General features: G+C 40.3%; 1 protein-coding gene across 3 annotated transcripts; it reads left to right on the top strand.

The window, feature by feature from the left end:
- Nucleotides 1–47,836: 47,836 nt before the first annotated feature.
- LOC132820741 (T-cell immunoreceptor with Ig and ITIM domains-like) lies at nucleotides 47,837–114,898 on the top strand. 3 transcript variants are annotated; one of them, XM_060833012.1, is made up of 9 exons: nucleotides 47,856–47,900; nucleotides 62,057–62,156; nucleotides 62,699–63,025; nucleotides 65,784–65,837; nucleotides 66,450–66,524; nucleotides 79,004–79,069; nucleotides 87,155–87,220; nucleotides 96,050–96,125; nucleotides 114,619–114,683. In XM_060833012.1, the coding sequence occupies exons 3-8, from the start codon at nucleotides 62,710–62,712 to the stop codon at nucleotides 96,097–96,099; spliced, it is 627 nt and encodes a 208-aa protein (XP_060688995.1). In that variant the 5' UTR covers nucleotides 47,856–47,900; nucleotides 62,057–62,156; nucleotides 62,699–62,709; the 3' UTR covers nucleotides 96,100–96,125; nucleotides 114,619–114,683. The 3 variants fall into 3 exon arrangements, with proteins under 3 accessions (XP_060688993.1, XP_060688994.1, XP_060688995.1); XM_060833010.1 differs by lacking the exon at nucleotides 62,057–62,156 and having other exon boundaries at nucleotides 47,837–47,900; XM_060833011.1 differs by lacking the exons at nucleotides 62,057–62,156; nucleotides 96,050–96,125 and having other exon boundaries at nucleotides 47,837–47,900; nucleotides 114,619–114,898.
- The last annotated feature ends 29,281 nt before the right edge of the window (nucleotides 114,899–144,179 follow it).

Genomic DNA, 144,179 nt, shown 5'->3' with positions numbered 1-144,179 from the left:
CAAGGCCAGGAGTGATGAGGTAGTGATCTTGGTGTGAAATAGAATATGGACATACAGATTGGATGAGTTGATGATTTCAGCAGGTAGAAGGCTAGAGTAGAAGGAAATAAAATATTCTTTCTTTATTTAATGTAGATAAACCATAGGTATTGCATATACTAAATTGGTCCACACAGTTTTCCAAAAAGATGTTCCTAACCTTGGTAACAAAAGAGAAAAGTTTTCAATTATGCTATCCATGTCATCTGCCTCTTAAAAAAAATAAACTTTCCAGTCAATACACCAAAACTTATTGGAATGTCATTCAATATTGCAAAACCTATAATGAGAGAGAACAATACATGTGATAAGGATGTAGCAGAATGAAGTTTTAAAGGAAAGCTAAGTAATATACTGTGTTATATATAATAAAGTTTTAATAACACCAAAATCAACAGTATTCTGTAAACTAAGATCACAAACAGATATGTGCTTCTGAGTCCTTATTGATTTTTTGCCCACATGCAGTTTTCTGACCTGATATATAGAGTATAGTGCTCATTGACTCTCTGGCTTTAATTAAAAATCAGAGAATAATAATGTCATGACATCACACAAAACTATTTACAATTTACAATATGATCAATCTTTATAAAATAGGTACAGAATAATGCTGGATAATTTCACCAAGGCCAAAGTCATTCTCATTGTTACATAGTGTAGTATTATACTCAGTTCCATTACCTGTTCAATTCTGTCTCTTGGTCTGTTGTTCCTTTAGCAACAGCTTTAAAAGACTAAAAGTGCTGACTATCTTGAATATGCAATGCCCCACCCCACCAATGGCCACGCACACTCAATCTTCCCTATCCTCCCATCCCATCAGTGCCATTCTCCTGTATCTGGCTGCTAATGAGAACAATGTCCCAAAATAAAACATTATTTGTATTCCTATCAGATTAGAAGTGATGTCATCAGGGACAGCTTCTCTTGAAGATCATCAATCAGTTCCTGAAGTACAAAGTAACCTTTTCACCAATATCTTACATCCTATAAACCCAATTAATCTTTGTCAATGCCAGCTCATAGCAAAAACCTGTCACAGATATGCTGCATTCTGTTAAGAATATGTTTGTGGCAGTATGCGCAATGGTAGCAGCAGACAATAATGAACAGCTTACTATCATATTTAATGGAAGGCATGAAAGGCAGGGTCAATCACTATGGCTATCTGTTTAAAATTCCCATGAATTATAAGCTTAAAAATGTGTAAGGCTTGCACAGTATTTTTCATGACCACAGGACCCTCATAGTAATTCATAGCCAATGAAGTATTTTTATACTGACTTCAGTGCTGTGATGTAGAAACCTCGGCATTGACTTATACAGTTTCATGAGCATCAGTATTTTTTGTCATATTGTTGGAGTGATAAACAGAAATCTTGAAATAGTGCAATAGAATTGTTCTACATCCTGATGCGGCAGATTGGATCTCAGTTTAGCATTACATCCAATTGACAACACCTCCAACAATGCAGTATTAGTGTTAGAGGCGCACACAAATCATGTGTCAGACATCATCCTTATTTTAAGGCACTAGCAACAACAACTTCAGGGAACTTTGATTTTTACAGTAAGATTCTGAAGTAGGATTTGACCCCATAGTCATTTAACTCAAAGGAATAATGAGTGCCATATGAACCAGAGTGGATTGTTACATATACTGCAGCATTTTTGGAAATAGGTTTCATATTACCAAGACTCTTGGTGAGCTTCAGGTGAAACTTTCTATCTCACTGATTCTTGTGGAGTAATTGCACATTGCCTTGTGTTATGCTACATCCTGTGCAGGGATGTGGCAGTGGCACATACAGTTGAAATTATTGCCCAACACTTAGCTGTTCCTGTTCCTTGGGATGGCCTGCTTCCTGGAAAACCATAAATGTCTTCTTCATCTGAACCTCTGCAAAAGTGTCTCTTGTTCACCCTGAGGAACTCTTGATTTTCTTTTTCCAAAAGAGCAAATCTCTTTTGGATACCTGCCTAGATCATAGAATATCGAACAGCACAGCACAGGAACAGGCCCTTTGGCCCATGATGTCGCGCCAAACATGACGCCAAATTGAACTAATCCCTTCAGCCTGACCATGGTCTATATCCCTCCATTCCTTGCATGTTCTTGTGCTTAAAAACAAAAATGTCTGATTGGTGGAAGAAGTGACCCAATTCCTTTGTAATTCCATGCATCACAAAGAAAAGATGCAAAATCCAATTGAGAAATTTGCACAGAAATGTATCTTTATTCATAATGTTATTCAATACAGGGGCTGTTAACTCCCATCACACTGAAATGTATTGGAATGAGAAGTATTTGTTTTTAATTTTTTTCTGATAAGCAAAGACAAAATCTTTACGAGAAATGTAACCATTATCAAATGACCAATGCACCATTTTGAATGACAACATGTTGAAAATGTGATAGTGAATGAACATTTAAAGATGATTTCACGGTCCAGCTGTAATGTCAGTGTGAAGCAGTTTGGCTTTGCACCAATATTACAGTTGCAATGTAATTGCAAATTGAATTGGGCATCAGAGCTGAAGATGACAGTGGAAGCAAGCTGATTGGGACTATTTGGAGGTGATAGTATCAGTCTGCTTTGCTTGTGAATCAGTCTGAGTTTTAGCACCTAAGTCACAGTTTTCGTTCAATACTAATGCAAACTACTTCTGGCTTTATAGTGATGTGCAGCTTATAGGGATGAATGCACTGTAAGTAAAAAAAGGTCGAAATAAATATTTCAATATAAATCAGGAAATGATGAGTGAAGTTACTGCAGTGGTTAAACTTCAAAGATGGTGGTATCATTCATAACTTTTTTTTGATAAAAACAGAAAATGTTTAGATGGTCAGGGAGCATCTAATAAAATGTTAACTCTATTTTTCACTCCTTAGATGTTCCAAATATTTCAACATTCCCTTTTATATTTCAGATTTCCACCATCTTTATTATTATTTGATATTTTTCTCACTGTGTCTTTGTAAGCATATGGTTCAAAAACTGGCTTTCAATTAAAAGTGAAGTACAAATTAAGTAAAATGCCATGGCACTTTCATGCAAGGACAAATGTGATCAAGCATTAACCAAGAAGCTGCTGTTTCGATTGCATTGACTTACCGTTACCTTTGTAGAAACATTATCTCACTCTATCACTCCCTATTCAAATTTATTGAGTAGTGTAAAGATCTAGAACATACACAGTAGATACAAAATAAATTCATCATGGCAAGTTATATCAATCTCAAGAAGTTGCAGTCTAAGAGAACGTTTCTAGGACATGGTAAGCATCAATTACTTTCGGTTAACGTTTTTGACCTTGAACAGACACAACAGCCGAATGGTTCCCACTGCAAGTAGTATGCCTCATGCCTGTTTGAGGAACACTTCCCAGGATTTGGGACAATCTGAATATGCTGGACGCTGGCATTGCTCCACTTCGCAAAATCTAATCAACTTGGATCTAGGTAAGTGTCCTTAAAGAGATCAGTCAAGGTCAAAATCAAACGAGAGTTTCATAAAAAGCAATTTTCGAAAGTTGAACCAGAAATTTTATCATCTGCAAGATAAAACAAGAACATAGCAGGCAGGGGCAAAGCAGCTGTCAAGCCTAGAGCACTCGATTACAGGTTTATTGTAGGAAGCAATATTAATTAACGTTGTAAGGGCTACAGAAACCTCACCTTAGAACTCTGATGATTGATCCTGAATTGCAAAATCAGTTTCTTTCTTTCTAGACATTAATGACCTGTGGAGTGTTTCTAACATTTTCTTTTCTTGGCTCATATCAGAAATGTTGAAGTCAGGTGAACCATTTTCAGTTACTTCATCAATGACCTTCCCTCCATCATTCAATCACATGTGGGGATGTTTGCTGATGATTGCACAATGTTTGGCACATTCACAACTCCTCAGATACTGAAGCAATCCATGTTCAAATGTATCTGTACAATATCCAGCCTTATGCAAATGACAGCCAATGAATCTCAAATAAGAGATAATCTAACCACTGCACCTTGACATTCAATGGTATTACCATCACTGAATGCCCCAGTATCAACATCCTAGGAGTTACCATTGACCAGAAACTGAACTGGGCTCACCACATAAACACAGTGTCTATAAGAGTAAGTCAGAGACTCAGAATACTTCAGCGAGTAACTCAACTCCTGACTTCCCAAACACCTTCCACCCTCTGCAAGGCACAAGTCAGGATTGAGATGAAATAATCCCACTTTGCTGGATGAGTGCAACTTCAACTCTCTAGGACAAAGTAGCCTACTTGTTTGGAACTATGTCAACAACCATCCATTCCATCCAGTAACAATGCTCAGTACACTATTGCTACTGTCTACAAGATGCACTGCAGAAATTCACCAAAGGTGTGTAGATAGCACCTTCCAAACCCACAACCACTCCATCTATAATGACAAGGGCAGCAGATACTTGGGAGCACCATCACATCTCAAGTTCTCTTCCAAGCCACTCACCATTCTGACTTGGAAATATATTTCCTTCACTGTCACTGGATTAAAATCCTGGAATTCTGTCCCCAAGGGCATTGTGGCTTTAACGACAGCACATGGATTGTGGTGGTTCAAGAGGCAGCTCATCACCACTTTTTTAATGGCAACTAGGGATGGGCAATAAATAAATCATTAACCATGGATCTTCCCTAACCTTGGTAATGCTAGTTGCATTTTATTCTTCAGCTATAAGATATTGCATCATGTCGTGCTTTTGGTGAAATTGATTTTTAGTTAATGCCAACTTAGGTCAGCTCAGCATTCAAAGGACTGATTATTATCAGATGGTGACAGTGATATGACCTTTCTTATCTATGGTGATGGTGCCTATGAGACAATATTTCAGATAATCTTATCTAGGAGGATATTTCAGCAATTCAAATAACAGGCATTCTATCTGTAAGATTCTTGTACTGGCCACAGTGGCCTTGAGTAGTCTGAGTGAATTTTTAGATATTTTCTAGAACATTGGTGTCAGAACATATGGAAATTATACAAAATGGAGAATCTAAATAAGAACTGAGTGTTAATAGGAACTTCCCTATTAGCACTTATACATTGGCTACTACTTTTGATAAGCTCTGTAGAAATCAGATTTTTTGTTCATACTCAAAAAATCTACATATGTTTGAAGGTTCAAAATTGTGGCCCTTCAGAAACATGACACATAGAAATGGGCAGATAATGCTGAGTTAGTCTAGTGGTAGGGATGCTCCACTTAGATTCAATATCTACGGAATAAGAAAATGGAAAACAATGTTTACTATTTTCTATAATAATTTATAGGAAAAATAAAATCCAGACATCAAATGAGGACAAGATCAATTATGGCCTTCCAAAAAGTTCATATATACATGTACTCACAAGAAATGGTCATCGTCATAAAGTTGCAGGGACTTACAGATCAAATGACAAACATAGGTCAGAAAATGTTTTCCCCCATGTAGTAATTAGGATCACATTTGTTGTAGACTGCATATTATTGCACACCATACATATTTCATACAATACAGGTTGCACATGGCACATGCTACTGTGAAGAAGGCTCATGATATATTATTATTACTTTTATTAAGCTTGTAAGAGCAACATGCAATTTAACTGAAAAATCAAGACAGAAGAGTTCTGAGTGTTTTGATATTTGAATGAGAAAGCTGCAGAAAGACAAATTTCTGGAAGCTAATTTAAAACCATGCTGGGCTCAAGGCATTTGTTCTTGTTTCTCTTTTTACAAGTGCTGCTGTGTCTGAGTTTCTCCAGCACTGTGTTTATGTTTCAAACTTGCTTTAAAGGAATTGAAAGAAAGTTCATTGAGAAAAAAGGTTAGCTATGTTGGCAGTTGGTTTAAAGATCTTAGGAACCGATATTAACCAGAAGGCCAGCATTGAGTGAATGTAAGATTATTGTTGATGGTAAAGTGTTGAAACTTTATTTCTGATATTAGTAATAATTAATCAATTTTAACTAGTTAACTCATCATGTAAAATATTTCTTTTTTCTATTATTTGCAATAAATGTTGATATTCTTTGATGAAAAGTACACTCACAGACTATTGTGAATAAATTAAATGCCTGGGCATCACTGTAAGCACATTGCAAAATAAAATGTAGGATGGTGATGAATACTTATGGGCATTAAAATTGGAGGAGGACACTATATAGACCATGTTGGTTGACAAAGTCAAAGCCTTTGTGCTGTTGAAGAGGGCATGCTGCTAGTCTCTACCTTGCTGTGAAGATAATGCTCACTCTACATCTTGATCAATAGAATCCACATAATAACTTCAGAAGAAGCTCCTTAGTTATTAGGAGGAAGCAGTTAAGGAGGGTGTTTGTGATCACCTTCCCTGTGGTGGACGATCCTTATTCCAGAAGATAGTGAGTTCCTAAATTCTTCTAAGAGAAAACCTAAAGGTTACATATGTGGCTTCAGCTTCTAATGTTCATATCCATCTGTCAAAATTACTTAACCACTTCAATTTCAGGTTTCCCCTGGCTGCTTCCATAAAATCCAAAGCCTTTGCATATATGCCTCAGGCACTGACTGGAATGCAACCAATATAACCTTCTTTACAATGTTATAACTATGTGAAACCTCTTTGGCAGTAATACTTCAACATTGCTTAATTCTTAAATTAGTTCTTTTCCTATTTCAGTCCATAATTAAAAATACAGAAAAAATTTAAAAAAATAGTTTTTACACCTGCTGGAGAAATACTAAGTTTGCTTACAGATATATTTAGAATAGATTTACGTGCAGACCAGATACTGTGAGCATTCTGTGGTTCCTGTTCAGTGAGTTCCATTGACTGTGAAGCCACTGCATGAATTGATTTTTCATTGCAGAGTTATTGAGTTAATTTTGTCCAGTCCACAACTATTCTTTAGCTAAAATTAATTAATATAAGGTTGCTTTGTTTTCTTTGATGAACAGATATATATCTGTTGTCCCCATAATCTACAGAGAAACACAGTGTCTTTAAGTGGTTGCTTATCTCTGGATCTGAAAATGACTGCACGTAGAGTGACGGTTTTAAATGTGCTGCATTGGCTCATTTGCTTATAGATTTCCTTTGCAATGTTGTTAATACTAACACAACATTTTTTTCCAGTTAACAATGTGATGAATATATTCATTGTTGAATTTGAAAATCTATGTCACAAGATTCAGTTGTGGAGCACTTATGGAAGCTGTTTGGTAGCAAAATGGTATTTCGTTGCACTTAATAATGCTGGTGTGGGTCACTCCAGCTCATCTTTTGGATACGTCATTAGGGCAGGTATCGGAAATGTGCTCTGGCACATGCAGATCATAATAGAAGACAGTCAAATGTTTATTTCACACCAACGGTGTCATTTGCAATCTCAATGTTTCACTTAATGCGCTCTTAAACTTGCACAGCTGAACATCTGTTCAGCAGCATGAAGCACCATGTAGGGAAGTGGCAATAACTCTGTGGAACACAAATCTGCTTTTCTCTCTCAGATTTAGCATCATTTGCCAGCCCATCACTGTCACTCTACCAGTGTCCTCTCTGTCAGCTAACTCAGACATCCAGTATCCAATTCTGAGGCATGTACCCACAAAGCTACAGTCTGCAGATTAGAGTGATTGCGATGATCAGGAAACATTAAGTTTGCATTTTGTCTTCATTAGATGTTAGGGGCAAGGCTCAATTATTCATTGTGATCCTTATGACTATTTTAGTGAGCTGTTACAAGAAATGTTTTTACACTACCTAGCTTTGCATTTCTTTTTCCATTTCTTTCTTGATGATCCATACCACCAGGATAATTGTTCCAATGACAGCCAAAGCTGAAGTGCATATTATTAAAGCTGTCACGCAAAACTTACCCAAACTAATCACAGTAACAAATTACTCCTAATGCTGAAGTTCTGAAAACAAAAAGAAATGCCTGGAAATTTTCAATAAAAGATCTATCCAAGTCCATCCATGTAAACGCTACATTCAAGAAAGCGCATCAATGCCACTACTTCCTCAGAAGGCTAAGGAAATTCGATCTGTCCACAACGGCTCTCACCAACTTTTATACAGGCACTGTAGAAAGCATCTATAAAATTCTATCCAGATGCATCACAGCTGGGTATGGCAACAGCTCTGCCCAAGACCACAAGAAATTGTGGACAATTGTAAACACAGCCCAGCCTATCACAAAAACCAGCCTTTCATCCACTGATTCCATCACACTTCCTGCTGTCTCAGGAAAGAAGCCAACATAATCAAAGACCACTTCTACCCCAGTTATTCATCCTTCTACCCTCTTCCATCAGGCAGATGCAGAAGGTTTCAAATACATACCAATGGAAAAGCTTCTTCCCTACTGTTATCAGGCTTATGAACTTTTCACTGTATCTTGGTACATGTGACAATAATAAAGAAAATTAAATCAACTCTCACCCTGTGTACTCCTTAATTACCTCCATCTTGTTCCTTTCCCACAGTATCATTTAATTCCCTTTTGCCTCCACACTTTCTTCTGTCAGACCTCAAAACACTACTTTCAGATGACATGATTTTCTTGGACTTCTTTCAATTTTTTATAATGTAGTCATTGCTCATAGTGTAATCTCTTTTTTACATGGAGGAGTCTGAATGCAGCTAGGATGATTACTTTGTGGCACACTTCCATTCACTCTGTAAGTGTTACCACAAGCTTCTGATAACCTACTTTTTAAATTTTCCATCCCACCATACTCTGCCTTCAATCAATAGCACTTCAGATTTCCATTCAACACTTTGCAAACTCCTAGACTCAGTAGTGATTCTACTATTTCAGTTTATAAATTCTTCTCCCAATACCTTCATGCAAAAACTGTAGGTTAATTATTCTGCAAATCCAATTTACACCTCCTCTCAAGTTACTTTTTATTCTAATCCTGTCCATTTGTGTGTTGGACCATCTCATTACCATTTAATCACTCCTCTCTTTCACCCTAAGCCAGACACTCCTTAATATTTTTATTCCCTAAACTCCCCCAACTCCCCTTACACTGTTTTTGTATTCTTACAATTTGATGCATCAAACTTCTTCTGGTTCTGACAAAATGCCATCAATTTGTAAAGTTAGCTGCTTCTCACTTCAAAGATGCTGCCAGACTTGCTGTGTCATTCCATAATAAGTAAAGAATTGTTTGCCAGTCAAAATCATATTTATTCTCATTATTATTAATGAACCATGATATCACTCCATTTCATTTTAATTGTATTGTAATATTAGCAAGACATTCTTTTATCTTTTGCATGAACCTATGAACACACTTCCCCAAAGCTCAAATAACAATGTATACCTGACAATTAAATTGATGCCCTCAGCATCCTAGTTTTATCGCTGGACAGCAAGATCAACAGTTTACAATGCAGGAATAAAACACCTAAGTCCTCAACTGATTTCAGCTTGTGATAACAATACGTCAAATATTGGCACGTTTACCTTACTGACCAGAACCAGTTAAGATTTTTGTCTGAGTGTATTCAGTTTTTTCACAAACATGATAGAATTGCTAAAGCCTGTTTGAATCATTCTTAATACATTTGTAAACTAATAAATCAAAGCAATTATCTAACTTCTGACGTGATTTACATAAAACACCCATAATAACATTAAACACTATGGACATAACAATAACTCATTTTGCTGATAAATTTGATTAAAAAGCAATCAATAACTCTGGCATTAACTCTGCTTCATAACTGACAAGAGTGTTGTCAATAAAATCAAACTATCAGGTAAATTCAATCATTCTGTGCAAGTTGCCTAATAATACTCTATGGGTTTTTACACTGTTTGATCAATCCTTCAGATTCAGTTCCATAACATGCATTTTTAACTCATTTTGGAAAACACACTTAGGAGCCATTGCAAAACATATGGAGATATTTTTTGCAAGAAATTTTGCATGCTTTTATCTGAGAACAAATTGACTTTCTGAATTTTACTTGGAGTAATATCGTCTTGCTACTGTTTTCTATAGCCAATGCTTTTCAAAAATGCATAATACATATGAATTCACAACTGTGCTTGTGATTGTTCAGTGATACATGAAGTTAAAGAAAATGATTGAAGCAATGCTCTAAAAATGATTCGGGGAAGAACTGGTAATAAAGAAGAGGAATAATATTGTAAAATATCTCTTGTCTGGTACAAATGCGTGATCATTCTTTAGAAAAATAATTTCAAAATTGTGAGGGACAAAATATAACTTGTCATTATAGAGTCACAGAGATGTACAACATAGATATAGGGCCCTTCAATCCAACATGCCCATGCTGACTGGATATCCTAAATTAATCTAGTCCCATTTGCCAGTATTTGGCCCATGTCCCTCTAAACTTTTCCTATTCATACACTTATATAGATGCCTTTTGAATGTGGAGACAAGCACATTTACAACACTTAAAAGGAATCTGGATGGGCATATTAATAGGAAGAGTTTAGAGAGTTATGGGCCAAATGTTGGCAAATGGGACTAGATTAATTTATGATGTCTGGTCAGCATGGATGAGTTAGACTGAAGGGTCTGTTTCCGTGGTGTATATTTCTATGACTCTATAAAGACAAGTTTTGTTTTGTTCCTCTCAATTGGGAAATTATTTTATATGCTGCTTCTTTGCAATGCTAAGATATTGCAAAATTGCTTTGCAGTAAATGAAACATTTTTCAAGTGTAATCCTTATTATCCTGCAGGAAAATTACAACTAAATAGTACAGAATAAAGTTGTGCACATAGCGATGTGTAATGAGTGGAAAATCTGTCTTTGTACAATAATTGTTGAGGAATAAATGTTAAGTAGGATGTCAGGAAAAAGTACTCTTTGAAATAATGTCATGCTGCAGGATCGTGCAAGAGATTTCAAATTAGATCCTTGGCCTGCAAGTATCATCGAAGCAACCTTTTGTTCCTTTATCAGATGAGAAAGCCTGTTTCCAGGAATTCAACTGGCTGAATCTTATTGTAAGTGTGAGTCACACTGCTGTTTCTATTGTTCCAACTTTTAAAAATATAACCCAAGGGCTCACAAGCTGTTTGCATTATTGCCTTCAATGAGATCATTTGGCGCCTTTGTTTCAATCTCTCTTCATAAAACAAAACAAAATATACCTCTTTAAGCCATAGTATTATCACAACATTGAGAAGAGCCTCACTGTACATCTCACCCAATTTTACCGCTTATCCCACATTAATCCAGAGTCTGGTAAGATTCCATCCATTGTTTTTGAATTTGTCTCATTAGGTTCGCTTGTGGCACAGCCTATGTGCAGGAAAAATTGTGAACACTGACAGATTGTCCTCGAGAGGAACCACTCATGATGCTGATTTAATTCAAGAAAATAGTCTTGTATTCAGCCTAATAGCCAACAGGTTGCAATTACCACGGTCAGATTAGTTAAGAACAAAACAGAAAACAAGAATGTCTCAATATCTATTGATATTGCTTTAAAGGTTGATGCGAAAAACCAGTTGTGTGACTATGAAAACATATTTTGAAAAGCTGAATTCTTTTCATATTTTAGATGATCTGCTACAGTATGATGAACTACTAGCTGTCCAACTTCACTTTGACAGAACATCGTGGGACAGTTACACCAAGGATCCTTGACAATTGCGAAGTGTAACGCCAGAACTCAGACATCAGTGTCACAATCTGAGGCATTCAGGGACAGTGAGGACCTTATTGCCAATTATCAGACATATGATTTCCACATGCCAAAATAAAGAGAAGCATCCATACACATCAAATTCCAAATTTGACCTTGGAAACTTGTGAGGAACTCAAGAACCTTAATATCACCCTGGACAAAAAAGTTTATTTGATTAGAACTCCATCCATCACCTTCAATATTCACACACTTCACAAACGGTACATGGTGACAGCAGTATACGCTATCTACAAGATGCACTGCAGCAACTCACCAAAGATTCTTTGGCAGCACTTCCTAAACCCACAATCTCAACCATACAGAAGGACAAGGGCAACAAATGCATTGGAACCAAAAGCTCCAACTTTCCTCAGAGCCACTCACCATCCTTACTTGAAACCTCTTTGCTGATCCTTCACCATAGGTGGGTCAAATTTGTGGAACTCCCTTCCTAACAGCACTTTGAATGCACCTACCTCCAAGGACTGCAGAGTTTAGGAAGATGGCTACCACTATTGTTTCAACAACAATTAGGGCTGGACAATAAATCCTGGGTCTCACTAATAATATTCACATTCTGTGGACAAATTCTTAAAAATTCTAGTTCTCCATTTATAATCTTACATGAATTTGAACAAATGTATGCTGAATCAAAGATAGAAAAATAGGAATTTGGTAGAGATCAACTGTGATGGAATTGAATGAAAGGACAGATTCAAGGAACCTACGCCTCCTCCTGCAATTACATTTGAACAGAAAACATGTACATTTTTGCACACAAGCATTTAAACATTTTTGTTCCACATATTAAAATTTACAAGTGTTTTCACCTCCGTTTCTCAGAAAGTTAAAAGTGAAAGGTAGGTCAATCATAATTGATTAAGAAGTGTTTTCTTAAATATAATCCCTGAAGTCTGATGTTCTCTGATTTTCTGTATTCTTCTCCAGTTTCTTTTTAAAGGTTATGTACCTCTTAGTTTATTAGTAATCAAATTGTGTTATCTTTAAAATGGAGATATTCTTATCTGCAAATTGCATAGCTGTTAAATTTAGATATGAAATGACATTTATTTTCCCCTGGCAATTCTGAGAAGTGCCAGAAGGATGCAGTCCATTTTAGGTGTTAATTGGTATTTTAATGAAGCAATATTGAAGATGGCAGCACAATTTTTTCTGTGTTTTACTGGCTTTAGAATTATTAACCATCAATTTGGTTCTATATTTTCAAAACAGTGGAGTCTTATTGTCAGCATCTTTTAGAACGTATATGTTGAAAGAATTATCATTAACTTTAATATCCACTCTATCCTGTAGATATTATTTGGGTTTATCAAACTTTAAATCTCATTATAATAACAAAGATACCATGAGGAAGGAAATATTGTTGCTCACTTAGGAATACAATCAGACTACCATATAAAATTATTTGAAAAGGCACATGGTTAATTAAAGTCGGTGTAACCAGTTTTGCAAATGCCTCCTGTGTGCTATCAAGAGACATTATTCAATGTCTAATCTTGCTACACAAATAGGGACCCCAGGAAAACTACAACTGATAGTCAAGCATCCTGAGATTTTCTGAAAAGTTAGTGAGGAAAAAGCAATGTTTCCAGCCATGGCAATAGCAAAGACCACTCGGTCACTAGATGGGTTCAAAATTGATAAGAATGAAGTGTTGGTTAGACTATCACTACTCAAAGCTGACAAGGCCTTTGGATCACATAAGATGATCCAAGGATATTGAAAGAAGTGAGAGTGGAAATGAAGGGCACTGGTTACAATCTTCCAGTCTTTCATTGACTTAGAGGAGATTCCTGAGTAATGCAATTGGCAGATGTTATGTTCTTGTTCACAGGAGTTGCAAGAGTAAGTCCAGCAATTACAAACCTGGAAATTTAACTTCAGTTGTGGAGAACTTTCCAGAAACTATTGTCTGGTTGGTGCCAGAATCAAGGATGTCTCAGAGAGGGTGCAGAATGTTCTCATGGGGGAGAGGGACCAGCAAGAGGTGATTGTCCACATTGGAACACAGACATAGGAAGGGAAAAGGTTGAGTTTCTGAAGGGATATTACAGAGAGTTAGGCAGAAATTTAAAAAGGAGATTCTCAAGAGTAGTAATATCTGGATTACTCCCAGTGCTACGAGCTAGTGAGGGCAGGAATAGGAGGATAGAGCAGATGAATGCATGGCTGAGGAACTGGTGTATGGGGAAAGGATTCACATTTTTGGATCATTGGAATCTTTTTTGGGGTAGAAGTGACCTGTACAAGAAGGACGGATTGCACTTAAATTGGAAGGGGACTAATATACTGGCAGGGAGATTTGTGAGAGCTGCTCGGGAGGATTTAAACTAGCAAGGTGGGGGGGGAGGGAGTTGGGACCCAGGGAGATAGTAAGAAAAGAGATCAAGCTGAGACTGGTACAGTTGAGAACAGAAGTGAGTCTAACCATCAGGGCAGGCAGCGACAAGGTGGGACTAATAAATTAAACTGCATTTGCTTCAATGCAAGGGGCCTAACAGGGAAGGTAGATGAACTCAGGGCATGGTTAGGAACATGGGACTGGGATATCATAGCAATTACAGAAACATGGTTCAGGGATGGGCAGGACTAGCAGCTTAATGTTCCAGGATACAAATGCTACAGGAAGGATAGAAAGGGAGGCAAGAGAGGAGGGGGAGTGGCATTTTTGATAAGGGATAGCATTACAGTAGTGCTGAGGAAGGATATTCCCGGAAATACATCCAGGGATGTTATTTGGGTGGAACTGAGAAATAAGAAAGGGATGGTCACTTTATTGGAATTGTATTATAGCCTCCCTAATTGTCAGAGAGAAATTGAGAAACAAAGTTGTAAGGAGATCTCAGCTATCTGTAAGAAAAATAGGGTGGTTACGGTCAGGGATTTTACTTTCCAAACATAGACTAGGACTGCCATAGTGTTTAGGGTTTAGGTGGAGCGCAATTTGTTAAGTGCGTACAAGACAATTTTCTGATTCAGTATGTGGATATACCTACTAGAGAAGGTGCAAAACTTGACCTACTCTTGGGAAATAAGGCAGGGCAGGTGACTGAGGTGTCAGTGGGGGAGCACTTTGGGGCCAGCAACCATAATTCTATTAGATTTAAAATAATGATGGAAAAGGATAGACCAGATCTAAAAGTTGAAGTTCTAAATTGGAGAAAGGCCAATTTTGATGGTATTAGGCAAGAACTTTCAAAAGCTGATTGGGGGCAGATGTTCACAGGTAAAGGGACGGCTGGAAAATGGGAAGCCTTCAGGAATGAGATAACGAGAATCAAGAGAAAGCATATTCGTGTCAGGGTGAAAGGAAAGGCTGGTAGGTATAGGGAATGCTGGATGACTAAAGAAACTGAGTGTTTGGTTAAGAAAAAGAAGGAAGTGTATGTAAGGCATAGGCAGGATAAATCGAGTGAATCCTTAGAAGAGTGTAAAGGAAGTAGGAGTGCACTTAAGAGGGAAATCAGGAGGGCAAAAAGGGGACATGAGATAGCTTTGGTAAATAGAATTAAGGAGAATCCAGCTTTGGCAAATAGAATTAAGGAGAATCCAAAGAGTTTTTACAAATACATTAAGAACAAAATGATAACTAGGGAGAGAATAGGGCCCCTCAAAGATCAGCAAGGCGGCCTTTGTGTGGAGCTGCAGAAAATGGGGAAGATACTAAATGAGTATTTCGTATCAGTATTTACTGTGGAAAAGGATATGGAAGATATAGACTTATGGAAATAGATGGTGATATCTTGCAAAGTGTCCAGATTACAGAGGAGGAAGTTCTGGATGTCTTGAAACACATAAAAGTGGATACATCCCCAGGACCTGATCAGGTATACCCTAGAGCTCTGTGGGAAGCTAGAGAAGTGATTGCTGGGCCTCTTGCTGAGATATTTGTATCATCAATAGTCACAGGTGAGGGGCCGGAAGACTGGAGGTTGGTAAACATGGTTAAGAAGTGTGGTAAAGACAAGCCAGAGAACTATAGGCCAATGAGCCTGATGATGGTGGTGAGCAAGTTGTTGGAGGGAATCCTGAGGGACAGGATGTACATGTACTTGGAAAGGCAAGGACTGATTAGGGATAGCCAACATGGCTTTGTGTGTGGGAAATCATGTCTTATACACTTGATTGTGTTTTTTGAGGAAGTCACAAAGAAGATTAATAAGGGCAGAGTGGTAGATGTCATCTATATGGACTTCAGTAAGACGTTCGACAAGGTTCCCCATGGGAGATTGATTAGCAAGGTTAGAACTCATGGAATACAGGTAGAACTAGCCATTTGGATACAGAATTGGCTCAAAGATAGAAGACAGAGGCTAGTAGTGCAGGGTTGTTTTTCAGACTGGAGGCCTGTGACCAGTGGAGTGCCACAAGGATCGGCGCTGGGTCCTCTACTTTTTGTCATTTACATAAATGATTTGGATGCAACCATAAGAGGTACAGTTAGTAAGTTTGCAGATGACACCAAATTTGCAGGTGTAGTGGACAGCGAAGAGGGTTACCTCAGATTGCAACAGGATCTTGACCAGATGGACCAATGGGTTAAGAAGTGGCAGATGGAGTTTAATTCAGATAAGTGCGAGGTGCTGCATTTTGGGAAAGCAAATGTTAGCAGGACTTATACACTTAATGTTAAGGTCCTAGGGAGTGTTGCTGAACAAAGAGACCTTGGAGTGTAGGTTCATAGCTCCTTGAAAGTGGAGTCGCAGGTAAATAGGATAGTGAAGAAGGTGTTTGGTATGCTTTCCTTTATTGGTCAGAGTATTGAGTACAGAGTTGGGAGGTCATTTTGCAGCTGTGCAGGACATTGGTTAGGCCACTATTGGAATATTGCATGCAATTCTGTTCTCCTTCCTATCGGGAAGATGTTGTGAAACTTGAAAGGGTTCAGGAAAGATTTGCAAGGATGTTGCCAAAGTTGGAGGATTTGAGCGATAGGGAGAGGCTGAACAGGCTGGGGCTGTTTCCCCTGGAGTGTTGGAGGCTGAGGGGTGACCTTATAGAGGTTTACAAAATAATGGGGGACATGGATAGGGTAAATAGGCAGTCTTTTCCCTGGAGTTGGAGAGTCCAGAACTAGAGGGCATAGGTTTAGGGTGAGAGGGGAAAGATATAAAAGAGACCGATGGAGCAACGTTTTCACGCAGGGGGTGGTACGTGTATGGAATGAGCTGCCAGAGGAAGTAGTGGCATCTTGTACAATTGCAACATTTAGAAGGCATTTGGATGGTTATATGAATAGGAAGGGTTTGGAGGGATATGGGCCAGGTGCTGACAGGTGGAATTAGATTGGGTTGGGATATCTGGTCGGCATGGATGGGTTGGACTGAAAGATTTGTTTCCAAGCTGTACATCTCTATGACTCTATGGTTAAATTTCATAGTGAAATGGGAAATGGCAAATTACTTAGAAAGAGCCAGGAGGAAGCTCTGAAGGGGAAATCATGTGCGACTAATATGGAGTCTTTTCAAGGTGTAGCAGAAGGAGAAAGCAGAATAAAATGTACAGAGGGTAGGAAAGATAAAATAGTTAAACGGATTTGAAGGTTACAGAAAGCAAAATAAAATCAAATAAATGAAATGAGTTCTAGATATAATGATTTTTCATAAATTTTAAATAATAACTATCCAGACTTAGACTTTCTACATAATGAGTTGCACCACTTTTATGCTAATTGACAATGATTTAATATGGAAAGGTACTGAGGTGAGAATTTCCTTGTTAAGTTTGTTTGCATATTGTTTGTATATTGATGTAAATCCCAGGTGAAATGGAAATGTAGAGATTTTAGTCAATTTCTTGTTGAAGGTAGCAGCAGCTGAATGAGAGACAGTACTCGATTCATCCAGTTGCCAGTCAACTTTTCAGACTACAAGCATCATCAGTGTTTTGTATTATTTCCCATTGTTCATTTCATTCTAAGTATCCTTTTAATGGTGCGCTAGGTCTAAATTACTAACAAACAACCTGTCTGATTCTGAAAATTAACTTTTAAGTGCTCAACTTTATTCCTCCCACATTTAATTGTGACAGGATAGTTTAAAGATGTAAATTAATTAAATTATATTTCTCCAATACATATTCTCCTGACCCTTTCTTTCCTCCCTCTTAATCTATTCTATGTTCTCTGTTTTCATTTTGTTATTTTTTTTAGCAAATTTGATTGGGATTGGTTAGTTCAGTTGGTGAAACAGCTGAAAATGGAATCTAGAATAACTCACAGAGTACAGGCTTAATCCTTGTGGTGAATGTACAATTCACAGAGGCCTGCGTCCTTGTATATCCTCTACTTGACGTGGACTGGTTTTCACAAACTAAATCACCAATTGTCTCTCCCTAATGGACAAAAATAACCAGAGTTTCTGATGCACTGTGTCTAATTACCTACCAGATTTGATATTGAATTCATTCTTCAAACTGACACTTCTGGGCCAGCAGCGCTTATCATCTGGTCTTTAGCAATTTTTCAATTGGAATGGTTAAGGAGATATGTTGTTGCTTGAGCCACTTATACAGGATTCACCAAGCTTGCTGGGTATTCTGGTGCAGTGGTAGTGTATCTGTTGCTGGACTAGAAGATCCAATTCGAGTCCCGGCTACCCCAGAGATGTTTCATAACATTTCCAGAAAGTAAGTTATAAATGCTTTCTAAATATATATTATATAGAGATTATTTGCCATCTTGCTGTCCAACTTCCAACAATTTGCTGTAACAAAGCTCCTAGAAATTAAAAGACAAGATTAGATTACTTACAGTGTGGAAACAGGCCCTTCGGCCCAACAAGTCCACACCGACCCACCAATACCCCTAACCTAACACTACGGGCAATTTAGCATGGCCAATTCACCTGACCCGCACATCTTTGGACTGTGGGAGGAAACCGGAGCACCCAGAGGAAACCCACTCAGACACGGGGAGAACGTGCAAACTCCACACAGTCGGTCACCTGAGTCGGGAAATGAACCCGGCTCTCAGGCGCTGTGAAGCAGCAGTGCTAACCACTGTGCCACCGTGCCGCCACACATGCAAGTGTAACAAATAACAGATGCTGCTTGCATCAGTTATATGACCTATTTTTCACAAATGATTAGAATGCATATTAAAGACAAATTTCCAGAGATTTGCCATCAAACCATATATCATTTATGTATAAAATATATAACTTGAACTTACCGATCTGTGCTAAGAGCCTCGAACTTTCTGCTCCAGTTATCACTATTCCCCTGTTGGATAGTAATTAAAATAAGCCACTCATGAGAAATCTACTGCTGCATTCCGTTTTTACATGAGATTGAACCTAACTTGGTCAAAAAACTAGCACTTTATAATAATTACTTCACTATTTAAAGGGTAACTAAACCAGAGAAAAAAATGTACAACAGATTACATTGAAATATTTTCATATCTTATAGTGGAAAAGCACTAAACAGAACCAAGACAGTTAGTGTTTCCCAATTATCTTTTAGGTCAGTCTGAAGTTACATCCTTCATCATTTCTAATGTAAATTCTCTATAAGAATCCTCCTTCATGATATCATGAAGTGATCTAGTAAGAAGAGTCATTAACTTGTCTTTCTTTGTTGATAATTAATATATGATGGACAAGACATGATTAAATCTATTGACTTTCAGGATAAAATTGTGTCATGTTTTGAATATAAAGTAATCCCTCCTAAATTTCTTTCCTTTACCATTGTAAATTAGTGATTTTCCAGTTCCCTGGGCCCCTCCCTGACTCCAGTGATTCCTAAAAGATCACCACTAAAGCCTCCACTAACTCTTCAGTTATCTCCTTCAGAACACTAGGGTGTAGCCCATCTGGTCCAGGTGATTAATCGACTTTCAGACCTTTCAGTTTTTCTAGCATCTTCTCCTTGGTGATGGCCACTCTACTCATCTCTTGCCCCCGATTCTCTGGAATTTTTGGAATATTACTCATGTCTTCCACCACGAAGACTGACGCAAAGTACTTATTCAGGTCCTCAGCCATTTCTTTGTCCCCTATTACTACTTCTCCAACATCATTTTCCAAGGGCTCAATGTCCACTTTGCCTCTCTTTTGCCCTTTATAATAGCTAAAGAAATTCTTGCAATCTTTCCTAATATTACTAGCTATCTAACCCTCAAACTTAATATTCTCCCTCCTTATTTCTTTCTTCATTGTCCTCTGTTGGTCTTTGTAGGCGGCCCAATCTTCTGGCTTCCTACTGCTCTTCACCACATTACATGATTTCTCTTTTGCTTTTATGCTGTCCCTGATTGCTCTGTTTAAGAAACGATCAAGGCAAAATAAAGGAAATTACAGCTGATTAGCCTGATCTCAGTCATTGGTAAGATTTTTGAATCCATTGTGAAGGATGAGATTTCTGAATACTTGGAAGTACATGGTAAAATAGGGCAAAGTCAGAATGGTTTCATCAAGGGGAGGTCAAACCTGACAAATCTGTTGGAATTCTTTGAAGAGGTAATGAGCAGGTGAGACCAAAGAGAGACAATGGATGTTATCCATCTAGACTCCCAGAAGGCTTGTGATATGGTGCCGCATAGGAGGCTGTTGAGTAAGATAAGGGTCCATGGTGATAGAGGCCAGGTATTAGAATGGATAGAAACTCAGCTGTCTGGCAGAAAGCAGAGAGTGGGGATAAAAGTGTCCTTCTCATGATGGAAGCTAGTGACTAGTGGTGTTCTGCATGGCTCAGTGTTGGGGCTCAGTTCACTTTATACATTAATGATCTGGATGAAAGAACTGAGGGCTTTCTGACTAACTTTTCAGATAATACAAATACAGGTGGAGGGACAGGTAGTATTGAGGAGGCAAGGAGGCAGCAGAAGGATTTGGAAAGGTTAGGAGAGTGGGCAAAGAAGTGGCAGATAGAATTCAATGTGGGAAAGTGTGGGGTCATGCACTTTGATAAGAAGAATAGAGGCATGGTCTATTCAATACATGGGGAGAAGATTTAGAAATCTGAAGTGTAAAGGGACTTGGGAGTTCCAGTTCAGATGTCTCTTGAGGTAAACGTGCAGATTCAGTCAATAGTTAGAAAAGCAAAAACAATGCTATCATTCATCTCGAGAGGACTAGAATATAAAAACAGGGATGTACTTCTGAGGCTTTATGAGGCTCTAGTCAGACCATATTTAGAGTATTGTGAGCAATTTTGGGCCCCCATACCTCAGGAAGGATGTATTGGTTATGGAGCAGGTCCAGAGGAGGTTCACAAGAATGATCCCAGGAATGAAAGGTTTAACATATGAGGAATGTTTCAGGACTCTGGGACTATACCCAATGGAGTCTAGAATGATGGGGGGGTGAGGGTGGGGGGAGCGGGGGTGCGATTTGATCAAAACTTTCAGAATACTGAATGACGTGGACAGAGCGGACATTGGGAAGATGTTTTCATTGACAGAAGACATGAGGACCCGAGGGCATAGCATAGGACCAAAGAGAAGACCCTTTAGAATGGAGAGAAGGGGAAACTTCTTTAGCCAGAGAGTGGTGAATCTGTGGAATTCATTGCCACACAAGGCTGTGGAGGGCAGGTCATTGAATATATTTAAAACAGAGATAGGTGAGTTCTTGATTGCCAAGAGGATCAAATGTTATGGGGAGGAAGTGGGAAAATGGGGTTGAAAATCCTATCGGCCATGATTGAATGGGCTGAATAGCCTAATTTTTGCTCTTTTTTCTTATGTTCTTGATGATCTTACATTAATTCAGCACATTAATCAGAAATAATTTTTCTAATAAGAGCTGAGTATTAATTTAATTTTAGAAATTGTAATAAGATTATGAAATAACAGAAACAATATAATGATGAGTCAGTCAAATTTGAACAAGATTAGCTAAATTCTTAGTTAATTCTTCAAGACTGAATATTTGCATGATGTTATTTGAGTGAAACACAGATACAGAGGCTTGCTGTGCTGCCGATGCAATCTGTTGATGGCCATGATAGTTATTCAGTGCTTGGCACTGATTAAACTGCCAACAGCACCTCATGTAAGAGATCTTAGGATGCACATATCAAATACACCCAATTGATATTTGCCTCCTGTTGATTGATGAGAAATTGGCGTAGTTTGTTGCCAAAGCAACAAATCATCCACCCCATGCTAGAATGAGCTCATACTGTGACATGCTTTGACAAGTATCTGAACATCAGACTGTTGGGTGTCTGCGTTTAGCACAAAAAAATCCTTGAATTAATAATTGCACAACTGAAGAATTTTTAAAACAGATAATTTACCTGTTTTAAATCAGTTCGACAGATTTTCCCATTTATTAGTCTGTAACCAGAAGTCAGGATTTGTGCAACAAGTATAAAAGCAGACGGTGCTGGAGAAACTAAGCAGATCTGGCAGCATCCGTGAAGAGCAAAACAGAGCTAATGTTTCAAGACCAATGTCTTCTTCTCAGAACTGAGGAACATCCATTGGGCTTGAACCTTTAATTCGGTTTCATTCTCCACAGATGTTGTCTGACCTGTTGAGGTTCTACAGCACTTCTTTGGTTTATTTCAGATTTCCTGGATCCACAGTACTTTGTTTCAATGTTATTGTGTCATTGGAACTTGGGATGATTGTTCTGTTGATTTATTTTCTGCTTTCCAGTTGTTGGTTCTATTATTCCCCAGGGTAATAATAGAAATTTGCAACACGGAGAATCATTCAATATTTTATTTTCAATTCTAAGATGAAGTGTGGAAGTGGGCTGACAAGCGAGAGTGCCTTCAGCTCAGTTAGCCCCTCCTTTTTGCAATGCCTTCATAGGAATGCATTTGAAGGCATCTGTGAAAGAAGGCATGTGCAGTTTCCCAGGGATGTCAAGAGGAGGCCATGCTGACTCATCAAGACAGCCTGGATGGAGATGGCTGTCGAGGTCAGTGCTCATGGCAATCAGAGGCAAGACTGAATATAGCTCTTGCTCATGACCAGGACAAATGCCATTGTCTATTCAATGATTCATGCCCCATGACTGTGAGTTATCATTGTAAGTTTAGCATTGCATAATTATTACATATAAGCTTGGGTACCAGGTATCTCCATCACATGCTTCATTGTAATTGTATCTGTCACTCATTGCCCCTGTCCATCTTGTACTATCGGCAGCACACTGCTACTGACTGTTTCCTATCTGCGGGGTTTGCAACTACGAGAGAAAATGAGTGACAAATCTCAGCAGATCAGGCACCACCAACCAATTGACCTACACATCACATAACTTCTCACCAAAGGCTGTGTGGGGCAAGGACATTTATCATGATGTGTATCTCATATCAAAGGTTCAGAGCATTGTGGAAGACCCCACACAGCCCTCACTCAAAATCCTCTCCCTCCTGTCATCTGGCAGGAGATACTGGAGCATTCAGTCTCTTACGGCCGGACTGTACAACAGTTTCTTCCTCCAAGCCATCAGACTCCTTCACGCAGTGTGATTGGACTCTTTTCTAGCTGAAATTCTTTGCACGACTTTGAGTTGTTGTTAGAACAATGTCTATTAATTATGATTCTTTTATTACACTGTAATTTGCGTGTTTTGCACTTTATGCTGCCCTTTGTTTGATCGTGTAGCTTGTGCTATCCATGTATCATCTTGTTCCTAGAGGAATGCCATCTCGTTTTTTTACTGTGTCAGTTGTATATGGTAGAAATGACAAATAAAATCTACTGTGTTCTACTACATGAGTATCACACATCTGGTAAAGCTTTATTGACCTCCAACACCTCTAGCTGTTTGACCACACTGAACCGCTTTTCATTCAGAATCTTTAACTCTCACTTTTCCCCATACCACATTCTTTGTGAAAGTGCATGGACAATTACACCTCTGGTTGTATCTTTTAGTTCAGGATGGTGCCTGTGTCATGTTTATTTTCATAACCTCCGCTCTTTCTGCAGAAGAGTATGTATAATCAGTGGTGTATGTCCAGAAAGTGAAGGAGGAGGAGTAGCATAATGGTCCTTAAAACATTCAAATGCTTCAGTTGAGTTTCACTGTGCACTAACGTATATAATCAGATCTTTGCCCCAATCTTTTACCCTGTGCAAACTCTGTGGATATTTTTAGAAATGCAATTGCAAACGATTGTTGATGCCAACATTCCTTTCAAATCTTTCACCCTTTAACTCCCCCTTTAGAAGATGCTATTAACCCAACACCACCTCCCCAAATTGCTGATGGAGTTCTTCAATGTCCAGCTTAGATTTGCAGTCTCTTCACTACATTCCTGATATTCATGTTCTTTACTGATCCTACTGCCATCAGATACAACAAAGTCCTTACACCCTTCCCTTATTCAGTTACACTCTTCTTTCTCCTACCCCAACACTTAATCACCTTATTGTGTTTCTCACCCTTAAAATGCTGCTCCTACCCTTCAATCCATGTTTCCCCACACTTTACTATCCCTCTGCATCAGGATCTCTCAAGATTCTTCCAGTGCTACCGACAACCACATCCTATATTGCTTTCTCAGCTTCCTATTTCTCAATTAGACTAGCTTTCTATCTACATTGTCTGTTTGCCTGTTTTAGGTTGAGATCACCTTTCTACGTTGCTTCACCTTTTAGTTTGAAACTCAATTGTTTTCCCTGGTCTGAGGAAACCGTGTGCTGGTTAAAATACCCCCTCATGACATATGTGTAAATTTTACCATTTTATAATTTGGTAGGAAGACAAATTACCATCACCATGGTCCTTTAACAGCACTTGCCAGTGACTTACCAGCAAGATACACAAAGTATAGCTATGATGACTACCCACAAGCATTCCTTCACAATTTTTAGGCAATATATCTAGCCTTAATTAACAAAACCTCAACAGTACATCATCATATATCTCCTTACCTCTGAAGTTACACTGGTTAATGTCTTGATTTGTTTGTTAGAACTTTGGCAATGTTTTGCCCATTACAATATAATATTATTTTATGGGATATCAGTTATTGAGCTTATTACTTAAAGAGGCACTGTCTTTTTGAAAGAAATGAAAAATGTATTGCTGGAAAAGCGCAGCAGGTCAGGCAGAATCCAAGGAACAGGTGAATCGACATTTCGGGCATAAGCCCTTCTTCAGGCTTATGTCTGAAACGTCGATTCTCCTGCTCCTTGGATGCTGCCTGACCTGCTGAGCATTTCCAGCAACACATTTTTCAGCTCTGATCTCCAGCATCTGCAGTCCTCACTTTCTCCTTTTTGAAAGAAATGTCTGGCACACATACATGCACTCAGGAGCCACTTCCCTGCAACTGACCTAGTGCCTAATGTAACAGGAGAGCTGAGATACCCTACTAACAATTCCAGTCAGCCTCAAACAATAGGCCTTTAATTGAGCTCCAGCCACTTGTGGGCAGGTAACTCTATTGATTTTGAGCCTGCCTCTGAGAAATAGTCCATAGCAAGATGGTGTCAGCAAAATGGCATGTCAAACAGTAGTGCAAACTTTTGTGCTCACTCATCTCTGGCCCCATCCCCATTGGGATTTAAAATTCCTGCCCAAAGCATAAATGTGTCTTTACTGCTCCTCATGCTGTGATTGCACAGACAGAAGTTATGCAGTGTCCGAAATATAGAAAAACATAAGGCAAAGAAGGAATTAGGTGGGCAGCAAGGGGCGTATTACTACACAACGGGCTTGTTCATCACAGCAGCAAGCAGGAGGCTGGTACACTAGGGTGTCTTGGACACTGCCACTAGATACTTGTGGTCAAACAGCAGAAATTGAATTCCCTGCTTAACGACTTCCATTCCCTTTTAAGGATTGAGTTTCAGGGCATCCTGACCCAACACCCACAAAAACTCGGCTTTTAAAAACAGGAGGCTGACTGCACAATATGTACTCAAAACAATGTTATTAAATCACTCTTGATGTAGGGGTGACTAGTAGTTGGTGGTGAGCTTGGCTTTATGCTACTACAATGATGACAACACCAAATTTACAGTTGTCCACCTCTACAAGACCGCGGCAGGCAATTCCTCATATATGAGAAACTAGTTATAGAGTTATAGAGTCATAGTGATATACAGCATGGAAACAGACCCTTCAGTCCAACTCATCCATGCTGACCAGATATCCCAATTCAATCTAGTCCCACTTGCCAGCACCTGGCCCATATCCCTCCAGACCCTTCCTATTCATATACCCACCCAAATGTCTCTTAAATGTTACAATTGTACCAGCTTCTACCACAACCTCTGGCAGGTCATTCCATACGCGTACTAGCCTCTGCATAAAAAAGTTGCCCCTTAGATCTCTTTTATATCTTTCCCTTCTCCCCTAAACCTATGCCCTCTAGTTCTGGACTCCCCGACCCCAGGGAAAAGACTTTATCTATTTATCCTATCTACGCACCTCATAATTTTGTAAACCTCTACAAGGTCACCCCACAGCCTCCTATGCTCCAGGGAAAACAGCCCCAGCTTGTACAGCCTCTCCCTATCGCTCAAATCCTCCAACACTGGCAATATCCTTGTAAATCTTTTCTGAACTCTTCAAGTTTCACAACATCATTCCGATAGGAAGGAGACCAGAATTGCACGCAATATTCCAACAGTGGCCTAACCAAAGTCCTGTACAGCAACAACATGACCTCCCAACTCTTGTACTCAATACTCTGACCAATAAAGGAAAGCATACCAAACGCCTTCGTCACTATCCTATCCACCTGAGACTCCACTTTCAAGGAGCTATGAACCTGCACTCCAAGGTCTCTTTGTTCAGCAACACTCCCTAGGACCTTTCTATTAAGTGTATAAGTCCTGATAAGATTTTGTAGCACTCTTCAAAAATAAAACAAAACTTTTCACAGAAATGGATGCTTCTTCAACAACCTATCATTGTAAATAAAATGTGTATAAATTTTGTTCATGCACAAGTACCTCATAGAATAACATTGTGGTTTTGCACATGAAGAAGATTATACCATCAACCACTTCATGTGTAAGCTATAATTACCACTTAAGTCCCCTTCTTTCAGAGTTCATATGGTTCCTGGTCTGAGTTGGCAGATTACTAATTATCTATATAATCGCTGAGCAGCCAAGCATGCATGAACCTGAAGGATGTCAATGCATGTAGATATCAAAGGAGGCTTCAGGAAAGAAGAATGTCTTCTGATAATGTTCCTGCTGCTATCTCCTTTGTCTTCCACTTGACTGCAGCTGTGATAGCATTGCACGTCATACACCCAGAACAGGTGCTTGGTATATGCTTCAAGAACCAGTGGCGAGTTTTAAAAATTAAAATCAACTATCTAGCATTCTAGTTGCTAATTTTATTATGTATTTCAAAATCACAAAATTATTCAGAGAAACAGATTTGTGCACCAGCTGCTGAATTGCCAGGCTTGTTAACTATTGCTGAGTTTTTCTCCACTCTGGAATCACAGCAGTAAACTGACAGATATGACTGAGTAACTTTCACACATTCTATCACCGTCCTTACCAGTGGTAATACATTTGTTTTAACCACCCTACTGCAATGCATAGTTTGCAAATTCATGCTAATCAGAAAACTGCTTTAACATGTCTTGTGCTGCTTCCAAAGTCTACCCAGGACAATGAGTTAGGAGCAAATTACTGCAAATGCTGGAATCTGAACTGAGCGCAAAAAAAAGGTTGAAGATCACAACGGGTCAAGCAGCATCCATGGACATAAAGTAAGCTAACAGTTCGAATCAAAATGACCTGAGGAAGAGTCATCTGGTTGAAACTAATCTTGAAACATTAGTTTGTTTACTCTCCATGGATGCTGCCTGACCTGCTGTGATCTCCAGCATTTTTATTATCAGGCCAATGAGTTATTCAGGTAGTTTGGGGTCTTGTTCATACGTTCTCTGGAGGACTAAGGCAATTTGAGATCAGATTCCTCATTTGCACATTTAGCCAAACGTTTGCATACTCCTGGACTGATTGTGAGATTTATACCATTACAAAGGTGAGCACTGATAGTGTCAATCTTATTTCAACAGCAAAATCCTACCATCATCTTGAATTTCTCAAATTGGACAGTTGTGTATATGGGTAATAGCACTGAATTTATGAGGACACTATGGCTATAAATTGCATAGATCATAAGAGCTACAAGTATTTTTGCTAGGTCTGCATTAGGTATCTTGCTTTTATATTGCTTTATTGATGGTACATATACCATGCATTGATCAAAAAGAGGAAAAACAATTACTTAACTGTGTTTGTGAATCTTTGAATTCATAGACCTCAATAAAAACTTACGAATATAATGTCACAATGAAAAACTGCTTTAACATTTTTCAACTGTAGTCATATTTGTGTAATCTGTTTTATAGGGTGGAAACAAAGCTGGACAAGAAAATAGCTCAATATGCCACAGTGGTACCTCACTGATACAGTTGGTTCATTTAGGTATACACTCAAAATGCAAGATCATATTAGAATGTGTCTATTCAAAGGTAAATGCATGTTAATTGTGCAGTTCATTCTAATCACTAACAAGTAATCTCTGTGGCACTGAAAGTGTGCACTCATTCTTTCAGACTTTAATTATTGAGTAAGATTTAAACAATTCTTTAATCTACATTTTCGTCCTGTCCCTTTTATCTCTCCCAATTTTACCTTTGTTTTAATATAATGAATTATCATGAATTAAATACTCATTTTTATACCTGCTGGTTTAGACTCCATGTGCCTCAATAAAAATTCTTCAGTGTGATATTTGTAGTCCTCCATTGAGCTATGATTGCTCTCCTAAGAAATGTAGCTTTAAGTGTAATAACATTAAGTGAAACATGCATGCAGCCACAAATGGACTCCTTAGGACATTTCTTGCCTGTAAAACAAAACTGTATAGTATAATATTTAGCATGTACATGCGTAATCCCTCAGTAAAATAGCGTACATAATACAATATCTCACTAATGTCACAGAAACACAAATTTACAGTTGAAATGATAATAGTTCTCCTTACTCCAACACAACAGACTCACAACCATAACTTGCTGGGCACGTATGGCTTATTTTCAAACTGCCTCTTTCTTCCTTTTCACTCTGTCACACTTGCCCTTTTTCAATTCTCAGTCTTTCTCTCTTTCTCATTTTTTAATTCTTGAATTTTTCCTTGCCTTCCTCTCTTTCAATTTTAGGCCCTTTTCTCCATTTTTTTCTAATTAATTCTGGATCTTTCTTTCTCTTCCATCTTTAAATTCTGAGTCTCTGTTTCTTCCTTTCAGCTCCACTGTGTCAATATATTGTGAAAAAAAACTCAAAGCAATGGCATGATGTGTGTTATTATGTATGTAGCACCTACACAAACTTGTTCAATTGTGTTTTTCTAACCAATGGCCTCCGCCAATTAGAAGGACAAGGACAGCAGATTAATGGAAACATCATCACCTGCAGATTTTCCTCTGAGTCACTCACCATCCTCACTTGGAACTATATTGCTAATAATTTACTCTCAATTCATCAAATTCTCCAAAATCTCTCCCTAACATCACTGTAGCGACACAACATAGACTGCAGTGCTTCAAGTAAGCAGATCACCACCAACATCTCAGACAACTGGAGATCAGATTAACAGTTGGCCTAGCCAGTGATGTCCAAATCCCATGAATGAATTCAGAAAATTACACAATTGATATTAATGTTGAAATGGTGACAAAACAGGGCATTACAAATTTATAATAAAAAAAAAGAATTGTGGAAATGTTAAGTACAACTACTTGTATTGGTACTTATTATTATTCAAAGTGGTCCCAGCTTGTCTGTAGAGGATGCCGCACTGTTTCAGTTACCGAATTACTGTAAATTGCTGCCAAATCCCACAAACATCTGTAGATAGCTCTCAATGTAATACACATGAGCACCATTTAATTGGCACTGATCACAAAATGTGGAACAGTGATGAAATTTGTATGAAAAATATGGAAATTTTTTATTCGTCTTAGACTATATAAATTGGATAATATTTTAAAATCCCAAACCTCAACAATTTGAGCTAGGGAACTCAACTGTCTCATTGCAAATGATACCGAAAATTTCTTAATTTGAAGGATAGCTTTTAGTGCAAGTTCTTAATCTTACATATTTTGATGGTGTTACCCTTGAAAGTGTGGCCTCAGAGGTTTTACACTTTCAAAGTGAAAACATGGAAAGGACAAAATTTGTGATTGCTTCAAATTACCAATTATCCATTAAATTCTCAGACTGCAAGTAACAAATAATATCAAACAAGAAATGAACAGCTTTCAGTACTGAAATCATAATAACAAAATTCCAAACTAACATAGTGAATCAGAAACACTATAAAATGGACCAATTAAATTTATTAAATAATTTGCTAATATTGATTTAAGCTATAATTTTTATTTGCTCCAGTCTATAATACACATACAAGCCACAAACTTCATTTTCTAATTAATTTGGTTATTTATGCATCCCTCTATCCTTTATCCTTCCATTGACAACTATGCTCTCAGCTGACATTCTCTCTATAAAGTTTCAACCTCTCCAATTCCTTTAAATCCGCTCATACACTCTATTGTCATAGTCTTTGACAAAGCTCCACCCCTATATTGTCTCTGGTTACATCTCTGCAAAACCCTTTTGGATATTTTTCTGCTTTAAACCACCATACAATTACAAGTTGTTGATTTATTCAAATGTTTATGTACTGCTAGAAAAAGAAACATATAAATCACTAAAAAGTTTGAAAAATAACGCAATAAACTTACCAACTATTCTGGTTATTTAATCTCACAAATGCCAAGAGTTTTGGCACACAGAGGCTATTCTACATTCCACAAGCATTGGGCTTAAGCTAAACATTTCACCTGCGTATTTGGTCCTACCACATTTACAGCTGATGTGAACTAACCTCTGTCCACAGAACTGAGCTAAATTAGGATTGAATTGTGTTCTCTGTAATCTTACTGCAGTATTTGACATGGTAAACAATGCTGGCAATATTGATTTTCTTTGTCACCCAGTTTTGTGGGACTGATTTAGCACAGCTCCACTCTTATCCACATGGAACCAACACACCTCCAACAAAGCTTTTCCAACTGCCGATCCCCCCATTATCATTCCAGTGTACATGAATATTTCGTCACTGGTATCTGACTCTTCCTCATCTGTTTGAAGCTGACTCTCACAGACATCAACTGGCTTATGTTAGTGAAGTCACAAATTTAAAAACATAGAAATTTACATTAAAGGAATGGAAATTTTGTCCATTGTGTCTATTTGAGCTGAAAAACAGCTATTAAGTCTAATGAAACTTTACAGCTCTTGGTCCATAGTTTTAAGTGCATTTCCTAGCATTTTATGAATATTATGAATGCATCTGTCTAATTATATTTTAAGGCAGTGAGTTCAAGACCCCATCTCTTCTCTCATGCTCTGGATATAAATATTTCTCTTCAATGTTTTCATAATCTTATTCCTTCAACATCTCGCTTTTGACTTGGGATCACCACAAAGCTGGATGATCACCAATCTTCACCTCCTCCTGTTAGTGACCCATTCTTCCTTTAGTTCTGCTGTATTAAAGTTTCTTGCCATTTCATCCTTCCACCTTGTATTCAGGCTTCCTCCTTCTTCCTGGCAGTCTATCATTCACCTCACTACATGTCCTTTCTTCCTCTCTCTCTCTGTAAGAGATTACTATATCACATATATCCCTTCTCAGCTACATAACTCAAGGTTTTTGATTTTTTTTTTACTCACTGATTAATATACTGATTCCTAGTATTTTCATTTCTTACTATTTTATTTGAACCTGTTTGCCCTTGTTGGTGACCTCTCTGCTAAGGGTAACTCAGCTTTCCCACTCACAGTCTCATAGAATAGATTCATAGAATCCCGACAGTGTGGAAACGCCGTTTGGCCCAGGAAGTCCACAAAGACCCTCTGAAGAGTATCCCACCCACACCCATTCCCCTACCCTAATACTCAACTTTTCCCCTGATGAATGCACCTAACCTACACATCCCTTTACACTATGGGCAATTTAGCATGACCAATCCACCTAACCTGCAAATCTTTGGGTTGTGGGAGGAAACTGGAGCACCTGGAGGAAATCACACAAACGTAGGGAGAACATGCAAACTCCACACATACAGTCGCCCAAGGTTGGTATCGAACTTGGGTCCCTGGCACTGGGAGGCAGCAGTGCTAACCACTGACCCACCACGCCACTAGTCGCAAGATCCCTCACTATTTGACAGTCAGAAAGAAACTTACTTCAGTCATCCTTGCTCTAAATAAAACAATCCCAAACTCTCAATACATTCTTTATAGCTAAAATTCTTAATTTCTAGTAACAGTTTTATAAATTTCCTCTACATCCTTTCCAGTGGAATCAATGTGATGACCAGCATTCTATGGAATAGTATAGCGACATTGTATATAGTAAGTAACTTATAAGATTCTTGCATAACATCATGATCTTATATTATTTGTCTTTCTCAATAGAAGAAGGCATCCCATATGTTATCTTAACCACTTTATCCACTACCTTCAGGAATCTGTGTAAGTGTGGCCAATGGTTGCTCTATTTCTCTACACTCTTCAGTATTTGATCACTTATTGTGCATTCCCTTGCTTTGTTATTTCTTCTCTTGCACCTTCCAGCAGTCTAGAATGTGATTCATCTGGTTTGGTCATTCATCATATCATGTTTAGAACACCCAGTATTTCATTCTCCTCTTCCATGATTGCAACATTTACATTAGTGTGCTTTCACGCACCGAGGGCAGAATCTTTGCAGCCCTGGAAGAAAGGTGAGAAAATGGGAAGATATGCAGCGAGGACCTTCTTGATACTGAGATCAAAAAATATAATTTTCCAATTAAGTAATTCACACTAATGAGTGGTGTGAGGCCAGCTTGTATGGATTATTGCTTGTTGTCTACCTTCATTATGACCTAATCTTGCCTCATTAGCCTGCAATTTCCCATCCTTCCCAACTACTAGAAACTAGATGCTGGTAATTCCTAATATGAATGCCCAGTCACCTGCCAACTTCAGCACGATGCTTGTTCCTCCGAATCTTCACCTTGGACAACCAGCACCAATATTTCAGCATATTCCATGAGAAGCGGCTGCACATGCCCCACATTCATGGACCTTGGCATCTGACACATACTAGCCTCACCACATCATCATTAAAGTGTTTCTACATTTGCAATGCAAGTTGTCAGGAGTTTTACTGTGCATCTGTCAGGGGTCTGGTCAGTGATCAGTTAGTGCAGTCCATCCAAGTCAGTCGGGGGGGTAGGGTGGACCAGATGCTGCCTGGCCTGCTGTGCTTTGACCAGCAACACATTTGCAGCAGGGATGGTTAGTCCTTGGCATCATCAAAATAAAAGTCAACAGCAGTTACTAGGAGACATTGCAGTAGTAGAGAAATGGGCCACTCAATGCTGGGGACTATGGGAAGTAAAATGGGATATACCGGGAACAAGGATGGTGAAAGAATAAATTTGACACGTAATGGGTGGACAGGTAATATGTTATGGGAGGACATGAGATGCTGCAGAAGTCATATTTATAGGGAGTCACCACCACTATGGCCTCAATGCAGACAGTGTGCATCACAAACAAGAATGAATTGAAGGGACAGCGCTCAGGGGTAAGGAGAAAATTTGCCACCATAGTTCTAAGTGGTGATCCACATTGGGGATCAGCAATGATGGGCAGTGCCAGGTAGGAAAGGGACATGGAAGTGATGTGGGGATGGCATTGGTTACCAGGCTGAGCTTGGAAGTCTCAGTGTCTGGTATGTCTGTATTGCCTTCATGATCTGCTGACATCAAACATGCAGTTGCAGAGAAAGGGTCACTCAGTTCAAAACATTAACTCTGATTTTTCTTCACAGATGCTACCAGACCTGCTGAACTATTCCAGCGATCTCGATTTTTGTCTCTAATTTATACTATTCACCATTCTTTTGATTTTTATGCACTGGCAGAGAACAGTTTGAAGTCCTTTGCAATCATATCAACATTCATGTGAAATGATGCTGTACACAACAGTGTGGGGTGCAATTGTTGGTCACAGCAAACTCAACTATGTCATTGGTTATCACAGAATGAAGGTGGGCATTTCTGTGAAGCAGAAGTAATGCAAGTGATGTTAAAAAAAGGCAATTGTGAGTGTTAAAGCACAAAACTAATACAAAGTCTCTATCTGCAGAGGTACATGGAACATATTCCCTCTCAACTTGAATTTGGTAGTATTCTGCAATATGCTCCTATATGTATTTATACTATTCTTGGATCACGTGGGTAGAGAGGAGAAAGCATCAATCTTTGTGCAGCACCTACAATCTCCTATTGTTACATTGCAGCATATGCATACATCAGAATAAGGTGTAAAGTCAAATCACCATGGCCCCCCCTGTCAAAGTGCTTCATGTCTCACTCTAAGAAGAATATGATGGGCCATCATCTCTGAGTGAAGTGAATGCTAATTGCTCACATTACTCAGGACCTGTTGGGTTTCTTATGCTGCCCATGTTGACTTATTATAAGCATAGCTGATGGTAATCCCTGTTGCATCTCAATCCATCACTGTTGTTGTGGTGTAATGAAGGTGCAGACAAACTGAGGAAGAAAAGATGAGCCACCAAGCCCAGAACCAACAGCAATTTCCAGCAGCTGTTGCTGAACAGCCTTCGCATGAAAAGGTCACAGCTGAATGTCCCCTCTGGTTGTGGAGGAGGTCCATCATCCTGTTTCCTTTAGATAAGCCAGGAGCAAAGTCAAACCCACCAAGGTGAAATCCAGAAGACAGTGGGTTGATATTGGAATCTTAAGCTGACATGAACTTTGAGGGATTTTATTCCCCACATGATACAAACTAACTTCCCCCTTGACTCAAAATTCTCTATTAGCCCATTCAGATAGAATTCCTTAAATCTCAAATCACAGCTTTCTTATAAGTCTCTTAGATGTGGAAAATGATTCCTCATTAACCTACAAGCATGGTTGGTGCAAGCATTAGAGTTATTATGCAGAAACAACATGAAACTAGGACCTCAAGTTTGAAACATATGTCTCTCAGTCACAGGCATAATATTTAAGATATTGCAGAACTATTAAAATATGATTCCTTTATTTTGATGTCATTTTTCCAATGTCATGTACAAAGGAATAGAATTTTTACATGTCATATGAATGTATTCATTTAAAAAGTCAAATAAACCTTGTTGAAAAGTGTAAATATTTAAATAATTTAAGTGAGATCAATCCTGTTCATAAGTCAATTACATTTAAACTATTGGAGAGTCAGATAAAACTTACTAAAAACTTAGATGTATTAAAACATTTTTTAAAAATCAAATAAATCTTTCTAAACTGTCCCATTTTTAAAAAAACAGATTAATCTTGTTAACATGTTTACATCACAATTGAAAAGCAAAATAATGATAGATTTTGTTCAAGCCATTTGAGTATTTAAAGAGACTGATCATAAACTAAGTTATAAATAAATGCCTTACAAAAATATGTGCTATTATTTATTTATTTACACTTGAACACAGACCAAATAATCACCAGAAAACTTGCAAATCTGTATTCTGGCACAAATCTCAGTCAATCAGGCATAGATGTAGTTAGGTTGATTTATCAAGAATTATGTAAATAATGACTTTAATAGTTAGAAATCAAGAATGCTCTGGTTTGTACACTCTGAGAGAAGGACTTTGTTTGAATTTCAGGTCCTTCCTATCCTGCTCAAAAAGACACAGATGCAGGAAAGCAACCAGGCATTAAATTCAGCCTTTATGTGCTTAGCATCTCATAAGAAAACTAAGGAGTTTTATGAGCTTCATTTGCAAAATTCAAATGCGATCTTGCATTTATAAGAATACTATGAGGAAATGTAGAAACTTTCATTCATGGATGCTAAATATTATTCAGATTTTGTTAGATTCTAAGAGGATTGGTTAGATCAGTTGGTTGGATGGCCAGTTTATAATGCAGGATGAGATCCCCCACGTCAGTCCCCTCTGACTGAGGTTACCATGAAGGACCCTCCTATTCATCTCTCTCGGTTCACCTGAGGCGTGGTGACCCTCAGGTTAAAGCATAACCAGTGCGCTCTCTGTCTCTCCAGTGAGAGAGCAGCCTTACAATCTGGTAAGACAATGCAGACTTTACTTTTGAGTATCTTGCTGACTGTTCCAGCTATACTACAAAGTAATGGAAAACATCCTTTGAGTCACAATCCTGTTTTTAATCTCTGAATTTATGATCATGTTTGTAGACAAAATGGAGGTACTACAACATGTTTGGATCTCCAAGGTTTCTCATGGAGTTAGCTACCAATTCTTTGCTAGAATAACAGACAATAATCCCAAATCTTAGCAAAATGATGATTCCAGATAGTTCCACGTATGTTGAAGCAAATACAACAGGCTTCCTCTAATTCTGATGAATCAAATATTTCGATGTGCACACCCATCAGACATTTTCTGTCTTGCCCAATCAAAGTAATCTGAATCGCTTGCAATAGAACCAATATGCGAACTCATCTCTGGTGAACTGGCATTCACCCTTTTCCACATCCGGGTAGCAGGCAATTATCATGCCCAATATCTCACCACATGAAGATCCCACATGATTTCACCTCGGCCTCCACCCCAACCTCCTGGTATTTGACTTACATGTGTCTTTTTTTTTGCAAATCATACATTTCTTTCCACTTTTGAATAAAATAAAATGAATAGAATAAGATGTTTTATAGTGTGAAAATAAAATGAAAGCACATTTAAAGCTGGGCCTTATGCTTGTAATCACGATTATATCTATGCATGCACAGCAATTGTTGGGAACAACATGTCTAGCTATAAGTGACCCATTCATTTACCCAGTGTTCTTCCTGCTCAGTACGTCTTTCTCAATGATTTCTTAAATTTGCTCCTCCTGAGCGCACTGCAGTGTTAAATAGCGCTTTCTTAACCCAAGCTCACCTTCTCTCATGATCAAATGATCACAGACCCAAAATTGGACATTCTAACTTAACCCTCAGCTTGAGAAATTGGGCCTGACGGAAAATTGACCAAACCAAATTAAGCAGCAGCCAGCAGCTAGAGAGAGTAGTGGAAAGCAAGGTCAAAGAAACCACAAATGTTCAGAGGGAACCAATTTGTAGAACAGAATCACTAGTGAGGAAGCAGGCCATTCAACTCATTGAGTCCACATTGATCCTCCAAAGAACATCCCAACCAGACCCACTCCCTATACAATTCCTCATACATCACACGTGACATCACTTCCGCCCCTCATATTATCGCTGATGTCACACGCTCAATGACTTCCGCCACCCCTACTGCCATGTCTGCCACCACTTCTGCCTCCACCAATGCCACTCACCTGCATTCTGCTGATACGCCCCCGACATATCCCACTGTCACCATTCCTGGCCCCCAAAATCCTGAGGGGAGCACCACCCTTGCTCATGACTCCACCCCCATTCCTCCCACCATCACACCCACTCCAATTACTGGCTCCGCCCCCACTTCCCAGCTCCACACCCACACCAGATCCCAGCTCCCACTCCTGCCGAGTTTTCACCATCTCTCCAGACCTTCCCCTCACTGAGGATGAACAATCAGTCCTCACCTTCATCCCCTTCTGTCCACGCATCAATGAATTTAATATATGCCGTGACGTCGAACACTTCTTCCGCTGCCTCCGCCTCTGAGCTTATTTTCACAATCAGGACTCCCGCCCACCTTCCAAAGACCCCTTCGCCCACCTCCAACACACTGCATCCACCTGGACACCCTGCGCTGGCCTATTACCTGCCCTCGACCCTTTCATTTCCAACTACCGCCGGGACATTAACCGCCTCAACCTGTCTACCCCCCTCCCCCACTCCAACCTCTCACCCTCACAACGCACAGCCCTACAGTCCCTCTGCTCCAATCCCAACCTCACCATCAAGCCAGCAGATGAAGGGGCGCAGTGATAGTCTGGCGCACTGACCTCTACACAACTGAAGCCAAACGCCAACTCGAGGACACCTCTTCCTACTGCCCCCTCGACCATGACCGCACCCCCCCATCATCAAACCATCATCTCCCAGACCATACAGAACTCCATCACCTCAGGAGATCTCCCACCCACAGCTTCCAATCTCATAGTCCGGGAACCCCGCACTGCCTGGTTCTACCTCCTTCCCAAGATCCACAAGCCTGACCACCCTGGCCGACCCATTGTCTCAGCATGCTCCTGCCGCATTGAACTCATCTCTACCTACCTCGACACTGTCCTATCCCCCCATGTCCAGGAACTCCCCATATATGTTCGAGACACCACCCACGCCCTCCACCTCCTCCAAGACCTCCGTTTCCCTGGCCCCCAATGCCTCATCTTCACCATGGATATCCAATCCCTTCACACCTCTATCCGCCATGACCAGGGCCTCCAAGCCCTCCGTTTCTTCCTCTCCCGATAGCCCGAACAGTACCCTTCCACTGACACTCTCATTCATTTGGGCAAACTGGTCCTCACCCTTAACAATTTCTCCTTCGAATCCTCCCACTTCCTCCAGACCAAAGGGGTAGCCATGGGCACACGTATTGGCCCCAGCTATGCCTGTCTCTTTGTTGGCTACATAGAACAGTCAATCTTCCGTAATTACACAGCACCACTCCCCACCTTTTCCTCCCCTACATTGATGACTGCATTGGTGCCACCTCATGCTCCCACGAGGAGGTTGAGCAATTCATCAACTTCACCAACACATTTCACCCTGACCTTATATTTACCTGGATCATCTCTGATACGTCCCTCTCCTGGACCTCTCCATCTCCATTAATGACGACCGACTTGACACTGACATTTTTTACAAACCCACCGACTCCCACAGCTACCTGGATTACACCTCTTCCCACCCTACTTCTTGCAGAAATGCCATCCTGTATTCCCAATTCCTCCGCCTCCGCCATATCTGCTCCCAGGAGGGCCAGTTCCACCACAGAACACACCAGATAGTCTCCTTCTTTAGAGACCGCAATTTCCCTTCCCACGTGGTTAAAGATGCCCTCCAACGCATCCCATCCATATCCTGCACCTCCGCCCTCAGACCCCACCCCTCCAAACGTAACAAGGACAGAACGCCCCTGATGCTCACCTTCCACCCTACCAACCTTCGCATAAACCAAATTATCTGCCAACATTTCCGCCACCTCCAAAAATACCCCATCACCAGGGATATATTACCCTCCCCACCCCTTTCCTCCTTCTGCAAAGACAGTTCCCTCTGTGACTACCTGGTCAGGTCCACGCCCCCCCCTACAACCCACCCTCCCATCCTGGCACCTTCCCCTGCCACCGCAGGAACTGCAAAACCTGCGCCCACACCTCCTCTTTAACCTCCATCCAAGGCCCTAAAGGATCCTTCCACATCCATCAAATTTTTACCTGCACATCCACTAATATCATTTATTGTATCCGTTGCTCCCGATGCAGTCTCCTCTATATTGGGGAGACTGGGCGCCTCCTAGCAGAGCGCTTTAGGGAACATCTCCGGGACATCCGCACCAATCAACCACACCGCTCCGTGGCCCAAAATTTCAACTCCCCCTCCCACTCTGCCAAGGACATGGAGGTCCTGGGCCTCCTTCACCGCCACTCCCTCACCACCCAACGCCTGGAGGAAGAACGCCTCATCTTCCGCCTCGGAACACGTCAACCCCAGTGCATCAATGTGGACTTCAACAGTTTCCTCATTTCCCCTTCCCCCACCTCACCCTAGTTCCAAACTTCCAGCTCAGCACTGTCCCCATGACTTGTCCTACCTGCCTATCTTCTTTTCCACCTATCCACTCCACCCTCTTCTAGCTAATCTCTCCATGCTTCAGGCACTCTGCCTTTATTCCTGATGAAAGACTTTTGCCCGAAACATCGATTTTGCTGCTCCTCGGATGCTGCCTGAACTGCTGTGCTTTTCCAGCACCACTAATCCAAAATCTGGTTTCCAGCATCTGCAGTCATTGTTTTAACCTATAACCCTGCATCTCCCATCAATAATTCACTGACTCTGCACATCCCTGGACAGTATGGACAATTTAGCATGATCAGCCCACCAAACCTGTACATCTTTGGATTGTGGGAGAAAACTGGAGAACCCGGAGGAAACCCATGCAGACACAGGGAGAATGCACAAATTTCACATAGATAGTCACCCAAGTGTGGAATCCAAGCTGGGTCCCTGATACTGTGAGGCAGCAGTGCTAATCACTGAGATACTGTGCCATCCGTGCAGCTGCAACTGGCTTGACGGTTGTGTATTGGAGAAGTACCAGTCAGACTTTCTAGCATGTTGACCTCCAGCCAGTGCATGAAGATGTACGCTTTACACCTCCCTGGCTGGATGTTGATGCAATCCCATTGGATGCTTTCAACCCTACTCATGACCCAATTGGCCAAAGCGCAATAAACATTCTGGTAAGGTCTAAAGGAGGTGGGGGATTGGAAAGAGAAAGACACAGAGAGAGAGAGAGAGAGAGGGAGAGAGAGAGAGAGAGAAAGAGAGAAAATCCACCATGGCCTGTGAAACCCACTGTCGTGGGAGAGAGCCAGAATCTATTTCAGAATGGAAGGAGATTTCAATGGCCCAACTCAAACATGTGGATTGCTTTGGGTAATATTCTTTCTCAGACAGATAGAGCTCAATGGAGAGTATTTGTGGGAATTTGGTAAATGCTGATATGGTGTTTTTAATAAGGAATATTTTGTTAATAGAATTGATTAGAACCACAAGCAAATTCTATGTCCCTTTTTCTCCCACACTGACAAGAGCACATGCTAGAGTGTTTTTAATGTAGAAACTGGCCGAAGTGTCCAAAACACTGACAGCACTATGCTGAGGTGCACAGCCTCTCAATAGCTTAGGTTTAGTGATACATTGCAAGCTAATGCCAGTTAACTAAGCTCTCAGCCAAAAATTGAGAGATAGATGAATTGCAATAAATGATGTGAATTCACAACACATTTTGTGCATCTTAGTCAACTTTTCTCCTTGAGTAATAGGAACAGGAATATCTAAAAACAATAATGATTTCTTGAACATATTTCTTGAAACTGCACCACTATTGATGCATTGGTAATGCTGTTTTCATGATGGTTAGTTAGAAATTGCAGACAAGGCAAAACAATTTCAATATAACATTTGCTTGTGCAAATTAATTTGTAAAAGATTGCCAGGGTGATTGTTGCTGAGATACCATAAATCATTCCCTAGAGTAGTGAGATTCACATGCCCACCTCAAATTTGCATATCGTCTGGTGCCTTTGCCATTGCCTGCAGCCAATCAGCTTGGATTGCTGCTGTCCACGCCAACAGAGTGCAGCCTTAAGCTGAGCGTTCCAGGCTTAGAACTTCATGGGCATCTTGCAGGACCACCTGCAGCTTTCTTGAGTGAAAGTTAGAAGATTTCCAGTAGCCATACTGCGGACACTAGATTAGAATTTGTTTGACAATAATTGAGCCAATAATCCACTTATGATACCAAGGAAGGGCTCCAGACCTATTGGCATTTATTGATATCTCACATAATGAGAACCCCCTGCAAAGAAGAATCATTCTAAACACAAACGACAAACCACTGCTGATGGCGAACATTGTGTAGAAGTACTAGGAAGACAGGAACTAAAGAACGACATAAGAATGATCAGTTTACTCACACATGGAAGATCAGATGGTTTTTTTGGTAAGGTTAGTTTGGAAAGTTTTCTTGCTGTATTCTTGACAACAGCTATGTCATTGATGATAGTACAAGATACAGCAAACTGTAATCAATTATAAGACACCTTCCAGTGAGTGAGATTTCCAAACCCACCCCCTGGAGTTAGTAAATTCCTCGTCTGGTTTGCCTGTTCACACTAGCTAACATTTCCAGCATTTTCTGTTTTCACACACTTGAAATTTCCTATCATAAGGAATTTCACGTCCACAGACAGACTGTTGTCTTCATACTGCTCAGAAATTAGAAGGGTATAGACAGAGTAGATAGAGATAAGCTCTTTCCCAGGATGAGGGATTCAATAATGAGAGGTCACGCGTTCAAGGTGAGAGGTGAAATGTTTAAGGAGGATACATGCAGAAAGTACTTTACACAGAGTGTGTTAGGCACCTGGAATGTGTTGCAAGTAGAGGTAGTAGAGGCAGGCACAGTAGATTCATTTAACGTGCACCTGAACAGATGCATGAGTAGGTGGGGAGCAGAGGGATACAGATGCTTAGGAATTAGGCGACAGGTTTAGACAGTGGATTTTGATTGGCACAGGCTTGGAGGGCCGAAGGGCCTGTTCCTGGCCTGTAAATTTCCTTGTTCTTTAAATTGCAGGTCTGCCTACAAGAACTGCCAAATTTTAGACATCATCTCTTTTGTAAAATGAAAACGCTGCTCATTGTTTTGTGGTGAAGCTAGGATGACAGAAATGGGGTGTGGGGACATGAGTGAGGGCTGTGGGACAAAGTGACTAGGAACAACTATTCTGAGCAAAGTGTTTCTCATTGAAACCACACCATTCAGCATGTGGAAACCTACTTCCTGCCAACTTCACCAGCTTTAGGCAGCAATGAAAAACTCACAACTATTTTACAAATTCAAACTAAGCCAAATAGAACTCAGTCAGCAAGCAAACTGAAAATCGATGACAATCCCTTTAAATAAAGTTGGCATAAGGTCCTTCCAATTGCTGAATGTATATACAGTTCTGCATTGTTAAGAAAGGTTATTAACTGAAGTACTGAGGACAAAAATGGCACTGCTGGTGTTAAATCAAGGTTTATAGATATTTAAATCTGTTTCTTCAAATATATAATGATATACTTCTGGAACAGGTGGGACTTGAACACTAGTCTACTGGTTCAGAGGTAAGGACACTACTATTGTGCTACAAAAACCCTTAATCAGGGTTTATATTTTGACTGATATCATGGTCTGCACAGTTTCTGTGTATGCACCTAGTGCCCTCACCAAAATGGCACCCAATACAACCTATTCTAGAAGTATGCAGAAATGCTATTGCCACCATTCTGTACCTGAAACAGCATCCATAGTACTGAAGAGTGAGTACTGCTTCTCTGTATTTAGTGTCCCTTATATTTCATGCTCCAGAAAATTATGACAAATTGCTCTTTCTTTTGTAAAACTTTCATTCTTTTTATTAATCCAGGCATCTTGAGCGCTCTTATGTTAATCACTTCACCAATGGTGTCAGTTCACAGAATGACACAATTGTTTTAGTGTGGAAGGGAGCTATTCAATCCATCGTGCCGGCTCAGCTCTATTACCGAGTGCCAATTTCCAGCCTTTTCCCCTCACCCCTGCACATCAATACTATCCAAATAACCATCCAAAATCCTCTTGAATGTCTCAGTTACCATGATTGACCCATTGTCTCAGACTGCTCCTGCCCCACTCAGCTTATCTCTGCATACTTTGAAACTGTCCTGTTCCCATTAGTCCAGGAACTTCCAACCTACGTTCAGGACACCACCCACACCCTCTACCTCATCCATGACTTTATTTCCCCAGCATCCAAGTGTACATTGAGTACCCATTCTTTTTGAAATGAAAATCATGTATTCAAAAAGAACGGGTTCCCAATGAACACAGTTCACCAATTTCTCAGCAATAAACCCAAACAAGCAGACAAAACATGTCCAGAAACCCTAGCCACCCTCCCCTCCATCAAAGACAACTCGGAACTGCCAGACTACTCAGACCCCTTGGCATCATGGTAGCCCACAAACCCACCAACACACTAAAACAGCAGCTAATGAACTTGAAAGACCCCTTTATAGACAACAAGGAAAATTTATGTAATTTACAAAATACCGTTCAAGGATTGTAACAAACACTACAATGGACAAACAGGCAGTAAACTAGCCACCAGGATACATGAACACCAACTAGCCACAAAAAGACATGACCCTCTCTCACTAGTATCCTCACATACGGATGAGGAAGGACACCACTTCGACTGGGACAATACATCCAGTCTAGGACAAGCCAAACAAAGACACACACGAGATTTCATAGAAGCATGGAATTCCAACTGGAACTCTGTTAACAAACACATCAAGTTAGACCCTGTCTACCACCTCCTGAGAAAAAGAACTGGAAATAACATCACCACAGGAAATGACATCAGCCAACCCAAAGAAACCCAAAAATATAAATAGAAAGCAGGACTTATCGGCAGTGCTTTGCCTGAGGCCCACTGAAGATGTTACCCAGTAGGGTGATGAAACATCTGGAAATAAACCTTCCAGCTCAGCTAGCAAACTTACATCCAGAATCCAACACCTTATCTTCACCATGGACATCCAGTCCCTGTACTCATCTATCCGCCATGACAAAGGTCTCCAAGCTGTCTGTTTCGTCCCCTCATGCTGACCCAACCAGTACCTCTCCACTGACACTCTCATTGATTGGCTAAACTAGTCCTCAACCTCAACAATTTCTCCTTCCAATCGCCCCACTTCCTCCAAACCAAAGGGGCACCCACATGGGTGCCAGCTATGCCTGCCTCTTAATTGGTTATGTGGAACAGTCCATCTTGCACAGCTACACAACGCAGACATCCACTACAAAGCCACCGACTCCCACAGCTACATGGACTACATCTCCTCCAACACTGCTTCCTGTGAAAGCACGATCCTTTACTTCCAATTCCTCCAACTCCACTGCATCTGCTCCTATGAAGACCATTTCCACCACAGAATATACCATATGGCTTTCTTCTTCAAAGACTGTAATTTCCCCCCCACCTCCCCACGTGGTTAACAATGCTCTCCAGCTCATCTCCTCCACTTCCTGCACCTCCGCTCTTGAACCCCATCCCTCTAATTGCAGCAAGGGCAGAAGGTGAGTACCCCATGTGGTTTCTGTATATGCACCTCGTGCCCGCACCAAATTGGCACCCAATACAACCTACTCTAGAAGTATGCAGAAAAATGGTATTGCCACTATTCTTACCTGAAATCTTCCACCCCTCCTCTGCCATTTCTGCCACCTACAAACAGACTCTACCATCAGAGACGTATTTCCCTCCCCACCCCTATCTGTGTTTTGGAGAGACCGTTCCCTCAGTGACTCACTTGTCAGGTCCATGCCCTCCACCAACCCACCCTCCCCTCCACCTACTCCTGGCATCACAAGAAGTGCAAAACCTGTGTTCACACCTCCCCCCTCACCTCCAACCAAGCCCCCAAAGGATTCTTCCACATCCAACAGCAATTTACCCTTACATCCACACACATCATCACTGTATGCGGTCTCCTCTACATTAGGGAAAGACAGGATGCCAAATTGTAGATCATTTCAGAGAACATCTCTGAGACACCAGCATTGAGCAACCCCACTTCCCTGTGGCTTTAACTCGCCTTCCCACTCGAACAAGGATATGCAGGTCCTGGGCCTCCTCCATCACCATACTCTACCCACCCAATGCCTGGAGGAAGAACGCCTCATCTTCCGCCTTGGGACTCTTCAACCACATGGGATCAATGTAGGTTTCACCAATATCCCCAATTTTCCTCCTCTCACTTTATCCCAGTCCCAACCTTCCAACTTGGCACCGCCATCTTGAACGGTCCTACCAGTCCATCTTCCTTCCCACCAATCTGCCCCGCCTTCCTCTCCGACCTATCACTTGCACACCACCTCCATCTACCTATCACATTCACGGCTACCTTTCCTCCAAGCCCCAACCCCCTCCCCATTTATCTCTCCGCACCCTGGCCAACAAGCCACTTTCCTAATGAAGAGCTTATGCCTGAAACATCAACTCTCCTGCTCCTTGGATGCTGTCTGACATGCTGCGCTTTTCCAGAACCACACTCTTCGATCTGATCTCCAGTATCTGCAGTCCTCACTTTCTCAGTTAAATCTGCCTCTGCTATATTTCGAGGCATATCTTCATAGCGTGCCATGTGAAAGGAATTTTCTCACATCGCCCTTGCTTCATTTGCACGTTACTTTAAATCTATGTCCTTTCATTCTTGTTTCTTTTACAAGTGGAACAAGCTTCACCCTATCCAATCTGCCGAGCCTGCTCAGGAATTTAAAAACCTCAGTCAAATCTCATCCCACCCTTCTCTTTAGAGAGATCAGTCTCCACCTTTTCAATCTATTCTCATGATTGAAGTTTTTCATAGCTGGAACTACTCTAACAAATCACTTCTGAAATTCGCCCAATGCACCCACATCTTTCCAATGTGACTTTACGCATAACCCCGACTGAGTTTTAACAAACATCATGTAAAAGTGGAACATCACCTCCTTGCTCTTGTACACAGAGCCCCTAATTAACAAAATTGAGCATTGAGAAATCCTTTTTCAGCATTTATTTCATCTATAAATGTTTAACATGAACGTTTAACTCTTTATTCACAATTTTCTCTAAAACCTTATCTACACAGATCTCTTTCATTTGAAGCACTCATCTCCAACTGTGTTCTCAGCTGACTTGGAGGACAAGCAGGATGCCTTGGCTCCCTACTTATCTGGGAAAGTGAGCACACGGCTGGGGTTGGAGTTACAAACAAGAATGTTTCCATAATACACCAAAGTAGAATGTAGAAATGCATTATCATGAATGAAGAGATATTTTTAAAAAGAGTCCTTGTGGTTTGCAGGTTGGATGGCAAATTGTTTACGCCCCTTCAAAGCTAGTTACTGGCTTCGTTCCTCCAAGACTACTTCTACCGTTATTCCATTGTCCCTGACACTTCTAACTGCAACTCAGCGCTCTTTATTCCATCCTCCATCACCTTACAAACATGCCAATACCTCTCTCTTGATTTGCCTTTGAGGTACAACCTTTTTTCTTTTTCCAACACTGACAACTGTGCTTCTAGCCCAATACATTAAAATGCATTGTCTAAGCTCACCAAACTCATATTTTAAGATCTTCTTTAACCTCATCGCTTGATTGAACTTTTGATCAACCCTCTTTATTTCTGTCTATAACTTGATGCCTTTTTTTTCTTTCTGAAATGGCATCTATTTGAGATTTTCCTCAGTTGCCTTTTTTAAAAATTCAGCATTTATTACCCATCCTTAATTGCAGTTCAGAGTCAACTACATTGCTATGGGACAGGAGTCATTTGTAGCCCCAAATGGACATGAATGAATCAGATGGGTTTTTCCTACTAGAACAATGGTTCATGGTTCATGATTAGATTCTTAATTCCAATTGATTTAGAATTTCATAATTTGCCACTGTGGTATTCAAACCAGGCTCTTCGAACATTACCTGAGTCTCTGGTAGTGATGGTCTCCTGATAACACAACTAAGCCATCGCCTAACACTTGATTCTGGCACAGGCCATGCAGAGTTTTATTGACTGCACCAATACACTGGTCAGTGCATTCTTATAGTTCATTATAACCACAAGCTTTCCAGCTCTCATGTTACTGACTTAAACAGTCGACAGCAACTGAAAAATATAAGTGTCTCCAATAAGTTTCCTCCTTTTTATGTTGCAAATGTGTTGCTGGTCAAAGCACAGCAGGTTAGGCAGCATCTCAGGAATAGAGAATTCGACGTTTCGAGCATAAGCCCTTCATCAGGATTCCTGATGAAGGGCTTATGCTCGAAACGTCGAATTCTCTATTCCTGAGATGCTGCCTAACCTGCTGTGCTTTGACCAGCAACACATTTGCAGCTGTGATCTCCAGCATCTGCAGACCTCATTTTTTACTCCTCCTTTTTATGTGGTCACCTTGAATTTTAGAGACTGTTGAGTTGAAACCTTGTTTTCTACTTTGTGAACTTTGGGGCTTTTGGCTGCAATCACAATAGGGGCTCATTGTGAATAGGATTGAAGTATGATTCAAAAATATGAAAGTCCAATATAATTCACATGGTCAAGGCTTCTCTGCAACATCAAAGGATCTGCAAAGATCAGCATCAATGTTTTAACTTGCCCTGTCACAGTTTCCCGAAACAGTTGTGTTTTGCCCGTGAAGGTTGTGGTTTGTCTTTAGGTCACACTACAAGTGCAGTTAGTAACTTCCTGGTTCGATCAAAGCTGTTTTGGTACGTATTGAGACAAAGCTTTGTGAAAATTATTTTTTGAATATCATGTTTTGGTTAATAGTTGTAATGAAGATGTTGACTGCCTCTGCTATTTACATGCTATGTGTATCTGGTAAGTACTCTTAATACATTAGAGTAAATGATTTAAGTTGGAGCTTATTCAATGTAAATAAAGAAAACTGCATGCATAGATTAATCTTTGATAGTTTGCACGTAGAAATATATTCTGTAAAATATGCACTTTACAATGAATAGAATTGTTTCAAGCCTTTTCAATAAATCCTGGTGCCTTATGATTAAGAGACATTCATTTTTGTTAATGAATAATGTGAACCAATATATCAAGCAGAAATACATGAGCTTCTTTGAGCTTGTCCCATTGCTTCATGAGATCATGGCCAACCTATATTCTAAACCCATCTATCTAGCTGGTTCCATACTTTTTAATACCAGGACTAACAAAAATTATCACTCAGACTTAAATTAAACATTGAAAAAATATTAACGACAATTATAGGAGAGATTTTGCCACTTTCATGAAGATGTAAATCCTCACCTCTTCCTTAAGTTCCAGGCACCCTCGCCAGTGAGATAAGTTTTTCTCAATCTACCCTTTCAAAAGCTTTTAGTACTTCAATCTAATTATTCCTTAACAATAGTCTAAAAGAATACAAGCCTAGCTGATGTAATCTTTCACCAATTATAACTCTTGGAACCATAATAAAATTCTGAATAAGTTGCGCTCCTCTGTGTCAATCCCAACATATCTGTCTAAGCTTTGCTTCCCAGAACAACAGTTTTCCAGACTGGTATAGCAGCAGCAAAACTGTAGGAAAAGAACAACTTTAGATTTTCAACTAGGTTCAACTAAATCATGCTGAAATCTGGAATAATCAGGTTAGTAATTATTAAATGTACTCTACAAATATAAAGTTGATATCAATTAATTGTCATAACATATTCCTACTTAGTTCATCCTCGATCCTGTTGGACAGCCTGAGCAGACAATATTTCTTGTGGGGCAATATGATTTTTTATTGAGCATAATTTGGAAACTGTTAAAATATACAGTGTTTACAGGGGATTAATCATCATAGAAACAAAATATAAGTTACATCATTAAACTTGTTTAATTTATAAGTGGCTTGCCATGAAAGAATCCAACTTGCAGTCACAGTGTCACAATATCGCAGTAAAACATGAGATTAATTAAATACCAATGTGTAGGAAAAGCTTCACCACCCTTTTAGTGATGAAACAATAGATTCACCCATTTGCTCAGTGCACTGAGAAGTGTCTTTCATGTGTTCTTGTGGTCATCATTATTTAGATAATGCAATATCCATTTTGGGTTGTAAAGATACATGCAATGCCATGATAATGCTTTAGTACAAAGCAACAGATACATGCCAAATTCTGCTGTCAAAAGTTGTCTGTAAGCACTTCACAATTCTTGTTTAGCAAAGTTTGGGGATTAGGTTTGAGTGTACCTTTATGTTACGTGCCACTGTATAACAACCTAGGAGTTCAGCAATTCCCTGCACAATATCTTTTGGAGCTCTGACTTTCTGTAATTAATTGCATGAGCATTCATGATACTGATTGAGAACTGAGGAAGTGCATCAATCAAAGAAGCTGCATCTGTGCCAGGTCCATGGAATAATGGGATTGTACCACAGAAAGATTAAGAAACTACTTTTCTGATACATTTGTAGATGAGTCACTACAAAGATTTTTAAAATCCTCGGCACAAATCTTAAAGGTCCAGTCTATAGAATTCAGTCTGAAGTCCCAGATCAGATACACAACTATACTTTGGCAGGCTTTTAATAATAAGACAAGTATGTGTAAAGCATGGAATGATTTATTCATGCCTCTACTATGTCAATGGTCTTGTAAGGATAGATGAAATGTTTAACATTTACAGGCTCAGGGTGCACATTTTCAGCCTTTCTGACAGAACATTTGAGTTACAGAAAGGCTAGCATGATATGGCAATGAATTGCATTTGCATTAATCCTAGTTTTGTATCTATTTAACTCACTGTTTACTTACCAACCTACAAAGGGTATTTGTCACTTATAATCAGATTTTTTAGTATTTAAGTTTCATCAATTACAATTTATTCCGTTTATTAGGTTTGCAGATGCTTTGACAAACTTTGTAAAAAATTGCAGATTTTAGAATTGTAGGAAACAGATAATTTTAACAATGTTAACATTTTCCTAAATGAAACAAAGAAATACTCTTAGAAAAGCAAAAACTGGAATTGCTGGAAATATAAGTAGAAATATCACTGGCAGAGAAATACAGAAAACTTTTCAGGTTTGTTCAGATCATTCTAACAAAATGTCACCACATTGTAATGTTAGTAAGTTAGTGTGACGAGCAAAAGAAGTATAAAGCTTTGAACTCTTCCATTTTAATCTATAAACAATTAGTATCAAGTTAATTTAATTCAGCAAAAAAATTAACGTAACTATCAGCATAAATATCCTTCAATAGTCAGAACCTAATCTAAGGATAAAGGATAATCCTGAAAGTGAAATACTGAATTGCAAAGAAGCAACTGTGCTTTGTAAGTGAGGGTAACAGATCTAGTCACACATCCATTAAGTTCCTGGTTTCCATCATGATGGAGATGAGCAAGTGCTGAGACAACAGGAGTAAGATCTTGGTAGAGGCCGATGCCTGCAGCCAGTGCTAAAAGGAAGAGCCAACTGAGCAGGTGGCAGGAGCCCGGAGCACCATTTTGCTGGCAACTGTTAATTAACAGGCTGGCACATGGGCCACACCCAATTGAGGTGGTTAGCCCAATCTCTAGATTTACTGAGAGACTTCCCAGTAAACGGCCACGAGAGGCTACAAAGCTTTATGCAGCAGTCTCCTCACATGGTAACAGCTTCTCCAAACATGGGGTTGTACTTCTAATTGGGCCCATAAATTGTTCTAATGACCATCATGTGGGTGGCTGAGTTAATGAGCTTCCTGCCACTGTCAATTTACAGCATCTCTGTAGCTGTAACATCATATTCTGCACCCTGTTCTATTACCCTGATAAACATATGTCAGATATGATTTGTCTCGTTAACATGCAAAACAATACTTTTCATTGTGTCAGTATAAGTGACAATAATAAATCAAATCAAAAATTGCAGCAGGACTATAATGCTTAGATCTTTTCAGTCTATTACTGTCTATTACTAGCTTTTTATACATGGAATGCAATTTGTCCTGTTTTAGGGCTTCACTACATTGATATATTAATTTAGGTGGGCCTAGAAATATTCTCTACATGATCTCCTGCACTTTCCATTGAAGTAGGTTTGGGGATATGCCAGACAATGATGTTGAACATTTGGTTTGAGTATCATTTTGCTGGAGTTGAAGGCCCACAGCAGCTCATGGATGCCAATTTTGAGTTTTGAGAATTTGATCAAAATCCATTTCGTTTAGTACAGTGATGGTGCTATGCAATGCAATTGTTAGTGTGAAGACAGAACTTCATCTTTATAAGGACTCTGTGGTGGTTACTCTTGTTGATATTGTCTTGGTCAGATGTATCTGTGGCATGCAGATTTGTCATGATGAGATCAAGTATATAGTTTTAAAAGGTATTTGATCAACTTCTACACAAAAGTCAATTAATGGAACTCCAACTTATAGGGAGGCAAGATAAACCACCAAACTAGATTTTTAAAAACTGGCTGAACCATATGATCTGTGCTTTGAAGGCATTATGTTGAGGCAGGTCTTGTGCTGTCTTACGCTCAGTTTGTCTCTTTAAGAGACTTGCTCATGATATCATCACTGTATCACAGCATAAGATGTGAGGCAATAAAGGCCTCAGACTCCATCTTACCCCATGATTACTTGAAGCATCACACCCTATTTAAAGCACACTGCTGTATGTAACATAATAGCGTAATGATAGCTCAGAAATTAGTGCGCCTGAAAGATATAATGGTAATGCATAATGATTAGTTGTAATAAACATACATTGGATTCTTCCATACCATGATATCCATGCCCAGTTTGTTATGTTACAGAAGATAGCATAAGCATGAACATTTTGGAGGGAAAATCACATTGGGGAAATATCAAGCGATGAGTCGCAGAACTAGTATTGGGATCACTAATAAGGTGTAACAGCATTCAACAGTATATAGAGTGTATAAAATAACCGCTGAATGGTTGAACTGACACCGAATAGCTAATTTTACTTTTGTGTAATATCGCAATTCTCTGATGTGATGAAAATTTTACATTTTAATTCAGTTCAGAAATTTGTCATGATATGTTGGCTTTTTCTTTCATTCCAAGATTGAATCCAAATTAATTATTTCACTTTCTGTAATTTTTTTTAAGCTTAAAATTAAGAATTCAGTGGTTTTCACTTTTTGGTTTGCAATTGATGGAAATACCTCAGCATCATTTTCTGCCAAGCCTGCTTAACGACATAACTGTTCATGCAGCTTTGGAGATCCCCTTGACGTGGTGTCAGTTTCAAAGTCACATTGGGAAAGGGGAAGAAGGATCACTAAACCTTTGTGAACAATGTCTTCAACGTCAATGGCCAATGCCATTGTTTTGCCACCAATTGCAAATTTCCAGCCATTGTACTCAAAACCAGAATTGAAAACATGTATTTAATAGTTACTAATCAATTGGAGCTGTCAAGTGAGTTTTTTAAGCGGCAATTACAAACACAGTAATTTTATTTACAGTGAGACTAATATATGAAATAACACATTCTGGTCAGATTAGTGACTTCACCAAATAACAGTGTTGGGGTTCAGGCTTCAACAACATATTCTTGGAGCTGATAGAGGGGGTAGGTGTACAGAATTTTCAGCTTTCTGTATTTATCCATACATTTGCAGAATCATGGCTGATTTCAGAGGAAAGGGGAGTAATTACAGTGAATGAAAAACAAACAAAATGCAAATAAGTAGAAATAAGAGAGAAAATAAGACAATTAGAAAATAAAAAACATTTGGTCTATGAATAGTTGTGGTGTACCAACAGACAAAGATGAAAAAGGTCGAGAAATCTAACTCGATGCATCTCGCGACAGTTCCAAAAAATGCCAAAAAGCAATCAATAACATCAATTGAATGTTAAACCCAAGAGGTAAATTAAAACTGGAATTAGCTCTACTGTCACAAATGAGTACAGTGAAAGTTTATGAGTCACCACTTACAGTGCTGTCTTAGGTAGAAAGATACCTAGGTACAATCCTCAGTTACAGAAGATGAGAAGTGAAGTAAAAAAGGTTACATTACGGCTATACACAATATAACCATAGGTCAGAAAAACAACAAGCAAAGTTAAAAAGACAAACATCACAGTCGCTCTCCAAAGGCTCTCCACAGCAGACCAGCACAGACCAATGGTTGCCCATATTCTGCTCTGGGTCACTGGCCTCCCTGCTCTGGACGCTGGTGTCTCCGCCCACCCTGCTTCGGAAGCTGGGAGTCAGAGTCCAGGGCTGCATGTCTGAGGTCGAGAAAATGGACAAGAAAGGGAAAAAAAAATACAAAAAAGAATGGGCAAACTGAGGAGTTCCAGCTAAAGTGAGGAGTTCTAGCTAAAGTGTCCTACTTCACCGCCAATTTACCAGAACTTAGTTAAGGAAGTCATCACCAAACATTATAATGGACCAAGCAGAAGTTAGTTTTGAATTGGAACGTTTTTAGGACCATTGACACAATTATTAAGGCAATAGACTGAACAGAGCTATGAGGTTAACCACAATTTCTCATAAACTGGTGTGTCTGGCAAGAAAAGATGGACTTGGCTTTTCAGCCTAAAAGCTGATCTGGCAAATGTTTGCGGGCAATTAAATAAATAAAGAAGGTAAAGCTCAACCATCACTTTAAATAAATTTAAGCGAGTACAACAGAGAGAGAGAGAGAGAGATGTACACATTCTGACTAACAAAATTTCAATTCAGGAAATACTTCATGTGCATGTACAATCAAAAAGTAAGAGTAATTAAGGGTCAAAGCTAAGCATCCTTTAAGAAGTAATTGAAAACTGAAATGAGACTATGTTAAGATTTCTATGGATGGATGAATTAAAATGGGATTATGTCTTGCCTCATCTGTAATTATATTGCTCACTGTCAGCACTACAGACAGAATACTGAGATAGGATCTTGAATGGCCCACATACTTCCTGGTTGCCAGTCAACAGTAGCTTGGCAACTGTTAGGAAAGAAGAGATAAGTATTCCTCTGGCCACAGTATGTAGCAACACTAAATAAAATTTTCCAGGAATATTGAACAGATGGACAAATGAAATGTTTTTTTTGTCTTTCCTTTATCAGGTGAAGTGGAGCAGGAATGGGCTCCACAAGGAAATTTAGCTTCTCCTGCCCTGGGTATTATTTCCTGTGGCAAACCTTACCTAAAACCATACTTGATGAGTACTGGAGAGGATGATTCTTTACTCTATGAAGGCAGCCTCTCGTCATACAATATTGCAGTCCAGCTAGCTACAGCTTCCTATAGGTACCAGAGTGAAGCATGCAATTGAAGATTCCCAGGCTGCATGCTTAAAGGTTAAAAATCACACAACACCAGGTTTAGTTGGATGCACCCTAGTTTTTGGAGCGACGCTCCTTCATCAGGTGGTAGTGGAGGGCTCGATTGTAACACAGATTTATAGCAAAACTTTACAGTGTGATGTAACTGAAATTATACATTGAAAAATTGATTGTTAAGCCTTTCATCTGTTAGAATACAAGTGATAGTTTCATTTCTTTCATGTGTAAATTACAAAACCTTTTTTTAAAAATTGTATTCTCGGGTTAGCTGTTAACAATGGTGATAGCTAGACAATATGTCGAAGATGTTAGCCCCTTGTGTTCTGTGTCTATGACCGGATGTTTAGATTGATTCTAATCTAAAAAGTGAGATAACAGAGTTTTACTCCGAAAGCTAGTGTGCTTCCAATTAAACCTGTTAGACTATAAAATGGTGTTGTGTGATTTTTAACTTTGTACACCCCAGCCCAACACCGACATCTCCAAATCATGCTTAAAGGTTGGTATGGTTCATCACCCACTTCAGCCCTAACCCACAGAACTCCTGTCCCAAGTTATTTATTCATAAAAGGAGGCAGAATGACACAAAGGAAATATCTACAAGCCAATCATCTTAACGTACAAAAACACAACTAGGCAGACTCCAAACACAGATTTGTGAGAAAGGAATAAGTTTTAACCAATTTACTGGAGTTATTTGAAGTAACAGGTGCTGTGGATAAAGATAGTTGTGCTATATTTGAATGTCCAGAAATAATTTGTTTGTATCAAAGGTTATTTAAAAAAATTAAAGCTCAGTGTGTAAATTATTGCCATGGATACTATGATAGCCTGGCATGAAACAGGAGATAGGCAGGAAGAGGCAGTTGCCGGTTGACAAGATGCAACCATTGGGGTACCACAGGAATCGTTATAAGGCCTTAGCTTTTTACAACATATACAAATGATTTGGATTAAGGAAATGAAAGTACGTTTGACGAACTTGCTGATGACGTAAAGGTATGTTTGCTAATAGATTGTGGGAAGAACATAAGTAGGCTTCATGGATGGAGAATTTTAGAAGAGTGAAAAAAGAACAGAATCTTATTTAAATGGAGAGAAACTGAGAAAACTGTGATACAAAGAGTCTTGGGGTTTCTTGTGCATAAAACACAGAAAACCAGCACACGGGAGCTACAGGTATTCAGAAAGGCTAATGGAATGTTGGCCCTTATTTCAATAGGATTGGAGTATAAGAGAAGGGAAGTCTTACTGCAACTGTACAAGTTGCTGGTGAGATCACGTCTGGAGTACTATGAGCAGTTTTGGTCCCCTTATTTCAGAAAAGATATTATTCCATCGGAGGCTGTTCACAGAAGATTCATTATGATGACACTTAATATGTAGGGATTGTCTTATAAGCAAAGATTAAATGGTTTGGGACTCTATCCATTCAGAACAATGAGAGGTGTTATGGTTCTGTTCGCCGAGCTGGAAGTTTTTGCTGCAAACGTTTCGTTCCCTGGCTAGGGAACATCATCAGTGCTATTGGAGCCTCCTGTGAAGCGCTGCTTTGATGTTTCTTCCGGTATTTATAGTGGTTTGTTCTTGCCGCTTCCGGGTGTCAGTTTCAGCTGTAGTAGTTTGTATGTGGGGTCCAGGTCGATGTGTCTGTTGATGGATGTTCTTGCCGTTTCCGGGTGTCAGTTTCAGCTGTACTGGTTTGTATATGGGGTCCAGGTCCATGTGTCTGTTAATGGAGTTTGTGGATGAATGCCATGCCTCTAGGAATTCCCTGGCTGTTCTCTGTCTAGCTCGTCCTATGATGGTAGTGTTTTCCCAGTCAACTTCATGTTCCTGGTTGTCTGAGTGTATGGCTACTAGGGATAGCTGGTTGTGTCATTTTGTGGCTAGCTGATGTTCATGGATGCGGATTGTTAGCTTTGTTTGTCTTCCTGTTTGTCCTATATAGTATTTTGTGCAGTCCTTGCATGGTATTTTGTAAACTACGTTAGTTTGGCTCGTGCTGGCTATTGGGTCCTTTGTTCTAGTGAGTTGTTGTCTGAGTGTGGAAGTTGGCTTGTGTGCTGTTATGAGTCCTAAGGGTCGCAGTAGTCTGGCTGTCAGTTCTGAGACACTACTGACGTATGGTAGTGTGGCTAGTCCTTTTGGTTGTGGCATGTCCTTGTTCCGTGGTCTATCTCTTAGGCATCTGGTGATAAAGTTGCGTGGGTATCCGTTTTTGGCGAATACCTTGTATAGGTGTTCCTCTTCCTCTTTTCGCAGTTCTGATGTACTGCAGTGTGTTGTGGCTCTTTTGAATAGTGTCCTGATGCAGCTTCGTTTGTGTGTGTTGGGGTGGTTACTTTCATAGTTTAGGACTTGGTCTGTGTGTGTTGGTTTCTTGTGTACCCTTGTGGTGAATTCTCCGTTGGGTGTTCTCTCTACTAATACGTCTAGGAATGGGAGTTGGCTATCCTTTTCTTCTTCTCTCGTGAATCGTATTCCTGTGAGTGTGGCGTTGATGATTCGGTGTGTTTTTTCTATTTCTGTGTTTTTGATCACAATCACCTGATGAAGGAGCGTCGCTCCAAAAGCTAGAAGTAATAAGTGCTGAGTTCTGAGATCGCAGAAATTTTATATGCAAGTACAGCAGGTAACAGGAGAAAAAATAAAATATGGTTACTTATTGCAAAGGAATTTGAATACATTGTTTTGGGAGATTATGCTTCAATTTACAGGCATTAGTGTGACCATACTCAGAATACTGTGTACAACACTGGTCTCTTTACTAATGGAAGATTGGAAAGACACAGCTGGATCTGCTGTAGTTAAAAGAGGTGACTTGAAACCTAAGATTTGGAGAGGGTCTTGACAGGGTAGATTTGGAAAAAATGTTTCTTCCCATGTGAGAATCCACAACTGGGAGTCACTGTTTAAAAATAAGGAGTCACTTATTTAAGACAGTGATAGAAACAGAAAGTAGGAACTGGAGGAGGTTGTTTGAGCTATCGAGCTTGCTCTACATTCAATATGCTAATGCCTGATCCTCTACGGCTTTGCTATTCTCCAGTTCTGTAACCATATCAATGGACACATTTAGCCTCTAGAAATCTATTTCTTCCTTAAATATATTTAGTGCCTTGGCCTCCACAGCCTTCTGTGGTAGAGAATTCCACACTTTCTTACTAAAAACATTTTCCTCATCCCTGTCCATATCTTGAAGCTGTGACTCATTGTTTGTGAGCCGCTCACCAGGAGAAAACATCATTCCTATGTCCATTCTTGTCAAATTTTGGATATTTCAATGAAATCCTGTCTCATTCTTAAAAACTCAAGTGAATGCAGGCTCTGTTGACCTAAGCTTTCCTCATGTGGCAAGTCTGTAATATTAAGAAAATCAGTCCGATGCATCTACGCTGCACTTCCTCTGTGGTAAGTACATCTTTTCTTAGCAAAAAGATCAAAACTGCACACAATACCTCAGCTATGGACTCAAAAAGGCCTGTGCAGACGTAGTAAAACTTCTTTGCTTTCGTATTTAATAAATTCTCTTGCAATGAAGGCCAACAATCTATTAATGTTGTAGCTGTACAAAACTCTGGTGCAGCCGCATTTGGAGTATTGCTTATAGTTCTGGTCAGCACATTATAAGAAGGATGTGGAAGCTTTGGAAAAGGTTCAAAGGAGATTTACTAGGATGTTGCCTGGTATGGAGGGAAGGTCTTATGAGGGAAGGCTGAGGGATTTGAGGCTATTTTTGCTAGAGAGAAGAAGATTGAGAGGTGATTTAATTGAGACACACAAGATAATCAGAGGGTTAAATAGGGTGGACAGTGAGCGCTATTTCCTCAGATGGTGATGGCTAGCATGAGGGGACGTAGCTTAAAATTTTGGGGTGATAGATATAGGACAGATGTCAGAGGTAACTTCTTTACTCAGAGAGTAGTAGGGCCTGTCTACAACAGTAGTAGACTTGCCAACTTTAAGGGTATTCAAATGGTTACTGGATAAACATATGGATGTAAATTAAATAGTGTAGGTTAGATGGGCTTCGGGATTGATTTCACAGGTCAACATCGAGGGCCGAAGGGCCTGTACTGTGCTGTAATGTTCTAACTAAAAACAAAAGGAACTGTGGATACTGGAAAACAATAATTGCTGGAAAAGCTCAGTAGGTCTGTGGAGAGAAAGCAGAGTTAACATTTCAGGTCCCAGTGGAAGGTGTAATGGACCAAAAGACTTCCTTTTGTGCCCTAGCATTTGCGCAATTCGGTGAAATGTTCTGCACATTCTATTAGAAGATGTTTAGGCATTTTGCCTTTTTGACACTTCTACACTTTTCTTTGCTCGTTAGCCTTATTTGGTGCTAACCCTCTTTTCTTCTGTCTTTCACATTTCTTTTTACATTTCCATCTTTGTTTCCCTCCTTCATTTCGCCACCTAGGTTCTTGCTCCCCTGACAGTCACATTTACAATAATACAATTACAACATTTAAAAATCATCTGAATGCGTATATGAATAGGAAGAGTTTAGAGGGATATGGGCCAAGTGCTGAAAAATGGGACTAGGTTAGGATATCTGGTCAGCATAAACGAGTTGGACTGAAGGGTCTGTTTCCGTGCTGTACATCTCTATGACTTTAAGACTCTAATGAATGTATATCTGAAAATATGATATCACCCTTTTTGTGTTTCTCATGGACAGAGATTCAGGGAATGGAGATATTGCCAAAGTAATTGTAAGAGCATTGCTGAATGTCATACAAGAAATTGTAGTGGAGGAGAATGAAAATTAAGAAGTGCCAAGGGGTTGATTAAACAAACTGTTCAGCTCTAAGCAGTGGTCTCATCAATTGATCTGACCAGCCAAACTGGGTAATGTTTTTGATAGGCTGAGAAAAGACCCTTATGTGAACTATTTGAATTTCTCCCACATGACACATCATTGCAGTAGACAGAGGGATTGGAGATAGACCAGCCAATTCATGACCTTTGTATTTGACACTCTGTCTTTCTTTCAAATCTGTCAGGTTTCAAGAAGTTCCTTTATCATCTGATTTGAGGATTGCTTCTTTCATTCAAACAGATTTGCAATTTTTATATCAAATGGAAAGAAGTCACCAGACCATTCTTAACTTTATAATAATAATCACACGTAAAAAAATCAGACAACCCAAGAATTATAAGCCAAACACACACCCCAGCATTGACTGCACATTAGTCATATCAAGCTTGTTATCAAATCTGGTACATTCTGGAAAGACCTTCAGTTCAAATGCAGTACTGAGAGAGGGCTGCACTGTCAAAAGTATCAACTGTTTCACCAAAATTACATCAAACACCGATGGTAGTTTTTGCAAATACTTCATTTGTATCTGGTATCTTTGTCAATATTCATTGCACAACAAATGAAGCAGATTTTCACCTCATTAATATTGAAGTGAAGTTGGTTAATGCTCTTACAAATATGTCCTCAGGGTTGTTACAAAGGCTGAAGTAGGCAACAAAAGATGTGACCAGTTTTAAAGGATCCATTGTAAATCTATAGTTTAGCGCAAACATAACTTTTCACTTTTCCTTTCTAGGTGCTTTCCACTTCCAAAACTTAACACCCTCATGGGAAAGAACTCAGCACTTCTTCTTTACTAACAAACACATGCCCAAATTAACAATTCATCCTATTAACAAGTAACAATAATGGTCCACTAGAGGCAAGAAATCAGCTTTTTTTTAAAAAAAGGCACCTATCATCAAATTAAGAAAGTCATGAATGATGTAAAATCTATATGAGTGGAGGTAAGAAATAAGAAGGGGAAGGAGATATGGGGGAAAGTAGCCACCTAATAGGAACTGTTCCATAACATAGAGAATAAATCAGAATATAATGAGGCATGTAAAAAGGCAGTACACTAATCATAGGAGACTTTAATCTTCATGTAGATTTGTAAAATCAAATTGGCAAAGGTAGCCATGAAGAAGAATCCAAAGGTAATATTCGGGATAGTTTGCTGGAACAATATTTTGTGGATCTAAACAGGGATCAGGTTACTTTGAAGATAGCAATGTGTAATAAGACATTTTTAATAAATGATCTTAGAATAGGAGATCCTTAGGAAACAGTGATCATCATAAAGTAACAAGCAGGATAGATAAAGAAGAAGCAGTAATTGTAAAATATTTGGATTTCCAAAAGACATTTGAAAAGATAGCACACGCAGGGTTACTTAATAAGGCAAGAACTTGTGGTGCTGGGAGTAGGATATAAGCAAGGATGGAGGATTAGCTAAGTAATAGAAGACAGAGAGTGGGATAATTGGGACATTTTCAGGATAACAACCTCTAACTAGGAGAGTATCACAAGGATCAGTGTTTGGGTCACTATTATTAACAATAAATATTAATGAACTAGATGACAGAAGTGAATGTACTACTGCCAGGTATGCAGATGATAGAAAAATAGTTGGGAAAGTAAAGAGTGAAAAGCACAAAATGAGGCTACAGAGGAATAGGGAGAGATAAAATGTGTGAGCAATAATTTGGCAAACGGAATATAATGTGGGAAATGTGAAACATTGCATTGATGTATTAGCATTGAAGACAGACCAGAGAAGATTCACTAGATTGATTTTGAGTACGCAGTGGATTTTCTTATCAGGAGAGTTTGCTTACGTTGAGATGTACTCATTGCAATTTAGAAGGATGAGAGGAAACATATAAAGCTGTTAGTAGGCTTACAGGTAAATGCCAAGAGGCTACTTCCCCTTCTGTGACAATATAGGGCCAGAGATTATAGCCTCAGAGTAAAGGGTCATCCATTTAACACAAAGATGAGGAACAATTGATTCTGCCAGTGTAGCCAATCTATACATTTTTTTTTACTGGCAAAGGGGCTTTGGAGGCTGTTGTTAAGTGTATTCAAGGCAAAGAGACAGTTTTTCAAACAGTAAGGGAATCAAGGCTTATGGAGATAGGGCAATCAAGTAGAGTTGATGATTGTGAGATGAGTCATTACGTGATTGAATGGCAGTGCAGACTTGATAGCCCAATAATCTATGCCTTATCCTGCATTGAATAGTCTTACATGCTGACAACCAGTAACAAATTATTATAAACAGTCCCCAGGGCAGTGTTATGATAATAAAAATCAAATAGGGTAGGAAACAAAGGAGGAGATGAAATCAAAATGTAGTTAGATGGGAAATAATGCACCCATCCTCAAAGTGCTCACCTTTAAGAACTTGGCTTATGTTTTTAAATGTTAATAAACCCATCATAAACTTATCTAGTCACCCAGCCAATAGTTAAAAACACTGCTCGCCAGTGTTAGTGTGATAATGAAAATCAAAAAGGTGTGGAAAACAAGGGAAGGAACTAAGTTGAGTAATGTTAGAGGAGGAGACAATGCATGCCAAAGTTGTCCCTTGGAAGAATTCAGCTCGAAAATAAAGGTCAAATGATTTGGAGAGAAACTGGGAACAGGGACTCAGTTGGATTAACAGCCATAAGAAATTAAATAGCAGAACAGGTGCAAAAGGGCTGAATAGCCTTCACCTACTTCTATTAGAAAGTTTCTATCAACCTGTTCAGAGATGTTATTACACATTTTCTGAGCAGATAGGACTTGTACCCAGGGCTCCTGGCTCTGAGGTAAGTACATTACTACTAATCCCCACTCTGTCTACTCCTTTTTTCTATGTTTCCATGTTTCTACCACCTGCTCTCAATCACCTGTGGAGATAATCTATTTGAGCCTTAAAGAGATCTGCATTTCTAACTCTGACAACTACTGGTCCCATCCACTGCTCTGAAAGTACATCACAAATCCATTTAGACAAGGTGAGTTTTGAATACCTTGGCTTGGATCTTCTGATTAGTGGCAGCTGCTAATTCATCCAAAATCTTAGAAATGGCCAGCACATCTCCAAGGTGGGTCCTTTGAATATATAAAACTGGAGAAAGGTGAAGGCATACTCCCTTTTAACAGCATTAGCTGCTGTATTGGGAAGTTTTTTGAAAAATCAAATCTTTTCATGAATGACTGTGGGTCAATGAATGGATGAGTGAATAGATGTGTGGATGAATGTATGAGTGAGTGAGTGAGTAACATTCCGGAGGTTGAAATGAGCAAGTGAACTAGTTAGGTGATAAATGATCAGTAATAATCCAGTTGTTGGAGATATGGTTGGATGTTTTGGTGGTAGTTTTTCAGCCTGAGGATTAGTAAGGTGGAAGTCAGGTCTGGTCGGAGGTATGGGTAGCTCAGTGGCAGGTGGATCTGGTTGAAAGGGTAATTTGGACTTGTGAAACCTTGGGTCTGGTCGGTTGAGATCTGTGGACAGGAGGATTTGAACTCTTAATTCTCTTTTTTTTCTACCCAGGTGTGCAAACAATGGAACTTCACACTAAAGGCAATGTAACAGTAATGGAGGGTCAGTCAGTTACATTACGGTGTGACTGTTCTGAAGATGCCAAGATAGCATTAGTTGAATGGAAAAAATCCAGCAACAAAACAAAACTTGCAGTGTACAGTCCAAACGGTACACATCACCATGATAAGCGAATAAGAATGGAAGTCAACAATCATCATTCCACAATCTCAATCAAAAAAACTCTCAAAGAAGACGAGGATTGGTATTTTTGCATATTTCAGACCTTTCCAAATGGAAAACAGGAGTACAAAGTATATTTGGATGTAAATGGTAAAGGTAGAGTAAGAAAATATCTTAAATCTATAACTTGCTCTAAATGGGAACAACTTATGCAATAGTTAAAGTTATTGTTTTAATATGAGAAATTAAATATTGCATGGCTGGCTATAAGTTCACTAGTTAACATACACAAAATAGAAGGTAATGATAAAAAAAAGTGTTGAGAGATTTTTTCAGGTATTTTCATGCACTTAGTGCTAAAGACTATAGATTAGACTAGATTACTTACTTTTTCAGACTAGATTACTTACAGTGTGGAAACAGGTCCTTCGGCCCAACAAGTCCACACTGACCAGCCGAAGCGCAACCCACCGAGACCCATTCCCCTACATTTACCCCTACACCTAACACTACGGTAATTTAGCATGGCCAATTCACCTAACCTGCACATTTTTGGACTGTGGGAGGAAACCGGAACACCTGGAGGAAACCCATGCAGACACGGGGAGAATGTGCAAACTCCACACAGTCAGTCACCTGAGGCGGGAATTAAACCCGGATCTCTGGCGCTGTGAGGCAGCAGTGCTAACCACTGTGCCACTGTGCTGCCCACACCACTGTGCCACCATTCCGCCCAACCACTGTGCCATCGTGCCGCCCAACCACTATAAATGAGTTCCAACCCTCAAAATCTAGACGTACTTTTAATAGGCTAATTATTTAGTATAGTAACTTTCCCAAAGATATCCTTGGCTTTTTAGTCAGCAGGTGTACACATAGGCATTTGCTGGAGTAAAAGCTGAGACATGGTAAAAGCAGGACCCCTGCACAAACCTCACCAAAGTCAGCAGAAGCTGGAAGAGGCACCATGCTGTAAATGCCATTAGAGCTTTATGCTTCAGAATCGAAGAATCATTTCCAGGGAGAATGTTGTGTCCCTGCACCCCTCAGATCCTGAGTGAGTTTCATACCCTTCTTCAAATAGTGCCCTGAACCTTTTACTTTCACAACTAAAATACTGTTGCGGTTCTAATCACACACTATAGGAAAGAAATCTCGGAGAGGGTGCTGAGCAAAATTATCAGGATGAGGCCCAGGCTGAAGCATTTCAGTTATGGGGAGGGGCTACCTAAATTAGGGGTGTTTTCATTGAACAGAGAAAGTTGAGGCAGGATCTGATTGAGGTTTACACAATTATGAGGGATATAGACAGAATTAACAGGAATAGAATAATCCCCTTATTTGATCAAGGGGTCAATTACCAGAGGGCATAGATATAAAATAAAGGGGAAAGGATTTAAACTGGCTTTAAGAAGATATATTTTTAAGCAGAGGGTGAGTGGTAGCTAGAACTCACTGCCTGAAAGGGTGTTAGAAGCAGCAACAATTGTAGCATTTAAGAAATATTTAGCTGAACACTTGAAACATCTTAGCATTCAAGGCTACAGGGCAAGTCCTTGAAAATTAGATTAAAATAGATAGCTACTTGATGACTTATGCGACATGATTGACCAAGGAATCTCTTTTCATGGTGTAAAGCACTATGATTAGAAACTGTACTGAACCAACCATATAAATACTGTGATCACAAATGCAGTGGCTCATCTCCTGCCTCCCTAGTGTCCACCCAGAATTCACAAAGCACAAGTCATAGTATATTTTTTATTCACTTGTAGAATATGGGCATCACTGGCTGGCCAGCGTTTATTGCCAATCCCTAGGTTTCCTTGAGTAGGTAGTAGTGAGCTGTCTTCTTGACCTGCTGTAGTCCATGTGTGATGGGATACTCTCCATTTACCTGGAAGATTGTAACTCCAACCCATCTGGGACAAAGCAGCAGACATGATTGACATCCCATTCACCACCTTAAACATTCACATTTTCTATTACTACAGCACAGCAACTGCAGTGTAGCAAGTCACCAGATGTCCTGTGAAAGCAGCTTCCAAACCCACAAAATTTACCACCTTAAAGGACAAAGGCAGCAAATGGTGGATATACCACCATCTACAAATTCCCATCCATATTATTCCTGACATGGAAAAATATCTTCAATCCCTCACAGTCACTGGATCTAAATTCTGGAAAGTAATTCCTCACAACATTGTGGGTTTACCTATAATACATGGACTGCAGCGGTTCAAGAAGGTGATTGACTATCACCTTTTCAAGGGCAACTAGACAGAGATAAAAATGACAAGATTAGAGTGGCGCTAGTCAGGTAGCATCTGAGAATCAGGAAAATCGACGTTTCAGGCAGGAATGGATTGCTGATTGAAACATCAATTTTCCTGCTCCTCGGATGCTGCCTGACTTGCTGTACTTTTTCAGCACCACTCTAATCTTGTCTCTGATCTCCAGTATCTGCAGTCCTCACTTTCACCATAAATAACAAATGGTAGTCTAGCAGTAACACTCAAATCCTTAAGAGAATTTTAAAACGTGATCTGTTTTTGAGATGTTATGTAATTATACAAATAGAACCAAATTAACTCAATTGAAATTTTCAAGACAGATGTTCAGAGGCTTTTGTGAGGAAGGGTGTTGAGGGCTATGGATGAAAGACTGACCAATGAAGTTGATCAGATGTGATCTCATTGAGTTATGAAATGAGCTTGGCTTAAAGATTGACTCCAGTTCCTTTGTTTCCTGATTGTTTTTCCAGTGGCTCATAAGTTTTTGTCAGGAATTCCACACCAAATTAAAACATCTGAGTGTTGAATTTGTAAATAATAATAATATATTAGTTAATGATTAATGATGATAACAGTAGACAATTGAAACAAGTGACGATTAAGCCTTTTGTCATTAACAGATAGCATCATGTTGGAGGATCTTCATATGAGAAAAGTGCCAATATATATTTCAGGTGATAATATTATCGAAATCATGTTTCTGTAATTGTTTTCATATTTTAGCAAATACTCCTTAATTATCCCTTACATAATTATTGTTTATTATGGGAAGAATACTATATAGAATCTGTCCAGCACAAATGTAAAAAAAATGTACTAGATTCATCAAAGGGAATGTGAATATGTTAAATACTTTTGAATTTAGTGCTTCTGACTCTGCGTTATTTATTCCTGCTGCTTTATTATAACAATCTTACAAGATTCAATAATCTAGATTTGAAATCATTAACTTTTTCAATGGCTTGTCGGGATTTTGTCACATCCCAATACTTTAATTAGACTTTATAACCCATTTAATTATTATTGAGCTGCCATGGATGAATCACCACCATATACTCTTCAATAGTAGTAGTTTCCAATCCGTTTATTGAGCAGTGAGTTTGATTTTTTTTTGCTTTTAATGCAGCTAGTAAGATTTCTTGAATGTTCAGGTTGGACTTTCAGTAGTTGAATATTCCCCACCAAACATTGCAAGGAAAATGGACACTTCAAAAAACCAATAGTGAACAGAATGCCATTTTACAATGATTTTGCATTAACTTTTTACCATTATTTCTCTGTTTTAGTTGTTGGAGCAGCAGTTGCGCTTATGATAATTGTACTGGTTATATGGAAAAAGAAGAGAAAACCAGCAGTTAAAGGTGAGTAAAACAGTTATATGGCAATGACAAAATCCATTTTATTCGCTCTTTCACTTCAAAAAAGTAATTAGCAACTGACAAAGCGTACACTCGCAACATTCAAATGTCTGCATCTCTGCCATTTCTGGCCTTCTGGACACACTGGCTGTAGAAAGTCTGGTGTAGATAGTCCTTCAAGAATGCTGAGCTGGGCTTTAGTGTTGCTTCCACATGGGCCAGATAATTACAGTGCTTTCCCCAAAAAGATCACTTGCAATGCTGGAATCAGTAGGACCTTTCTTTTTAAGAAGTATCCAACTATTGTTTGGACTCATCACCTTGATGTTATTTGTTCTGAGGCAGGTCCTTGACAAGAATCTTGTGTCAATCATCAGCAATGCAATGGGTAGTGTTGTTGACAGTGCTATCAAGTGACGCTTAATTTGCAACCACATGCCCACCCATGCTCAGTTTGTGTCCTATCAAACTCTAGGCTCAGTGTTGGCTTTTATAGGTCCAGTGAAACCATCCACCACAGTGGCAGATGGCACTCACCAACTTAAAGATGGGCACATCATCACGGAGTTAGACTACCACTCCATGCCCCAGCAGGAAGTCACCCCTTATGGAGTAGCCATCGAACTGGAAAGACCACAATGCCATACAGGTGCAGTGGCCACATGCTGGGACTATAGACAGTTCTGATGAAGAGAAACCTGGACTTAATCTCCTTCTCCTCACCATAAAGTCAGTGTTCAAGGTATTTGCTGATGATTGCACAACATTCATAGCAGTCACAAATCCTCAGGTAGTGGGATGATCCATTCCTGAAAGAGCAAAATGATATTCAGTCTTTGGCTGACAAGTGCTAGTAGGTGAGCAGCTCCAGCGAGACAGAATCTAAACCTGTCTCTTGGTATTTAATGCAGGTACCTTCAATGAATCCCTGACTATCCAGACCCTGAGATTATTATCAATTAGAAACTGGACCAGCAGTATGAATGTATGGTGAGAAGAGCAGGCCAGAGGCGAGTGATTCTACAGAAAATAACTCTCCTTCTAATTCTCTGAGGCCTGTCCAGCAACTATGATGTACAAATCAGGACTATGCTAAATTATTTTTTGCTTGCATGGATGGGTGCAGGTCAAATCTCAATACCATCCAAGATAAAGTAACAAAGGTGAATCAGCACATCATCATCCATCTTTAATCATTCACTGCTTCTATCACTGTCAGCAACAGTTTGTTATACCTACAAGATGCAATGCAGCACCTTACTGAATTTCCATCAACAATACTTAAAAGAGAGCAAGGGTAGCTAATGCATTGAAACACCACCATCTTTCAACTGTACATCCATTCCTTCACTACAGCTGAGTCAAAACCCTGGAATTCCATTCCTGATAGCAACGTACCAACAGCAATGGATTTCAGCAGTTCTGATTAGATTAGATTACTTACAGTGTGGAAACAGGCCCTTCAGCCCGACAAGTCCGCACCTACCCACCAAAGCGCAACCCACTCAGACCCGTTCCCCTACATTTACCCCTTCACATAACACTACAGGCAATTTAGCATGGACAATTCACCCAACCTGCACATTTTTTTTGGACTGTGGGAGGAAACCGGAGCACCCGGAGGAAACCCACACAGACACGGGGAGAATGTGCAAACTCCACACAGTCAATCGCCTGAGGCGGGAATTGAACCCGGATCTCTGGTGCTGTGAGGCAGCAGTGCTAACCACTGTACCACCCATTAAGTTTAAAAAGATCACAACCACCATCTCAAGAAATATTACAGACGTAAACCCAACTGCAACATTGCTAACAATGCCATATCCCATGAACAAATTAAAAATGGTGTTCTATGCCAGAATTCATGAAGACAGAATCAGGCCTTCAGTGGAAGGTACACATTGGGAAGATAATGGCATAGTGATATTATCACTGGACTAATAACCCAGAGATTCAGGTAATGTTTTGGATTTGAATCCCACTTGATAGCTTTAATGAACTAGAAACATTTTGGAAATAAAATCTAATCTTATTGATTGTTGTAAAAACTAATCTGATTCACTCATTTCCTTTTGTGAAGGAAAACTGCCATCCGTAACCTGGTCTGGCCTACTTATGAATCCACACCCAGAGCAATGTGGTTGCCTCTTTACTGAAATGTCCTATGGTCATTGAATTGGGTCTAACTGCTAAAGAGCCTCTAAAAAGGAAACAAAATCAGACAGGCCACCTAGTATATGTCTATGCACCGAAATGACAATGGTAAAAATATGCTACAGAAATTCACCGAGGCTCCCTAGTTTCTTCCCAACTCATGGCCATTACCATTCCAAAGGACAACTACAGACAAATTCATGGGATCACCTCCACTTGCAAATGCCTCTTCAAGTCACTGACCATCCTGACTTGGGAATTTTCTCCAGTCATTCACAGTTTTTGGGTCAAATTCCTCCTCCAACAGCATTGAGAATATACCAACACCAAATGGACTTCTGTAATTTAAGAAGGCAGCTGAATTCTAGCTTCTCAAGGGCAATTGGAAGTGGACAATAAACACTGGTTCAGCCATGATATTGTGAATGACTAAATTAGAAAACAAGCTGCAGATTTCACCAAACTTAATGAGTAAACAAGCCTCCGAATACTTTTTGCAAATCTCGTAACAGCCAATTAAATTCAAAGTAGTGCTGAAGACTTTAAGTAGCGTGAGTGAAAAGTGTCGTGTGTGTTACTGAACAATGTTTCAGCTTTGCAAAGTCAACAGACAGCATTTTCAGAAACTGTTCATTGAAAATACCATTGTTGACATCAAACCAATATCACACATTGACTGATATGATAATCATCTGCTCTTGCTTATTTCTGGTGCTCATTCCCAGCATCCATGCTAATAATCTAACCCAAGGCTTGTAACAGAGATGTGCGTGCAAGGTGTAGATACCCTTGTTGACCCAAAAGGTATTGAATGTATGAAGATTACAATCAGATTTAGAAGCCATTTTGTTGGCTAATTTTTTTGCCAATCTCCTCTTGCCTGACTCAAATTGCTAGTCCTCATGTGTCAGCCTAATTACTAAATGTTAGCAGACTGTTTGACAGTTCTAACATCATAACTGATACTTTTCTTATCCTGTGTTCCCACGCCTTCCAGCATCCACTATCAGCTTTCAATCAGGAGAGAAAATCTCGTTCAAATCTCTTAACCTTTTAAATCTTGATGCATTGAAGTCCTTCAATTGCAATCTCAGTTGAGATTAAATAATTCATTTAAAAACCTTACCAATGGTTTTACAAATGTCCATACTTTTTGGAAAGCATTGTTTCCAAAACTATTTTTCAAGGCACCCCATTTTCGTATCTGAAATTGAAAATTACTTCTGACACCAGCAAAAACAAAACGGCAGACAGGCAGGAGTCTGGGACAACAAGCCAGGCAGCACCAGGAGCTAGAGAAGTTGACATTTTGGGTTTAACCCTTCTTCAGAACTGAAGGAGGGTTCCACCCAAACCATCGACTTCTCTACCTCCTGATGCTGCCTGCCTTTCTGCGTTCTTCCAGCCTCCTGCCTGTTCACTTTGGATTCCAGCATCTGTAGTATTTTTGATTCAAAGCAAAACAGCAAGCAGCATAGTATCATTTAGTAAATAATTCTCAACGATTATGTACTATAAATAAACACATAATACCACATTTTGTAGTTATGAAAATTGACACTTTAGGTTGCATTGCAAAAATGATATTATTTTGGGCACTCATATGGGTTTCAGCCAAATTCTCCATGTTCCCCAGTGACAAAGACTTAGTGATGCCCCTCACCCATCACAAATAAATACAGTTTGTCCCCAACACTCCTCATCTCCAAACCCGTAGTGAGCAGCCTCTCAGACCAAGTGCCCACCTCCTCCCCAGTCACAGATGGCTTACAGCGCAGAAGGAAGCCATTCAACCCCTCGTCCCTGCACCCTTCTTTCAAATGGGTATCATTACTTAGTGTCAATCTCTTGTTTTTACCCCATACTGCTACAAATTATTTTATCCAAACAATCATTCAATGCCCTTTTGAATGCCTCCACTACACGTCCCGGCAGTGCATTCTGTAACATACTACTTGCTGAATGTAATTGTTTATTGTCATATAACCTTTATTTCTTTTACAACCCCTCTTCCCAACTATTCCTCCTTCACACATTGAATAACCTCCTTCCCATTCCCGTCTTCCACCACTCACTCACTTACCATCCCATCTCCCCTCTCTCCTAATTTGGTCTAGTTGCCGATATCTGTAAATGAGAGTTTCCAGTATCTGTGAATGTAGTCAGCAGACTGTACAACATGCAAATAGGAGGAGAAACACAGTCAGGTTTGTGGCTGCCACTCACGTTCATTGTTCAGTCATTGAACTTCATCGTTTCCACAGTCACATGATGTCAGAGTTACACTTGCAAGTCTCTTGTTGCATAGAGTTGGCGCACAATGTGCTCACTTGAAGTGTTTATGATCCAACACTAATTGTGTTTGTTGGAAGTGATCCAATGAGTTCAGGGCTACCCTGCCTGAACATCTAGACTAGGCAGCCTCCTAATCACAGTTGCCATTGCTGCTTGGAGGATGAGGAGCTCATCTCCAAATGCGACCTCTGAGACTCAATTAGAGGTGGCAGCCCACAGTCTGGCAACCCTTTGGTTTGAGAATGGCTGTACTCAGGATTGGGAAAAGCTGACAATGATATTTTCCAGGGAAGCAAATATTGGTTTGATTTGATTCGGTATCTGTGGCTTCATCTATCCATACATATTGCTTATAATTTACAACTAAGTGTGGATCATCATATTTTCTTATTTTTAAAACCTTTGAGAAGAGTTCTGTGAAGTATAATAATGTGAGAAACTAACCTGCTGATGATCTGATTGCTTTGTGCTTCATTATAAAAAAAAGATTGGTTTTTCACACTCTGCTTTCTCGTGTCTGACAAGACAGATTCTCATTGTCAAAATTATTTTGCAGGAGGAAATCAAAAGAATAAGCAAGCCAAATTAATTATTTATCTTAATGGATTATAGAAAATCAGCAGTAATCGAATCTGTCATAATATCAGAGTGAAGGACCAAACCTTTAGAACAGAGAGATGGGGAAGAATTTCTTTAGCCAGAGGGTGGTTAATCTGTGGATTTCTTTGCCAAGCCATTGAGAGTATTAAAGACAGAGATAGATAGGTTCATGATTGGTAGGGGGTCAATGTTGTAGTGAGAATGGAGTTGAGAAACGTATCAGCCATGATCAAATAGTAGTGCAGGTTTGATGAGCCGAATGGCCTAACTATGCTCCTAAGCCTTATTGTCGATGGTCAACCTACCTCATAAAATGATATTAACCAAGCATTACAATTACACCCATCTCCACAATTGTCACTCATGTAATCTCCAGGGAAAGGCAAACAAAGCTAATCAGGAGGATAAGAAATCTGAAAAGTTGTCTTATTATCCTTACAGGAAATTTGAATACATTCAGGAGTCTATATACATCATATCCTGATTGGTATGTTATTAATCATTCATTAGGCACAATTTGCTTCCTACATGGAACTAGTCTAATACCCTTTAGAAGACATTTACCGCATGAGCCAGTAGCTTGGCCTAATATTCTCTTGGAAAATAATTATTTTACATCTAGATTTGCTCTACTCTTACATAACTTTTATGTTTCACTGAGGAGAGGAATATGATGAATCTTGAGATTAGAGATAGAAGTTTGATTAGTCTAGATCACATTGACATAAGTAGGGAAGATGTGTTGGGTAGGCTAGAGGTTATTAAGGTGGACAAATCCCCAGGACCGGATGGGATCTAACCCAGGTTGCTGAGGGAGGCAAGAGAGGAAATAGCTGGGGCCCTGACAGATATCTTTGTGGCATCCTTAAACACAGGTGAGGTGCCGGAGGACTGGAAGGTTGCTCATGTTTTCCCCCTGTACAAGAAGGGAAGTAGGGATATTTCGGGTAACTACAGACCAGTGTGCCTGACATTGATGGTAGGAAGCTGAAAATGTGTTGCTGGAAAAGCGCAGCAGGTCAGGCAGCATCCAAGGAGCAGGAGAATCGACATTTCGGGCATGAGCCCTTTTCCAGCAACACATTTTCAGCTCTGATCTCCAGCATCTGCAGTCCTCACTTTCTCCATCGATGGTAGGAAAGTTGCTGGAGAGGATACTGAGGGATAGGATCTATTTATATTTAGAAAAGAATGGGCTTATCAGTGATAGGCAACATGGTTTTGTGCATGGGAGATCATGCCATACTAATTTAATAGAGTTCTTCGAGGAAGTGACAAAGTTGGTAGATGAAGAAAGGGCTGTTGATGTCATATGCATGGACTTTAGTAAGGTGTTTGATAAGTTTCCCCATGGTAGATCAATGGAGAAAGTGAAGTCACATGGTGTGCAGGGAGGTCTAGCTAGGTGAATAAAGAAGTGGTTGAGCAACAGGAGACAGAGAGTAGTAGTTGAAGGGAGTTTGTCAAAATGGAGAAAGGTGAGCATTGGTGTTCTACAGGGGTCAATGTTGGGGCCACTGTTGTTTGTAATATACATAAATGATCTGGAAGAGGACACTGTGGTATGATCGGCAAGTTTGCAGATGACACGAAGGTCGGTGGAGTAGCAGAAAGCATAACAGACTGTCAAAGATTACAGGAGGTTATAGATAGACTGGAGAGTTGGGCAGAAAAGTGGCAGATTGATTTCAATCCAGACAAATATGAGGTGATGCTTTTATGCAAGACTAATTCTAGAGCAAATTATACAATGAATGGAAGAGCCTTGGGAAAAGTTGATGGGCAGAAAGTTCTGGGAGTGCAGGTCAATTTTACCCTGAAGGTTGCTGCACAGGTGGACAGATTAGCAAGTCATATTAAAATTGTACAAGACATTGATTCGGCTGCATTTAGAATACTGTGTACAGTTCTGGTCACCACATTACCAAAAGGATGTGGAAGCTTTGGAGAAGGTGCAGAGAAGGTTTACGAGGATGTTGCCTGGTATGGAAGGTGCTAGCTACGAAGAGAGGTTGATTAGGTTGGGTTCATTTTCTTTAGAAAAAAGGAGATTAAAGGGGGACCTGATTGAGGTTTACAAAATCATGAAGGGTATAGACTGAGTGGATAGAGACAAGCTTTTTCCCGGGGTGAAGGATTCAATAACGAGAGGTCATGCATTCAAGGTGAGAGGTGGAAAGTTTAAGGGGGATACATGTGGGAAGTACTTCAGACAGAGGGTGGTGGGCATCTGGAATGTGTTGCCAGCAGGGGTGGTAGAGGCAGGCATGGTAGACTCATTTAAGATGCATGAGTAGGTGGGAAGCAGAGGGATACATATGTTTAGGAATTGACTGACAGGTTTAGACAGTACATTTGGATCAGCTCAGGGTTGGAAGGGCCGAAGGGCCTGTTCCTGGGCTGTAAATTTTCTTTGTTCTTTGTTCTTTAATATCTGATCTTTTGAAATTTAACTACTGGATTTATCTCTTTCAAATGTGTTATGACCCCAGAAGAGATCACCAAATGATGTTATGATTAGATTAGATCAGATTACTTACAGTGTGGAAACAGGCCCTTCGGCCCAACAAGTCCACACCGACCCGCTGAAGCGCAACCCACCCATACCCCTTACCTAACACTATGGGCAATTTAGCATGGCCAATTCACCTGACCTGCACATCTTTGGACTGTGGGAGGAAACCGGAGCCCCCGGAGGAAACCCACGCAGACACGGGGAGAACGTGCAAACTCCACACAGTCAGTCGCCTGAGGCGGGAATTGAACCCAGGTCCCTGGCGCTGTGAGGCAGCAGTGCTAACCACTGTGCCACCGTGATTAGAGATCAGGCTGCCAACTGCACATTATCTGATTAGACAACAGTAACCTTTATTCTTAAAGCATAGAAAAGGTGAGATCCTTGGACTTAAGAAAAAAAGCTCAGCAACTTTCCCACGACAGTACTAAAATGATGGGTTATCAAATCTCATTAAAATTCATACGTATTTACCATTACTCAGTTTTAATGATCTGGCCTTGAAACACCCTGTCAAGAGCCATTCTTTCATGGACTGCCTCAATAACTGCTCTTGTTTTGGTCAATCACCCTCCTCTCCAATACTTACACTGTCCTAGACTCAAACTGCTCTCTCTCCAGTATTCATTTCCAAGCAGAAATCCAACTCTTCACCAATAACTAGCTTCACCAAACCAGGCAGTCCCTGGACTTTCCTTGAGCTCTAATCTGCTCAGTTGTATGAAGCAAGTACTAATTACAGAATTTTAAACCCAAACAGCTCTGAAATGTTAACACTTTCATCTTCTTCTCAGCTTCTGACAGATTTGGATATACAGGAAATGGATTTCATCATCAGAGGAAAAGAATTAACAGTTTTGAATACATCTTTTGAACCACTGCACAGTCTAAGCAGTTCTAAGGGGAATGGACCCAACTTTTCTGCATAATATTGCTTTTCAAATTCAAAATAATTCTTGTATCCATCTTTTGGGCTTGTTCTGAGAATTATACAGTGCCCCACCGTGAGAGCAAGTCTGTGAAATTCCCGATTGAGTTCAACTAGACCTTGTACAAGGAAAAAGGCGAATCCCCAATTTAATATTAATAGCTTGCATTCTATTAAGTCTATTTTCTTTCGCTATGATTTTTTGGTATTGGTCACAAACCTCTTATTGAGAAACAATAACACCAAGATCCTTTGTCTTTACATTTATTTAATATAGTGCATGTAGCACCCAAGTGAAAGTGGAAGATTCAAGTTGAAGAAGTTGATCCTTTTCTTCAGAATATTTGCATTCAGTTATAAAAATCACTTTTCCTGTGTACATTTGACTGTCACATAAATGTTCATGTCATCTTTAAATTATGGACCATTCCCGTAAAATCTGTATCTAGGTCATATCTGAAAAAACCCAATGATCTCTGAGGGATATTACTGACAACTATTATGTTTAAGAATATGATCTAATAATCATTTCCTCATTTAATGGCAAGGAACCATAAAGAAAAGATCCCACCCCCCCCCCCCAAAAAAAATGCATTATCTTCTATAGTTTTGTGTTTACCTTCTTTTGTTTCATGGGACAACATTGCTGAACTCAGTAAATGGCCAAGAATAGTAACATGATTATATTTGCAAAAGCATCTGATCCTGTTGCATTACACAGACCTACAGCTGTAGCTGACACAAAGGACTTGGTGGTGAGCCTTCTGCTTCCAGTCAGTGATAAGGGAACAATCAACATCATTATGTCAAAATAATCAATAATTCTTTTACAGTTACCTCACCAACTCATAATGGAAACTCTACTGGGGGAGGTAGAGTTAGTTGGCATATTGATCTTCGAATTTGTCCAGCAAGATTGGTCATCAGTAGTTGAATTGCCTATGACTGAAAGCTAGGATAGTTGAATGGTTTAAATAAACAGCGCTGCAATTCTACTGGTGTTTGACCTCCACAGAGAAAACAGGACTCCAGGCTGAGTTTGCAACCTGCCTCAGAGCCATTGGCTTTGTCTCCACGTTGCAGGTTGGAATAAAGCCTAAAGTTCACCTGCAAGAAAAAAAAACAGGCTTAGCTCATCGAGGAAACGATTGTTGAGGAAGGACTTCAGAGAAAGTTGTAACTCAAGTGAATTATTCAATGGGATTATTCAAAACTTATCACAACCTATTTTATTTCCTATCCTGTCTTCCTTAATTACATGGAGTGCTTGTATATGTGTCTGGTTCACAAAAGCTTCTTTGATTTCATCTCAAAGGATTTTTTACCATAGGTTTATCGCAAAAATTGGAATCCAAAAACATGGGTTGAGGGAACATCCTTCAAACAATAACAAAGTGCTGGAGAAAGTCAGCAGGTCTGGAAGATCTGTGGAGAGAGAAACAGAGAAACAGAGTTAACATTTCGAGTCTGGTGATCCTTTCAACACATTCTGAAATATCACAATGAAGCCTTTCTCTGCATTTGCTCTTAAAGTGATCTATGGATTCTATTAGCTTCTGTCTAAATGACATGCATTCTCTTGATGAATATGGAAGTTTAATCTGGTACTGAATTAGTCTTCCGATCAGGGCCATATCTTTTAGGCACCTTTTACCACCTTAGTTATTAGTCCTGATGTTTTCTATCCTGTGGTTTCATCTTCAATTCCCAAGTAAATTTTAATGGCTTGTTTCTCAGTATCAGATACCCAAATCTAGAAGTCATAACTCTGAATACTGATTAATCATTTTGAATTCTATTAGGACATCTGTTGTGTTCCAATTAGAGCACTTTGAAGACATTCCGGCATTATGTCATCAACCACATTTTCCTTGCTTTACATCAACCTAACACAGAACTTGATCACTTGTTTTTCTCAAAACAAGTTAAACTAGTTTCTCCATAGAAACATAGAGAATACTTGCAGCAGTAGACCATTTGGTCTTTGAGCCTGCACTGCCATTCAATAGGATCATAGCTGATCATGCAATCTCAGTATCCCATTCCCATTTTCTCTCCATGCCCCTTGATCCATTTAGCCATGTCCAGATCCCTTGTGAATATATCTAATGAACTGGCCCCAACAGCTTCCTGTGGGAGAGAATTCCACAGGTTCACAACTCTATGAGTGAAGAAATTCGTCCTTATCTCAGTCCTGAATAGCTTACCCCTTATTCTTAGAATGTGATCTCTTGATCTGGACTTCCCCAACATTGGGAACATTCTTCCCAGATCTAGCCTCTACAGTTACATCAGGATTTTGTGTGTTTTTATGAGAACCCCCCCCCCCCCCTTATTCTTCTAAATTCCAGTGAGCACAAGCCCAGTCAATCCAATTTTTCCTCATATGTCAGTCCTGCCATCCTGGGAGTCAGTCTAGTCACCTTTCACTAGACTCCTTCAATAGCAGTCACTTATTCTGACACTGTAATAAAATAAAGATATTGAAGATCATTTCACACATTTTCACATAAATTATGGCTTTCAGCCATGTATATTACCCATAGATTAATTTGCCGCTAATTGTTCGAGAATGATGCTTTCCACAACTGTTCACCATGTCATGTTAAAGATCATGGTTTAATCATGAAACACACCAGGGACTGATATACTCCTCAGTTGAGTTTATTTAAAACAGTGAAACATATTAAAGCTTATGAAGCAGATATTCCAGCAAACCAATTGATTTCTGGGCTACAGCAACTTGTAGATTTAATGTAGATTGACTGCCATACAGAGTTGCACAGAACACATAACAATCTTAAAGCTAAACTCTCATAAGGGCAATGTATGCATATATCCATAATCAGGCTTCTAGCACATCAATAACCATTCACCACAACTTCTTGCTGAAAGGAATATAGTTAACCCGTGATCCATAGTCAGAATTCTGCAGCAACAGACTTGCCTTGTTAAGTAATCTGTGCAGGGGTCTTGTGAAAGACGTTTTGTAAGCCCACATTGGTTTAGCTCAGTTGACTAGATGGTGTGATGCCAATAATATGGATTCAACTCCTATCACCAGCTGGGGTTACTATGAAGGAGTCTCCTTCTCAATGTCTCCCCTCACCTTAAGTATGGTGGCCTTCAGGTTAAAACACCACCAGTTGTCTCTGTAACTACAGAGCATCCCTACAGTCTAGTAAGATTATGTGGACACCACCACAACAACTAGGATGCCGTCATCAACTAACCATTTATGTTCTTCAAAAGTGATAGTGTCTTAGATGGATGTGACCTCCCTTTCAATAGCTCCGTTAGGTGGCTTCTTATTCAAGTGATCTAGAGAGCATCTCTCACACATTATACCTGTGAGGCAGAAGGCTTGTCAATCTAAATCAAAGGCTTTCTTTGAGGATGTAACAACTGCAGTGGATGTCCTAAATTTGGCTTTCAATAAGATCTTTGATACAGTTACTCATCACTCAGGGATAAGCTTGTACTGAAAATAAAGTGGAAATGTGTTACAATGATAAATAAGTGGTTGCCTGATGTGGTGCAGCTGTGCAATTTCCACAAATTACTTCAGCACAATTAATTACCAAAGCTTCTTTAGACACTAAGCAAGCTCTATGATCAGAAATGATATGATGATTTTTGAATTATAAATGTCTGTGATTGTGCAAGTATACGCTTGCTCATCTGTTACCAATAGTGCGCTGGAATTCATTCCAACCCATAATGTAAATTAAGTAAATTACATGAAATTTGCATCAACTTCAATCAGTTCAAGATTATATTAAAGGAGTGACACAGATGCCTATTGATACTCTTAATTCAATGAGAATCGTTGAGATTGATTGTTGTTAAGAAATGGAATTTTGGTACTATATTGTTTGGAATTTCTCATGGTAATTTCACTATTATCAAAATGTTTCACTGATTGATGATGGAATAGATCATGTAAAATAGACTATTATTGTTAATATATCAATCCTATTTCCTCTACAGCACTTGACCAAAAACCACGAAAGAATATGCCATTTTATGAAAACGTTGATAATGTACCAGATATGGGTATGTATGCTAGTTGCAAGCTATATACAGTTAAGTGTCACTAATAGTTTCATTCACCAGAAAGAACAGTGTTTTTGTTCATATTGCTTGTAAATCATATGGGTCATTATTTGCTGCTGAACAATTTACTTCCTGATGCATCGGTAACAAATAATCTAGCCTGATCTTACTAATTCACACTTCCACAAAATGTGGATCCAGTTATGGAGACAAAAATATTAGGGCGGAATCTTAACTACCCATTCTGTTGAAGCAATTTCCTTTGCAAGATCTGAAAAACATTACATTGGAAGAGCAGATTGATAAATTGGGCTTATGCTCGAAATGTCGATTTTCCTGCTCCTTGGATGTTGCCTGACTAGCTATGCTTTTCCAGCACCACACTTTTCAAAGTTCTTTCTAGAGGCCAAACTTGTGAGAGGAGGCAAAAAGTGGCAAGGGGGCCACCCACTCACTGAGCAGTCAATAGTCAACATGAATATTTACGTACCAAAGGGTAGCCAAGGGCTCCACAAAGCCTCCTATATTTAACACCCACAACAGTTGCAGGCATTAGTGGGACACAGTTGTAAGCCATCAGATAGAGGGGATTGTACCCATCTTCACAACTTAGAAGCTCTGGCTTTTTAAAAATACAAATGGAAGTATCTATGCCAAAATCCCACCTATTCTAGTGGGGTTGGCATTTCTGTAGGTTCTCTTATTTGGCCTTCAGTCTGGAGTAACCTTCCCATGTTCATTAAGTAGACAGTGGATGTGGAGTTAGCCTGTTGGGAGATAGACTCCTATAAGAGCACAATAAGACCTAGAAATAGTTTTCTATCAGGACATTTTTTTCTCCAGGGTAATATTCCATATGTTACCTGGTGGGGAAAAACAAGATAAACCTTCACCCAATCACAAAAAAATCTGTCCATCCCCAACATCCACTCTTTGCTTTACAGCACTGAGCCAATTTTTCAGAAATACTGCCATTTAGTCTTGAATTCCAAATATTTAATAAAGTGCTTGGCACTTGGTCAAATACCTTTTGCAGATCTAAGTATATAATATGGATGATGTCATAACAGAAACTTCAATGTTACCTCATCAAAAAATTCAATCAAGTCCCAAAGCATGTTCCAAACACAAAACTGTTACACAGGCAGAAGGAAAGGTGTGCTCACATTCCCCTTCTTCTCCCTTTTCATACCAAAATGTTTGACTTCACATTTAGCCACTTGTATTGATCTTTCCCTTCAGGCCCTTTGCAACTTGTTGTCCTTCTCCACCTATTGCCACTATAATGAAAGAAAGATATTGAAGGTCATTTCATGCATTTTCACATAATTTATGACTTTCGGCCATGTATTTTACCTGTAGATTAATTTGCCACTAATTGTTCAAGCATGATGCTTTCCACAACTGTTCACCATGTCAGGAAAAGATCATGTCTAATCATGAAACACACATCAGATGAATTTATTTAAAACAGTGGATGGAGCCAAATTCCATCAAAATTCAGGTCTTTTCATAAAATCAAGCTTCCATCGCAAGATAAAACAGACTTTTTGAAGATAGCATTTTAAAACTACAGACAACACAAAGACAAATAGATAGGTACACCAATACAGGAACATTTCTGCAGGCTACACAATGACATAGATTTAGTCGTGAATATTAATGGTCATATGACATTTAACAAGGATAGGATATTAAAGGTAGGAATGTGGTTCCACTAATTAAGAAATTGTATTAGCACAATGGAGATAGATATATACTGGTCATAAAGGCTTCTACAAATATGTAAGGAAAACAAAATTAGTGAAGACACATGCAGATGCATTCTGATCAAAAACTGGTGAAACCATGAAGGAAACAAAGATATGGCAAAAAATAATTGAACACAATAATTTGGTTCTGCTGTCACAAAAGAGGGCACAAATAACCTGCCAGAAATGCTAGAGAATCAGACATCCAATGAGAGGGAGGAATTGAAGGAAGTCTAGTTGAATTAAGTAAATGTGAGGAGGAGATTTAATGTGGTTAAAGGCTGAGAAATCACGAGGGCATGACTCCCTGAAAAGGGAAAGAGAGCAAAAAGAGAGAGAATAACAGACCAGTTAGCCTAACACCAATAGTGGGAAAATGTTGCAAACAATTACAAAAGACAGGATAACAGAGCATTTGGAAAACATAGAGGAGATTGGACAAAGCCAGCATGTGCTTAAGAAAGACAAAAATCTGGAGTTTTTTGAGACTGCAACTAATAAAATAGATAAGGGAGAACTAATAGATGTAGTGCATTTTGATATTCAGAAGGTTTTTGACAAGAGTCCTCATAAGAATTTGGTGGGCAGCATTAAAGAACATGAATTGGGATAATATGCTAGCGTGGATCTTTAGTTAGTTGTTAGACAGGACATAGAAACTGAACATAATGGGTGTTTTTCCAAGTGGCAGGCAGTGACTAGTAGGATACTGCAAAGATCAGAGCTTTGGTCCCAGATACTCACAATACATATAAGTGAGCTGATGAGAGAAAAAAAATGATATTTCCAAGATTTCTAAATACAAAATTGGATGAGATTGTGAATAATGATGGAGATACAAAGAGGCTTCAAGGTGATTTAGACCAATTGGGTGAATGGGTAAATGATGGCAGTACAAATGTGAAGTGAAACATTTTGGTATGAAAAACAGAAAGGCGGAGTTTTATTTAAATATTTAGATGCTGGAAGATGTAAATGTAGAAAGGGATCTGGGTGCCCTTGTACACCAATCAGTGAAAGTAGACTGGCAGGTATGTAATTTTGAACAATCATATGCTTTTCTTTAAGTTTGATACTACTTTTAAACATTTTAAACTCAGCAGTTCTAAAGAAGTGTTATACTGAATTCAGACAGTTAATTCTTTGTTTCTCTCCCCATAGAAGACAGTGTCTGAGACTGGAATTTTAAACTTAAATAAAGGAAAAGACAATCATTAGGGAATGAAAGCAAAGATAGCTAAAATGAATTAGCAAATTTGATGAAGGGATAGATCAACAGAGGTGCAGTTGCAAATATTTGAAAGAATATTTCAGAATATGCATTCCACAAAATACAAAATCTCCAAGAGGAAAACCCAACATATGTGGTTAACTAAATTTTTTAAAAGTAGTATCAAATTTAAAGAAAAGCATATGATTGCGCAAAATTATATACGTGCCAGAAAATTGCAGAGAACATGGAATAAGAAGCAAAATACGCTGAATACAAGAAATGAAAATGTGGATTATGAGCATAGAATGCTATTCAGAAATATTAAAGTCAGATAGTAAGAATTCTATATATTAAAAAGAAATGAGTTAACAAAAGTGAGTATTGGCCATATGGAAGATGAAAGTGAAATATTACAAATACAGTGAAGGAAGATGGCAGATGAATTTACCAATATTCTGTCTTCATTTTCGATGAAGCAAGTAATAACCCAGATAAGCTTCAGAGCAAGAAATAAAAAGGAAGGCAGAAACGCAACTATCAGGGAAGTGGTTATTACTGTGGATTGACAACTCCCTGGCAGAGTTCATCCTTCATTTTAAAATATGTGGCTGGTGTGATTGTTACTTTATTGCTTTTAAATTCCCCAAAGTTCCCTAGATTCAAAAAAATGTCATTACATTGGGAGATAGTGAAAGTAACTCTTTTACTTAAAAAAAGGGAAGGAGAAAAAGAAAAACACAACACCCCAGGTGAGCGGCATATCTGGCATAGAGAAGATTATAAAAGCTATTATTAAAGCCAGTATGGCAGGGCACTTAGAAACATTCAAGGTTCCAACATGTTTTTATGAAAAGGAACATGTTTAATTCCAATAACTGGATGATTATGAGGAAATAACATGCTGTGGATAAGGAGGAAACAATGTATTGCGCTGTATTCTTCTGTATTTAGATATTCACAAGCATTTAATATAACATCACAGCAAAGGTGTAGGGGCTAACATATTGGCATGAAGAGAAGATTGGTTAGCTAACAAGAAATGGAGAGTAGGCATAAATGTGGCATTCTCTGGTTGGAAAGATGCTCAAAATGATGCAACAAAACAGTGGGGCCTCAATATTTTACTATTTTTAGATTAGATTACTTACAGTGTGGAAACAGGCCCTTCGGCCAAACAAATCCACACTGATCCACAGCCACCCAGACCCATTCCCCTATACCTAACACTACGGGCAATTTAGTACAGCCAATTCACCTAACCTGCCTATTTTTGGACTATGGGAGGAAACTGGAGCACCAGGAGGAAACCCACGCTGACACAGGGAGAATGTGCAAACTCCACACAGACAGTCGCCTGAGGCGGGAAGTGAACCCGGGTCCCTGGCACTGTGAGGCAGCACTGCTAACCACTGTGCCACCATGCCACCCATATAGGTCTCTTTATATAAGTCACTTGAGACTGAGAGTCAGATTACTAAACATGTTGTTGATTCAAATGTAGAAAAGTTAGTGAGGAAGAAATAAAAAGGTTACAAGGTGATTTAGACAGGTTAAGTGAACCTCAAAGACCGAGCAATGGAGTACGGTGTGAGAAAATGTGGAACTATTCATTTTGGCAATAAAATAATAGGTAGCATATTGTTGAAATTCTGAGAGGTTGAAAAGCCTGAAGAGTCAAAAGAACCTGAGAGTCCTAGTGCATGAATTATGGAAAGTTAATATGCAGGTACAGCATATCATTGAGAGAGGAATTGAATATAAAAGTAGGGATGTTATGCTTCAGTTAAATAAGACATGAGAAAGATCACACCTGGAGTACAGTGAACAATATAGGTCTCTTTATTTAAAGAAGGATGCAAGAGCTTTGGAAGTAATTCTTGAAAGATTCCGGAGATTAATATCTGAAGTTGCGGATGCCATTCCGAAGAAAGTTTGCATCTACTTCAGTTTAGAGGAGTAAGAGGCAACTTGAATGAAACATAAAAGATAGTGAGACATCTTTTCAGGGCATATGTGGAAAGATGCTTCTTGATGTGAAAGAATCCAGAACTAGGGATCATTGATTAATAATAAGGAAGAGATGAGAATTTTTAAACATGGCAGGTCTTTGGAACACTCTTCCTCAAAATGCGGTGGAAGTAGACATATTATTTTTAAAGAGTTGGATAGAATTGAACATAGAACATCGAACATTACAGCGAAGTACAGGCCCTTCGGCCCTCGATGTTGCGCCGACCTGTCATACCAATCTGAAGCCCATCTAACCTACACTATTCCATGTACGTCCGTATGCTTATCCAATGACCACTAAAATGTACTTAAAGTTGGTGAATCTCCTACCATTGCAGGCAAAGCATTCCATTCCACTACTACTCTCTAAGTAAAGAAACTACCTCTGACATCTGTCCTACATCTATCACCTCTCATTTAAAGCTATGCCCCCTCATGCTCACCGCCACCATACTTGGAAAGAGGCTCTCCCTGTCCACCCTATCTAACCCTCTGATTGTCTTATATGTCTCTATTAAATCACCTCTCAATCTTTTTCTCTCTAATGAAAACAGCCTCAAGTCCCTCAGCCTTTCCTCGTAAGACCTTCCCTCCATACCAGGCAACATCCTAGTAAGTCTCCTCTGCACCCTTTACAAAGCTTCCACATCCTTCTTATAATGCAGTGACCAGAACTGTACACAATACTCCAAGTGCGGCCGCGCTAGAGGTTTCTGCAGCTGTAGCATAACCTCATGGTTCCGGAACTCAATTCCTCTATTAATAAAAGCTAAAACACTGTATGCCTTCTTAACGACCCTGTCAATCTGGGTGGCAACTTGCAAGGATCTGTGTACCTGGACACCGAGATCTCTCTGCTCATCAACACTACCAAGAATCTTACCATTAGCCCAGTATTTTGCATCCCGGTTATTCCAACCAAAGTGAATCACCTCACACGTGTCTGTATTAAACTCCATTTGCCATCTCTCAGCCCAGCTCTCCAGCTTATCTATGTCTGTCTGTAACCTACAACATCCTTCGTCACTATCCACAACTCCAACGACCTTAGTGTCGTCTGCAAATTTACTAACCCATTTTTATAAAAATGACGAAAAGCAGTGGACCCAACACCAAACCTTGCGGTACACCACTGGTAACTGAACTCCAGGATGAACATTTCCCATCAACCACCACCCTCTGCCTTCTTTCAGCAAGCCAATTACTGATCCAAACTGCTATATCTTCCACAATCCCATTCTTCCACATTTTGTTCAATTGTGGGGAACCTTATCGAACGCCTTGCTGAAATCCATATACACCACATCAACCGGTTTACTCTCATCTACCTGTTTGGTCGCCTTCTCAAAGAACTCAATAAGATTTGTGAGGCAGGACCTACCCTTCACAAAACCGTGCTGACTATTCCTAATCAAATTATTATTTTCTAGATGATTATAAATCCTATCTCTTGTAACCTTTTCCAACACTTTACCAACAACAGAAGTAAGGCTCACTGGTCTATAATTACCAGGGTTGTCTCTACTCCCCTTCTTGAACAGGGGAACCACATTTGCTATCCTCCAGTCTTCTGGCACTATTCCTGTAGACAATGACAATTTAAAGATCAATGCCAAAGGCTCGGCAATCTCCTCCCTGGCTTTCCAGGGCATCCTAGGATAAATCCCATCCAGCCCAGGGGACTCATCTAGTTTCACACTCTGCAGGATTACTAATACCTCTTCTTTGTGAACCTCGATCACACCTAGTCTAGGAGCCTGTATTTCAGTATTCTCCTCGACAATATTGGCACTTCCTAGAGTGAATACTTTCGAAAAATATTCATTAAGCGCTTCCCTTATCTTCTCTGACTCCACACACAACTTCCCATTACTATCCTTGATTGGACCTAATCTTACTCTCGTCATTCTTTTGTTCCTTAAATACCTATAGAAAGCCTTAGGGTTTACCTTGATCCTATCCGCCAACAATTTCTCATGTCTCCTCCTGGCTCTTCTGAGCTCTCTTTTTTAGGTTGTTCCTGGCTACCTTGTAACCCTCAAGCGCCCTAACTGAGCCTTCACATCTCATCCTAACATAAGCCTTCTTCTTCCTCTTGACCAGAGATTCCACTTCCTTCGTAAACCATGGCCCCCGTGCTCTACAGCTTCCTCCCTGCCTGACAGGTACATACTTATCTAGGACACACAGGAGCTTTTCCTTGAATAAGCTCTACATTTCTAATGTGCCCATCCCCTGCAGTTTCCTTCCCCATCCTATGCTTCCTAAATTTTGCCTAATTGCATCATAATTGCCTTTCCCCCAGCTGTAACTCTTGCCCAGTGGTATACACCTATCCCTTTCTATCACTAAAGTAAACATAACAGAATTGTGATCGCTATCACCAAATTGCTCACCTATTTCCATGTCTAACTGTAATCAGGGATTAGCTGGTATGTGGAGTAATCAGATCACAAAATGAGTGGCAGAATAGGTTTGAGGGACTGAGTGGTATACTTCTGATCCAAGTTCATTTCTCTGTGTGATTTCAATGTTTTCAAACTTTAAAAGTGTTGAAACGACTTAACTACAATATTGGCTGATGCTTAATATGTTTGACATTCTCTGGCTGCAGTTTGAATGAACCTGGTTTTATCGTCAGCAATGTGATTTTCTTTTGATCCTGTCAAAGAGAACATCTTGTGCTGAGTATAAAAATGTTGAAAACATGAACTGCAGAAACTGGCGAGGAAAGCTGAATTTTATGCTTTTGTGTGGATCTGGCTGGTTCTTCAAGCCTGGAGTTCATAATGTATTAGTTTTATGTTAATAACTAATGTCAGCTCTCAGATTTCTGCACAGATGGGAAACATACTAATACAAACAGTGTTATCTCTCTCCTCATTTACTATGCAGAAATAAGGATTCTAAAACACACACACTTCAACAGACTGAAAACAGTGAAGAAATTTCATGAAAGTAATAAACGTATTTCATAGGACATGCCATGGAAGTAGTACACTCCCAAACATGACAAATGCTCACATCAGACAGCACTGTATCAATATCAATGTAATCTGTTTGCTCACCAATGTACTTCCACTGTTAAAATAGTGTTTTGTTTCTTGACAGAATGTGATCAAAATTCAGAAGCAAGTGTGGCAATGTATGAAAATGTGGATGACATAACAAACACCAGTAAGTAGACAGTAATTTAAAAGCAAGACAGAAACCCATGGCATTAAAGGACCAGGAACTGGTTGAATATTTTGTTGTTAGGTGACAGAAAAGATTAATTAGAAGTAAATGATTTTTCAGACTGGAAGCACGGTGGTTTTCCTCAAGGGTCAAAATGCAAACCACTACAACTTCTGATAGAGTCATAGAGTCATAGAGATGTACAGCACAGAAACAGACCATTCAGTCCAACCCGTCCATGCCGACCAGATATCCCGACCCAATCTAGTCCCACCTGCCAGCACCTGGCCCATATCCCTCCAAATCCTTCCTATTCATATACCCATTCAGATGCCTTTTAAATGTTGCAATTGTACCAGCCTCCACCACTTCTTCTGGCAGCTCATTCCATACACGTACCACCCTCTGCATGAAAGAATTGCCCCATAGGTCTCTTTTATACCTTTCCCTTCTCACCCTAAACCTATGCCCTCTAGTTCTGGACTCCCCCACCCGAGGGAAAAGACTCTGTCTACTTATCCTATCCATGCCCTTCATGATTTTATAAACCTCTATAAGGTCACCCATCAGTCTTCAATCCTCTTTGTTACTTTTTCAAAAAACTCAATCAAGTTTGTGAGACATGATTTCCCATGCACAAAGCCATGTTGACTATCCCTAATCAGTCCTTGCCTTTTCAAATACATGTAAGTCCTGTCCCTCAGGATTCCTTCCAATAGCTTGCCCATCCAGAGAAGGTGCAAAACTTGACATCAGGCTCACTGGTCTATAGTTCCCTGGTTTATTCTTAACACCTTTCTTAAACAGTGGCACCATGTTAGCCAACCTTCAGTCTTCTGCCACCTCACCTATGACTATCAATGATACAAATATCTCAGTAAGAGGCCCAGCAATCACTTCCTTAGCTTCCCACAGAGTTCTCGGGTACACCTGATCAGGTCCTGGGCATTTATCAACTTTTATGCATTTCAAGACATCCAGCACTTCCTCCTCTGTAATATGGACATTTTGCAAGATGTCACCATCTATTTCCCTACATTCTATATCCTCCATATCCTTTTCAACAGTAAATACAGATGCAAAATACTCATTTAGTATCTTCCCCATCTCCTGCGGCTCCACACAAAGGCTGCCTTGCTGATCTTTGAGGGTCCTATTCGCTCTCTATTTACCTTTTAGTCCTTAATGCATTTGTAAAAACCCTTCAAATCCTCCCTAACCCTATTTGCCAAAGCTATCGCATGTCCCCTTTTTATCCTCCTGATGTCCTTTTTTAGTATACTCCTATTGCCTTTGTACTTTTCTAAGGATTCATTCAATCAATCCTGTCTATACCTGACATATGCTTCCTTCTTTTTCTTAATCAAACCCTCAATTTCTTTAGTCATCCAGCATTCCCTATGCCTACCAGCCTTTCCTTTCACCCTAACAGGAATATACTTTCTCTGGATTCTCATTATCTTATTTCTGAAGGTTTCCCATTTTCCAGCAGTCCCTTTACCTATGAACATCTGCCCCGAATCAGTTTTCGAAAGTTCTTGCCTAATACCATCAAAATTGGCCTTACTCCAATTTAGAACTTCAACTTTTAGATCTCATCTATCTTTTTCCATCACTATTTTAAAATAAATAGAATTATGGTCGCTGGCCCCAAAGTGCTCCCCCACTGACATCTCAATCACCTGCCCTGCCTTATTTCCCAAGAGTAGGTCAAGTTTTGCACCTTCTCTGGATGATACATCCATATACTGAATCAGAAAATTTTCTTGTACACACTTAACAAATTCCTCTCCACCTAAACCCTTAACACTATGGCAGTCCCAGTCTATGTTTGGAAAGTTAAAATCCCTGCCATAACCACACTATTATTCTTACAGATAACTGAGATCTCCTTACAAATTTGTTTCTCAATTTCCCTCTGACTATTAGGGAATTTGAGATTAGGGAAATCCCAATAAGGTGATCAAGCTTTTCTTATTTCTCAGTTCCACCCAAATAATTTCCCTGGATGTATTTCTGGGAATATCCTCCCAAGTACAGCTGTAATGCTATCCCTTATCAAAAATGCCACTTCCCCTCTCTTGCCTCCCTTTCTGTCCTTCCAGGAGCATTTGTATTCTGGAACATTATGTTGCCAGTTCCTATCCATATAATGAGCAGTACATCTGTACTTGTTATATAATTTGAAAATTTGCAAATGATACAAACATGAAACTATATAATCAGTGAAGAGTGTAATAAGACTCTCTGGGAAGATATCTGGTAAAATGTGGAGAAAAATGGCAGTTAACGTTTAAGGCAGAGATGTCAGAAATGATCAATATTTTAAAAGAATAATGAGAGGCAATATAATCCAAATGGTTCAATTTTAAAGGGGACATTAAAAGAATAGATACATGGGAATACACATCAGAAATGACAGAATAAGTTGAGGGTTCTTGTGAACAGTGGGCACCCTCATGCCTCAAAGTATTTCATTGCAGAAAAAGGTGTGCGACTAGAGAACACAGAAGTAAAGTAATTGGCAAACGAATGAGAAGTAAAATAAGAAATAATAAAACACCTTGCATAATACATTGTCTGAGACTGTGGTGGATGCAAATTCAGTAATAACTTTCAAAAAGACATGGAGAAATACTTGAAAGGAAAAGAGTTGTCAGGCTACAGGAAGATTCAGGATAATCCAAGATGGAGGACAAGAAAAAAATCTAGCTGTAACAGGCTGCTCCTTTTTTGAGGTATTTCAGGTGTTAGAGGTGATTTCCTCAAATACCAGGAGCAGCAATTACTGTTTTATATGCTGTTGCAATTGTTTTGGAACTTTGGCAAAAAAAGTCAAAACAACAGCAGTTTTAAAAGGAAGAAACACAAAGCAAGCAAGCAGGTGGTCTGTGAGGGAGAGACAGAAAGAAACCCCCACTGTTAACTGACACAGCAGTGAACCTGCAGTTATTCCCCTTACTGTTTGAATTCAAGTATTGGAGTGTGTCCAAGAAAACTTAACAAACAGCAAAATTCACAACTGATATTGGAAGAACCTGTTTGGGAGAAGTCAAAGCACAGAAACAGATAAGTAAATAGTTTTAAATAAAGCCTTGCTGTAAATCTACAATAGTGAGTGGAATGGGTTCTTTCTTGATTAATTGTTTTGATTGGGATTTGTCTCTTGATTAAATTTTAAAAATGTAAGCAATAAATGTTAAGTTAGCCTGGAGCGGTGTTTTGGAGAGCAATAAGACGGTGCTATTGTCTGGGTCTGTAGATTGGAAGGGTCAAACTGGCCTCTAATAGAATGATATGCTCTTCTTGTTGGATGTGGGAGTTTCGGGAGAGTTTAAGCGTTCTTGAGGAATATATCTGCAATAAATGTTATTGCGAATCCTGTCAAATTCAATGAATCGGTTGGAGCGACAGTTAGAGGCAATGAAAAATTTTCAAGAGCTAGGGATGCGATGGATGGCAGTTATAGGAAAGGAGAAAATCCACAGATAGTCATGTAGATGGGTTAACTCCAAGAAAGGTAGGAGAGGTAGGTGTGTAGTACAAGAGTTCTCTGTGGCTATCTCCATTTCAAACAAGTATGCTGGTTTGGAAAATGTCAGGGGTGGTGGACTTTCAGAGGAATATAGCAAGAATAGCCAAGTTTCTGGTCTCAAGACTTGCTCAAATGTAATGAGGGGTACATCGGGTTCTACGCTATCAATTCTATTAGGGGACTCTCTAGTCAGGAGCACAGAGAGACGTTTCTGTGGCCAGCAGCAAAAAATCAGAATGGTGTGTTGCCTCCCTGGTGCCAGGATCAAGGATGTCTCAGAGAGGGTGCAGAATGTTTTCAAAAGGGAGAGGGATCAGCAGAAGGTCGTTGTACACATTGGTACCAATGGCATCGGAAGGGAAAAGCACGAGATTCTGAAAGGAGAATACAGAAAGTTAGGCAGGAGTTTAAAAAAGGAGGTCCTCGAAAGTAGTAATATCTGGGTTACTCTCGGTGCTGTGAGCTAGTGAGGGCAGGAATAGGAGGATGGAGCAGATCAATGCATGGCTGAGGAACTGGTGCATAAGAGAAAGATTCACATTTTTGGATCATTGGAATCTCTTCTGGGGTAGAGGTGACCTGTACAAGAAGAATGGATTGCACCTGAATTGGAAGGGACAAACTGGCCATTAATAGAGTGACATGCTCTTCTTGTCGGATGTGGGAGTTTCGGGAGAGTTTAAGGGTTACTGAGGAATACATCTGCAATAAATGTTGTTGGTTGCGAAATTGGAAGCTGCTCAGAAGGATTTAAACTAGGAAGGGGTGGGGTGGGGGGAGTTGGGAGGGGGGTGGTTAGTTGGAACCCATGGAGATAGTGAGGAAAGAGATCAATCTGAACCTGGTACAGTTGAGAAAAGAAGTGAGTCAAACATTCAGGGTAGGCAGGAACAAAGCAAAGAACAAAGTGGGACTGACAGATTAAACTGGATTTATTTCAATGCAAGGGGCCTAACAGGGAAGACAGATGAACTCAGGGCATGGTTAGGAACATGGGACTGGGATATCATAGCAATTACAGAAACATGCCTCAGGGATGGGCAGGACTGGCAGCTTAATGTTCCAGGATACAAATGCTACAGAAAGGACAAGAGAGGAGGGGAGTGGCATTTTTGACAAGGGCTAATATTACAGGTGTGCTAAGGGAGAATATTCCCGGAAGTACATCCAAGGAAGTTATTTGGGAGAAATAAGAAAAGCTTGATCGCTATATTGGGATTGTATTATAGACCACCTAATAGTCAGTGGGAAATTGAGAAACAAATTTATAAGGAGATCTCAGTTATCTGTAAAAATAATAGGGTGGTTATGGAAGGGGATTTTAACTTTCCAAACATAAACTGGGACTGCCATAGTGTTAAGGGTTCAGATGGAGAAGAATTTGTTAAGAGTGTACAAGAACATTTTCTGATTCATTATGTGGATGTACCTACGAGAGAAGGTGCAAAAGTTGACCTATTCTTAGGAAATAAGGCAGGGATGGTGACTGAGGTGTCAATGGGGGAGCACTTTGGGGCCAGCGAGCATAATTCTATTAGTTTTAAAATAGTGATGGAAAAGGATAAATCAGATCGAACAGTTGAAGTTCTAATTGGAGGAAGGCTAATTTTGATGGTATTAGGTGAGAACTTTCTAAAGCTGATTGGGTGCAGATATTCACAGGTAAAGGGACGGCTGGAAAATGGGAAGCCTTCAGAAATGAGATAACGGGAATCCAGAGAAAGTATATTCCTGTTAGGGTGAAAGGAAAGGCTGGTAGGTACAGGGAATGCTGGATGACTGAAGAAATTGAGGGTTTGATGAAGAAAAAGAAGGAAGCATATGTCAGGTATGGACAAGATAGATTGAGTGAATCCTTAGAAGAGTATAAAGGAAGTGGGAGTATACTTAAGAAAGAAATCAGGAGGGCAAAAAGGGGACATGCGATAGTTTTGGTAAATAGAGTTAAGAAGAATCCAAAGGGTTTTTACAAATACATTAAGAATTAAAGGGTAACTAGGGAGCGAATAGGGCCCCTCAACGATCAGCAAGGCTGCCTTTGTGTGGAGCCGCAGGAGATGGGGAAGATACTAAATGAGTATTTTGCATCTGTATTTACTATGGAGAAGGACATCGAAGATATAGAATGTAGGGAAATAGATAGTGACATCTTGCAAAACGTCCATATTAAAGAGGAGGAAATGTTGGATGTCTTGAAAAGTATAAAAGCAGATAAATCCCCAGGACATGATCGGGTGTACCCTAGAACTCTATGGAAAGCTGGGGAAGTGATTGCTGGGCCCTTTGCTGAGATATTTGTATCATTGATAGTCACAGGTGAGGTGTCGGAAGACTGGAGGTTGGCTAACATGGTACCATTATTTAAGAAGGGTGGTAAGGACAAGTCAGGGAACTATAGACCACTGAGCCTGATGTTGGTGGTGGGCAAGTTGTTGGAGGGAATCCTGACAGACAGGATTTACATGTATTTGGAAAGACATGGACTGATTAAGGCTTTGTGTGTGGGAAATCATGTATCACAAACTTGATTGAGTTTTTTGAAGAAGTAACAAAGAGGATTGATGAGGGCAGAGTGGTGGATATGATCTATATGGGCTTCAGTAAAGTGTTCGATAAGGTTCCCCATGGGAGACTGGTTAGCAAGGGAGAAGACAGAAGGTGGTGGTGGAGGGTTGTTTTTCAGACTGGAGGCCTGTGGCCAATGAAGTGCCACAGGGATCGGTGCTAGGTCCACTACTTTTCATCATTTATATAAATGATTTGGATATGAACATAGGAGGTATGGTTAGTAAGTTTGCAGATGACACCAAAATTAGAGGTGTAGTGGACAGCAAAGGAGGTTACCTCAGATCACAATGAGATCTTGATCAGATTGGCCAGTGGGCTGAGAAATGGCAGATGGAGTTGAATTTAGATAAATGGGAGGTGCTACATTTTGGTAGTGTTGCTGAACAAAGAGATTTTGGCGTGCAGGTTCATAGCTCCTTGAAAGTAGAGTCACAGGTGGATAGGATAGTGAAGAAGACATTTGGTATGCTTTCCTTTATTGGTCAGAGCATTGAGTACAGGAGTTTGGAGGGCATGTTGCAGCTGCACAGGATGTTGTTTAGGCCACTTTTGGAATATTGCGTGCAATTCTGTCCCCCTTCCTATTGGAAGGATGTTGTGAGATTTAAAAGGATGTTGTCAGGGTCGGACTAAAAGGAGAGGCTGAATAGGCTGGGGTTGTTTTCCCTGGAGCTGAGGGGTGACCTCATAGGAGATTTATAAAATCATGAGCACCATTGATGGGATAAATAGACAAAGTCTTTTCCCTGGGGTGGGTGAGTCTAGAACTAGACAACATAGGTTTAGGGTGAGAGGGGAAAGATATAAAAGGGACCTAAGGGGCAACTTTTTCATGCAGAAGGTGGTGTGTGTATGGAATGAGCTGCCAGAGGATATGGTTAAGGCTAATACAATTACAGCTATTAAAAGGCATCTGGATGGGTCTATGAATAGGAAGGATTTGAAGGGATGTGGACTGGCAAATGGGACTGGACTAGCATGGGATACCTGGTCGACATGGACGAGTTGGACTGAAGGGTCTATTGGCATAATATACATCTGTATTACTCTATGATTCTAAAAGAACAGAGAAGTGGTAATTGGAATACCCCTCAAAACATAATGTTTGGGCAGTCTCATTCTGTGCTGTTTCATCCCACAGGTTGAATTTAAGTCTCCAACCCCTGCTTGCCAAAAGAACAACTAGAAAGTCTGGACAGGGTGTTGTGTAGTTTAAAGTGGTGCTGGAAAAGCACAGCAGGTCAGGCAGCATCTGAGGAGTAGGAAAATCGACGTTTCTGGCAAACGCCCTTCATCAACTTTCCTACTCCTCAGATGCTGCCTGACCTGCTGTGCTTTTCCAGCACCACTCTAATCTAGACTCTGATTTCCAGCATTTGCAGTCCTCACTTTTGCCTTGCCAATGCTGTGTAGTTGGTTGGGAATGCATCTTGTAGAGAACCTGTAACTTGCCCAACAATAAACCTCTGTCCACTTTTGCTCCACACTCCCCCACCTCAGCAATTAACTCAAAGGCAAGGAAAGTCAAGAATGGCTTTCAACTCAGAGGCCTGGCAAGGTGCTTCAGTTGTTAATTAAAGGTTAGTGGTGAAGTTCGGTGGGGTACACTGACTAGCCTCAGTCAGCCCAGTGTATTTATCTCTTCACTATGGGCCTCTATCAATGTGGTTACTCTGGGCCTCCTGCAGTACCAGCAACATTCAACACTCCTGATGGCATTACAAGGTCTCTAATTGACCAGCAGCTCTTGCAGAGCTGAAAACGTGTTGCTGGAAAAGCCCTTCTTCAGGAATGCCCAAAACGTTGACTCTCCTGCTCCTTGGATGCTGCCTGACCTGCTGTGCTTTTCCAGCAACACATTTTCAGCTCTGATCTCCAGCATCTGCAGTTCTCACTTTCTCCCAGCAGCTCTTGTAGGATGGCTGTTCACATTTAAAGGCCTAAAACCATGGGATCAGTAAGTTAGCTGTCAGGTGGGCATATTGTCTGTTCAGGAAATTTAGAAATGATTGAGAGTGGGGCAAGTGGCACTTGCAGTGTTGCAGTGTTGGACATAGGCACCACCTTGGTCACCTTCTCAATGGATGGACAATAAATGATTGCCCAGTTAGTGATACCGCATTCCATGAGTGAATTACAAAACAAAATAAATTCAGCTTATTGTTATACAACTTAAAATGCATAACTGAATTTTCAAAATAATTCTACTATCATGACAATGACAATTCTGTAAACAGAAAGGTAAAAGGAAAACAAGTGAAGAGGTATTTAGAAGAATCCAAATTCTGTCATGTCATGTTATCTTGAAGTTATTATAATTACATAGTTCTTCCTTTAAGTTTTTTTCCTTCTATGTTGGTGACTTCCAACTACAAAGCTGAAAAGAAATCTTTGTATTAAAAGCTTCCATCTCATTGCAGTCCAATAACCTGCTCTGAAAACACTGCTCACTTTTCAACAGCTGGAATAAATTCCACCGCAGTCGCAGAGACATTCTAAAATAACCAACAACATTCTGAAAGAAAAAGTCAACTTTCTCTATCTCAAAATGTTAACAGGCAGATCCTTTTAAAATGATCCAAGATTCAATCCTGAATCTGAGTCCAGATCGTTACCAAAAACTAATAATGTCTTTTTTGGGGCTTACATCATCTGTACACCAAATTTTGTTGAAATCTGTATGTAATATTTTTGAGATATATTGAGGTATATTGCTTCCTACACAGGCAAGCAAACGTCAGAGGCAGAGGGAAAAAGACAGGACAAGAAATTCTAAACCAGCATCTCAACCAAAATATAAAGGTCTGTGATATCCAAGCATACCTGCAGAATGTTCAAGGCACAGACTGGTCTCAGCAGACACCCATTGGAACTGTGCCAAGCATCCCACATAATAAGCATGGTCATCCTCAACTCAAAAGGATGAACAAGGAAGAGGTTAAAACAGGAAGCTAACTTAATGAATGAATAGTTTGAAGTGAGCCTGCAATTCTCTGAAATATATAGTTGCCAGGGGATACTATTCACCAGTAAAATTAGCCTGAACAGTTGGAAAGATAATGTCTCAATTTCATTGAAATTGTGGAACACAACATTCTGGTGACAATGTGTTAAAGATGCACTGTGTTCTTGAGAAAATGTTTAGTCCTTCATTTATAAATATCTGATGCTATGAGGTGTAACACATCATTTGTTATCACTTGTGCTTGATACTATTATTATACAAGTAACATATGGCATTTGTCCATTCTCAACTAAGAAGATTTGTTAGCTGTATGGCCATAAATTGGTGAGGCTGATAATGTGGTCCTGACAGTGACAGTAGGACATGATGCACATTGGGTGTCAAGAGGTTTATGAAAATTGATAATATAAGATAAGCTCATTAAAATGAATGTTGACACCTCCATGCACACCTTGCTTGAGGCACGTGGAATACACTAAAGTCATAGTGCAGCTAATTGTCTGGACAAGTAAGTATCAGATAACATATGTAAAGAGAGAAATGCAAAAACTACGAGCAGGATTTTTCAAGGAGCGACAATCAAAGGCAGATTTCCACCTCAGTCCCACCTTTTTCTGTTAAGGCCAAACTCCACATTTGTAGCTGGAGACTCCAAATCCTCTACTTGCTTAATGCACAATGAATGCACTAAAGTCATGGTGTTTTTTTTTCCCCTTTAAATGTGCATAAGATAGAATGATCAACACTGTCAATCTGAGGAGCTGGGTTGAATGGTGTGTTTGGGAGGGCGTGGTTTCAGTTGAGAAGAAATCCAGGAATAAACTCAGGTTTTAACCTCCTACTTGTGAAGGGTTCCACGTCCATTGGAATGTTCAACTTTGCAGATAATTCTCTTGCTATATCTTAAAAAGTATTAAGGGAGATAGATCCCAGAGTCCTGAGGGGATCTGTCTCAGAATATTTAGACAGGCATGCGAACATATTGCTGGAGCATTGACAGACATCTTTATATCCTCTTTGGCCACAGGTGAGGTCCCAAAGGACTGGAGAATAGCCAATGTCATCCTATTATTTATGAAGGGTAACAGCAATAAGTAACAGGCATGTGAGCCTCATGTAGAGACATTATTGGAAAACATTATCAGAGACAGGATCTCTACACATTTAGAATCAAAAGGACTTACTAGTGATAGACAGCAAGGATTTGCGTGGGGGAGGTTGCTCCTCACTAACTTAGTCGAGTTTTTTGAGGAGGTGATGAAGATGACTGATGAGGGAAAAGCAGTTGATTTTTTTCTACAAGGACTTTAGTAAAGCCTTTGACAAGGTCCCTCATGGCAAACTGGTACCAAAGGTGAAGTCACATAGTATCATGGGTGAGCTGGCAAGAAGGATACTGAACTGGCTTAGTCAGAGGAGACAGAGGGTAGAAGTGGAAGGATGTTTTTCAGAATAGAGGGCTGTGACTAGTGGTGTTCCAAAGGGATCAGCGCTGGGACCTCTACTGCTCATGATCTACGTAAATAATTTGGAGGAAAAAGTGGCTGGTTTAATTAGTAAGATTGCAGATGATATAAAGCCACTGCTCCACTCCATCCAGGAATTCCTTAATATCATCAAAGACACCAAGGTAGAGGATGACACGGTCATGATTTCCTTCAACGTGACGGCCCTAGTCACATCAATAAACATCACCCTGGCCAAAGAAACACTGGCCTCACTGCTAGACAAACCAAGGACACAAACACCTGACAGCACCAACTCCATCAACCAGGACAGTGTCCTCCAACTAGTAGACTTGTGCCTCACAACCACTTCACCTTCAACGACATGATCTTCAAACAAACCAACAGGATACCAATGGGATTACCAATATCAGGACTCTTAGCAGAAGCAGTTATACACAGGTTAGAATGAACAGTCCTTCCCACAATCCAGCCCAAGCTTTGGGTCTGCTATGTGGATGACACCTTTGTTCATTACAAAACGCAACAAATTAGAAGAAACCCACAAACACATAAACAACATCCTTACCGGTATAAAGTTCACCAAAGAGGAAGAGAATCATAACAGACTCCCCGTCCTAGATATCACAGTAGATCAATAAGCCAATGGAGAGCTGCAGACCAGCGTTTACAGGAAAGCCACATACACTGACTAGATACTCAACTACAGGAGCAATCATCTCAACTCCCACGAACGAAGCTGCATCTGGACATTATTTAAATGAGCCACAACAGGCTGCAGCACCCAGGAACTATGAAAAGCCAAGGTAGAGCACCTATACAATGTATTGAGGAACAATGGGTACCCAATAAGGGCAGTCTGCCGATTCCTACAGAACAGACTCAAACAAGAAGATACAACACACCCAGAGATTCTCGTCACCCTGCCATACATTAAAGACACCTCAAAGATGATGACCAGACCTTTCCTAGGCATCATGGTAACCCATAAAGCTATCACCACACTGAAACAGCTCCTGATTAATTTAAAGGAACCTGTACCAACAGCCAGCAGAACGAACGTCATTAACAAAAAACCTGCAACAAACATTACATTGGACAGATGGGCAAGAAACTAGCCAACAGGATACATGAGTAGCGATTAGCCACCAAAAGACATGACCAACTATCACTGTATTCCATACACACAGACAAAAAGGGACATCAGTTCGACTGGGACAATACCTCGATCCTGGGACAGGCTAAACATCGACACGTAAGGGAATTCCTTGAGGCGTGCCATTCAAACCAGAAATCCATTAACAAACATATCAATTTGGACCCCATTCACCAATGTCTCAAAGAACCAGAAACGTTATCACCCACCATAACAGATTAACACACTTAAATATCAAGCAGGACAGAACACCAGCACTTCACCAGAAGTTCAGCAATGATGTTACCCAGCATGGTGACTAAATGTCTGGGACAAAATCTACCAGTTCAGTGAGCAACTTACAACTTGATCCACAACCTGAGCTACCAATCCCCAAATCACACACAAAGATTGGTGGAATTGCGGATAGTGAGGAGGATTGACAGAGTATACAGAATGATATAGATCAGTTGGAGGCATGGGCAGAAAAATGGCAGATTGAGTTTAATCCAGACAAATATGACCTGATGTATTTTGAAAGGTCAGATGCAGGTAAAAATTATACAGTGAATGGCAGACTCCTTAGAAGTATTGATGTGCCGAGGGATCTGGGCATGTAGGTCCACAGATCACGGAAGGTGGCAGCACAGCTGGATAAGGTGACAAAAAAAAGGCCTATGGCATGTTTGCCTTCATTAGAAGGAACATTGAGTATAAGGACAGGCAAGTTATGCTGCATCTTTATAGAACTTTAGTTAGGCCACACTTGGAATATTGCATGTAGTTCTGGTCACCACACTAACAGAAGGATGGGGATGCTTTAGAGAGGTTACAAAAAAAAGGTTTACCAGGATGTTGCCTGATATGGGGGATTTGAGATATGAAGCAAGTTTGGATAGACTGAGTTTGTTTTCACTGGAACAGTAGGTTGAGAGGCGACCTGATAGAAGTTTATAAGATTGCAAATGGCATGGATATAATGCAAAGTATGAGGCTTTTCCCTGGGATGGAAGGGTCAATTACTGGGGGGCACAGGTTCCAAGTGCAAGGTGGGGAGGGTACTAGAATTTTTTAAGAGATGTGCAAGACAAGTTTTCCACACAAAGGGTGGAGAGTGCCCTAGATCACGCTGCCAGAGGAGGTGGTGGAAGCAGACGCAATAGCAGCATTCAAGAAGCACCTGGATGAATACATAACAGGAAGGGAATAGAGGATCCTGTAAGCGGAGACAGTTTTAGTCTGGAAGGATAAAATGTGTCAGTGAAGGCTTGGAGGGCCGAAGGGCCTGTTCCTATACTGTATTGCTCATGCATCGGTACTTCTCTGGAGCCCTGACATGCAGCCCCACAGAAGTGACTACCTGGCCATCAGAAAATCTGAACCCACTTGTTTTGGGAGAATGCATAAAAATAAATGTTGAATCTTTAAAAGAAGAACATACCATCTTGAACGTCCAAGTGAATATTCGTCGAAAAAAAGAACAAGCCGATAGAGATTCAATGTTAAAAAATGAACCATTTAAGAAAATTCATAGCACGTGGGATTATAGGTTGTACATGGATCACATAGTGTTCAACAATGAAAAGATTAGCTAAATCTGAGCAAACCTTTCATAGACAGCAGCATATTCTTGGCTGAAAATGTGTTGCTGGTCAAAGCACAGCAGGCCAGGCAGCATCTCAGGAATAGGGAATTCGACGTTTCGAGCATAAGCCCTTCATCAGGAATGAGAGAGAGTAGCCAAGCAGGCTAAGATAAAAGGTAGGGAGGAGGGACTTGGGGGAGGGGCGATGGAGGTGGGATAGGTGGAAGGAGGTCAAGGTGAGGGTGATAGGCCGGAGTGGGGTGGGGGGCGGAGAGGTCAGGAAGGAGATTGCAGGTTAGGAGGGCGGTGCTGAGTTGAGGGAACCGACTGAGACAAGGTGGGGGGAGGGGAAATGAGGAAATTGGAGAAATCTGAATTCATACCTTGTGGTTGGAGGGTTTCCAGGCGGAAGATGAGGCGGTCCTCCTCCAGCCGTCGTGTTGTTATGTTCTGCCGGTGGAGGAGTCCAAGGACCTGCAAGTCCTCGGTGGAGTGGGAGGGAGAGTTAAAGTGTTGAGCCACAGGGTGGTTGGGTTGGTTGGTCCGGGCGGCCCAGAGGTGTTCTCTGAAGCGTTCCGCAAGTAAGCGGCCTGTCTCCCCAATATAGAGGAGGCCACATCGGGTGCAGCGGATGCAATGGATGATGTGTGTGGAGGTACAGGTGAACTTGTGGCGGATATGGAAGGATCCCTTGGGGCCTTGGAGGGAAGTGAGTGTGGAGGTGTGGGCGCAAGTTTTACATTTCCTGCGGTTGCAGGGGAAAGTGCCGGGGGTGGAGGTTGGGTTGGTGGAGGGTGTGGATCTGACGAGGGAGTCACGAAGGGAGTGGTCCTTGCGGAACGCTGATAGGGGAGGGGAGGGAAATATATCCTTGGTGGTGGGTTCCGTTTGGAGGTGGCGGAAATGACGGCGGATGATACGTTGTATGCGGAGGTTGGTGGGGTGGTAGGTGAGAACCAGTGGGGTTCTGTCTTGGTGGCGGTTGGAGGAGCGGGGCTCAAGGGCGGAGGAGCGGGAAGTGGAGGAGATGCGGTGGAGGGCATCGTCGATCACGTCTGGGGGGAATCTGCGGTCCTTGAAGAAGGAGGCCATCTGGGTTGTGCGGTGTTGGAACTGGTCCTCCTGGGAGCAGATGCGGCGGAGACGAAGGAATTGGGAATATGGGATGGAGTTTTTGCAGGGGGCAGGGTGGGAGGAGGTGTAGTCCAGGTAGCTGTGGGAGTCAGTCGGTTTAGGCCACTTACTTGCGGAATGCTTCAGAGAACACCTCTGGGCCGCCCGGACCAACCAACCCAACCACCCTGTGGCTCAACACTTTAACTCTCCCTCCCACTCCACCGAGGACATGCAGGTCCTTGGACTCCTCCACCGGCAGAACATAACAACACGACGGCTGGAGGAGGACCGCCTCATCTTCCGCCTGGAAACCCTCCAACCACAAGGTATGAATTCAGATTTCTCCAGTTTCCTCATTTCCCCTCCCCCCACCTTGTCTCAGTCAGTTCCCTCAACTCAGCACCGCCCTCCTAAACTGCAATCTCCTTCCTGACCTCTCCGCCCCCCCACCCCACTCCGGCCTATCACCCTCACCTTGACCTCCTTCCACCTATCCCACCTCCATCGCCCCTCCCCCAAGTCCCTCCTCCCTACCTTTTATCTTAGCCTGCCTGGCTACTCTCTCTCATTCCTGATGAAGGGCTTATGCTCGAAACGTCGAATTCCCTATTCCTGAGATGCTGCCTGGCCTGCTGTGCTTTGACCAGCAACACATTTTCAGCCGTGATCTCCAGCATCTGCAGACCTCATTTTTTTACCAGCAGCATATTCTTGCCAATTTCTTTAGTTTTTCAGCTCAAGAATTTATTTCCCATGTGTCAAGAAAGGGAAAAGCCCAGATACTGTTGCCCTGGAATTTTCTCAATCACTATGATGCTTATACTAATTTTTGCAGTGATTTTGTAATTGAGAATTTGTATAGATTTCCAATTAATCCTGTTGGATTATTGTAACAAATCAGCCTTGAAGCAATGTAAATGATTGAGAAAATTGTTTAGGTGCAATTCTGCTGAAAAGACACAGGAAATTCCAGGCCTACGCGAATTTCAACAAAGCAGGTTTTCAGAAGAGTCGTTAGGCCAAACACCAGTCATATTCCTCATCCCACAGGTTGACCTCGGTATCAAGACATTTGGACAAAGTATATCTGGCAGGTATCCTCATTGGGCAGCTGCTCACACAAAGCACATGGGAAACAGTAGCTGGGCCAGGAGACTGGAGCAGAGGTTCAGTCATTAGGTGGTCATTGGTTGACACCAAAGAAAGGTTGCTGGCTGACAGGTAAATCAGAGGGATGGTATATTAGGAGAGTCACATAGGATGGAAATGGGGGAGCAGAGGGCAGGAGAAGGTAAAGCTTTCTTTTTAGGATACAGAGGAACATTCCTATCAATTAATGCAATGCACTTATATAGATATGCAGTATTGCAACTTGATAGGAAATATAAGGACCAGGAGTGTGCACTCAACGGAAAGATGCTCAAAGGCCTTGATAAACTGAGGAACTTATGGATTCAACTAGATCACCCCGTGAGTATGGTTAGATAAAACCATTTAAAAAAACAGCCTTTGGATTTGTCAATAGATATGTCAGGATTGGAATTCAGTTGTGTTTTTCCTGTTGTTTTAGATGTCAAATGTGCACAATGCTTATGAATATGTTGATGGGACCCCTCATGTTAAAAATGATAAACTGCCTGAAACAAACATTGGGACAGCAGCTGTCTGTCTGAAAACGTTTCAAAATGGTATTCAAGTTTTTAAAATGCCTAATTGTAATCTGAGCTCATGTTATCAGGCTTATTGATATTTTCTAATCAAACTATTCAGGGATGATATTACACACCTCTGGTAAAGGTAGGACTTGAATATAGACCCTCTGATTCAGTGATAGGGACACTATCACTGTATCTTATGTGATCTATTTCTGAAGAGTATTAGTTTCAGCATTCCTCCACATCCCCAGCATGATTAATAGAGTCCTCCACACTATCCACCCTATTTCATGAATTTTGCTGTCAACACTTAATCTGACTCCCAGAATTATGATAGTGAGAATGGGAGGGAGGAACGGAGAAGGAAAACGTTAAAGGGCAGTTTCCTCTTATCTCACCTTCCATCCCACCAACCTCCATATTCATAATATCATCCTTGGCTTCACTTCCAATGTGATGCCACCACCACATGTTCCTTTTCCTGCTTGCTTCTTTCAGCATACTGTAAGAGCTGCTTCGTCTGTGATGCGCTAATCTACTCCTCAATCACCCCATTTACTATGGTATCTTTCCATGCAAAGGCATGAGATGCAGACCCTATTCTTTTATATCCCTCCTTCTCATAGTCCACAACCCCAAATATTCCTTTGAGTGATTAAGTGATTTACTTATATTTCTTACAAATGTATACACTGCATATACTTCTCACAATTTGATGCCCTCTGTAGTGGTGAGGAGAAACAGAAACTGAATGAACATTTTGTGGAATACTTCTGTTTAGTCCCAGCTATGTTACCAAGCTTCCTGTGGATTGTCATTTCAATTTTCCACATTGGCCCCACACTAGTCTTTCTCCTTGGTTTGTTGTAGCATTCCAATGAGGTTCAATGACACCTCAGCTTTCAACTTGATACACGACAGCCTTCTGGTTTCAACTTTGAGTTTAACAATTTTAGATTGTAAATATTTGTCTCCAGTTTTGTTTTAAGTCAGTTTGGCTTTGCCTCGCCTTACTTTTCTCCTTCATTGTGCAGTTGGATGGCTGCTATCCAACTGTAAAGACCACACATGGATGCATTTTATGTTCCATTATTATCTCCATTGTCATTCCTTATGGCTTTTTAAATACAAAACCTGCCATCCACACTTACAGATTTTAGTATTTTTCTTCCACATCTTTTCTCCTCCATTTGTTCAAAACTTATTACATTTCTAATTTACCTAAAGACCTGAAATCGTAGACAGAATCTTATAGGGACCTGAAGATATATATGAGATTTGTGGACAAGAAGTCTGGTGAGGTCAGGGGGCGTGGATTTGAACCTCAGCATTGCAGATGGTGAAAGTGAAATTCAATAGAACTCTTGAATGAAAGGACAGCTATGACCTCCATGTTAGTTGGTGTTTACAACTGACAACCATCTGGTTCACTGCCATTCTTTAGAGAAAAAAAATCTACCACTTCTACCTGGTCTAGCCAGCCTGTAAACTGAAGACCTGTAACAGTCTAGTTATTTATTAACTGCCCACTCATAACAATTAGGAACAGTCAATAATACTGGCTTAGCACTTGATGACTTTTAATTATCTTGGCTCTTGAGAAACTTAATACATCTTTGTGTCACTAAAAGTTTGGCACCTGTGTCAGGTCATTCTCCGTGATAACTTTCCATGATGGCTTCTGTCAGAGATCATCAGCCAATTCCTCCTAACTTCCTCAACCCAAAACTCCACACCACCCCCACCCCACGTTTGTGCTTACTGAAATTCATCAAACTGACTTAAAGCACATATTCCACTTCTCGTGCTTGTTTGCAGGTCTAACAGAATTTCTTCATTCTTCTTTTGATTTAGTGTTCTGCTCATTGTGTCCAAGACAGCCATTTAGGTTCCAGGCTTGTAGCAAATTTTGATGTTGTACTCCTGAATTTTACCAGAAGTTGTTATAGTCTAGATGATGCTTCTCTCGTCTGTAAATTCCTGCTTTGTGACAGTCATCTATTGATTAAATTGCATTTTCTTTGAGGTGCAACACAGCATCAGCTTTGAGATTCTTAAGGGTACAATTGAAATAAAATCTGCCCTAACTCAATCTCAATATTCTTAATCACCAATGAGCCTGACGTCAGTGGTGGGCAAGTTGTTGGAGGGAATCCTGACGGACAGGATGTGCATGTATTTGGAAAGGCAAGGACTGATTAGGAATAGTCAGCATGGCTTTATGCATAGGAAATCATGTCTCACCAACTTGATTGAGTTTTTTAAAGAAATAACAAAGAAGGTTGATGAGGGCAGAGCAGTTGATGTGATCTATATGGACTTCAGTAAGGTGTTTGACAAGGTTCCCCATGGGAGACTAGTGAGCAAAGTTAGATCTTATGGAATACAGGGAGAAGTTACCATTTGGATACAGAACTGGCTGAAAGGTAACAGACAGAGGGTGGTGGTGGAAGGTTGTTTTTCAGACTGAAGGCCTGTGAACAGTGGAGTGCCACAAGGATCGGGCCTCTACTTTTTGTCATTTATATCAATGATTTGGATGTGAGTATAAGAGGTATAGTTAGTAAGTTTGCTGATGACTCCAGAATTGGAGGTGCAGTAGACAGTGAAGAAGGTTACCTCAGATTCCAATGGGATTTGATCAGGTGAGCCAATGGGCTGAGAAATGGCAGGTAGAGTTTAATTTAGATAAATGCGAGGTACTGCATTTTGGGATAGCAAATCTTAGCAGAACTTATACACTAAATGTAAGGTCCTAGGGAGTGTTGCTGAACAAAGAGACCTTGGAGTGCAGGTTCATAGCTCCTTGAAAGTAGAGTAGCAGGGAAGTCACGTTGAGACTGTGTAGGACATTGATTAGACCATTGTTGGAATATGGTGAGCAATTCTAGTCTCCTTTCTATCAGAAAGACATTGTGAAACTTGAAAGGGCTCAGAAAAGATTTACAACGATGTTACCAGCGTTGAAGGATTTGACCCATAGGGATAAGTTGAATAGGTTAGGGCTATTTTCCCTGGAGTTCGAGGCTGGGAATGACCTTATAGAGGTTTACAAAATCATGAGGGGCATGGATAGGATAAATAGACAAATTCCCTCACCCTGGAGTGGGGGAATTCAGAACTAGAGGGCATAGGTTTAGGGTGAGATGAGAAAGATATAAAAGAGAGCTAAGGGCAACTTAGGGTAGTAAGTGTATGGAATGAGCTGCCAAAGGAAGTGGTGGAGGCTAGCACAATTGCAACATTTAAAAGGCATCTGGATGGGTATATGAATAGGAAGAGTTTGGAGGGATATGGGCCAGGTGCTGGTAGGTGGGACTAGATTGGGTTGGGATATCTGGTCGGCATGGACAGGTTGGACCGAAGGGTCTGTTAAAAATCACATAACAACAAGTCTATTTGAAGGTACTAGATTACAGAGCACTATTCCTTCATTGGGCAACTTTTGAGGCAGGATCATAAGACACAGAGTTTGTAGGAAAAGATCACAGTGTAATGCAATTAAAATGATGTATTGAACAATCCTAGATTGCTGTTAAGTCTTTCATGTTTTAGAATGGGTTACAGGTTTCAATTCATTAATATGTAAATCCCAGAACTTCTTTTAAGTCACATTCTCGAGATAACTTAAGGTATTATAAAAAGAAGTGGCATCTCAGCTCAGACAATGTATTAAAGGTGTGAGATTAGACTTTGTCTGTATCCCAATCTTGAGTCAGACTGATTCTGTTTCCAAAGCAGAACTTTATAAATTGTTATATGGATTGACTGCCTGCAGGTTGTCTGCTTTTTGAGCAAAAATAAAATATATTTTTGAATACAGTTCTGCAAATGCAAATTCAACCCATAGACTTATGTGTATGTACATGTAAGGGAGAGAGAGAGAGTGAGTGAGAGTGTGTGCATGTGCACGTGCGGTTGTGTGCGTGAGTGTGTGCATGTGCGTGAGTGTGTGTGTGTTGTATGTGACTGAGTATAAGGGGGTGTGTATGCATGTGAGTGTGTGCGTGTGTGCATGTGCATGTGCGAGAGAGTGTGAGACTATATTGTCTAGTGCGGTCACCTGAAGTATGACATGAACCCGAGGCCCCAGTTGAGGCCATCCTCATGGGTACAAAACTTGGATATCAGCCTTAATTCGGCCAATCTGCATTGTTGCATATCCTAAAGTCAGCCTTATATGATGGTCACCTGAAGATCCAAGGCTAAATGTCCTTGACCATTGAAGTGTTCCCCGACTGGGAGGGAACATGTGTGGCAACATCTGGTGATTGTTGCACAGTGTTCATTCATCCATTGTCGTAGCGCCTGCTTGGTTTCACCTCGGGGAATCCTTGCCTGCAGCATATGAGATAGACAGCATTGGCCAAGGCACACAAGTACCCGCCATGTACTTGGAGGATGGTGTCTCCACATGTAATAGTGGTATCCATGTCAACATTTTGACACGTCTTGCAGTGGTTGCCATGACAGGGTTGTCTGGTGTTGTGGTCAATGTTGTCCTGAAGGCTGGGCAGTTTGCTGCGAACAATAGTCTGCTTAAGATTTGGCAGTTGTTTAAAGACGAAAAGTTTAAAGGCATGACACTGTGATCTTTTGCGATAAATTCTGTGTCTTATGGTCCTGCCCAAGTAGTTATCTGATGAAGGAGCAGTGCTCTAAAAGCTAGTACCTCAAATAAACTTGTTGGACGATAACATGGTGTTGTGTGATTTTTAACTTTGTCCACCCCAGTCCAACACTGGTATCTCCACATCGTTGCTATTACTGGCCCACTCATGTTCACCAGGTATTTGTGGTTTCTATACAGAATGTCATTGCTGCATCTCAGTGTAAAGTTATTAATGAAAGGCTAGATAACTCATTATATGCAGTTAATTTTGCTATTGCATCTGGTATCTTTGATTTCCAATGATCCAGGTACACATCTGAAGGCACGGTAATTTGTTCCGAGTTTTAGTCTTTACATGTGATTGCCAATTGCCTTTGAGCATATGAAGTTAATATTGGCAAAAGATTCTAATTGTTAACTTCTCCTCAATGTCACATTCATGTGGAAAGTCCCTTTGCCTTTTGATTGATTGTTGTTCTACTTTAAATCTGCATATTGATCTGTCTTGCTGTAAACCTTGTGTAAGTGCTTATGTATATGCAAGCCTCTGGCACACTCCTTGTTGCTGCCAGTATAGTCAACATAGTTATTGTTTCGCTGCATGCTATCGCAGCCCCTGGCTGTATCTTTGGAATCAGACATTTTGGACAGACGAGCCCAGTGTCTTTTTGCAATGCCTTACTTACAAAAGTCTGCAAGCAGAAGACAGCTCTGTGGTGTTACAACAGACCATACTTCCCACATAGCTTTCTGCTTCTGCATTCTGGTGACTACACTAATTCTGATAACTACACCTAATGCTTTCAGATATTGTTATTCAGTTGCAATCACTTTAGATTTTCTGCCATTTTTTTTAGCAATATTGACTTCATGAACTTTTTTGTTCTCCAAGAGATATTTTTGGAAAGATACGTTGTGTGTTCAAACTATAACCAGCTTCATTATTTACTCAGTCAATACAGCCTCTAAGAAATCACAAACCTTGCCTTGTCACAGTACCTAGTGGTGAACTGATCAATTGATTTAATTGGTTGTTTGCCAATAAGACATAAGCTGTAGATGGTGAATCCTAAAGTTCCCTTTACTATACTGATCCTTCAACATTTCCCAAAGCTTAGCTGGATGTCTTTTTAGACAGACCAAAAGTGTTGGTATTGTGTGATGCCTCATTTCCAATGGCTACCTTTATTTTCACCACTTGTTTATCTGACTCTGTGACAGCTAAAATCATACTTATTTAAAATGTTTAAATGCAGATGGAACATATGTGGTTTTCTAATTCATGCTAGTGAACTCTCAGCCTTTTACAAACGTTATGGATGTGCAAAAGATTTATAGTAGCAAGCAGCACCTCTATGATGTCCTGGATCCACTGAATGTGCTATCTCAACTTAAAGGGGAACACTCCTGCTGCTGACATCTTAACTACTTCTGTCCACATCTACTTGGTTGTAGAAGTTGGCATCTTCCTCGTGATCTTAGAAAAGTTCACTAAAGTGCCTCAGATTCGATCTTAAGACATTGTGCTAAGAGCGTGCAACTCTTAGATCACTTCTCCATTTGTTTGGTTGCTGCAGCCTCAAAGATCCACATGTTGCTGAGTCACTGTAACCTATGTTCTCCATGCTGTGATCACTTTATGCAGAAATCATTCCTTTGACTGATTAGAGATTACATCATGCCCACTATTTTTGATACAGGGTAACTGGTTCAGCATAAGAGGCCGAGCTAAACCAGCCAATTACTAAAATTGGGTTCCAGCCCCACTAATCATCCTACTATACTGAGATTAAGTTTATGAAATCCAGCCCCATATGGACTGCAATATACCTGCTCCCACATAGAAAATTGAATACTTAAATCAAAATACACATAATATGAATCTAAAGAATGCCTTTTACACTTTTCTTTCAAAAACTTTATCCAATCTTGTTTCTTTCTTTTTTTAAAATTTTTTGAACTAATTAGTGCTTTTGTTAAATAGTGGACTGAGAAATGTCATGTAAGTATAGTCGTTGTCTTACACTCATGTGTTAGTCATATAATAGGAGAAAGTGAGGACTGCAGATACTGGAGATCAGTGTTGAGAGTGTGGTGCTGGAAAAGCACAGTTGGTCAGACAGCATCTGAGGAGCAGGAGAATCAATGTTTTGGGCAAAGGCCCTTAATCAGGAATCAGGAACGTCGATTATGCCCAAAACATAGGTTCTTCTGCTCCTCGGATGCTGCCTGACCTGCTGTGCTTTTCCAGCACCATACTTTTGACCGGTAGTCATATAATGTCTTGGTGTCAGCCATAGATTTTCCAATTGTGAAACTAGGAATATGAGCAAATGGCGAAGGACAGAAAAGGATAAAATTTCCTGTAAACAGTGAAATGCAACATCTCTTTTCATCTGGGAACAAAATCCATGCAGCTTCCCATTCATGCTGCTAAACTGTGTAATTTGTTATTAGAAAATCCATTAATATAGTAATATGTTAAAAGTAGTTTCTACATAGTATTAAGTTAGAATGGTGTTTTAACACTTTTTTTTACCATTCCTTAATGTTGTAGCTTCTCATATTGGTGTTAACAGAGGTGAAAAATAATTAACACTGCACCAGACAGTTAAAAACTCTGTTCAGTGAGACAGTCACTGAGATCATCAACAATCTTAGCAAATGTGATCATCTATCATCTGATTCATGAACAATTTTGATAAAGCCCTAGATCTCCAAGGGTTAGAGTTATTGGCTGCTCACAACAAAATAACTATTCACTCTCTTTTTATGCACATACTATTTGACTGATTTTGAGTTCATTAATGAAGTTGGAATGCAGGTTTTGCTTTTGCCTACCTTGAACGTATTCTCATTGTGTGTTCATGCCCATGGGCTCTCAAGATTCTCTCTCATTCTATAGGTCCAATTCCAACCACACTGAGCTATTTATGATGAGTGACATTTGGCTCCATGACATCATTGTTTGGTTGCTCGAAAATCCTGAAACCCTGACAATTTACCCTCTGTTTTATCTCCCTGTCAAAAACATTGAATAACATTTCTACACAATCACAAATGAGCATTTCTTTTCAAGAGATTTACTGTACACTTTGGCAAGTAAAACTTATGCCACAAGTGCCAAGCAATGACTATCTCCAATAAGAAAGAATTTAACCATGACTCACTGACATTCAGTAGTACTATCATCACTGAATCCTTCATTATCAACATCCTGGGGGTTACCATTGACCAGAAACTGAACTAGACTTACCACTTAAATATATTGTCTTCAAAACAGGTCAGAGGCTAGGAATACTGCAGTGAGTAACTCACCACCTGACTCTCAAAGCCTGTCCACAAGCAAACAGACATAAGTCAAGAGTACGATGGAATACTTCCCACTCGCCTGGATGAGCACAGTTCTAACAACACAAGAAATTTGACACCATCCAGCACAAAGCAGCCTGCTTGATTATTTGTCAAGTTATAGTCCAACAGGTTTGATTGGAAGCACACTAGCTTTCAAAGTGCCGCTCCTTCATCGGATGGTTGTGGAGGACACAACCACCTGATGAAGGAGCAATGCTCCGAAAGCTAGTGTGCTTCCAATTAAATCTATTGGACTATAACCTGGTGCTGTGTAATTTTTAACTTTAACACCAGCATCTCCAAATCATGATTATTTGTTGATCTGGTGCAAGTCAGTCACTCCACCATCAATACTCAGTAACAAAGGTGTGTGTATACTATCTACAAGATGCATTTCAGAAAACCACTGAAGATCTTTAGACAGAAACTTCCAAACCCATGATTGTTTCCATCTAAAAGGACAGATTCATGGGAACACCACCACCTGCAAGCTCCCCTCCTAGCTGTATCACTGCTGTTTTGCTGTCACTGAGTCAAAACCTTTAAGTTGATAGTGTGTTGCTGGAAAAGCACAGCAGGTCAGGCAGCATCCGAGGAACCAGAAAATTGACATTTCAGGCAAAAGCTCTTCATCAGGAATGATGCAAGGAACCTCCCAGCCTCATTCCTGATGAAGGGCTTTTGCTCAAAATGTTGATTTTCTGTTCCTTGGATGCTGCCTGACTTGCTGTGCTTTTCCAGCAACACATTCTTGACTCTAATCTCCAGCATCTGCAGGCCTCACTTTCACCAAAACTCTTAAGTTCCTACCCTGACAGCATTGTGGGTCTACACACAGCACATGGACTACAGTGGCTAAAGGCAGCACCCTCTCAAGAGTAACTAGGAACGGGCAGTCAGTGCTGGAGAGTCAATGTTCATGTCCCTCAAGAGAATTTTTTTGAAAACCTTCAAAATAATCATGATTTTACTAACTTCATTGTTAGGGCTTCAAATTGCAAGAATAATGCTTGTTCCCAATTCTTTGTTCTTTCTCATTTCTCAATTGATTTTTTTCTAAGCCTGTACCTGAACAAGTATTTTAATTTCTTGTCAGGTAAATAGTTCAGAAATTGGTTCAAACATTAGAAGTTTTAACTTTATTCAAAATATAAACGTTCTCCTCAGCCTAATTTCCAGGCCAGTCATTAAACTTTTATATTCCTTTCCTGAATGGGTCAAATCTACTCAGAGTACCCAATAATCTGGCTCTCTTCTTCCCTTTGCTGGTAGTGAACTTTCACTTATATTACTGCTAATTTTTAAAAGGCTTGTTCCTCCTATTAGTAGCTGTAAAATTCTGAGAGACTGAATTTCTGGTGGATTTTCGGGAGTGATTTTCAGCTTAGACATGTCTCTTTCCAAGCAGTTATTCAGCTCTGTAACTTTTCTGGCTAATATTCAGTACTAAAGCTGTACCTTTATTTCCTGAAAATGTTTTTTGAAATCTCTTCTTCTCAGGTCTATTTTATGATCTTCACTGCTCCCATGGTTTCCTGGGTAGTGAATTCCACCATAGACATAAAGACATGTTAAATGCTGATGGCAATGTGCTCTCATAACTCTCTGTCATTTTAAAGAGTGTCCTAACTCTCCCCACACTGGGCTATTTATCCCCAGTGGCATATAACTTCACAAAGTTGTCCCAGGGGCTTGAAAGCCTGGCACAAAAAGTACTCTATATATTCAACATGTACATTCGGTAGTACAGAACTAAAGTATTGCTGAAAATCAGGCGTGTTATTGAAGCTTTTCATCTTCCTTTTATCAGGAATAATGAAATACAGTAGACTTTAATTTGACTAATTATCAAAATACAATAACATTTTAATGGACTATTTAATTCTTTGATTGTTAAGATCATCCAAATTGCTGGGTTCTTTTCTCCTATTACACAATGATTGGTGATGAGCTTTCACTGTAACTGTCAAGAGTTAAGTTTTCACGCTGTGCAATGCTAGTTATTTTATCTTTGACCACAGACCATAAAATGCAAAGCTTTGTGCGTCTATAAGGAGGTTAGAGGTGTTCAAGAACTGTCCTGATGAGTGTAGATCCAGAATGCTAACCTGTATTTTCTTTTACAAGTGGCATTATTTGTTTATTATTTTCCCATTTTCTATTTTGAACTGAGATTTGTTTACTGGTGTTCTGAAGGATAACTGTTGTTACCCATTATTTGTTGTTACCCAATACTCATTCAAGTATTCTCCGTCTTCCCTCCAAAATGTAGTCTGACTAAAGTTGACATCATTCTCATCATTAATATTCCTGGTTTTAAGATACACTAAGCAGACACTCATTTACTCCTGTATGTGGAAGTACAAAGGATATATTGGTTGAAATTATAGCAGAGGATACTGTCAGTAAATTGCTTAATGTATTTGTCTCAAATGTTTTTATCTGCTACATTAGCAGAAGCATTACCCTATTTATTTTATTGCATCAACTATGGAGAAATAATTAGCTAATTATCCTGGCATACATTAAAATTGATGAAAGGCAAAAATAAGGTACCATGTTAAAAGTAGAAATTTGAAAGATATTACAAACTACAAGCTATGCAAGATTTTCCTCAACAGACTTTGAGAATTTTAATGGGTACGTGGCAAAAGAGCAGCTTTCATCATTCGCCTCACGTACAGTTTCCAAGAGATTAGACATGGGCCTGTGGAGATTTCTAGTTTCTTAATATTTGGTCAGCTGGAGTGCCAATTGTCGGAGTTGTTGGCATCCATAAAACGGTCAGGCAAAAGACAAGCTCTTCAGCCAATCAGATTTGAAAACTCTTCATTTAAATCACTTATTAGGAAGTAAAGATTCATACATACATCATTATGGAAAAGACTTAAAATAGAAAACACAGAACCTATTTTTTAAATCTTCAATGGAGATTTTCTTTGAGGAAATGAATCTTAAAATTTGTAAAATGATGCTTTCGGGGACGGGAAGGATGTTCAGCACTATCATTTATTACACTATTAAAACTCAGGTTCTCCTAATTACATAAGATTCAAAATGTTCCTTTGTCATTAGAGCAAAAATAATGGAAATTATTCGACATTTGTCCCATTCCTGTGATGTCTCTGCACAATGTACCTCTGAAGACTGCATGAGCATAACCTCTGGAGGAATATCAACAGTGGCATTCACGGTTCTGTGTTAAATTGCATTTTCAAAAGCCAGAAGTTGTTGTCACTTTTATCCAATGATAATCATAACAGTGCATAGCCTGACCATTGTTAGCAGACTAAAATCTGGGCCATTATCTACAAATTAATTGTTCAATTAGAAGCTTTTGTTGTAAAAGAACACTATATGATTTTTTTTCCATTTGTACACAGTTAATATTTCTCTTTGTTTTACAGAATGGAAGATTAGACATGCCCATCATTGACATGGCTGGGATTTAATTTTGGCATTTCAGACAGGGCAATATATTGCACATCGCAACAAACAGAGTTACTGACATAATGACAGAACCTTGGCCAAAATGTTGTTCAGCTTCTCTCCTCCAGTTCAACCACAAGCTTGGAAGTATTAATTCAACTTATTAGTTAACACATCTTCAAAATTTATTTTTACTCTCATTTTCCAATTATAGGATCATGCATAATATACTACTAGCCCTGCTCACCTGCTTTTGTTCATCCTTTTTAATGTTTTTTTTCCTTTTCATTTGTTACCACTTCTCTCTTTTCTGAAGCTGCTTTCCTTTTTGTGCTAGCTAACTTAACTAATAGTTAAGATCAGAATACAAAGATCAGACACTGAAATCAGGTGTGATCATGTGTTATTAATCTCCACACAAGAGTACTTTACAACAAAGAGAACAAACGATAAGGAATCAGATATAAGAATCTTGCCATTTTCTTCTCTTTAACTCTCAGAGTGAATATAAGCACCTCTAACATAGCAACAGTTTAGTTCAGCTTGCTCAGAGATTCTGGAGCCATGCACAAATATAGGCCTATCTTTTATTTCCTTGCTTAGAAATCTGAAACGTTGAAGTCATAACAATGATCATATACAAAATTTTGTTGTTAAATGAGCACCAAGATTAATAGCAGCCACCATACTTATAGCTAAGTTCCACCTGAAAATTCAGATGAGGAGCAGATGCTAAGTGAAATGCCAATACTCAAAAGTTACCACCTGAAACAAAATTACCCACCATATGTTTCACAAAAATTTCATATTATTGTGTGCCTCATGTTGAAATGTGATATTAAGATGTGTTCATGAGGTAGGTACAAACTAAACTCAGTACCAAAAGTGATCTACATATCCTTGTTAATGGGCAATAAGCGTTGATTGCTGCAAAACAATCTCTCTGACACTAATAATTAATTACTAGAAGTGAGGTGTTGATTGCATCCCTTCAATTTTCTTTTTAAATATTTGATCTATTTTCACTTCTCTTCCTCATTATACAAACTGTCTTTCCCTCACGTCATCTTTCCTGCTATATCTGATTTGACATTGAACCCATTTACTAACATGGTAGGCAATCTTAGAAGTCAATAATATAAAGATATTTACATATTATAAACACATATTTAGTCCACATAAGGGCCAAAGATATTGATAATTGAATTAAACTTAGAATCCCTGCAGTACAGGGACAGGCCATTTGGCCCATCAAGTCCCTCCAAAGAACATCCCACCCAGACCCACCCACACTCATAACCTTGCGTTTCCTGTGGCTAATCCAGCTAGCCTGCACAGCCCTGAATATTATGAGCAATTTAGCATAGCCAATCACCTGACCTGCACATCTTTGGACTGTGAGAGTAAACCAGAACACCTGAAGGAAACTAATGCAGACACGGGGATAATGTGCAAATTCTACACAGACAGTTGGTCGAGGCCAGAACCGAATCAGCAAGGTTGACCATGGAGCCAATGTGCCACCCAATTTGGATGGATATGTATTAAAAGAAATCAGGAAAATGTTGAGAAGTGCTTTGACACATATAAAGAAATACATAAAAAGGAATTAGCGGACAGCTATCGCTATTTTAAAGAAGTGTTAAGTTCAGAGAATTGAAGACCAGTTAGTTTAACATTGGTGTTCGGAGAGATAGTGGGAACTTTCCTGAAAAATATAATCGAGAAATATTTAGTAGCTGGAAGTATAATAAAGAGAAGTCAGCATGCATTTCAAAATGCTTCAGTCTTACTGGATTCTTTGGGGAAGTAACAGAAAGTATGAATAAAAGTTAATGTGATACACATAATATGTTTGCACTTTCAAAAGCCACTTGACAGGAAGATGCTGAGCTAAGATCAGATTGTGCAGGGTTAGAACACCACGGGAGGCTTGTTGGGAACAGGATTCAGCATGTTTGCCCAGATGGCCTATTTCTCGATATGCAACTCTATATACTATTAACTATGCAATATTGTAATTTATACTCCTTTCTCCATCTTGCCATAATTTCTTCCTCAATCCTTAACCAGATTGTTAAGAAGATACATAATTCACCACCCTGTTCATTCAGATCAGACACACACAGTCCCTTTGCAATGACACTATCAGTTCACACTTTTAGGAACTTCGTATAAGCTGAGTGTTGCGGGTCAAGTCTAACAAATGGCAGGCATTGATAAATGCCCTGCTACAGCAAAATTTGTACCCAGATTTTATTACAAAGACTGCATCTCATGGTATATACAAACTCTGGAATCTTGAGTTGTAACTTGGTGTAATACAATTCTCTCATGTTGTGAATTGTGAATATTTGCATCACAAATGTGTTCAGAACTCTGATTTCAGCATTGAGGAGTGAAAGGTTTATCTGCTTTATTGGCTGTATGATACATTGCACTTTAATATACTGTATGAACAATCTAGAATTATGACTATAGCTTTATTGCTGTAAACATGGGTTAACACAATGCTTTTCAGAGGGAATAAAACAGAGTTTGAACAAAACAAGGCACACTTGGTTTATTTCAAACCAGTTGTCTAGACCTCAAAGCTGAAGTTAATTGATTGTGTAGTGCATCGTTCATCCCTAAGTGTGTTAGAGAATTTCCAAGCTTCCACTTGTTTCTTATTTTCTTCAGCAGGTTTCCAGTAATTTGCAGGTAAAGATGATGCCACAAATAGATCAAATATACTTGCTGAAGCAGGGTCACTGAACCCGGAGTGTTAACTCTGATTTCTCTCCACAGATACTACCAGACCTGGTTTTGCCAGCAATTTCTGATTTTGTTTCTGATTTTCAGTGTCCACAGTTCTTTGTTGTTTTTTTAAAAAAAATCAAATATACTTTGTAGTTTAATAGTTTTTAAACAATATTTGAGAAGAGAAAATGAATGAAAAATAAAAAAATTCTTAGAACTAGGCATAAATATTTATTGGGATATTTAGGATTTGTAAAGAGAATTTAAAATGGGATATTGTAATCTCTCCTCTCTTCTCCATCCTCCCATAATTTCTTCCTCAGTTCTTAACTAGATTGATGAAGCAGATATCCAGTTCACTACCCTGTCCGTTCAGGTCAGCAGTACCCAGCTTCCTTTGCCATGACATTATCAGTTCACACTTTCAGGAACTTAGTGTGCAAAACCGTTTGGCACTGAAGATTGTGGGTCGTCTAACAAATGGCAGGCACTGTTAAATATCCCGCTTCTGCAAAACCTGCACTTAGATTTTATTGAAAAGAAAATTCAATGGAAAGTAATTCCTGGCAAATGTATGAGAATTCTTTGAGAAGATAACAAGTAGGTTTTTTTTTAAAGAGAACCAGTAGATGTCATGTATTTGCATTTCCACGAGGTATTTAATAACGTAGAAGACTTAATCAGATAAGAAACCATAGTCTTGAAGGTGGTATATTAGCATAGACAGAAGATTGACTAATTAATAATAAACAGAGTTTGGATAAAGGTGGCAATCTGTAATGAGTGATGTGTCATTGGTATTCGTGCTGGTATTCTGGCCATTTAAAATCAAAATCTTACATCCAATAACCTGTTTTTTTTTTAATTGACCTATGGGGCATGGGCATCACTGACTGGCCAGCAGTTATTGCCGACCCCTAGCTGCCCTTGAGAAAGTAATTTTGAGCTGTCTTCTTGAAGCACTGCAGTTCACATGCTGTAGGTATACCCACAATGCTGTTAAGAAGGGAAATTCCAGTGTTTTTGACCCACTGCCAGTGAAGAAACAACAATCTATTTCCAAGTCAGGATAGTGAGTGATTTAGAGGGGAATTTTCAGGTCTTGATGTTTCCATATATTTGATGCCCTTGACCTCCTGGATGGAAGTGTTCGTGGGTTTGGAAGGTTTGAAGGATATTCGGTGAATTTCTTATAGATACTGCACACTGTGGTTAGAGACAAAAAAACTGCACATGCTAGAATCCAAGGTAGATAAGCGGGAGACTGGAAGAACACAGCAAGCCAGGCAGCATCAGGAAGTGGAAAAATCAATGTTTTGGGTGTAACCTTTCTTCAGAATTAGGGCTGGGTGTAAAGGGAGCTGCAGATAAAGTGGATGCTATTTGAAATTGGAGAATTCAATGCAAAGAGCTGGAGGGCTGAAGAGCTTGCAGTGCTGTGGCAACAAATTTGACTGCAAATTGGAAGAACAACAACTCATCTTTCATCTTCCTCAGCTTACAGCCCAGAAGACTCAACAGTGAGTTATCCAACTACAAATAACCTCCATTCCCATCCTCTGATTTCTTCCCAGCCCCTTCCCCACTTCCATTCCTCTGAACAACCCTTCCTTCTAGCTACCAACCAGATTCATTCATCTCATCAACCAAACAAGTTATTGACCTATTACCACCTCACCACTCAGCCCCTCTCCCCACCCAAAACCCTGCCCCAATCCCACCCCACCCTTTTTATCTGCAGCTCCATTTATACACAGCCACAGTCCTGCAGAAGGGTTACACCCAAGATGTCGACTTCTTCACCTCTTGATGCTGTCTGGCTTGCTGTGTTCTTCTCGTCTTCTGCTTGTTCTACATTTAAAAATGTGGTGCCTATCAAGCAGACTGGATGGTGTCAAGGCTTCTTGACTGTTGTTGGAGAGCATTCATCCATGCAAGTTGGAGTTTTCCATCAGACTCCTGACTTATGCCTTGAAGATGGTGAACAGACTCGAGGGGGTCAGTAAGTAATTACTCGAAGTAGTATTCCTAGCCTCTGAACTGGTCTTAGAACATAGAGCATTGCAGTGCAGTACAGGCCCTTCGGCCCTCGATGTTGTGCCAACCTGTGGAACCAACCTGAAGCCTATCTTACACTATTCCGTTTTCATCCATATATTTATCCAATGACCATTTAAATGCCCTTAAAGTTGGCGTGTCTACTACTGTTGCAGGCCAGGCATTTCACAGTCCCACTACCCACAACCAAAGTAAAGCTCACCGGTCTACAATTACCAGGGTTATCTCTACACCTCTTCTTGAACAAGGGGGCAATATTTGCTATATTCCAGTCTTCAGGGACTATTCCTATAGACAATTATGACATAAAGATCAAAGCCAAAGACTCTGCAATCTCCTCCCTGGCTTCCCAGAGAACTCTAGGATAAATCCCATCTATTGCAGGGGACTTATCTATCATCTCACTCTCCAGAATTGCTAACACCTCCTTCTTGTGAACCTCAATCGTGTCTAGTCTAGTAGCCTATCTCAGTATTTTCCTCAACAACATTGTCTTTTTCCAGCGTGAATACTGAGAAAAAATATTCATTAAGTGCATCTCCTCTCTCCTCGGACGCCATACGCAACTCCCTACAACTATCTTTGATTGGCCCTAACCTTTCTGTAGTCATTTTTTTATTCCTGACATACCTATAGAAAGATTTCTTTGATCCTATCTGCCAACAACTTCTCATGTCTCCTCCACACCCTTCTTAGCTCTCCCCTCAGTTTTTCCTGACTAGCATGTAATTCTCAAGCATCCTAGCTGACCCTATGCATCTCATCCTAACATAAGCCTTCTTCTTCCTCTTGACAAGAGATTCAACTTCTTTGGTAAACCATGGCTCCCTCGCTCGACCACTTCCTCCCTGCTTGACAGGTACATACTTATCAAGGATCCACAGTCGCTATTCTTTGAGTAAACTCCACATTTCAATTGTGCCCATTCCCTGCAGTTTCCTTCCCCATCTTATGCATCCCAAATCTTGCCTAATGACATCATAATTGCCTTTCCCCCAGCAATAACTCTTGCCCTGCGTTGTATACCTATCCCTTTTCATCGCGAAAGTAAACATAACCGATTTGTGCTCACCTACCTTCAAATCTAACATCAGGCCTGGTTCATTACCCAGTACCAAATCTCGGCCCTTATTGGCCTGTCTACATACTGTGTTAGGAAACCAACCTGTACACATTGGAAAAAAAATGACCCATCTAAAGTATTGAACTATAGTATTTGGAAAGTTAAAGACCCCATAACAACTACCCTGTTAATCTCGCTCCTATCCTTTATTATCCTTTCTTCTACATCTCAGGAACAATTTGGAGGCCTGTAGAAAACTCCCAAAAAGGTGACCTCTCCTTTTCTGTTTCTAACTTCAGCCCTTACTACCTCAGTGGACGAGTCCTCAATTGTTCATTCTTCTACTGTAATACTGTCCTCGACTAACAATGCCATACCTCCCCCTCTTTTACTATCTTCTCTGTTCTTCCTGAAACATCTAAATCCCAGAACTTGCAATACAATTCCTGTTCCTGCTCTATCCATCTCTCTGAAATGGGCACAACATCAAAGTCTCAGGTACCAACCCATGCTGCAAGTTCACCTTATTCTGGATGCTCATTGCATTGAAATAGACACACTTCAAACCACCCTCCTCCTTGTCTGTGAACTCTTGCGACCTTGAAACCTTATTTCTGACCTCACTCCTCTCAATCTCCTGGACACTGGAACTACAATTTAGGTTCCCATCCCCCACTGAATTAGTTTAAACCTGAAGAACATTAGCAAATTCCACCCCCTGCCCCGCCCCAGGATATTGGTGCCCCTCTGATTCAGGTGTAGACCATCCTGTTTGTAGACATCCCACCTACCCCAGAATAAGCCCCAATTATCCAAGTATCCGAAACCCTCCCTCCTGCACAATCCCTGTAGCCATGTATTCAACTCCTCTCTTCCTACTCCTCACCTCACTAGCACATGGTACGGGCAACAAACCAGAGATAACAACTCTGTGTGTTCGAGCTCGAAGCTTCCACCCTAGCTCCCTGAATTTCTGCCTTAAATCTCCATCTCTCTTCCTATCTATGTCGTTGGTGCCTATGTGGACCACGACTTGGGGGGCTGCTCCTCCTCCCCCTCAAGGATCCCAAAAACATGATCCAAGACATCACGAATCCTGGCACCTGGGAGGCAGCACACCAACTGTGAGTCTGTCTTGTTCTCCCAGAACCTCCTATCTGTCCCTTAACTATGGAGTTCCAATGACTAATGCTCTGCTCTTCTTCCACTTCTCTTCTCAGCAACAAGGACAGACTCTGTGCGAGAGACCTGTACCCATGGTTTACCCCTGCTAAGTTGTCCCCTCCTACAGTATCCAAAATGTTATACTTGCTATTGAGGGGAACAGCTACAGGGGATCCCTGCACTGTCTGCTGGTTTCCTTTCTGTCACCTATCTGCCTTTCTCTTGTACCTGGGGTGTGACTACCTCCCTGTAACTCCTCTAAATAACCCTCTCCACCTCCCGAATAATCCGAAGCTTACCCAGCTCCAGCTCCAGTTTCCTAATGCGGTTTTGAAGGAGCTGAAGTTGGGTGGACTTCCCACAGATGAAGTCAGCAGGGACATTAGTGGTGACCCCAACCTCCCACATTCTGCAGGAGGAACATTCAACTGCCCTCACCTCCATTCCCACGACTCTAAATTCTCGAAGAGATTTTAGAAAAATAAAGAATGAAATAAACTCATCATCTTATGAATCTGGCACACAGAATGTTTAATTTTTGGTTAGAGGATGGGAGGGAGACACTATCTAAGTAGTGTTTTGGGTTACACAACTGCCCAAATATAATACTTCACTTACTCAGCAGTCCCGTGTATTCTCCTGCTCAGCGTGCACTTTGCCTATAAACAAGGTAAGTTTTTAAATCAGTGACTCAACTTCCTGTCAGCCCCTAGTCGACCCTTCCGCTCTTCCTATTGCTGAAACAAAAATGGTGTTGTAGCCACTGTATTTGTACAGTGAGTACAGTTGGATTTCTGGTCAATGGTAGCTCCCAGGTTGTTGATGGTGGAGGGGGGGTGCTCAGTGATGGGAATACCACTGAATATCAAAGAGCAGTGATTGGATTGTATCTTATTGGAGATGGTCATTGCTTGGTATTTGTGTGGTGCAAATGTTATTTCCTACTTGTCAGCTGAAGCCTAGATATTGTCTAGATCTTTTTGCATTTGAACATGGTCTGGTTCAGTATCTGAAAAGTCATGAATGGTGTTGAATATCATGCAATTTATGGGCGGCACGGTGGCACAGTGGTTAGCACTGCTGCCTCACAGCGCCAGGGGCCTGGGTTCAATTCCCGCCTCAGGCGACTGTGTGGAGTTTGCACGTTCTCCCCGTGTCTGCGTGGGTTTCCTCCGGGTGCTCCGGTTTCCTCCCACAGTCCAAAGATGTGCGGGTCAGGTGAATTGGCCATGCTAAATTGCCCGTAGTGTTAGGTAAGGGGTATATGTAGGGGTATGGGTGGATTGCGCTTCGGCGGGTCGGCGTGGACTTGTTGGGCCGAAGGGCCTGTTTCCACACTGTAAGTAATCTAATCTAATCAATTGTCAGCAAACATTCCCACTTCTAACCTTATAATGGCGGGAAGCAGCTGAAGATGGTTTGGCCTAGGACACTACCCTGTGGAACTCCTGCAGAGTCTGACCTCCAACAACCACTACCATCTTCTTATATAGAGTCATAGAGATGCACAGCATGGAAACAGACCCTTCAGTCCCACTCGTCCATGCCGACCAGATATCCCAACCCAATCTAGTCCCACCTGCCAGGACCTGGCCCACATCCCTCCAAACCCTTCCTATTCATATACCCATCCAAATGCCTCTTAAAAGTTACAATTGTACCAGCCTCCACCACTTCCTCTGGCAGCTCATTCCATACATGTACCACCCTCTGTAGGTCTCTTTTATATCTTTAACCTCTCACCCTAAAATCTATGCCCTCTAGTTCTGGACTCCTCGATCCCAGGGAAAAAACTTTGTTTATTTACCCTATCCATGCCCCTTCATAATTTTGTAAACCTCTATAAGGTCACCCCTCAGCCTCCGACGTTCCAGGGAAATCAGCCACAGCCTGTTCAGCCTCTTCCCATAGCTCAGATCCTCCAACCCTGACAACATCCTTGGAAATCTTTTCTGAACCCTTTCAAGTTTCACAACATCTTTCCGATAGGAAGGAGACCAGAATTGCACGCAACATTCCAAAAGTGGCCTAAACAACATCCTGTACAGCCGCAACATGCCCTCTCAACTCCTGTACTCAATGCTCTTACCAATAAAGGAAAGCATACCAAATGTCTTTTTCACTATCCTATCTACCTGTGATTCTACTTTCAAGGAGCTATGAACCTGCACTCCAAAATCTATTTGTTCAGCAACACTCCATAGGACCTTACCATCAAGTGTATAAGTTCTGCTAAGATTTGCTTTCCCAAAATACAGCACTTCACATTTATCTGAATTAAACTCCATCTGTCATTTCTCAGCCCATTGGCCCATCTGGTCCAGATTCTGTTGTAATCTAAGGTAACCCTCTTTGCTATCCACTACACCTCCAATTTTGATGTCATCTGCAAACTTACTAACTGTACCTCTTATGCTCGCATCCAAATCATTTATGTAAATGACAAAAAGTAGAGGACCCAGCACCGATCCTTGTGAAACTCCACTGGTCACAGGCCTCCAGTCTGAAAAACAACCCTCTTCCACCACCCTCTGTCTTCTAACTTTGAGCCAGTTCTGTATCCAAATGGCTAGTTCTCCCTGTAATCCATGAGATCTAACCTTGCTAACCAGTCTCCCATGGGGAACTTCGTCGAACACCTTACTGAAGTCAATATAGATCAAATCTCCCGCTCTGCCCTCATCAATCCTCTTAGTTACATTCTCAAAATACTCAATCAAGTTTGTGAGACATGATTTCCCATGCACAATCCATGGTGACTATCTCTAATCAGTCCTTGCCTTTCCAAATACATGTACATCCTTTCCCTCAGGATTCCCTCCAACAACTTGCCCACCACCGACGTCAGGCTCACCAGTCTATTGTTGCCTTGCTTATCCTGACCACAATTCTTAAACAGTGGCACCACATTAGCCAATCTCCAGTCTTCCCCTCAGCACCTCACCTGTGACTATTGATGATACAAATATCTCAGCAAGAGGCCCAGCAATCACTTCTCTAGCTTCCCACAGAGTTCTCGGGTACACCTGATCAGGTCTTGGGGATTTATCCACTTTTATGCATTTGAAGACATCCAGCACTTCCTCCTCCGTAATATGGACATTTTGCAAGATGTCACCATCTATTTCCCTACTGTCTAAATCTTCCATATTCTTTTCCACAGTAAATACCGATGCAAAATACTTGGTTAGTATCTCCCCCATTTACTGCAGCTCCACACAAAGGCTGCCTTGCTGATATTTGAGGGGCCCTATTCTCTCCCTAGTTACCCTTTTGTCCTTAATGTATTTGTAAAACCATTTGGATTCTCCTTAATTCTATTTACCAAAGCTATCTCTTGTCCCTTTTTTGCCCTCCTGCTTTCCCTCTTAATTATACTCCTTCTTCTTTTATACTCTTCTAAGGATTCACTAGATCTATCCTGTCTATACCTTACATATGCTTCCTTCTTTTTCTTCACCAAACCCTCAATTTCTTTAGTCATCCAGCATTCCCTATACCTACCAGCCTTTCCTTTCACCCTAACAGGAATATACTTTCTCTGGATTCTTGTTATCTCATTTCTGAAGGGTTCCCATTTTCTAGCCGTCCCTTTACCTGTGAACATCTGCCTCCAATCAGCTTTTGAATGTTTTGCCTAATACTGTCAAAATTGGCCTTTCTCCAATTTAGAACTTCAACTTTTAGATCTGGTCTATCCTTTTCCAACAGTGTTTTAAATCTAATAGATTCTGTTCGCCGAGCTGGGAATTTGTGTCGCAGATGTTTTGTCTCCTGTCTAGGTGACATCCTCAGTGCTTGGGAGCCTCCTGTGAAGCACTTCTGTGATGTTTCCTCTGGCATTTATTATGGTTTGAACCTGCCGTTTCCGGTTGTCAGTTCCAGGTGTCCATTGCAGTGGTCGGTATATTGGGTCCAGGTCAATGTGCTTATTGATTGAATCTGTGGATGAGTGCCATGCCTCTAGGAATTCCCTGGCTGTTCTCTGTTTGGCTTGTCCTATTATAGTAGTGTTGTCCCAGTCAAACTCATGTTGCTTGTCATCTGCGTGTGTGGCTACTAAGGATAGCTGGTCATGTCGTTTCGTGGCTAGTTGGTGTTCATGGATATGGATCGTTAGCTGTGATGGTACAGAGAACACCGAATGGAGAATTCACCACAAAGGTATACAGGAAAGCCGCACACACAGACCAAGTCTTGAACTACGAAAGCAACTACCCCATCACACACAAAAGAAGTTGCATCAAGACACTATTCAAAAGGGCCACAACACACTGCAGGACACCAGAACTGCAAAAAAGAGGAAAAAGAACACCTATACAATGTATTTACCAAAAACGGATACCCACGCAATTTCATCAACAGATGCCTAAGGGAAAGACAACGGAACGAGGACATGCCGCAACCCAAAGGACTAGCCACACTATCATACATCAAGATCATTTCCGAACTGACAGTGAGACTCCTGTGACCACTCGGACTCATAAGAGCACACAAACCAACAGTCACTCTCAGACAACAACTCACCAGAACGAAGGACCTGACATCCAGCATGAGCAAAGCCAAAATCCCATGCAAGGGCAGCTAACGATCCGCATCCATGAACACCAACTAGCCACGAAACGACACGACCAGCTATCCTTAGTAGCCACACTTGCAGATGACAAGCAACACGAATTCAACTGGGACTACTATTATAGGACAAGCCAAATAGAGAACAGCCAGGGAATTCCTAGAGGCATGACACTCATCCACAGATTCAATCAATAAGCACATCGACCTGGACCCAATATACCGACCATTGCAGCGGACAGCTGGAACTGACAACCGGAAGTGGCAGAGTCAAACCACTATAAATGCTGGAGGAAACATCACAAAAGTGCTTCACAGGAGGCTCCCAACTGAGGATGTCACCTAGACAGGGGATGAAACGTCTGCAACAAAAATTCCCAGCTCGGCGAACAGAACCACAACAACGAGCACACGAGCTACAAATCTTCTCACAAACTTTGAAAATCTAATAGAATTATGGTCGCTGGCCCCAAAGTGCTCCCCCACTGACAGCTCAGTCACCTGCCCTGCCTTATTTCCCAGGAGTAGGTCAACTTTTGCACCTTCTCTAGTAGGTACATCCACATACTGAATCAGAAAATTGTCTTGTACACACTTAACAAATTTCTCTCCATCTAAACCCTTAACACTATGGCAGTCCCAGTCTGTGTTTGGAAAGTTAAAATCCCCTACCATAGCCACCCTATTTTTCTTTCAGATAGCTGAGATCTCCTTACAAGTTTGCTTATCAATTTCCCTCGGACTATTAGGGGTCTATACTACAATCCCAATAAGGTTATCATCCCTTCCTTATTTCTCAGTTCCTTGGATGTATTTCCGGGAATACCCTCCCTCAGCACAGCTGTAATGCTTTCCCTTATCAAAAATGCCACTCCCTCTCCTCTCTTGCCTCCCTTCCTATCCTTCCTGTAGCATTTGTATCCTGGAACATTAAGCTGTCAGTCCTGCCCATCCCTGAGCCATGTTTCTGTAATTGCTATGATATCCCAGTCCCATGTTCCTAACAATGTCTTGAGTTCCTCTGCCTTTCCTTTTAGGTCCCTTGCATTGAAATAAATGCTGGTTAATTTATTAGTTCTACCTTGTCCCAGCCTGCCCTGACTGTTTGAATCACTTCTGTTCTCAACTTTACCAGTCACAGATTGATCTCTTTCCTCACTATCTCCCTGGGTCCCACCCTCACCCCCACCCCCCACCTACATATACCTTACTAGCTTAAATCCTCCCGAGCAGCTCTAGCAAATCTCCTTGCCAGAATATTAGTCCCCTTCCAATTTAGGTGCACTCCGTCCTTTTTGTACAGGTCACCCTCTACCCCAAAAGAGCCTCCAATGATCCAAAAATGTGAATCCTTCTTCCATACACTAGCTCCTCAGCCATGCATTCATCTGGTCTATTCTCCTATTCCTATCCTCACTAGCTTGTAGCACCGGGATTAATCCAGATATTACTACTCTTGAGGACCTCCTTTAAATATGCTAGGTGTTATGGATCAGACCAAACCCTCACAAAATATATTCATAAGCTAGCTTTGGGCAGAGACAGAGAAACAGACAGACTGACAGATGGGCAAAAAACAGCTTCCATACCAAGCTTCAAAACTCCAACAACTCCTGCAAGTTAAACTAAAATCCTGGTTCTGTGACCGCTTGATCCAACCCCTTTGTGCTGCTTCAGTTGTTAAAATTTTAAATAAAACCCATGGTCTCACAAGCTGTTTATTTTATTGGCTTGGAACAGAACATTTGGCAACTCAGTTTCAATTTTACTTCATGAAAAATACACCTCTTAAAATCATAGTATCATCCCACTGGTATGACTATAACCAGTGAATTATGACCCCTTGCTCAAATGCAGCCCTGGTGTCAAGGGCCATCATTCTCACCTCATCTCTGGAATTTGGCTCCTTCGTCCATGTTTGAACCAAGGCTGTAATAAGGTCAAGAGCTGAGTGGCCCTCGTGGAAACCAAACTAGGCATCAGTGAGAAGGTTATTGCTGAGCAGGTGCTGCTGCTTGGTAGCACTGTTAATGACTCACTTTGCTGATGATCGAGAGAAGGCAGTAATTGGCTGAGTTGGATATGTCCTACTTTTTATGTACAGGATATAACTGGGTAATTTTCCACATTGTCAGATAGACACCATTATTACAGCTGCACCAGAAGAGCTTGGCTTTGCAAGCAGAAACTCTGGAGCACAGGCCTTCAGCACTATTGCACTATTCTGGCTAAAGATTGCTGATAATGCTTCAGCCTAACTATTTGCACTGATGTGCTGGGTACATCCATCATTTAGGATGGGTATATTTGTGGAACCCCCTCCTCCAGTGAGTTGGCTAAATTGTCCACCACCACACACGACTAGATGGGGCAGGTTTGCAGTGCTTGGATCTGATCCAGTTTTTGTAGGATCTCTTAGCTCGATCACTTGCTGCTTATGTCGTTTATCACACAAATAATCTTGCGTGGTAGTTTCACCAGGTTGACACTTCATCATTATGAATGTCTGATGCTCCTTGATTTTGCCATTTTCACACTTTCCATTGAACCAGGGTTGATCCTTTGTCTTAATAGTAATAACTGAGTGGGGGGTTTGCTGGGTGCCTCAAGGTTGCACATTGTGTTGGAGTACAATTCTGCTACTGTTGATAGCCCACACACCTCATGGGTTCCCAGTCTTGAATTGCTCGATCTGTTTGAACTCTGTCCCATTTAGCTCAGTGATAGTGCTGCACAACATAATGCAGGTTGTTCTCAATAAGAAGCTAAGTGTTAGTCTCCACAAGGACTGTGTGGTGGTCACACTTTTTTATATGGTCACAGATAGATGTATCTGCAACAGGTACATCAGTGAGAATGAAGTCGAGTATGTTCACTCACCGCCTGCCGCAGGATGAGACTAGCTCAATCAGGCACGCTGCTGCTGAGCCACACTTGGTTGAGATCAGTCAAATGCCATTTGGTTGAGGTTGAGGTTTGAATGCAAGTATTTCAGCAAAACATATGACTCACCTCTACAACTCGCAATCTTTAAGAATGAATTATGAGACATAAGTTCTTTAAAATGCCCTGTGGAACATCTTTGAAACATGGACAAAGTACTGAGAAATATCATCATGTAATCCTTTTAAGCTTTGCAACGAGTCTGTTATTATACCAAAGTGGCAATTATGTACAATTGTCAGCATAGAAAATAGCTGGTAGATAAAATTAAAAAAAAATAAAGGGAAAACAATTCACATGCTCAGCGGAACAATACACCTCTCCTGTTGCTATAGAAACTTATGTTCAGTGGTGGACATTTTCCAATTTCTGGAACCTGTAACAGTATCATCTCCAGAGATGTTTATTCTTTTGCAAGATAATAAAACCGAATTTCAGCACCAGGAGAATTCTTTTTTAGCCATTTTTAATTTTCATTTTGTGTAACTAATTGCTATAATCATAATTATAAATATACATTTGAATCCAGCCAACCAGACTCTGATGACAAGAACAGATATGACTCCATGTTGTGAACTCACTAGCAATCGTTGTGTTTATTTCTTTTCCCCCCACTATTTCCGTAGGCTGTAATTCTTCAAATGGAACAGCTGGTGGTGTCACAAATGTTACAAAGTGCATTATCTGTTGAGAATTAATTCCTGTGTTTACATATTTAAGGTGAATATTTAAATGTTATTTCCTTGCTGGTGCATATTGACCATTTTTCAACACATGCAAACATTCTAAAGCAACTTTTGTCAATACATCTCATTAGTGCAGAACAAGACTATTTGTCACATGTCATGCATGCAACAATTTTAATGCTGTACATCTAATTCTTAACTGCACATTTCAAGGGAAAGAAAATCCAAAAGAACATATTTTGCTCAAACTACCCCTGATGTCCTGAGAAAATGTAAGATTTTACAGTATTTCAAAATATACATTCTATGTCGATTGAATGCATGCAGGTGAATTTCCTTTATGATTAACCATTTAATTGTCTGCTCAAGGAGAACAATTATTTCTGGATACTCAGTTTACAAGAGGACAGGGACATCTGTGTGAAGCTTGCATGTTCTTCCTGTGTCTGCAAGGGCTTCCTCCGGTTTCCTCCCACAGTCCAAAGATGTGGACTTTTGGTGGATTGTCTGTACTAAATTGTCCATTATGTCCAGGAATGTGTAGGCTAGTTGGATTAGTCAAGTGAAATGCAGGATTACGGGGATAGAGTAGGGTGTGGGATTGGGTTGGATGCTCTTCAGAGGATTGATGTCAACTAGATTACTGAATGGCCTGCTTCCACACTGTAAGGGTTCTATGATTCTATGGTTCTGCATTAAAAAGGACAGAAAACCACAAACCAGTACGAAGAATTCAAAAGTACAGAGAGGCAGAATGCAGCTAATTCCAGAGCAGCAGCGGGGAAAACTCAAGTAGTAGTATAACAGAACAGTCAAAGGAATTAGAATTAAGCATCTTATTTATCATTTATTTTAAGTGAATAATATATTCTTGGTAAACAGATAGGCCTAAGCAGCTAAATAACATAAATAGATTTAACAGGGCAAAACAAACTAAGTGGAGAAAACGGATCCAATTTACATTAATTATCTGTGATATATAAACAATCAAATTAATTATGAATTAATTCCAAATCAAACCAGTCCTTCAGCTAATTAATAGCAGTCCACCAGCAATCCTATTAATTCTAAATATAAATTATTGCTAATTAATAAATAAGTTAGCATCAGAGTTGGCAGTACAGGCAACGAATTGAGACCATGACATTTGGGGATTTATGGATGGGAGACTGTTCTCAATTAGCGGTGCCTTGAATCGTTTCAGTTCAGATTCATTGACTGAGACAGTTAGAGACACTCAGCAAGATGCAGCACAGAAATAGAAATTGGGGGTTTGGGGAGAAATGGGGGGAGATGGGGGAAAAGAGAAGGGGGATGATTGCCCTTGGCAACTTGCCCCACAGTACAAAAGCACCTTACAGGAAAGCACAGGCTTAATAAGAGGAGGGATTGAATGTCAGCTTCAAAGCCCAATGGACTGAGGGAAGATAAAGAGGGAGGTCCCGCTGATCCTATCTAATACGTATAGTCTATTTTCTACCTGTAAGGATGAATATTTCAAGGCAAATGAACAAAAAGCTAACCAAAAGACAACCGCAGGGAGATGGGTACAGAAGCAGAATAGGAGATTTGAATATTAAAGCGTTAAATAGAGTTGTGTTATTAATAACCAAGAGTTCAGTACTGTGTGAGAGAGTAAAGAATATCTTGGGACAAGTGGAAAGGAATTTTAAAGGAAGAGGGAAATCTGTAATGATCAGGAAAGAATAAACTGAGATGAAGAGCAAAGTAACAGATGTAAAAAAAAATTGCTTTTTTTGAGGGAATGAGAATGGAAGTTGGGAGAAAAACTGATTTTTTTTTGATGGAAAGAGAGAATATTTGGAAATATTTCAAATGGTGACCAATGGCTTTCATGAGAGACATATTCTGCTTAAAAAAAACTTAGACAGATCACAGATAAACAAAGGTTTATCCATGAGTAATATTGAAACTAAAGACAGACGATCACTAAGTGCATAACATAGTAAAGGAAAATATGAGAAAAGCAAACTTGAAAAGTTTAGGAAAGAATTATGAAAAACGAAAGTAAAAAGAAACTGTAAAGGTAATTATTTAAAAATTTTTTGATAAAGTTCTCAGCAGACACATCGATAACAAAGTAGGATATGGATGGGTCTATGAGAGAATGCACAAGATAAGAGCATAAATGATGACAGTGAAATGGCAGAAATATTGAATATTTACCTTGCTTCAGTACTCATTTGAGAAGCTACTGGGATGCACAAGGCAGTCTGTGAAATAAAACAATAAATAAAACATTTGATGTAGAAAGGACACAGGTATGAATAAACTAATCACACTTGAAAAGGTTCAAAAGATTTGGGTGGATTGCATCTTTGAATTTAAAAAAACATTGTATAAGAAATAGCAGGAGGCACAATTACAAAATGTATAACAAATCATTTGAAAGAGAAATACTTCCAGATGATGAACAGACATCTAATTTTGCAGCTTTATTTAAATGGAGGTTGGGGGTATGATGTTTTAAAATCACATATATTTTAGTAGGAAGAATAGAGTTGTAAACTCTTTGCCAAATGGGGAAAGGCTTTGGAAATTTAAAGCACAAAGGGACTCAGGAGGCCTAGTTCAGAATTCTCTTAAGATTAATGTGCTTGTTTAGTTGACAGACAGGAAGTCAAATGCAATGTTGCCATTCAAGAGGGCTGGTACACAAGAGCAGAAATGTATTGTTGAGGTTATATGAAGTTCCGGTCAGACTGTGTTTATAATATCGTGGGCAGTTTTGGCCCCAAAATTAATAATTGATGTGTTAGCCTTTGAGGGGGTCCAGAAGAGTTTTAAGTGAATGATCCCAGGAATGAAAAGCTTGTCATGTAAGGAATGGTTGAGGATTCTAGGTCTGTACTCTGGAGTTTAGATGCATGGGTGGGGGATCTAAATGAAGCTTACAGAGTATTGAGAGACCCAGATAGAATGGCCATGATGATGATGTTTCCACTAATAGGAGAGATTAGAATCCCGGGTTCAGTTTCCTAAGGAAAAAATGACCTTTTAAAACTGAGACAAAGAGGAATCTTTTTCAGCCAGAGTGTAGTGCATCTGTGGAACTTATTGCCATAGAAGCTGTGCACGCCAAGTCATTGAGAGTATGTAAGAAAGAGATGGATAGATTCTTAATCAGTAATGGGATCAAAGCTAAAGGGAAGAAGGCAAGAAACATATTGGCCATAATCAAATGGTCGAACAGACTTGATGGCTTACCTCTGCTCTTAAATATTATGGTCTTAAATCCAGGGACTTTACACCAAGTGACAGCATGAGCAATTAGAAAATGAAAATTCTACCCAGAGATGAAAGAGAAATCATATGAAAAATGAAAATAAGACCAAGACTAATCTACATGCGTTTGAAAAGGTATAGTTTTGTCTGACAAATGTTGAGTTCATTGAAGAATTCCCAGAAATAGTAAACAAGGCTAAATCCAATTAATAATAAAATAACTGGTGTTATAAAAGATTTTTCATAAAGGGTTGCATTATAGGCTCATGACAAAGAAAAAAAATGGACTGCAAGATGGCTTCAGAAAATAGACAATAAGTTGCCACTGAGAATGGCAAAATGTGGGAAGTAATTTTCCAAACGTGGTCATGATGGTATATCACATTGTTCATATAAAAAGGAACTTTGCACCATTGTTAACAAGTACCTCATCCAATTTTCCAGCATTTGGCCCAAAGCCTTGTGTGCTATCGTGCTTTGAGTACTCAATTAGACACTTTTAAATGTCTTAACGGTACCTGCCTTTCCCATCATTACTGGCAGTGAATTCCAGATACCCACAAAACTCTGGGTGATTTTTATTACCAACTTCCCCGCCCCCCCAAACTCTCCGCCCACTTTGTTAAAACTGCTTTCTCTTGGATTCAATGTCTTGACAAATAAAGACAAGTATCACATATGCCTTCTTATCTACATACCTGCTGTCTTCAGATCTGTGGACATGAACATCAATTTCTCCCTGATGCTCTGCATTTCCTGGGGTCCTACCATTAAATCCCTTTCATTGTTAGTCCTCCAAAAATGCATCACCTTACAAATTTCAGGATTAAGTTCTACTTGCCAATGGTGACCATTGTATCATGCTGTAATCTAAGGCTTTCTTTTTGTTACTTGCCACAATACCAATGTTTGTGGTATTTGAAAATTAATTGATCATACCTACTATATTCATGTCTAGATCATTAACATTCATTACAAACACTAATCCTCATTATTATGAAAAGGACTTTGAAGGCATCGGAGAAGATGCTAACAGTTTGACAGAGGTGGTCATAGAATACGTTATGGTAAAAACAATGACTGCAGATGCTGAAAACTAGAGAATACGTTATACTTAAATGATAGGTAGGAACAATCAAACATGATAGTGAGAAAAAGACTAAAAGATGCCTAAAACTAAAACTGAGAGGAAAGGTTTGATACAGTTGACATAAAGAAAAGATTTCTACGTGTGGGAGAGCCTGAGTTTAAAGTGTAGAAATATTCCACAAGGGGTGATGCAAAATAGACTATATCAGATTGGCTGCGTAAAATACGGTGCTTGATATTCACTTTCATCATTGTCAATAGGCACAGCATATTGTTATGGGCTAGGCCAGACAACTCAAAATATTCTTAAGCAGGCAGCCGAGACCATAACTTTGCAATTTGTTTCGGTAAGTGTGCAGTGGAAATTACCCGGATTAAGTTAGCGAGATGGATTACCAGGTTCAAATAGACAAAAAAATTTATTCACAAAATTAAACAATGAAACATGAAGAACAGAATAAAGAACCCTGACATTGAATTGAATTGAATTGAATTTATTGTCACATGTACTGAGGCACAGTGAAAAGCTTTGTCTTGCGAGCAATACAGGCAGATCACAGAGATAAGTAGCATAGATGCGTAAATAATAGGTAAATAGTAAAACAAAAACACAGGTACAGGCAAATGTTATGAGTTTGTGAGTCCATTCAGTATTCTCACAACAATAGTGTAGAAACTGTGCTGAAGCTGGCTGATGCATGTGTTCAGGCTTCTGTACCTTCTCCCCGATAGTAGAGGTTGTAGAAAAACATTGCCAGGGTGGGGTGGATCTTTGAGAATGCTGGTGGCCTTTCCTTGACATAGGTCTGGTAGATGGATTCTATAAATGGGAGGTTTGTGATTATCGGGGCTGGGTTCACCACTCTCTGTAACCATCTCCGATCTTGAATGGTACAGTTGCCATATCAGGTAGTGATACATCCAGACAGAATGTTCTCAATGGCACACCTATAAAAATTGGCAAGGGTATTTGCCATGATGCCAAATTTCCACAGCTGCCTCAGGAAGAAGAGACGTTGTTGGGCTTTTGTAACCAGTGTGTCCACATGAAGAGTCCAAGAAAGCTTGTTGCGGATGACCACTCTGAGGAGCTTGACACTCTCCACTCGTTCCGCCTCTGCGCTGTTAATGTGTAGGGGGCATGAATAACATCCTGCTGAAAGTCAATCATGAGTTCCTTGGTTTTGCTGTCATTGAGAGATAGGTTGTTCTCAGTGCACCATTCTTCCAGGTCTTCCACTTCCCATCTGTAGTCAGTTTCATTGCTATCTGAGATTCGACCGACTATAGTGATGTCATCAGCGAACCTGTAAATGGCATTAGTCTGTATTTGGTGACGCAGTCATGGATATACAGTGAGTACGTTAGGGGGTTGAATATGCACGCTGGGGGACTCCAGTGATGAATGTTAGTGAGGATGAAATATTGTCCCCAGTCTTCACTGATTGTGGCCTGTGGGTTAGGAAACTGAGGATCCAGTTGCAAAAAGTGGGGCTTAGTCCGAGATCACTAAGTTTAGTAATCAGTCTCGAGGGGATAACAATGTTGAAGGCTGAACTGTAGTCAATGAGTAGGATTCTTTTTTAACTGTTCTTGGTGTCAAGATGTTCTAAGGAGGAGTGAAGGGCAAGTGATATGGCATCTGACGTGGATTTGTTGGTCCGATAGGCAAAATGGAGTGGGTCAAGAGTAGTGGAGAGGCTGGAGTATATTAATGCCATCACCAACCTTTCAAAGCACTTCATGATCACCAATGTTAGGGCCACTGGGTGGTACTCATTGAGACATGCTGCACAAGCCTTCTTAGGCACAGGGATGATGTTGGCCCTCTTGAAACAGGCAGGGACAGTGGTCTGCTGCAGGGAGAGGTTGAAGATGTCCAAGAAGACCTCTGCCAGTTGATGTGCGCATGCCCTAAGTTCACGGCCTGGTACTCTGTCTGCTCTCATCGCTTTCCTTGGATTCACACGAAGGAAAACTGATCTGACCTCTGATGCAGTGACTGTTCAGATAGGTTTGTCAGGATTTGTCAGAATAGGTGTTACCTCTCCACTGAAATTCTGCTCAAAGTGACATAGGAGGCATTGAGACAATCTGGGAGGGATGTGACATCATCTGCTATCTTAAACTGTCTCTTTTTAGAACCTGTGATGTCATTCAGTCCTTGTCATAGTTGCCGGGTGCCTGTCTGGGTCGCTAGCTTGGATCGGTATTGGTCCTTGGCTTTCTTAATGGGTCTGCAAAGGTCATACTTGGATTCCTTATATTTGAGTGTCTCCTGATCTGAAGGCCTCAAGACTGGTTTTAGCAGGTTCTGTATGTCCTGATTTATCCAGGGTTTCCTGTTGGAGAAAACTCGGATTGACTTCCTCGGTATGCAGTCCTCCACACACTTGCTGATAAAGTCTGTGATAGTGGTGGTGTACTTGTCCAAGGTACCTGTGGACTGTTTGAACATAGTTCAATCAGCCAATCCAGGAGTTGATCCACTGCCACCTCCCACCAGCACTGGACCTGTCTCCGCGAGGGGGTCTCCTGCTTTGAGCTTTTGCTTGTAAGCTGGAAGAAGAAATGCAGCATTGTAGTCAGAGTCCCCGAAGTGAGGGCAGGGGATGGAATGGTAGGCATCTTTCACAGTGGTGCAGCAGTGGGCTAAAATGTTCGGACCGTGGGTAGGGCAGGTTATGTTCTGGTGGTACTTAGGTAACACCTTCCTTAGTTTGAAACAGGCAGGGGCAGTGGCCTGCCCCAGGGAGAGATTGAAGATGTCCAAGAAGACCTCTTCCAGTTGATCTGCACATGCCCTAAGTTCACGGCCTGGTACTCTATCTGCTCTCATTGCTTTCCTCGGATTCACACGAAGGAAAACTGATCTGACCTCTGATGCTTGATTGAAGTCACCGGTCACAATAAACAGGGCCTCAGGGTGTTCCGTCACCAGGGTGTTAGTGGTGGAGTACAGCAGATCCAGAGCTTCCTCAACCATTGCTTGTGGCGGTATGTACACTGCAATTAGTATAGCAGCAGTAAATTCCAGTGATAGATAGAAGGGGCGGCATTTGATGGTGAGGAATTCAAGGTTTGTGGAGCAATGGCTGCCCAGGGTTGCAATGTCTATGCACTAAAATTTGTTGATTAAAAAGCAAACCCCTTCACTCTTTGTATTACCCGAGGATGCTGTACAGTCCTTACGATGAATAGAAAAACCATCTGTCTGAAGTGCGCAGTCAGAAACGGATTGGTTGAGCCAGGTTTCTGTGAAGCAGAGTGTACAGCAGTGCCGCAGTTCACGTTGGAAGCCGAGCCGTGATCTGAATTCGTCCATCTTGTTTTAGACTAAATGATTAGATTCCCTACAGTGGGGAAACAGGCCCTTCAGCCCAACAAGTCCATACCGACCCTCCGAAGCGTCACCCACGCAGGCCCATTTCCCTCTGACTAATGCACCTAACGCTACAGGCAATTTGATATGGCCAATTCACCTGACCTGCACATCTTTGGACTTATTCTCCAGAGATTGTACATTTGCTAGAAATAAGCTAGGAAGTGGGGTCCTGAAGTAGTCTCAGTCTTACTAGCAGGCTGGTACATTTACCTGCTTCCTCACAGGTTTCTTACAGTGGTCCGGTGGTCTGGTGGAGTGAATTCTGACTGCTTCCAGTTAAGTGATCCTTCCTTGGACCCTGTGGTTTACTGTATTTTTGCAGAGGGTCTGCTGAGGACCCAGTGTAGCAGGTAATTTACTGCATTTTTTTTAACTGGAGGGAGTTTGCTTAGGACCCAGTGGAGAAGTTCCTGGTTTCAGTTGCTCTGATTTGCTGCTCCAGGTCCCAGACGTGCTTTATTGCAGAAGTGTTTGGGCTGCTCTCCAGGTAAGTTCTGATAGATTTCATGTCAGGCAGATGTGTTATGTGGCCGGGAGTGTTGCGTGTCGGTTCTCTTTCCTGGGGCATGTCTCTCAGGTCTCTCCATTTTCTGGCACGACCCAAGCCTGGATCTTGTGTAGGCTGCTTCCAGCTGGCCTGGCCTTCTTCAGGGGTGGTTGGATGGGTCATGGACACCACAGAGTCTGCTGCCTTCATCCAGTAAGCTGGCTTTGAGGATCAGAGGAGCTTCAAACCTGTGAGTTTAGATAAAACATAGTTATTAGTAATTTTTAAAAGTATGCAGTTAAGTTTAAAGAGTTAGAATGATTGTAGAGAATAGGAACTTAGATCTGCATGCAGGATCTCACAAGGAGTCGACCATATCTGGTGCCATCTTGCATCCAGAACTCAGTCTACCCAAACTAGATTTAATTATGCTGTTCAGAATATACACAACAGTCCCAATAAGCAAACCACCCCTCCCCCTTAAAGTACTGTACAAAAAAGGGTCAGATGCTTACAGGTTGAAGTTAAAAGGGCAGAAGGGAGAGTTTCCACACAGTTCACTGTTGAACTCTCTACCAGTTCTGGACTGAACTAAACTGCTCAGCGAGAGAGCTGACCGCACCCCTTTCACTATACAGGTCACTTCTAAAACATGACCACTTTGGCCTGAAGTCTCACCTGTTTATATGTAAACATAAGGCTTCTCAATATCCTCATCATCTGGGTAGCAAACCAGTCTGCTCAGAGCCCAGCCTGGTTTATTAACCTCCTGAAAAACATCAAGGATAGAGTATCCTTAAGCCAAGGAACAGCTTTTAGAAAAACAAGGACTAACTTTGTGACATCTACTTTCTTCCAAAAAAATGAGCCATCAATACCAAAAGATGGCTTAATTTTTTTATCCTTCAAAAACCTGGTTAGTAGTCTAAGCACACATATACACTATACTAAATTAAAACATGCAAATCTGCACAACCAAACACAAATTCAGGCTGCTGTACACCCACCATTAAATGCCTCTGTATCTCATTCAAGTCTTGATAACACATCAGCAGTCACATTTTTGTGATCTGCCACATTCACAATTGTCAAATTGAATGGCTGCAACAACAAGTTCCATCTAAACAGTCTGGCATTTTTGTCCTTAATTTTTTCCACAAATGCCAAGGGGTTGCGATCAGTGTGTACGATTGTCTCAGATGCATTGCTGATAACATAAACACTGAAATGTTGTAATGCCAACACCAAGCTTAAAGTCCCTTTCCTCACCGTTGAATATTTCTGTTGATGAACGTTCAACTTCATGGAAAAATACCCGATGGGCCTTTCTATCCCTTCGTCATCCTCCTGCAGGAGCACCGCACCAACACCCACATCACTGGCATCAATAGCCACCTTGAAAGGCTTCGTATAATCTGGTGTGGCTAGTACTGAGGCAGTGGTTAGCACAGTGTTTAGGCGGTCAAATGCCTTTTGACAGGTCACCGTCCACCGAAACGTCTTGCCCTTTTTTAACAAGTCAGTGAGTGGAGTAGCCACACTGCTAAAGTTTGGCACTAACTTTCAGTAAAAGCCACTCAATTTCAGGAACCATAGTATTGCTTTTTTTGTTGACGGTGTGAGAAATTAGCCAATTAATTTCATTTTTGCATCTCATGGGGCCATTTGTCTGTGTCCAATAACATGGCCCAGGAAGGTGTCTTGGGCTTTGGCAAATTCACTTTTAGCTAGATTTACCACCAAGTCTGCCTTCCGAAGTTGATCGAACAAGTCTGATAAATGATCTAAGTGTTTTCTTCCATGAGTGACTAAAAATTACCAGGTCATCAATATACACCACACTGTTGGGTAATCCGGCAATTACCTTATTAGTCAGTCTCTGAAATATGGCTGGAAATACTTGCCAGTAGCCTCTGAGCAAGTCCAACTTAGAAATGTAAGTTGCTTGTCCCACTTTTTCAACAAAGTCCTCCAACCATGGAATTGGATATGCATCAGTCTTTGTAACTGCACTGACTTTGTGATAGTCCACACATAACCATTGGGTACCATCTGGCAATGGCACCATGACTATAAATGAGCTCCAGTCACTGTAACTCACTTCAATAATGCCAGCTTGGAGCATGCAGTCTATCTCCTTCTTAACCTGTGCCAACTTTAGAGCATTATGCCTATAACGATGTTGCTTCATCGGAACAGCATCTCCTATCTTGACATCATACGCAATTAGGTTAGTACTTTCCAGTTTATTTCCACACATCTTCCCATGTGATAATAATAACTCTTTCAGGTCATTTCGATTTTCTTGTGGAAGGAAACTTAATAATTTATCCCAATTTTTGACAACTTCTTCACTGTCCAATTTGATTTGAGGAATGTCCAATTCAGAATCCTCTGAACCTGGTTCTCCCTTCTGTGCTGTAATCATTAACACCTTCTCCTCTTGCTTTCCTTCCCTGTCAAAATACCTTTTGGGCATATTCACATGACGCACTCTGAGATTTCTTCCTGTCTGGAGTCCTTATCAAGTAGCTCACCTCACTCAATTTCCTTTTGATTTGATAAGGTGCACTAAAGCTGGCTTTAAAGGCTCACCTGTCACTGGAAGTAACACCAATATCTTATCCTCAATTGCAAAACTGCACTTTGTGATTTCTTATCCATTTCCTGTTTCTTGGTATGCTGTGATACTTTTAAATGCTGACCAGCCAACCCTCCAGCTCTATTTAATTGTTCTCTAAAATTCTGTCTAAATGGGCAGTCTCTGAAATCTGCCTTATTAATTTCTCCTTAATCAATTTTAATGGTCCTCTTACTTCATGCCCCAAAATTAATTCAAATGGACTGAATTTGGTCGATTCATTGGGTGAATCGCTGATCGCAAAAAATACAAACGGAACTCAGTTATCTCAATCATCTGGATAATCCTGACCATAAGCCCTCAACATGATCTTTAGTGTTTGATGCCATCTCTCTAGCACTCCCTGCGAGCAGTACAGTTGAATTGTTTTATTCCCAAGTTATCCATAATCTCCTTGAATAAATTGGATATGAAATTTGATTCTTAATCTGACTGGATCTCTATTGGTAGTCTGTATCCAGTAAAAGAAAATAAGTATTTCTTCTACAAGCTTTTTAGCTGTGATGGTGCATAATGGGATTGCCTCTAGAAATCTAGTCGACACACCCATTATTGTTAATACATACTTATTCCCACTTTTTGTTTGAGGTAGGGGATCTATGCAATCAATCAAGACTCTTGTGAAAGGTTCCTCAAATGCTTGAATAGGTATTAAAGGTACAGGTTTTATTCCTGCCTGTGGTTTTCCTATTACCTGACATGTATGACACACCTGGCAAATTTCAACTACATCTTTGCATAGTCCAGGCCAGTAAAAATGTTTTTGTATTTTAGCCTGTGTTTTCCTCGCTCCTAAATGACTTCCAAGTGGTAGCTCATGCACCACTCGCAGCACCTCCTTCCTATACCTTACTGGAAATACAATATGACAAATCACTGCCCATTTCTCATCTGCTTGAATGTATGAAGGTCTCCATTTCCTCATTAAGATGTAATTTGTTAAGTAATAACACACAGGGATGCATTCACTTTCCTTCTCTGTAAATGCTTTATGATATAACTGTTTTAAATTCTCATTTTCCTGCTGTAACTTGATCACCTTAGCACAGCTAAAGATACTTGAATGTTTACTCATTTGCTGCTTCTCTGAGCCATTTATTTGATCAAAAAAGGTCTTGGATAATGCTCTGTCAGCTTCCTTACCTGTGCCTTTGGATCCTTCCTGCTTCAACTTGTGCCTCTGTGACCTTGTGATCACACAATCCGAGAGAATTCCCGGATAAAGATTCTCCATGTCTTCTGTTACCTGTGTCTCCCCTGGCTTTTCAACTAGAGTTGGCAGCACCCCTACAGGTGAATCAGCTATATCATTTTTAAAGTCAAATTATATTCCTGAAGCTGAGAGCTTGTCCAGTACTCCTACCAAAAATTCTCCACTCTTCTCTGGACTCTCTAGCCTCACTAATTGAGCACTTTTTGATCACCATGAATTCCTGTTACCAGCACCTTTTCTGGCAATAGTCCCTCAGGAGTACATATCTCCTCACCCTTCAGCATTACAGACTGAGAGGATCCTGTGTCCCTTAATATTGTGACCTCCTTACCTACTGCTCTTGGCCTATGTGAATAAACTTTACTCTTGCATACCCTCAGCCTCTACCTCAAGATTTTTAAGCTGACTTTCCTTTTTAAGTGTCAGTTTTTGAAGTTCAAAAGCTGTCTCTTTCTTTTTCTTTCTCTGCTCTCTCTTTTCCCCTCTCTTCTGCTTTTAATCATAACTCAAACAGTTTCATTCTGCCTCCCTTTCCTAATCTCTCACCTCGAACTCAAGCTGCTTTATTTGTAATCAAACTTGTGTCATCTCAATAGATTTTGATGGTTTCTTCAGCAAGTTTAAGTGCTGAGCTACTGCTGTGATTATCTCTCCCTTCCTCACAGAAGTAGGTACTTCCAATCCCAGTTGGTCTGTTAATTCCTGCAGCTTGGTCTTATTCACTTTTTGCAAAACTTCCAAAGTCACCACATCCACTTCCAGAAAACTTTTGGCGACTGAAAGAGCCATTACTATCCCAAGCTTTGTCTACCCAACCAAACCAGCACCCAAATCAATCTCCTGTAATTCCTAGCACCATAGATGCCAGTCTTCAGCTATTTCAATTAACTCTACATAATGTCAAGGAACAACTTAAAACACTGGATTCTGAAAAGGATGGCAACTATATTGAAGGCTTGTCCTCCAGAATTAACTGCACCACTAGCCATTGTTCCAGACCAGTTGTAACACAACCAAAATCCCACAATGTAAAAATTTGACCTGGTACGGTCTGTTCACAAAAAGGAGGACAAATCCAACACAATCAATTATCACCCCACCAGTCTATTCCCAATGATCAGAAAAGTGATGAAAGGTGTCAGAGTCAGCACAATCAAGCAGTACTTGATAAGGCATAACCTTCTCACTCATGTTCAATGAGGCTTTGCCAGTACATTTTTTACCTTGGGCTAAAAGTGGGCAAAAGATGAGGTGCAGTAGTTAGGGGAGAGTGATTGGCCTTGACATCAAGGCCATATTTGACTGTGTATGGCAATAAGGACCCTGAGCAAAACGACAGTCAATGGGAACCAGGAGAAAAGCTCTGGCAGAATTTTGTTTTCAATTCACATGTGGGAATTTGGGATAGCTTTCATTGCTCATTTCTAATTGCCCTTGAGATGGTGGTGGTGAGCTGCCTCTTGAATTGTTGTACTTCATTTGCTGTAGGTATTGAGTTGAGCTGAGTGACCTCCAATAATCGCAATCATCTTCCTTTGTGCCAGGTATGATTTCAAGAAACTTCAAGCTCCCCACCAAAAACCCCTCGCCCACCATGTCTCACTGATTTGTTTTGCTAGAGCTCTTTGCTAGCACACTTGGTCAAACCAGGCTATAATATCAAGGGTAACCATTCAACCTTCACCACTTGAATTTAGACTTTCATCTATTTCCTACCAAGGACAAAATAAGGTGACAGTGATTGTTGGAGGACAGTCATCTCAATTCTAGGCCTCCAAAAAAAAACTTCTCTTGTGGGATGCCGGCACCACTAACTGGTCAGCATTTATTCCAGTTACTCTTGAGAATGTGCCTTCTTGAACTGCTGCAGTCCATGTGCTGTAGATAGACGCACAATGTCATTTGGGAGGGAATTCCAGAATTTTGATCCAGTGGCAGTGAGAGAATGATGACATATTTCAAAGTAAGGATGGTGAGTGGCATGGAGGAGGAGTTGCAGGTGATGTTGTTCCATGAGTCTGGTGCCCTTGTCCTTCTAGATGCAAGTGCTTGTGAGTTGGAAGGGGCTATCTAAGGAGCCTTGGCAAATTTTGCAGTGAATCCTGTAGGTAATATACACTTCAGTACATGGGTTCGTCAGGATAGTGTCCTGAGTCAAAACAATGCAAAAATGATACCTTTGTAATATTTTTAAAGGATTTTTTGATTATGGATTGATAAGGGAAAAGAGTTGAAAAAAATTACAAAGAT

Source organism: Hemiscyllium ocellatum, chromosome 12 (assembly GCF_020745735.1).
Source record: "Hemiscyllium ocellatum isolate sHemOce1 chromosome 12, sHemOce1.pat.X.cur, whole genome shotgun sequence".
NCBI lineage: Eukaryota > Metazoa > Chordata > Chondrichthyes > Orectolobiformes > Hemiscylliidae > Hemiscyllium > Hemiscyllium ocellatum.
Note: the sequence above shows the minus strand (reverse complement) of the source record. Positions and strands in the feature narration are given on the sequence as shown.

What these genes read in the sequence shown, in the direction of transcription:
- LOC132820741 (XM_060833010.1), top strand. Translation starts at nt 47,855, where the DNA reads ATGAAGATGTTGACTGCCTCTGCTATTTACATGCTATGTGTATCTG. An exon ending in AGTGCCAATATATATTTCAG is followed by an intron (nt 65,838 to 66,449) that starts GTGATAATATTA and finishes TCTCTGTTTTAG; the next exon opens with TTGTTGGAGCAGCAGTTGCG. An exon ending in GAGAAAACCAGCAGTTAAAG is followed by an intron (nt 66,525 to 79,003) that starts GTGAGTAAAACA and finishes TTTCCTCTACAG; the next exon opens with CACTTGACCAAAAACCACGA.